The sequence below is a fragment of the Canis lupus genome, chromosome 9, assembly GCF_003254725.2.
Source record: "Canis lupus dingo isolate Sandy chromosome 9, ASM325472v2, whole genome shotgun sequence".
NCBI lineage: Eukaryota > Metazoa > Chordata > Mammalia > Carnivora > Canidae > Canis > Canis lupus.
This window is the reverse complement of record NC_064251.1, coordinates 22,692,023-22,814,871: the sequence shown is the minus strand read 5'-3', so window position 1 is coordinate 22,814,871 and position 122,849 is coordinate 22,692,023. Positions and strand designations below refer to the sequence as shown.

The following is a 122,849-nucleotide window of genomic DNA, read 5'->3' as shown; positions in this document are numbered from 1 at the left end:
TGTCCTTTGCCCAATTTTCAATTGCTGTTGAGTTGTAGGAGTTTTTTATATAGTCTAAATATTGGTTTCTTATCATATATATGATTCACAAATCTTTCTCCTAATCTGTAGATTGAATTTTCATTTTGTTCATTGATCCTTTGATGCACAGAAGTTTTAAATTTTGATATAGTTTAATTTATGTGTTTTTTACTTTTGTTGTATATGCTTTTGGTGTCATATCCAAGAAATCACTGCCAAATCTAATGTCATGAGGCTTTCCCCTTATTTTTTCTTCTAAGAGTTTTACAGTTTTAGCTCCTAACTCTAGGTTTTTTATCCATCTTCACTTAATTTTTGTGTATGATGTAAGGATCCACATTCATTCTTTTGCATGTGGATATCTGCTTTTCCCAGCATCATTTGTTGAAAAGAGTCTCCTTCCCTATTGAATGGTCTTGATACTCTCATTAAAAATTATTTGACCTTATATAGAGGTTTCTTTCTGGACTTTTCTTCTATTTCACTAGTCTATATTACTGCCTTATGTGAGTATCATACTATTTTGATTAATGTAGCTGTATAATGTAATTTGAAATCAGGAAGTATTATGCCTCCAGCTCTGTTCCTTTTTTTCAAGATTGATTTACTATTCAGAACCTTTTATGGTTTCATACAAATTTTAGGATGTTTTTTTTCTATTTCTGTGAAAAATACCATTAGAATTTTGATAGAGATCACATTGAATCTGTAAATTGCTTTGAGTAGTATGGGCATTTTAATAGTACTGATTCTCCTAACTTATACATATGGAATACTTTTCCATATATTTGTGCCTTCTTTAATTTCTTTCATCAATGCCTTCTAGTCTTCAGTACACAGATCTTTCATCTCTTTGTTTAAATTTATTCCTAAGTATTTTATTCTTCTTGATGCTATTATAAATGGAATTGCTTTCTTAATTTCTTTCTTTTTTAAAAAATTTATCTTTATTTACTTTTACGTTTTTATTTTAGAGAGAGAGCAAGAGAGAGAGCAGGGAGGAGGGGCAGAGGGAGAAGGAGAGAGAGATAATCTTAACAGGCTCCATGCCTAGTGCAGAGCCCAATGTGGGGCTCCATCTCACCACCCTGAGATCATGACCTAAGCTGAAATCAGGAGTCTGATGCTTAACTGACAGAACCACCCAGGCCCCTTAATTTCTCTTTCTTTTTTTCTTTTTTTCTTTTTTAATTTTTTTAATTAATTTCTCTTTCTGATAGATTGTTGTTAGTATATAAAAATGTAGCTGATTTTGTATATTGATTTTTTATCCTGCAACTCTACTAAATTTGTTGATGAGTTCTAATCATTTTCTTCTAATTTTTTTCTTTTGGTGGAATCTTTAGGGTGTTCTATATATCATATCATGTCATCTGCAAGTAGAGACAGTTTTACTTTTTTCTTTCTTATTTGGAAGCTTTTTGCCTCTTTTTCTTGTCTAATTGCTCTAGCTGGAACTTCTAGTACTATGATAAATAGAATAAATAAAAGTGGGCACCCTTCTCTTTTTTACTAATCTTTTTTTAAAAGATTTTATTCATTCATTCATAAGAGACACACAGAGAGAGGCAGAGACATATGCGGAGGGAGAAGCAGGCTCTCTGTGGGGAGCCTGATGTGGGATTTGATCCCAAGACCCTGGGATCAAGCCCTGAACTGAGGGTAGATGCTTGACCACTAAGCCACCCAGGTGTCCCTCTTTTTCCTGATATAGAGGAAAAGCTTTCTAGTCTTTTACCACTGAGTATGATGTTAGTGTGGGCTTTCATATATGGCTTTTATTAGGCTGATGTAGTTCCCTTCCACTCCTAGTTTGTTGAGTGGTTTTGTTTTCTGTTTTTTTTTTTATTATTATTATGAAAGTGTTATATTCCATCAAATCCTTTTTTTCCATCTATTGAGATAACCATGTGTTTTCTCCTCTTTGTTCTGTTATGTGATGTATTACATTCATTGATTTTTGTCTGTTGAACCATCCTTACATTCTAAGATAAAATCCCACTAGGTCATGGTGTATATAATCCTTTTACTATACTGTTGAATTCTGTTTGATAGTATTTTGTTGAGGAATATTGCATCAATATTCATCAGGGATACTGGTTTCTAGTTTTCTCATAGTGTTTTTGGCTTTGGTATCAGGGTAATGCTAACCTCATAGAGTGAGTCTGGAAGTGTTCCCTCCTATTTATTTTGTTGGGAGAGTTGGAGGATGATTGGTTGTAACTCTTCTTTAAGTATTTGGTAGTATTTGCCAGTGAAGCTTCTGGTACTTGGATTTTATTTGTTGGGAGGTTTTTTATTACTAATTTAATCTCCTTGTTAGTTACAGATCTGTACAGATTTTTCTAGATTTTTCATGATTCATAGATAGATTTAAGATTTTTCTGTTTCTTTATGATTCATGATGGATTATGTGATTCTAGGAATTTATCCATTTTATCTAGGTTATCTAATTTTTTTTGCATATCTCATATGTATTAGTCATTCTTTTAAACAGCTATGCAATATTCCAGACTATGATCATACCACACTTTATTCAATCATCCCCCTGTTGATAAATCCTCAATTGTTTTTAGTTGGTGCTTTTGAATAAAAAAAAATCATAGAATTTTAAGCTAATAGGGGACTTTAAAGGAGTCCAGCTTTAGGTGATTATGAGAACTAAATTGAACTAATTAAACTAAGCAGGCTTCTCAAACTAGTTCTACCATTAAGTGATTCTGTGACCTCAGAAAAGTCACTTAATCCCTCTGAACATTGGTTTATTCATCTGCAAAATGAGATGATCTCTCAGACACCCCTGGGCTAAAATTGTGTAATTGCTCTACCATATCCTTCATTCCTTAAGGGCATGATCTGCCATGTCTGATCCATTTTAGTATTCTAGGTAGTGCCTTCTGCACCATCCTGAATGTGAGCACTCAGTAAATGCTTGTTGAATCAAGGAAGGAATGAATGATGGGCAGTGTATTGTAGTGATAAACAGCCAAATTTGCATTCTACCCAACTCACTTGTCATTTTACTTTATACTTTTTTCTCAAAAGGAGCTCTTAGGTAGTGCTACCTGAAAATGGTCAGTAGCTAAAATCAAAGGAACAAGAAGACAAAACATTTCCATTTTTGTTCTGTTGTTAAAGGGTGTCTTCTGGGTTGGATCAGATCTCTAGAGGAAATGTTGGGAAAACTGATTCTCTGATTACACGTTATCCTTTTTCATGCTTTCCAAACTTGATTTCCATTAACCCTTGAAAGAATAAAGCATTGTAATCTTAACCAAAGTATCCATTCATCTTTTGAGGGACACTGAGGCTCCTTCCACAGTTTGGCTATTGTGGACATTGCTGCTATAAACATTGGGGTGCAGGTGTCTCAGCTTTTCACTGCATCTGTATCTTTGGGGTAAATCCCCAGTAGTGCAATTGCTGGGTCATAGGGCAGTGCTATTTTTAACTCTTTGAGGAACCTCCACACAGATTACCAGAGTGGCTTGTACCAGTTCACATTCCCATCAACAGTGCAAGAGGATTCCTCTTTCTCCACGTCTTCTCCAACATTTGTTGTTTCCTGTCTTATTAATTTTCACTGAACATGAGAGACTCCTGACTCTGGGAAACGAACAAGGGGTAGTGGAGGGGGAGGTGGGCAGGGGGATAGGATGACTGGGTGACGGGCACTGAGGGATGCACTTGACAGGATGAGCACTGGGTGTTATACTATATGTTGGCAAATCAAATTCCAATAAAAAATATTTTAAAAAAATCTTAACTAAAGTATTTTTAATAGAAAAGAATTAACTTCAGTTCCCTCCAGTTCTTTTTAAAAAAGGATTTATTTATTTATTTTAGAGGGGGAGAGAGACAGACAGACAGACAGACACAGAGCAGGAGGGAGGAGCAGAAAGAGAAGGAGAGAGTCCCAGTCAGACTCTGAGTTAAGCCCAGAGCCCAGTGCAGGGCTTGATCCCCTGACCCAGAGATCACAACATGAGCTGAAACCAAGAGTCAGTCGCCTAACTGACTGAGCCACCCAGGAGCCCCTGGCTTCCTCCAGTTCTAATTTCAAGAAACCACAAATTAATCCTAATCATTGTCTAAAATCTGCCCAGATTTATTAAGCATTTCCTGATGCTGTATTTAAATATGTGTACATTCATTGTATGTTAAACTTACATTTGTTGTGTAGTATGTATAAATGCATGTGTATGTATAATAAATGTATGTATTTCTAAGTGAAAATTTTATTTTATTTTTTATTTTTTGAAAATTTTAAACCAAATTCGTTACGTTATTATCTTCACTTTCAGTTTAGAAACTGGAAAAAGAAAAGTAAAATTTTCTATCTAACCAAAAGTATATTTCCTCAGAGAGTCTTCCCTAACTTATAGCTCTCTTGCTTTACTCTTCAAGGCTACATATAAATGGAAGAGTGTAATATACTAGTTTATGTTACCACAGTTTGAAGATAGCCTGAAAGAGCATTCCTCTAATAGACTTGAAAAAAATACATCATATTCTGGCTCTGGATTCAGAGTTCCCGATTTCTGTAACTCTATGGAAACATTTTGTGAGGTCAAGATTTGGAAATAGAGCCTGTGCCACTTCTGAGGCCCTATATAACTGCCTTTGCTTTATCTTTCTATGGGGATTAACATCCATTGGATCTGATTAAATTTCCTAGACAGCAATGTGGGATATCCAAAACAGACTAAAATCTTTAGTGACTTTTTATGAAATACATATAAAGAACACACTCAATGAAGAAGAATAGGTATGTTTGTTGCACCAAATAAAATTTAATAGACCTTGGTATATTAATTCCCTTTCATAAAAACTGCAGCTTGCAGAATGGTGGCATAGAGGAGGTGTACATATCTGAGAAGGACAGATGGTTCTTCTGTGGCATCGGTGGCACTGAGTCATAGAGAGTAAATTCACATGCGTCCTGAAGGCAATTTCTTGAGTTAAATTTATATTTTGGCAACCTCAGTGGGGAGAATGAGGTCTTTCCAGAATTGAATGGAATCAGATAGATCTGTGAGGCCCAAATGTGTGGTATCCCCCACAACAAAATCCAAATAAAAGTTCAAGAATTTGTTAGTGGTCCATGATTAGTGGAAGAGAAAATTAGTTCATGAATTGATTTGGAAGTTGAAACTTCAAATCAAAAATCAACAACCTGGCTTTTAGCAGGTGGGCTCACAACAGGTGGGCTGGCAGCAGGTGGGCTGGCAGCAGTAGGAGCAGCAGGCTGGGCGGCAGCAGGACTGTCCACAGTAGGATGGGCGGCAGCAGGAGGCCTGGGCATGGTGCAGCTGGCAGCAGGTTGGGGGTGTGCAGCTCACCACGCAGCAGGGGGGCAGGCAGGTGTCCTCCACGCGGCAGTCAGGGCGGCACCACCTGACTCGGCAGCTCATAGCTCCACTGCCACCCTCCTGGCCACCACCAATGCCACAGCCAGTCCCACAGCTGGGCTGGCAGCAGCTGGTCTGACAGCAAGTTGGCTGGCAGCAGCTGGTCTGGCAGCTGGTTGGCTGGCAGCAGCTGGTCTGACAGCAGCTAGGCTGGCAGCAGCTGGAGCCACAGTTCCCACTGGTGGAGCAGGTGGGAAATCCACAGAAGCTAGTGGAGCAGCAGGCCATGGTCAGAACTTAGGTTGAGAGCTGGGTTGCTAAGAGAAGTTTTTGAGATTTGGTAGTGACTTCCATGCTGGGCCTTTTATAAGGCTTGGCTAGCTATGATTTACATAATTCTCAAAATCTCTTTCTTGTCTGTGTATAAATAATCTGTCTCTGAATAATAATTTCCCTGTTCCTGAGTTATTTTTCAACCTCTAAAAGGCTTTTAAAGTTCATTTTATTTGGTCTACAATTAGTATTCTTTACCACAGTCAAGTAATCATTGGCATTCATTGGCTACACATCCCACAGTCCCTCATATTTGTTAAAATTTGGTCATTGCCCTAAGAATAATGGGCAATGACCAATAATGCCTCATCTTTAAGGAGTGTCAGTATTACTCAATGTTGATCCTAATAATCGAGCTCTTGGGCCTCACATGACAGTTTAATTCCCAGCAACATGGCCCTGATGTCAACTACTGCCCATTTATCTTTCTTATCTTCAATTTGACCATGAAACAAAGTGATCCAGCTGGCCAGAAAGGGATGCTTTTTGGGTGACTGAGAAATGTGGATGAATTGTTACTGATCACAGTTTCTGGAGCACTTGGGTGCCCAAATGGTTCTGACTACTTTGCCTGTATCAGTTCATTTAATTTTTACTGCGATCCCATGAGCCACGCCTATAGCTACTCCCATCATCCATGTAATGAAACTGAGCCTCAAACAGATTTACATCTCTTGCCTAGTTTCACAGCAAGAAGTGGTGAATCTGAATTTTTTTAAAGATTTTATTTATTCATTCATGAGAGACAGAGAGAGAGAGAAAGAGGCAGAGACACAGGCAGAAGGAGAAGCAGGCTCCATGCAGGGAGCCCGATGTGGGACTTGATCCCGGGTGTCCAGGATCATGCCCTGGGCCGAAGGCAGCGCTAAACCGTTGAGCCACCTGGGCTGCCCTGAATCTGAGATTTGAACCCACATCATCTGACTCCAGACTAAACTCTTTCAACCACTATAGTCAATACTTTTTTCCAGGGTGCCTGGGTGGCTCAGTCGGTTAAGTTTCTGCCTTCTGCTCAGGTCATGATCCCAGTGTCCTAGGATGGACACTGAACTCCCTGCTCAGTGGAGAGTCTGCTTCTCCCTCTGTCTCTGCCCTCCTCCCTGCTTGTGATCTCTCCCTCTCTCTCTCTCTCTTTCTCTCTCTCTCACACACATGCACACACTCTCTCTCTTAAATAAATAAAATCTTAAAAAATGCTCTGTTTTCCAAATGTAAGCAATTGTTGTAGAGAAAATCAAAGGGTAAGAAAAGATGTAAAAATGTGGCCCACTTTCAAACTTTTTTTAGAGTCAAAGGAAGAAAGGCAGCATTTAGGGTAAGTAACAACACAATTAGAGGCTTCTCTGAAAATTTTATTTTTTTAACTATATAATAAGCACATTTCAAGAAAATCTCAAGTGCTAAAAAGGTTATTAACCTATTTGACTTGTGACTTTATCTAAATTTTGATATTAGAATGTCCTATAGTTTAAATGTCCTTAACTGCATAAAAATCACACTCAGTGTATTAACACTGGAGCATGTGTGTTAGATCTGCAATATGCAGTTTACTGTACATATTAGAAACTAGTCCAACTCACTGAAAGCTAATATAATTGAATTTGTGCAGGTGCAATGAAAGGTGACCTGGTCTCTGTTGAGTATGGATTCTATTATAGGGAAATGAATTTTAAAATGCTACTTATACAGGTTGAATCAGAATACCAGGTGTTCAGTCCTGCTTCTCCAGAAATGACAGTTTTGAGTTAAGATCATAATTCTTCCCAAGTCAAAATTAAGACACTTTCAAATCCCACATCAAATTTTGAGTTAAAAGGTATGTGAATTTTTTGCCTCCTCTCCTTAAGCAAATCTACATCACAGATTCTTTGATTAGCTAATTTTTCCACCTTGGATGTTTGGAATATGTAGGTTTGTCACCATTACAATCTCAGGAGCTATTTAATTCATATTTAAATTCAGTAGAATCTCTGATACTAAAAACATTTATCTCCCCTTGCAAACAATTCAGATGTTTGAGGAGTTGAAATACCTCCTGATAAAGGCACTGGAGATAGTAATGTTGTTGGTTAAATCTCTATTTCTGTACTTTTCTGGTGTGGCACTGTTTTTAGCATCTAACATTGGTGCAAAACTTAACTCAGTTTTCATGTTTCTGGGCTTTAATTGCCTTCAGAGAATTATTAAGAATAAGATGTTCTAGTAAGTGTTCTCCAGAGAAACAGAACTAATAGGATGTGTGTGTGTGTGTGTGTGTGTGTGTGTGTGTGTGTGTGTGTGTATTTATTGTGAGGGATTGGCTCACACAGATATGGAGCCTGAGAAGTCCCACCAGGAGCAGTGAAGTCTAAAGGCAGAAAATGGATGTCCCAGCTTGAGCTATAGAACAGTTCACCCTTTCTCTGCCTTTTTGTTCTATTCCGGGTCTCAATGGAGTAGATGATACCCACCCACATTGGTGAAGACAATCTTCTTTACTCATTCTGCAGACTCATATGTGAATTCCTTCTGTGAACACCTTCACAGACATACCCAGGAATCATGTTTTACCAGCTCTCTTTTAAACCATATCTCCTTTAAACCAGTCAAGTTGATACATAAGATTAACCATCACATAAGGTATGACACTTAAAATTTGAGAATTCTACTCCTCTGCCACAGACAAATCTGAACATTCCCTTACCTTCCCAAATAAATTAAGAAAATAAAATTATTTTCTCCTACCGCTTAAATCCATTTCTTCTTGATTGGTTCTCATACAAATAGAGTAAGAAGTTATAATCATTCATGATGTTTCTGTGTAGATTTTATGTCCTGTTTAAATGCTGGATATCTCTATCTGTGGTCTTCTTTGAGAAAAGAATGCCAGTCATTTTACATTTAAAACTATTTTATTACTTTGCTTATTCTCTTTGGTTTTCATTACTTCATTTAAGTGATGGGGCCCAGACACAGTAGTACCAAAAGAAGAAAGGATGTGTTTGTTTGTTTTTTTCTGTTTTTTTTCTTTTTTAATTTATTTTTTATTGGTGTTCAATTTACTAACATACAGAATAACCCCCAGTGCCCGTCACCCATTCACTCCCACCCCCCGCCCTCCTCCCCTTCTACCACCCCTAGTTCGTTTCCCAGAGTTAGCAGTCTTTACGTTCTGTCTCCCTTTCTGATATTTCCCACACATTTCTTCTCCCTTCCCTTATGTTTTTATTATTGAATGTTTACCTTCTGTTTATAGATACTTATATATTGAGTTATTTTTCTTTAAGAGATCAAGGTTCTGAGTTTCTTATTGTAAATTTTGGGGCTTCTCTCAATTCCTTAAAGTCCATTTTACTAGTTCTCTAATTCAGTTGCCTCTGCCTTACTTTCCTGAGTGATAAGATATGGTTGATATGCCAACCAGTTGAACATCCCCCATTTTTTATTCTATATCAAGTAATAAGATCTTCTTCTCTTCTGCATGTCCACTTGGCTCTTTTGGTGCTTCAAGCTGAAGCCCTTCTAAGTAAAAGGTGCATCCAACCTAAGTCTTCCTAATCTGTTGGAAGCTAAGAGAGTGGTATATGAGGGACGTAGAGTGTTGAACATGTTTTAGACACATTGTGTATGAATGTGTAGGTTGTGCCCTGATGGGAGGCTCTGTCCTCTCAGAGGAGGGAGAGCCTTTTTCACACAAAGATCCTATAGGCTCAGTAAGCTGTATATTCTATAGACTGTGTCTACCTAAAGGTGGTGCTTTTTTTCTAATGCTGGTAAGTCGTGTTAGTGGAAACCCCATGCCTTTGACTTAGTTTTTTAAGTTGAAGTGAAATTCACATAATGTATACTAAACCATTTTAAAATGTACAATTGAATGACTTTTAGTGCATCCATAATGTTTTGCAACCGCCATTCCTTTCTCTAGCTTAAAAACTTTTTCATCAGCTAATAATCTTTAGTAATCATTCCCCATTTCCCTTTATCTCCTGCCACTCATTTACCACTTTGATTTTATCCATTAAAATGGAAGGTCTTACTATGTGTTTTTTTATTTCATCCATGCTTCATTCTAGACCTCTCTCTCTGGAGATTAGAATAAGACTGGACATAGTGAATGCCAGTATCATGCTTGCTTAAACCCTTCCTGTAATGAATATTTGTTTTCTACTTAACAATACATGAAAGAACTGTATAGATGTTAGAGAAACATTAGTTGAAATTCCCTTTCATCATTTTCCAAAGTATATTTTGAAGAATACTAGTGTTACAGGATGTTAGTTAATAATAAATAAATGGAAGATTCCCTGATTAAATCAACTTGGGAATAATAGTTTTAGAGCTTTCTTTAATATTCTATTGTGCTTTATATAAACCTTAAAATGGTGAAAATGCATGCAACATTATTTGACCACTGAATACTTTTTCCCTATTGGGTATCTGAAGAGACTAATTGTCAGTGCATTATTACCTGTTTAGGAAATAATCTATCCTCTGCCTGAGAGGGATGTTGTAAGCAATGAAAGTCAATTCTCTTATTTTCCAGGCTTTCAACTGGTGCCCAGGCAGGCAAAAGGCCTTGCTCAAGAATCCATAGATTCTTAGTTACCAAGTAGTGACAAGAACTCAGGATGCCTTTACATCTTATGCTAGTAATTTGAAATCTTATGTTTACTGTCTTTCCAATTATGTATTACCCTTTTATACCCTTGATAATTGAAAGAATTGTACACTGAGTCATGTGACTGAAATAAAAAGATTTAGTAACACCTCAAGAAGCTAAATGACATAAAAATTCCTTTTTGTAAAATTGATCTTCTGGAACACCTAGCCCATCAGTTTGCATATGTGAGGACCTTGGGGAATAATTCTTAAATACTGATAGATTCTTTTTTTTTTCTGATAGATTCTTTTAATCATAGATTTTGGCTGCAGATATTAGACTATTTAATGGTAAAACAAAGAAAAACCATCTTTCAAAGACCTTTATAACAGGACAAAAATTAAGAAAAACCATACTGTCATAGCATAGTTATTGAGATTTTGAAAAATCCAAGTACCCCAATAGCAATAAAAAATTCCAAAGAAAAGAAAGCTCCAACAATGACTACATCACTGAAGAATAAAAATTTTATTAAATCCCAACTCCAAAGAGCTGTTGAGCTGCTTCAGACATTTATAGTAAAATTTTACATATTTCTCTTAAACTTGTAGGACTTCTGTTCATATCGACGTTTATGAAATATTTTTGGTCTTCGATTATAAATTAATTCACATCTTAGGAAAATTATGTAGCCATGTGATAAGAGTTTGCAAGCTGGATTTTGAGTATTAGAGCTCAGATGTTGTTGGGACTCTACATTGGCTCATTTTGAAGTACCGGTTTCTCAGGATTCCTTTAGAATGAGGTTTTCAACAAGTAGACTGGCAGCAGGTGGGCTGGCAGCAGGTGGGCTGGCAGCAGTAGGAGCAGTAGGCTGGGCGGCAGCAGGACTGTCCACAGTAGGATGGGCGGCAGCAGGAGGCCTGGGCATGGTGCAGCTGGCAGCAGGTTGGGGGTGTGCAGCTCACCACGCAGCAGGGGGGCAGGCAGGTGTCCTCCACGCGGCAGTCAGGGCGGCACCACCTGACTCGGCAGCTCATAGCTCCACTGCCACCCTCCTGGCCACCACCAATGCCACAGCCAGTCCCACAGCTGGGCTGGCAGCAGCTGGTCTGACAGCAAGTTGGCTGGCAGCAGCTGGTCTGGCAGCTGGTTGGCTGGCAGCAACTGGTCTGACAGCAGCTAGGCTGGCAGCAGCTGGAGCCACAGTTCCCACTGGTGGAGCAGGTGGGAAATCCACAGAAGCTAGTGGAGCAGCAGGCCATGGTCAGGAGCTGGGTTGAGAGTTGGGTTGCTTAGTGGAGTTTCTGAGTGAGAGCTGCTTATTCCACTTGGGCCTTTTATAGGTCTTGGCCAGTTCCTTTGTTTGTGGTGGACAGCATTTTTATCTTGTTACTCTTTAAACAAGCTTTTCCAGAGTCCTTTGATTGTTCAAATATTGAGTTATTTTAAATGCATCCTCAGATTGGTTTTTCCTTATTGCTCAGCTAATATTCACTAAATGTTTCATCCTTAATAGAAATGTTATTGTTTCATTTCCAAACAATGCTGTAATTTCTCCTTAAGTCTCAGCTTCCATTCTGCATCACCTGACAAAGTGACTCTCACTCATAAGATGATGTGATTTTAGGGTCATATTCACCAAACTCAAGTCTCCAGAAAAAATTAGTAACAATTGACTTTCTTATGTAAGACATTTTGAGTGATGTTTTCTCAAGTCTGAAGTGTGAGATTCAGGAGAGATCATGGAAATTGACTATAATTAAGATTATAGTCTTTACAGTTAGTCAGATAGAAACTCTGATAAACTTCACATTGATAGAAATCCATAGATTTTTCCAGAAATTGAATCTCTCCCAATTTCCATGATCTCTCCTGAATCTCACACTTCAGACTTGAGAAAACATCACTCAGGAAGATGTAGAGAACAAAAACTGTTCCATTCCAATTTACTATGGATATTTTATTAGCCAAAATTTAAAAGAAAGCCTAAAATTCATAGCCATTAATGAGGAAAATACTACACAGAAATGTAAGTGTAATTTATATTTTTCTATGAATGATAAAAATCACTGCTATATAGATTATCTAGATAGTATTTATTTCTCATAAGTGGGATTTATTTTCAATTTATGTAATCACCATGTGTCCTGTGAAAGGATATTAGACCAAAGAGCACAACAATTGAATTTATGAAGGGGAACCACTAAAAGGAAAAGCAGAAGTTAGGAAATAACCTTTCTGGATTACAGTGCATATAAGGCAGGGTAGGAAATGAATGATCAAATATCATTCAATAGGTATAAGTGGAAAAGGATTGATCTTTTGATATAGACCACTTTTAATTTCCCCTCACCACCAGCCAATGTTAGAATACTGTTGAATCTAGGAATGACTATAATTTGGAGAGGTAAGTGACTAGCTGCTCCATTTACACAGTACATAGCCAGAAAGCTGGATATACATTCAGGAAAATAAATTTGAAACAGTTTTGGTGGTTACCAAAAGAAAGAACATGTTGTCAAAAGAAGAATGTGTAGTGTTTACATGGGGGGAAATGAAAAAAGAAGTGGTGGCCAAAAGAGCATATTATTGCTATTTGTGGTAGGTTTATTCTTTCCTTCCAATCTTGAATAGAAGCACATAGTTAGCTTTTTATGAGGTGGAAGTATTGGTTTGAACAGTGATAGAATTACATTAGAATGTGATTCATGCCAGTATCAAGAAAGATATTCATGTCATATGATAACCATGACCACATGTATGAAGTTGAAAAGTGGTTGAAGGAATCATCAAGTATCAGAGATCAAAAACAATAAATTGTTTTGTCCAAACATTTGATTGTATAGTTATAGAAACTGACATTTTTTAAAAGAAACTGACATCATTGTTTTTATAAGTATCAAATGTTTATTAAATCATCATATTATGCACAGAGCACTAAAGGGTTGTGCAGAAGGGAGGTTCAATCTGTCTGCCTCATATCTTGCTCTAGTGTACAAATCATTGTAGTACTGATAGGAGGGATGAATCGAGGAAAAGATTCAAATATACTAACATCCATCCTTATAGTTTTAAGTTGGAACACTGATTTTTTTGGTATAGACTGCTTTTAATTTCCTCTTGGCATCAGATGATGTTAGAATACTACTGAGTCTAGGAGTGGCTGCATTTTGGAGAGATTAGTGACTTGGTTAATTCACACAATAGACAGCCAGAAGAGCTGGGTATAAAACTTCTATCTCTCCCTCCTACATCAATTCATTTTATTTTATACCATGCTGTTTTCCAGGATCAATTAAGTATTAAAACTCTTTGTCTCCTTATTTTTAAAAAATACTTTAGAATAGCTCAAGAAGAGAAATACTAGTAGTGGGCAGAAATGCTATGGAGTAGTAAACATACAGTAAATAAGCATGAATACGTTAAGATTCTTTTAGGTGTCTTCTCACAAAAGAGTTTTACCTAAAGCTGCAATAACACATTTGATTTTTTAAAAGATTTTATTTATTTATTAATGAGAGACAGAGAGAGAGACAGAGACATAGGCAGAGGGAGAAGCAGGCTCCCTGCAGGGAGACTGTTAAGGGACTTGATCCCAGGACCTCAGGATCACACCCTCAGCTGAAGGCAGATGCTCAACTGCTGAGCCACCTAGGCATTCCAACACATTTCATTCTTAACTATTTGTTTCCCACAATTAGGTAATATATCTTCTGAGTTTCTATGTCTGCCCTACTCTTTGTGTCTTCTTTATTCCATGGCTATCATTGTAGGTCAGTTCTTACTGTATATCACTTGGACCAGTACAATGGCCTCTTGAATTGTTTCTGTATAGCTATTATATGTCTAGCCTTTGGCCTTATTTTTGATAAGCAGCTACCATAAGAATACCCTTTGTGCCATTCACTTGCCCCAAGACTTTCAACAGCTCCCTAGTACTTACTGCACTAAGGGCATACTCCTTTGGTTAGTATTCAAAGCATACACATTTTCCAAATTTATTTTCCACTATCATTCTACATATATCCAGTGTTCCCAGCCAAACTATCCTCTGAACAGTCCCTCTCTCCATACCTTCATGTGTATTATTACCAGTGTTGAGAATGCTATCATCTTTTATACCTGCATGTCAAAATGTTAACCTATACAAAATGCTAGCTCCCTTCTCAGTTTTCCTTGTTCTCCCTCCCTAGTCAATACCGATTTCTCTGTTGACATCAATGTATGTCGTACTTTTTTTTTTCATTTTATAATTTTTAGTTGCATCATTGTGAATTTCATTTATCTCCCTAGAAGTTTCTTGAAGAGGGGAGCATTTTCAACTCAATTTTAATTTTATCATATACCATCTAGCCTGTGACTTGCAGATGTAGGCAATCAGTATATTTTATATGTTGGCAAATTGATTTAAGTAAAATAAAAAATAAACTTAATGAAAAAAATTAGAATGAACAAGTAAAACCAAAAATGTATTTTCTAGGCCAAAGATGAGAAGTTTATTAGAAAAGAAGCATGCCACAAGATCTAAGATCTACAGTGGGAAGAAGGGAGTTGATAGTGTTACAAAGACTTGAGAACAGCCCAAGTCTTAATAAGTGAGCCTGTATTTCCATTCAACCTCTGGTTGACTTGGGGTCTTGATAGTTCAGGGCAGGAGGTTTGTTAGGCAGAGATGGGAGTACTACGTTTTCAGAAAGTTGATAGCTTGTTCTAGACAGTCGGTACACTTCTTAGCAGCAGGGGGAGGTCCTGCAGGTGGTGCGGCAGGGGGCAGGCTGGCAGCAGGAGGGGCGGCAGCAGGGCGCCTGCACAGAGATGGGCTGGCAGCAGGTGGAGGCCCAGCAGCAGGGGCGGCAGACCACGGCAGTGCAGGACGTGGGGCAGCAGCTGATGGGGCGGCAGCAGCCCTCCTGCAGGGAGCAGGGGTCACAGCACACAGGGCGGCGGCAGGGCTCACAGATGGGGCGCGTGCAGCGGCAGGTGCAGGTCACGGGGCGGCACACGGTGGTCTGGCAGCTCACGGGGCGACAGCAGCAGGGGTCGCGGCAGCAGCAGGGCTGGCAGCATTCTGTGCCACAGCCCTGGGAGGAGCAGATGGAACCACAGCAGGAGCCGGACATGGTGATATGTGGGGCTGTTTAGGTTTGGACTGGTGAGAGGATTTGGATGTTGTCAGGTGAGAATGTCTTTGTCCTGCTTTGGGCCCTTTATATATCCTGCCCAGGTGCTGATGACACCCCCCCCCATTTATCTTTTGGCCAATTAAGTAGGATTTTGTTTTGACTAAATGATTGCATTGCTTGTGACATACTCATGATCTCATTAAAGAACTCTTGTTGCATTCCTAAATATGGATATATACATGCTGTTCATCATCAAAATCTAAGCACTCACAGTCATTTTAGGTGAGAGCAGCTCTTGATGCATATTTTGGGTAGATAAGCACCTGATGAATCTTGGAGAAAATGATCCTAAAAGAACTGCAAGTTTTAAAATAAATCAAATATATAGGGGTTTCTAGAGTACTGACTGGATCTTGTATTTGACTCTTAGGAGATGCCCTGAGAAACCTGTATGTGAATCAGACAGGTATTAGACATGTCCTTGGGTGTAGACTCCTTAGGACTTTATTGACCTATCACTTGATAATGGAATGCATGTACCTTGAATAAGACTGCAGCTCAGATAACTTGTTGGGAAAGATAAAAGGTTATTTTTGTAAAACAGCTAAGAATTGGAATAAAATATCCACAGCTGCCCTCCATTGTTTTTCTTTTCTTTTCTTCTGTTCAGGCTTGAGCAACTGTGGTCCTTCTGGCTACAGAATGTTGATTTTTATCTCTGAGACATGACATTTTTTTTTATATTTGCCTTTCTTGTGTATATGATAAAGAATCATGTAATGGGGATCCCTGGGTGGCGCAACGGTTTGGCACCTGCCTTTGGCCCAGGGCGCGATCCTGGAGACCCGGGATCGAGTCCCACGTCGGGCTCCCGGTGCATGGAGCCTGCTTCTCCCTCTGCCTGTGTCTCTGCCTCTCTCTCTCTCTCTCTCTCTCTCTCTGTGACTATCATAAATAAAAAAAAAAAAATTTTTTTTAAAAAAAAAAAGAATCATGTAATGGGAAATTTTTTCTTAATATATTTGACATGGGCACTATGACTGACAAGATGGAGGGTTTCCAACCAGCATTGCTGACGTAGACAATACATTGATCAGAAAACTTATGTAGGGGACTGCATAGCTGTTCTGTGACAGTACTGCTAGAAGTGTGGTAGACATGCTTCTTAGGGAAGGGTCATCAGAGGCTCTTGGAGAATTGCATGGTGGGGAAGAAGTCTCGTTACTTTTCAGCTTTTCCCTCTTATTATTCACCAGGCAGGGTTTTGAGTCACTTTAGGATCATTCCCATCATTCAAAAGAATGTACCTCAAGCCCCAGGAACTAAAGCTCCCCAAATGGAATTTTAAACATAATTTTAAAAGTTTAAAAGGAATGTAAACTGACTGAGTGTATAGTCATAACTGAGGAGACAGAAGAGGGAGAAATGAAGCATGGTCTCATCAATGAAGACCTTCAACTCTCTCATATTTCATGTTCTATCTCTTATCCAGGGACCCACATGACTTTTTTTTAAAAGCAGTAACCAGAACCAAGATAAAAACTTGTATATTCTGCTCTTTTTTTGTTGTTCTTCTTTTTCTTTGTCCCAGCTTTATTGAGATATAAGTGACATACAACATTGTGTAAGCTTGAAGTGTACATTGTGATGATTTGGTGCATGTATATATTGCAAGATGCTTACTGCAATAAGGTTAGTCAACACATTCTTCACCGTACCCCACGTAATTATCTTTTGTTATTATTGTTTTTATGGTGAGAAGATTAAAGCTTTACTCTCATAGCAACTTTCAAATGTACAATATAGTATTGTTAACTAGTCACCATGCTGTACATAAGATCCCTGATACTCGTAACTGAAAATTTGTATCATTTGACCAAAATCTTCCCATTTCTTCTACCTCTCAGCCTCTGACAACCACCTTTATGCTCTGTTTCTATGAATTTGATGTTTTTTATTCTACCTGTGAGATTATATTTGTCTTTCTCTGACTTACTTCACTTAGCATAGTGCCCTCAAAGTCCATCCATGTTGTTACAAATGGTAAGGTTTCATTCTTTTTTTATGGCTGAATAATACTTCATTACGCATGTACAAAACACAGTTATCCCAAGGCTTCTCTTGGAATATACACACACACCACATATATATTATTCATATATTTATGCCATGTATCTGTGTGTGTATACATATGTCTCATGTTTTCCCATTTTCTTTATTCATCTATCATTGCTTTCATGCCTTGGCTTTTGTGAACAATGCTGTAATGAACATGGGAAGGCAGATACTTCTTTGACACCGTAATTTTGTCTCCTTCAGATATATACCCAGAAGTGGGATTGCCTAGCTCATATGGTAGTTCTATTTTTAATTTTTTGAGGAGTGTCCATGCCATTTTCCACAGTGATTATACCAGTCTACATTCTTACCAAGGTTCCCTTTTCTCTACATCTTCACTAGCATTTGTTGTATCTTATCTTGTTATACTAGTCTTTCTAACAGGTGTGAGGTGATATCTCATTGTGGTTTTGATTTGCAGTTCCTTGATGATTACTGATATTGAGCACCTTGTTGGCATTTGTATGTCTTTTTTGGGAAAATGTCTATTCAGATCCTTTGCCCATTTTTCAATCAAATTGGTTTTTTTTTGTTTGTTTTGCTTTTTGCTTTTGTTTGTTTTTTTTTTTTTTGCTATTTGTCAAGCATGAAGAACAGTGCCTGGCTTATCAACTGTCTTATGTTTCTTAGGTAAATTAATATATTTTAAAAAGCCATGTTATGTGGGTGCCTTATAAACTCTAAATTTTGAGTTTAGAATTAGATGAACATATCTGATATGGCAAATGGCCAGCTGTTTGCCCAGTCACCACAGAAAATATTCTAAATAATATTATCTATTGGAGAGTTTCATTAATAGCATGACATAAAATAAAAATGCCTAGAAGGAAGATATGAAGCTCCCTCTTTTTAACACTAGTTTCTGGAAAGGGGAGTTAGGTTATTGTTGCAGAATTTACAAGAAGCATATATGTCGGAATTGTGGATAGTGTCTTGAACCCGACTGAGAACCCCACAGTCCATGCAAACACAGAGTGAACTCTTAGAAAAACATCGTTTAAAAAAAGACTTAAAAGTAATACAGGCAGATTCCTGAGGGTGATGGGCAACATATTTTGTATTACTAATGGTAGAGCTTTATTTAACACTACCATTCAACAATAGCATTATGAACAAATTTTAACATGGAAAATATTGTCTTGTGTTCTTAATTCTCAGTCGTCTATACAAATGGACAAAAATAATTATACCTGTAATTTGAAACTGCTAACAATTTTAAAAAGTTCTTAATTGGAACATATCAAATTGCACTTCTTATTTTATGCAACTGAGATGATCTTGAAAAGTTAAAATACGAATGACTGTTTAATAATTTGATCAGTTTAAAGATATCAGAAAAGTCCACCCTACATAACATAATGGTATTCTTTTCAATATATACCCACCATTTGCTTCAATGTGGATGGAACTGGAGGGTATTATGCTGAGTGAAGTAAGTCAATCGGAGAAGGACAAACATTATATGTTCTCATTCATTTGGGGAATAAAAATAATAAAGTACTTCTTAAAAGTACAGATAGCTACTATCTAATTATCTGCTTTAAATCCATTTAGACTCTGATAGGTAGGTTTCTAAAAGCATAGCATAGGGGCACCTGGGTGGCTCTTTCAGTTAAGTATCTGCCTTAGGCTCAGGTCATGATTCTGCTCAGTGTCCTGGGATGGAGCCCCGCCTCAGGATCTGTGCTGAGAGGGCAGGCTCCTCTGCTTCTCCCTGTTCCTCTGCCTCTCCCTCTCCTTGTGCTCTCTCTCTCTTTGTGTCAAATAAATAAGTAAAATCTTTAAAATAAATAAAAGCAGAGCATAATCATGAGAAAACTTTAAATATTTCTCCCCAAATAGATAGAGGTTTTAGACAGTACATTCAATTAAAAAGAAAATATATGTTCATTGAAATTATGTAATTAAGAAAAATATAAAGAAGATACTGAATATTATCTCCAATTACTCTTAGATTTTGTTACATAATATTTTAGGTAATTTTTAGGCATAAACATATATAGACATGCACACTACGGAGATCCCTGGTGGCTCAGCAATTTGGCACCTGCCTTTTGCCTAGAGTGAGATCCTGGGGTCCGTGGATTGAGTCTCATGTAGGGTTCCTTGCATGGAGCCTGCTTCTCCCTCTGCCTGTGTCTCTGCCTCTCTCTCTGGGTCTCTCATGAATAAATGAATAAAATCTTTAAAAAAAAAAGACATGCACAATACATTTTTCCTCACAAAATAGTTGAATATTTTACAGTTTATTTGCAATTTAAATATATGGCAATAAATATAAGTGCATCATGTTTCCTAGTAGGTTTACAATCTTCAACTATTTTAAAGTATTTGTGGCATATCTTCTATATTTATATTGCTTACATTATGTACTATTTGACTTTTTTTTTAAACTTTTTTCTTATTTATACCTCATCTCCCTAAATACATTATAACCTTTTTGAAGAAGAAGCCCTCTTTGCTCTTTCATATTCCCTCAGGATGGTCAACTCAGTGTCTTAATCATAGCAGATGCTCAACAAACATGTGTATGTTGACAGTGATTAATTCATTTTTTAAAAAAAAAACATTTTATTTGAGAGAGAGAGCGCAAGGAGGGGAGGGGCAGAGGGAGAGGAAGAAGCAGGCTCTGGCTAAGCATGGACCCTGATGCGGGCCTCCATCCCAGGACCTTGAACCCAAGGCAGATGCCTAACTGACTGAGCCACCCAGGTGCCCTGTAATTGATTAATTTGCTTGGAAAATGCCATCATTGCCCAGTTCCTGGGCACAAAAGTAAGCACCCTTGAGAGCCAGTATGGACTCAGTACCCTCAAGAGTTAACACTCAAAATAACATTCAAAATAACCACCAGATCTATAACATATAGAAGAGAATTATGTGAAGCCACAGTTATCCTTGGCCACAAAAGATCCAAGAATTTCTCTGGGCAGAAAAACGTGTCTCCTACCATACTAAGAGGAAGTGTTTGACTTAAAGGCTTAATGTCAGGGGGCTAACGTTCTCCTGGGTCTTTTCTGAACATCAGTGATTATAATCATATTATAGGAAACTTACTTAATCTTTCATTACTCATTGCTCTGCAACTTCATAAACTTGTTTTGCCAGATGTTGCCTAAGGGTCTTACCACCTCTAACATACTAGGTTTTCTAAGCTGTACTAACAGGTATCATTCAGTGAATGAAACTTGAGCCCAGGGATGTAATAGATGCAGCCTCCTTACCGAGTGTTGTTAAAGGACATCTCTCAGATGTTTGGCATGTCTGGATTGTGAGCACATGTGACTCTATATATGTGGTGAAGATACAGCTATGCCTACCTTTCTCACTTGGATATTGTGCCTTATAAATGCTCCTTACAAGAACAATGAGATTACCCAGACCTAAGTTATTTCAGTGAACAATTTGAGAGAATTATTCTGCATCCTGCTTTGAATATGTCTGAACAAAAAAAGAGAGAGACAAAACCTACTTAAAGGAAGTATCACAAAGACCACGATTTCTATGCTGGAAATACTAAGTTTATTAGAAAACAGAAGACATGATTGAGGAGTTAGACAGGGGTCCTGAGAGGACAGAGTACTCTCCCATCAGTAGTCGGTCTGAAAAGGGGGCCCCAATGCGTACTCTGAGTTAGTTTGAAGAAACGGGAAATGGGCTTCTCAGGAAAAGTCATGCTTTTCTGTCCTGAAGGGCAGGATGGATGGACTTCACCATCTACTAGCGACCCTCAATGATGATATACTTCTCAGCAGCAGGGGGAGGTCCTACAGGTGGTGCGGCAGGGGGCAGGCTGGCAGCAGGAGGGGCGGCAGCAGGGCGCCTGCACAGAGATGGGCTGGCAGCAGGTGGAGGCCCAGCAGCAGGGGCGGCAGACCACTGCAGTGCAGGACGTGGGGCAGCAGCTGATGGGGCGGCAGCAGCCCTCCTGCAGGGAGCAGGGGTCACAGCACACAGGGCGGCGACAGGGCTCACAGATGGGGCGCGTGCAGCGGCAGGTGCAGGTCACGGGGCGGCACACGGTGGTCTGGCAGCTCACGGGGCGACAGCAGCAGGGGTCGCGGCAGCAGCAGGGCTGGCAGCAGGAGGGCTGGCAGCATTCTGTGCCACAGCCCTGGGAGGAGCAGATGGAACCACAGCAGGAGCCTGACATGGTGATATGTGGGGCTGTTTAGGTTTGGACTGGTGAGAGGATTTGGGTGTTGTCAGGTGTGAATGTCTTTGTCCTGCTTTGGGCCCTTTATATACCCTGCCCAGGTGCTGATGATGTCTCCCATGGACACATGATCACTTCCTTGTTTATTGTTTATTCTTTCTGAAATGGCACTAGATAGGCTACCAATTTCCTCGACATTTTTTTAGGTGCTCACCTACTCATGAAACACCATTTGCTTTCCTTATTTAATAGAGACCCATTATATTTTGCTATTTATGGTTCAAATATGAATTTAATGACCCTAACTTCAAAGTTTCCAATTATCTTCATAATTCAGTGATGTTTTTGCCAATTGATGTTTTGATAGCACAAAGTAGCTGTCATGCTCTTAGGGTTACTTACTAATAGTGGAAGTAAATTCCCCAAGTTGTGAGTATCTGTTTCCACTGCTAAGGTTCCCTCCTTAGGGAAGGAAGCTTAAGCTTTCCCTAAGCTTAAGTTTAGGAAAAAAAAAAATAAGGGACTATTTTAAAAGTCATGGTCTCTCAGGAAAATAAGTTTTGCTGTGTACTTTTTGGAGCTACAGGAATGCACCTTATCATCTTCTCAGCAGTGGGATTTTTTCCCCAGTTTTTTTTTTATTATTATTTTGGCAAAATACACATAACATAAAACTTACTATCTGAGCCATTTTTAAGTGTACAGTTTAGTGGTATGAAGTACATTTGTATTATTGTGAACCATCAGCACCATCCATCACTAGAACTCTTTGGGGGAAAAATCAGAGATGGTGACAGTACATGAGAGACTCCTAACTCTGGGAAACAAACAATGGGTAGTGGAAGGGGAGGTGGATGGGGAGACAGGGTGACTGGGTGACGGGCACTGAGGGGAGCATTTGACAGGATGAGCACTGGGTGTTATATATTGGCAAATCGAACTCCAATTAAAAAATATACAAAAAATTTAAAATGAAAATATTTTATTTGTTTGTTTATTTAGAGTGGCAGGGGGAGGGCTGAGGGAGAGAAACCCAAGTGAACTCATACTGAACATGAGTCAGTATGGACTGACTGGACCATACAGGACCCTGAGATCATGATCAGAGATGAAATCAAGAGTCAGATGCTCAACCAACTTAGCCACCCAGATACCCCTAGAACTCTTCATCTTGGGTGACTTGGGTGACAAAAAATTTAAAATGAAAAGATTTTATTTGTTTGTTTATTTAGAGTGGCAGGGGGAGGGCTGAGGGAGAGAAACCCAAGTGAACTCATACTGAGCATGAGTCAGTATGGACTGACTGGATCATACAGGACCCTGAGATCATGATCAGAGATGAAATCAAGAGTCAGATGCTCAACCAACTTAGCCACCCAGATAACCCTAGAACTCTTCATCTTGCAACACTGAAATTCTGTGCCCATTAAACACTAACTCCCAATTGAACCCCTCTCCCCAGCCCCTGGCAACGACCACTGCAGTTTTTTTTTTCTTATTTATCTCCTTTCCCCCCATACCCCATAAATATTGCCTCCAACACTACTCGGTGTAAGACTTTAGGCAAGTCATATCTGGTTCTTTATGTTCAGAATGTAGAATATAAACCCAGCCTCTGGTAACCACTGTTCTACTCTCTGTTACTGTGAGTTTGGCTGTTTTTTTTGTTTGTTTGGTTTTTTTTTTTTTTGGTCTTAAATATGTGCTCATTATTTTCCATAGTTGTGGTTTTCCAAACCATGGTGAATTTCATTTTTTAATCTTCATGATAGCTAGTATCATTGACTTCTAATAACTGTATTCTAAATATTGTGCTAAAAGAAATAAATGTATTAATTTATTCTTCATAATAATCCTATGAGGTAAGTATTGGATTCCTCATTTTACACATGTATGACTTTGTCTAAGGTCATATGCCTACTAGTGTTGGAGCCAGGACTTATTGCAAAAACATCTGTGGGAACATAATTCATAAGGCCAAGTTGCTGAAGAATGGAATGTGGTTACTGTATTCCCTGGCATTAAGGAATGTCTTTTATGTAGGAATTTTAACAGTGAATATATTTTTAAAATAGTTGGTATTCATAAAATGTCTAATTTTTAGAGCTATCTGAAAGGACTCTGTCTTCCCAATATTCTCAACAATTCAAATAATTATCTCCCACAAAGCTTTCTAAAATTCCAAACATATCCTAAGGAGATAGCATCAAAGTTGGACATCACTAAAGGGTTACAGGGCACTATGAACAAAGCCATTGATGAGAAGAAAGAATTTCCTCTACCTCCAAGGTCCTTCTAGCTGGACTAAGATGCAAATTGATATGAGACAGATCAATAGGAGAAAATAAAATTTAATAGCATACTTATGGGGAATCCACAAAGCCATGGAAATTCCGAAGACAGTGAAAGCAACTTGATATTTATATGAGCTAAGGAGAGGGGTAGGCTTCTGAGGATACAGAGGGGAGAGAGACCATCAGCAGAAAGATAAGAAGAGATGTTTGGAAAACAAGTTGCCCTATTATGCAGATAAGTGTCTTAGATAAAAAGGAATCTTATTAATAGCTTTCTTCCTGGTAAAAGCAGGTAGTTGAGGGAGAGGTAAAGAGCATTTCCTGAATCTGCTGGGTTTGAATGCTTTTAATTCAAAAAAATGTTCATGCCTAGGTGGCCCATTTGGGGGCAGCCTGCCCTTCGCCCCTACACTGCCATCTAGATGAAGGCTGCAGTCTGCCAGCACAACAGAGCTCCCAGGTAGTGATCCCCACCAAAGGTGGTCTCCAGGCCTGCTTTGCCCATACCTCTGTCTTGCTCCAGTGTCTCCCCATGCACTATGCTTGAGCATATTCCTGCTTACAGAGCCAATTGTGATTCTCAATTGTTTGGGACTGTAGGAAAATCATTTCACACAGCCATTTTGTAGACTCTGGATTTGCTGGTTCTGACCTTTTGCTTTATAACTAAGTCTGTTCTAGATCTGTGGCTGAGGACTGTGGTGTCAGCCTCCTTTCTGATCATTCTGCTTGCATAGCCTCTGGCAGGTTTACTCAGAATCACACCAACCACTGTTGCTCACCATGGCATGGATTTACTGTGGAAACAAACACAATCCAAAAATAACAATGAGCTTGGGAGTACACAAAGAATTCTACATCTGAGAAAATATTAAGACAAGGAATTCCCTAGAAGGCTAACAAGGAAAAATCCTGAGAGGAGAAAACTGTAGTTAGAGAACTTTTAAAATGGTGTTCAAAATATGTAGAAAGAAACTGGACTTGTCATCCTGTCTACAGTAAACCATTAAACTCTTACTAAAGAGAAAACTCCATTGTGTATGTAAATGTTTTGATTCTAATGGACTTCCTGTTGAGAAGTTTTTACCATATTTCAAGAAAAATGCTTTCCATCGTGAGGTGGCTAATTTATTTTATTGTAAGAATGCACATATCCAGCATGAGGAGAGAATCAGTGAGGGATAAAGATGTTTCTCTCTCCTCCAATGCTGTAGAACTTATTCATTCCCTCATTCACCAAATTCTGATTATATCCTATGTGCCAAATATGGTGCAGATCAGTAGGAGTCCAGCAGTGAACAAAGTCAATCAAGTTCCAACCCTTCACAAAGCTTACCTGGCCTGCCTCCTCTCTCTGGGTAGGTAGATGCCCAAGCAGACAAGCAGCACATTCCAAAAAACTCTTTTAGAGCATATGTTGGGAACTCAATGCATATTTCTCAGGAAAACAATAGTAGTTAGTTTCCTAGTCAGCTTAAAAATGTTTAACAACCACAAAATCATATCCAGTGTGGATTAGTGTTTTACTATTTCAACATATTGGCATTGTTTTAATGGTAAAATAATCATTTGGGGTTCTAAATTAGAATGGTTCCAGCCAAACTACAAATCTCCTTTTCCCAGCAGCAGTGACTCCATTAGAATCAGCCACAGTGGTGGGGGAGGAGAGTCATGGAAAAGATATGATAGTGGTTCTTCCAGCCTACGCCTTCAGTGGTTCGGGATTCCCAGGTACCAATTATATTAATCGCAGCACAGTTTTCTAAATCAGGATATAAACGCGGGTCTAACTTAGGCTTTTCCTCTTTTCACATGTGTGGGGATGGTTCATGGGTCAGGTGCATGCTCAGAGAAACCTGCTGTAGTCTCTCCATTTCCTCAGCTTTACCATAAAACCTATGGCTTGAACTATGAGGTGCCTCACATGAGATGTTTTGCATTATTTGACTGCCATTAAAATTATAGACCTTGAACCTGATTTGTTCCTAAAGCTTAAAAATGGCCCTTGAAAAAAAAATGGCCCTTGAAAAATCCTTTTTTCTCTGGTTTTTCTGATTCTGCCTATCATACCATAAACTAAAAATAAGCTTTTGAAGATTAATAAACAATAAAGAGAAACATTTTTGATAACCAGAAATAAAATTTTTATTATTTTGCCATGTAAAAACCTAGCATAAATATAATGATATCCTCAAAATATGTCCCGTCATGTAACAGCAGAGATGTGATGATGAGTCAGCAGGATAGAGCTCCATTCAAGAGGAATTTTGATCTTTGTTCACTCATTTTTTCAAGCCAGGAATTCAAATGATGAAAGTTGGGATGTTTCTAAAGGTTATAGAAGAGGCCGATATTAACTGGGTAATTATGTGGGAAAGTGGATAGACAGATACTGTTGAGTTAGTTACTGAAGAGCAGGTAAGTTGCAAAGGAGGTATCTCTCATAGGATCCTCTGGGGTGGGAAGTGTTTTTGCATGTTTCTGAACACTGGGAATATTTCTCAATGGGCGGTTCAGCAGCAGGGGGAGGTCCTGCAGGTGGTGCGGCAGGGGGCAGGCTGGCAGCAGGAGGGGCGGCAGCAGGGCGCCTGCACAGAGATGGGCTGGCAGCAGGTGGAGGCCCAGCAGCAGGGGCGGCAGACCACTGCAGTGCAGGACGTGGGGCAGCAGCTGATGGGGCGGCAGCAGCCCTCCTGCAGGGAGCAGGGGTCACAGCACACAGGGCGGCGACAGGGCTCACAGATGGGGCGCGTGCAGCGGCAGGTGCAGGTCACGGGGCGGCACACAGTGGTCTGGCAGCTCACGGGGCGGCAGCAGCAGGGGTCGCGGCAGCAGCAGGGCTGGCAGCAGGAGGGCTGGCAGCATTCTGTGCCACAGCCCTGGGAGGAACAGATGGAACCACAGCAGGAGCCGGACATGGTGATATGTGGGGCTGTTTAGGTTTGGACTGGTGAGAGGATTTGGGTGTTGTCAGGTGTGAATGTCTTTGTCCTGCTTTGGGCCCTTTATATATCCTGCCCAGGTGCTGATGACCCCCCCAGGACACATGATCATTTCCTGGAGTTGTGGTTGCCCATTGACCTCTAGATTGGTGGATTCAATTGCTGAAGCAGCAACTCCAACATCATGGAAGGATGCTTTCCTTTCTGCCTGTCTGCTTTCTTCCTCCTTGAAATGAATACTTGATGATTTATATCATCCAAAAAATTACTCGTGGAATAACCAGCCCTTCCAGACCATGTCACATGACAAGTTGAAAGTTTGACGATCCCAGTGTTGCTACCATCATACTTTCCTCTTGTTCGTCTTGTTCACCATCCATGACTAAGTGTGAGATTGTAAGTTCATGAGGTCACAGGCCTGGTTTCTGAATGACATTGAAATGAAGCAAGAATTTCTAAAAAAAAAAAAAAAAAAAGCCAAAATTACTCATAGAAGGAGACGTGTACTGATACTGCTAAGGGAAGAATTGCCCAGTGCTTCTGGAAAACAACATAGTGCTTCACCTTGTTTATAAGGAAATAATTACCAGAGCCGCTGGAGTGATATTTTTTAGTAACCATAGTTGGCCTATAAATCACAGTCACTTCTGAGACTCTTACTGTATAAACAGCACCACATTATTTGGGAGTGAAGAGGGAAAGGAAGAAAATTAAGTTCTAAGAAGTTTCTTATCACACGGTAATTACAAATGTTAGGATGGCAAGACAATGGTAAATTAAGTGATTGAAGGAGAAGGCTTTTCATGGAACAATAAAGTCAAACTAAGTGAAAACTTTATTCATATTATGCATTTTGAATGCCCCTCCCTGAGTATGGTCTTAGAAATATAATTGAAATTGAGGTTGCTCTTTCTTTACAGGTGTGACCATAAACACTTGTACTGAGTTCTTCAAAACATATTGAAAATATTTATAAAGAAATCAATTATCTTTCTCTAGTAGATGCTTCAGTCTGTTGGCTAAGGGTTTGGTTGCTTATGAAGTGCGAAATTGGCTTCAGAGAAAACAAGGGTAACCAGGTGTACTGATGACTGATAAAATAGCTTTTGTCTGTCTCAAACACAGCTAAAGAAAGTGGGAGTATAAATAATAAATGTAGAGTTAGAAGGTAGATTAAGGATGACATTGTCCAAGTCTTGCTGATTGACTCTCAGACCAAATTTGCCTCCACAAAATGTTTTATTTGATATGACCACATATATATACATTCATTCGTCTGCCACAGGCCAGGTCCTTGAAGGTCTTTGAGTTTGTGACCCATAATAGTCCTTCACAGGTTCTGAGGGGCTTGATTTGTGAAATGATTTCTCTAAAGTCATGCAGATAAAAGCATGGTAAATAGTTGACGACAGTGTGGTCTTCTCTTGACTATAAACACCGATGAATGACCTCTAGACTTTTCCAACTCTCAGTTACTTCAGACTAGTGAACAGGTAATCATAGTTATCAAATCAAGTTTCTCATCTATTGAAATAAAATGGAAACTTGCTTGATTTACAGTTTAGTGTACTGTTTTTTTTATTAGAATATATACAGCAATTCAAATATTAGGAATAGATAGATGTCTATAAACTAACTGCATTTGTTAACTAACAGAAAAGACTGAATACTAAGAAATTCTGGGTCCTGAAATCATAGACTGTCAGAAACTTTGCTCTTTCAAGCCATATCAGTAAGAATGGAAGAGCCCACTATTTCTAGGAAAAGATCTGAGTCGCCTTAACACAGAATGGTAGCCTCAATATTCCAACACAAAGGCAGAGTTTCAGAAAAGAGATTTTCAGATACAGCATTGCTCATTTATCTTAACTATGCAGTTTTCAAAGAAAGGAGACCTAAGTCCTATCACAACCCAGTCCTGATGTTAATTCCTTTGCGCAAACCCCTCTTTTGCTTTGAACCCATTAAAACACCATTTTGTGTAATTTTAGATAAATCTACCATTCTTCAAAATCCTATAAAAAAAACTTTTCCTTTTTTGGGTGGGATGCCCCTGGTCCTTTCCTGTACAGTCTTCTTTGCTGTAGCACATGAATAAGCCTAAGCTTGTTGGACAAGAGATTGTCCCCATTCTTTACCATTTGGCTTTTTTTAGTCCTAGTATTTGAATTCCAGATGTCCTGCAAGAGCATAATCACCAGAGTGGGAACAAGTAAATGTTAACCATGATGGCAATATATTGTGGAATTTTTGTGGTTGGATTGAAAAAGTATGGAATGTTGGTGACCTTCTGATGGTGAACCATGCCCCCTTCTTCAAAGTTTCATGACTTGTGTTTTGTTAGGAACTAGTTTGAAAACCACTAGATGTTAGGAAGATTTTTAAATTCTGATAACAGAATATGCATTCCCTGTTCTCCAAAATGATCTTTGAAATATCCTCCAATCATAGGAGGCAGAGATGGATATGGGGAAGAATGAGGGAGAAAGGGCAGAAGAAGGATTGGGAAGACAAGTAGGGCTTCAGATCCTTCCTCTCTTACCTCAAAGTTGTGTGTGGCTTACAGCTGATCCCTGTCCCCTGCCAGCATGTGTCCTCAGTTGTGTAAAAGGGGAAGAGTCTTCTGTTCCTGATGTTGTTCACAGGCCAGGTTTATCATGAAATCTGTACAATGCGGAAGACAAAAGAAATGGATATCATTCATTTAAAAGAGAATGTTTTAGATAGAAAAATTCTAGATGATTCGGGAGTGGGTGGGATTTTTTTTCCCCCTGGAATTTAACAAATCAATATCCATTCTGCTTAGGGTCACCTGGGTGGCTCAGTCAGTCAAGTGTCTGAGTCTTGATCTCAGGGTCATGAATTCAAGCCCCATGTCGGGCTCCACACTGGGTGTGGAGCTTACTTAAAAAAAAAGATCTTTTCTGCCTAATAAGTACCATTTGCCTGAAGCCCAGGGAAGACTAACCCAAGTAATCTTTCAGAGTTTCTTACAGTTTGAGTTGTTTAATTCCTTTGGGTGGTTCAGAGTAGAAAGAAAAGTCCATCAGATGCATGTATTATTTCCCAGCTCTCTTTGTTCCCGACACTAAACCCTTATTCATAAATCTTGTAACCTAGGGCTCTTTCCTATGGATTAGCATAGCAACTTTTATTTTATTTATTTTAAAGATTTTATTTATTAATGAGACACACACACACACACAGAGAGAGAGAGAGAGAGAGAGAGAGAGAGAGAGAGGCAGAGACACAGGCAGAGGGACAAGCAGGCTTCATGCAGGGAGCCCAACGTGGGACTTGATCCCGGGACTCCAGGATCACACCCTGGGCCAGAGGCAGGTGCTCAACAGCTGAGCCACCCAGGGATCCCACCTAGCAACTTTTAAAGGACACTTTCAGTCTGAGTTGGCCTCAATATGATGATGAATTTTTTTTCCTCCTTTCTTATACTTAGGAAATCTTAGGAATATGCTTTGTTATATTAGGAAATCTGTTTCTGCCAGTGGATGTGGACTATCTTGAAAAAACAAAAAGCCTTCCCCTCAGCCTTCTCCCATTCTCGGTGACATAATATGTAATGAATAGAACATCTTTTGAGCCCCTTTGATACAGTGATGTTCAAATGTGCAGCAAGGAATATCAGTGAATGGTACTGGGTGAATACTGTGTGCCAGGCACTTTACATACATAAGGTCATTTAACTTTCCCAGCAATCTACATTGGTAAGTATTAACTTTCCCATTTGGCAAATGAGGAAACCTGAATGTCAAAGAAGTTAAGTTATGCTAATGATGCTGAAGATTCTGTTTTAAGTAAAATATTTACCTTTTATAATTCTTGTAAAGAAGATAATTACTTTCTTGTTTTGTTTGACATAACAAATAGAAATCAGGTACCAACCATATTCTAAACATTGAGCTCAGTACTAAAAGTCAGAATAAATTGTGGCCCCTTCATTGGAGACAGAGAAATAGATCATTTCAAGATAATGCCTTATGGGGAGGGAGGTAAACATAGGATGCTATTGGCACATATTAGGGCTACCTAACCTCTGTGTGTGTGCACATGCATGTACACATGCACACACATGTTCATGTGTTTATGTGATACAGGGGTTAGGATAGGACAATTACAGAAGGCTGAGCTGAATCTTTGAAATGACTCCGTGTTAGTGGAGGGAAGTGGTAGGTGAAAAAAAGACTCCAGATAAATGAAAGAACATGATAAGAGCAAGGACATATGGGACTGCAGGGCATGTGCCAGTTACTGTGAGCTGTGTTATTTGCAGTGACTTAGTGGGGCATGCTGAGATATGAACCTGGACATGTGGATGAAGGGAAGAGACCGAAGAACCCCATATGACAGATTTTCTACCCATGTAAGCAGTCAGAGGACTAGCCTGGCCATCCTGTACCACCTTCCAAGACTCATACCACTATTCTTAGCACCTCTCCCTTTCCTCTCCTGTTTTCCTCATCTTCTCTGTCATGTCATCCTTCTTCCTATTCCTTGTCTGCTCAGCCATGTACACTAATAAACATGCACTGCTGAATGAATCAGAGAGCAGGGAAGTTTACAGGAAAAATTAATTTATTGAAAACAAGCAAACAGCACATTGCAAAAGGTGGCAGGGAGGGTTTGAGCTGCCTTCGGAATTCAGGATGGGTTTGCAGAGTCCACTCTGAGGACTTCTGAAGAAAGATTTACCATCCATGGTGTTTTCTGCTTATGGAGGCACTTGGTAATTTGGCTGAGGGTGGCAATGGATATCTGCTTGTGTATCCAAATGGTGGGATGTAAAAATGACTATTGTTGCTTTATGAAAAATATCTATTTTTCTTTCCACTTTCTTTTTTTTTTTCCACTTTCTTAAAATGCAGAATAGGTGCTTAGGCTCCAGTGAGTTGCTCTTTGGAGATGGTGGGGGTTTCAGCAGCAGGGGGAGGTCCTGCAGGTGGTGCGGCAGGGGGCAGGCTGGCAGCAGGAGGGGCGGCAGCAGGGCGCCTGCACAGAGATGGGCTGGCAGCAGGTGGAGGCCCAGCAGCAGGGGCGGCAGACCACGGCAGTGCAGGACGTGGGGCAGCAGCTGATGGGGCGGCAGCAGCCCTCCTGCAGGGAGCAGGGGTCACAGCACACAGGGCGGCGGCAGGGCTCACAGATGGGGCGCGTGCAGCGGCAGGTGCAGGTCACGGGGCGGCACACGGTGGTCTGGCAGCTCACGGGGCGGCAGCAGCAGGGGTCGCGGCAGCAGCAGGGCTGGCAGCAGGAGGGCTGGCAGGAGGGCTGGCAGCAGGAGGGCTGGCAGCATTCTGTGCCACAGCCCTGGGAGGAGCAGATGGAACCACAACAGGAGCCAGACATGGTGATGTGTGGGGCTGTTTAGGTCTGGACTGGTGAGAGGATTTGGGTGTTGTCAGGTGTGAATGTCTTTGTCCTGCTTTGGCCCCTTTATATACCCTGCCCAGGTGCTGATGACCCCCTCTGGATACATGATCATTTCTTAATCTTCTATCCAATTAAGTGAGGAGTTAGCATTGAGCAAATGATATTTTTTAACTCTTTACCTTGTACACATCCATGCATACAACCACAAACATTCCTTTGTCTTCTATATTGTTTATTCTAACCAAATCTACACATTGGATTCAATTCTGATGAATTTTTATTGAAATATTCCTAACTCATACAAGAGAAAAGAATGTGTTTCTAAACTAGGATAGTATCTAATCACTCTGACCTTTGGCTTTGAAGTCAGCATTTTATTCCTGGACTTCAAAGACTCACATAATTACCACCCAAACAGTGACTTGCCTTATTTACACCCATGCCCCTAATAGTAATAGGTTAATAGCAACACTCTCGTGCAGGCCAGTAGACTTCTGCTTCCCAGATGTCTCCTTCCACGACTCACTAAGAGGCAGATTTGTGGTTTTCAGATGAGGCGGGACCACATGATATCCTAGACTCCTGCCACCTTGGTTTAGTCACTTTTCCCCAGTGGGGCCTGGTTGTTGTCTCCCCATTCATCTGGAATGCCCTCCTCTTCCTTCCAAACCAAACTCAACCTCTACCTAGACTGTAAAATTTTCATCAAGGATCTGTTGCAATTTTTATCTTTGTAATTTATTCAGGATTAATATCACATGTGTAGATTTTAGGAAAGGACTATAGAGAATATATAGGCTTATCCCCTCATCTTACAGGAGACGTCATGTGGGTTCACCACAGTTACACAAAGGGGTCTAGGTCTCCTCACTCCTTAGTAAGCAGCCTCTACTATGAGCTTTATGTTTATCAGGTTCAGTAGACCATACTCTTCAGGCAGGAAAGAGAACATCTCAAGTATTCCCCCCATTTTTATCTCAAGTCTTTAAGTAAGCATCATTAAAAGTGATGGTGAGAAAGTCAGAGAAATGTCTTCTTCCAATGAGAGATAATCTGAAAGGGCCTCAGGACTTGTCTGCTGGGTCAGATCTATGCACCAGTGCAGAGGTTTCTTTCTGGGGCGTGATCAACAGAGCTTGGTTTGTTAGCGGATGGAGGTGTGGGGTTGCCTGTTATGGAATGTTCAAAGTGTAGTCCGGTTCAGTTTGATAACACTTTGTGGCACTGTGAGATAATGTGCTTGTCTAATTCCTTTAATTGTTTTTATTTATACTTCACCCCATACCTTACCCTTTGTGATGAGTTCCAGAAATTTAATTCTTACTTATAAAATAGAGATATATTTTTCCTTTGGATTTGAAGGGAAAAAGTTTCATCAACCCCACTTACTTTCTGTAATGAAAGAAAGGACCTGGAGCTTACAAACCATCAATCAAATGTCCTAAAATTACTACCTTGAGTTTAAATGGAGAGACTTTTTATTGTTTTCATGGAGGAATTAATTTTATTTCTGCTTCATTGATATCATGGAAGATATCATAGATGTGAATTATATCAAATTCATTCTCTAATCTCTTCATCTCACAATTCTCTCTTTTCTTCTTCTACAAAATTAGTTGATTTTTAGTGTGTAGACTAAATAATTGTCTGAGATAATATGGCTAGAAATACATGCAGGCTAGTTTCTCTTTGCCGCCATGGTTGACTTAGTCAGCTGTAATGCATAACAAGCAACCACAAACTCTCAGAATATACAATAACAGATATTTTTTCTTGGTCATGTGTCTGCAGGTCATTTGGGTTTTGGCTGATTAAGGTTGGTCTGGCTTCTGGTAGTGGGTTAGTTTGGGACTTACTTCTGAATTAGAGTTACCAGATTTAGTAAATAAAAATACAGGTGCCCAGTTAAAATTGGATTTCAGATAAACAAATAAATCTTTAGTATAAGTTTGAATATGCAAGGGTCATACTTTTATCACAATTTTATTTGTTATTTATCTGAAATTAAAATTTAGTGAGGTGTCCTGTATTTTAATTGACAGAGCCTTGGTTCTGATGGCATAGCATGAGGCAGCAATGCAGTCATGCAGACATATTTCAAGTCTTTAATGGATCATGTCCTCTAACATCCCATTGGCCAAAGCAAGTCACATGGTGAAGTCAAAGTCACAGGGTGGGAGAGTGGGTGAGGATACTTCTAGAGGGGTGGGAAGGGGAAGAGAGTAACCACTAATGAAGAATAATCTAATCTACCAGAGCAATGCATCAATTATTTTAGGAATCTTTGTTGTGAAGCTTGGACAAAGACTTCTAAAAAGTCAAATTAGATGTTCACTGCATTTCCATTCATTTGCATAACTTTTATTTCTCTTCTTCCTTCTCTTCCTGGTCAACCAGGGAATGTCATTGATTTAAAAAGGGACTTCCTGATCTACACATTTAAAGCAATCCCTATCAAAATACCGACAGCATTTTTTACAGAACTAGAACAAACAATCCCAAAATTTGTTTGGAACCACAAGAGACCTCAAATAGCCAAAAGCAGTCTTAAAAAAGAAAAGCAAATCTGGAGACAACACAATTCCAGACTTCAAGTTATATCACAAAGCTACAGTAATTAATACACAATGGTACTGGTGTACAATAGACACATCAGTCAATGGAACAGAAAAGAAAATCCAGAAATATATCCACACCTATATGGTCAATTAATCTTCAAAAAAACAGGAAGGAATAACCAATGGGGAAAAGACAGTCTCTTCAACAAATGGTGTTGGAAAAACTGGACAGCAACATGCAAAACAATAAAACTAGGCCACTTTCTTATACCAAAAACAAAAATAAATTCAAAATGGATATAAGACCTAAATGTGAGACTTGAAACCATAAAAATCCTAGAAGACAGCACAGGGAGTAATATCACATTTGCTATAGCAAATTTTTTCTAGATAGGTCTCATGAGGTAGGTGCAATAAAGCAAAAATAATCTATCAGGACTACATCAAAATAAAAAGTGTCTGCATAGCCAAGGAAACAAAAAATTAAAAGGCAACCTACAGAATAGAAGATATTTGCAAGTTACATATCCTCTAAAGGTTAGTATCCAAAATATAGGAAGAACTTATGAAGTTCAACACTCCAAAAACAAATAACCCAATTAATAAATGGGTAGAAGAACCAAACAGACATTTCTCCAAAGAAAACATACAGGTAGCCAACAGACATATAAAAAAATGTTCATCAGCACTTATCACCAAGGAAATGCAAATTAAAACTATAATGAGATCACCTCACACCTATCAGAAAGGCTACAATCAACAGTAGAAAAAACAATAGGTGTTGGTGAGGATACGGAGAAAAAGGAACACTTTGCAAACTTGTGCAACCACTATGGAAAACATTATGGAAGTTCCTCAGAAAGTTAAAAATAAAGGTATCTTATGATCCAGGATTTGGACTATTGAGTATTTACCCAATAAATACAAGAACAATAATTCAAAGGGGTACATGCTATAATATTAGATGTGGAAGCAGCCCAAGTGTCCATGGATTGATGATTGGATAAAGATGTGGTATATATCTCCAATGGAAAAGTATTCAGCCACAAAAAAGAATGAAACCTTGCCATTGACAATGACATGGATGGAGTTACAGAGTGTAATGCTAAGTGAAATAAGTGAGTCAGAGAAAGACAAATGCCATATGTGGAATTTAAAAACAAAACAAATGAGCAAAAGGCAAAAATAGTGAGAGAGAGATAAATCAAGAAATAAACTCTTAATTATAGAGAACAAACTGATGGTTATCAGAGGGTGTGGGGATGGAGGGATAGGTGAACTAGGTAATGGAGGTTAAGGAATGAACTTGTCACAATGTGCACTGGGTGATGTATGGAAGTGTTGAATCCCTATATCATACACCTGAAACTAGTATAACACTGTATGTTAACTAACTAGAATTAAAATAAAAAGTTAAAAAATAAAATGAGACTGCCTGATTTCTCTATTATAAATTTACATTGTTGATATCTTATTAGATATTCAAAAGCAAAAGAAAATATTCAAAAGAATCTAGGAATAGCACTGATTTTATGAAAGTAGCTATTGATTTAATCAAACATTTCATTAGATATTACATTTCACTGCCTACTATAATTATTCCAATGCCTAATAGGTGAAATTTTATCTTTGAAAAAATTAAATTAAGAGGCTTCAGCAACACAGATACTAAGCTAATATGAATTCTTCCTCTTATTACATATATATAGGGATTCTGAATACAATTTTTAAAGTAATAAATTTCTGAGCTCAAAAGAAAGACAATAAAAACCTGAAGGTATAGAATGAAGAAGAAACTCAAGATCAGATTGTTCGGGGTGCCTGGGTGGCTCAGTGGTTGAGCGCCTGCCTTTGACTCAGGTGGTGATCCCGGGGTCCTGGGATCAAGTCCCATATCAGGCTTCCCGTGGTGAGCCTGCTTCTCCCTCTACCTATGTCTCTGCCTCTCTCTCTGTCTCTCATGAATAAATAAATAAAATATTTTAAAAAGAGCAGATTTTTCCATTTGTGAGCTAATGCTGCAGTTTCTTGTGTGCATGCCTATCTCCAAATTTCCCCTTATTATGACACCACTTATATTGGATTAAGGCCCATACTAATGACCTCATTTTAACTTGATTACCTCTGTAAAGACCTTATCTCCAAATAAGGTCACGTTTTGAGACCTTGGGATTTAGACTTTCAACAGCAAGAATTTTGAGAGACACAATTCAACCTGTAACAACAGTTATACCAACTTAAACATTCATACAAGCCATAAATGAGATATCTTTTTTCTTTGCATGTTCACTAATATTTGGTTTTATTAATATTAAATTTTTAGGGATCCCTGGGTGGCGCAGCGGTTTGGCGCCTGTCTTTGGCCCAGGGCGCGATCCTGGAGACCCGGGATCGAATCCCACCTCGGGCTCCCGGTGCATGGAGCCTGCTTCTCCATCTGCCTGTGTCTCTGCCTCTCTCTCTCTCTCTCTCTCTCTGTGACTATCATAAATAAATAAAAATTAAAAAAAATATTAAATTTTTACCAGCCTAATAGGTGTGAATTTGTTTCATTATTGTTTTAAATAGAATTTCCCTGTTCATTAATGAGGTTAAGTACATTTCATAAACTTTTTGGCCTTTTGTGTTTCCTTCTTTGTGAATTGTCTTATGCATGCTTTGCCCATATATATTTTTTATCTTTTCTTATTGAATTTTAGGATTTTTATGTTTATTATGGGTAATATTAATTTATCTGTTTTATATGCCATACAAGCTCTCCAATTTAGCACAGGGTATTACAGACATTTTGAATTTTATTGAAATCCAATCTATAGATCTTTTCTTTTATGGTTTTCTCTTTCATGTGTCTTTTTTTTCATGTGTCTTAAAGTACCCTTAATACTGAAGTTAATAGATTTTGTTCATATGTATTTTTAATAGCTTTAAGTTCTTATTTAACAACTAAATATTTGACCCATTTGGATTTTTTAAACATGATAAGAGGGGACAGATTTTTTTCCATATTGAATATCATACCCAGTGCTATTTGTTCAATTTTCTATAATCTTTCCACTGATTTTTAATGCCTCCTATCACAAATTCTAAGGTTCCATATAACTTTGGGTCTGTTTCAGATCTCTTTGTCATATTGCACTGATCTATTTGTGCATTACTGCACCAATATAACTGCCTCAAATGTTATAGCTCTGTAAGTTTTAATGTCTGATAGAGAAAAATCCCTTCTAATTATTCAGCATTCCTTTGGCTAATTTTGGACTTTTTCTTTCCTAAATGCATTTTAGAAACAGTTAATCATACTCTTAAAAAATATCAATGGAATTTTGATGAGAATGGCATTAAATTTATTGATTCAACTAGGAAGAATTGACATATTTGTGATAGTAAATCTTCCCAGTAATAAACCTGACATTAACTCTTTATTTAAATACAGATTTCCAAATAATATTTGGAGCTTTTCTTCATAAATATTGCAGTTATTTTGAAGCACTTTATAATATTTGTACCTACTCTGAATGAAATCTTCCTTTCTAGTAAATTAGAATTGCTAATTGACTCTTACAGGTTATAAGGATGGTTACTGGGTTTTTTGTTTGTCAGTACTCTATATAGTGACTTCTCTAAACCCCCTTTTCAGCACAAGTTTGCGGGTTTTCTTGGATTTCCTGTTTTGACAACTATATTGTCTACAAATATCAGCAATTTTGGGGTTTTTTTCTGTAACACTTTTTTCTTATCAGATTACATTGGCTAGGATCTCAAATATAACAATGAACAACAGGGAGTGATATCAGTTATTCTTGTCTTAGTCTAAAGTTTAGTAGGCATACTTCTAAAGTTTGTTAAGTATTATGTTTGCTATGAAGTTTTAATAAATAGCATTCATTAGGATGTCCTCTTTTAGCCCTATTTTGCTTAGAATGTTTTATTTTTTATTTTTTTAATTTTTTTAATAATAAATTTATTTTTTACTGGTGTTCAATTTGCCAACATACAGAATAACACCCAATGCTCATCCCATCAAGTGCCCCCCTCAGTGCTCGTCACCCATTCACCCCCACCCCCGCCCTCCTCCCCTTCCACCACCCCTAGTTCGTTTCCCAGAGTTAGGAGTCTTTATGTTCTGTCTCCCTTTCTGATATTTCCTACCCATTTCTTCTCCCTTCCCTTCTATTCCCTTTCACTATTATTTATATTCCCCAAATGAAGGAGAACATATAATGTTTGTCCTTCTCCGATTGACTTATTTCACTCAGCATAATACCCTCCAGGTCCATCCACGTCGAAGCAAATGGCGGGTATTTGTCATTTCTAATGGCTGAGTAATATTCCATTGTATACATAAACCACATCTTCTTTATCCATTCATCTTTCGATGGACACCGAGGTTCTTTCCACAGTTTGGCTATTGTGGACATTGCTGCTATAAACATTGGGATGCAGATGTTCCGGTGTTTCAGTGCATCTGTATCTTTGGGGTAAATTCCCAACAGTGCAATTGCTGGGTCGTAGGGCAGGTCTATTTTTAACACTTTGAGGAACCTCAGTTCCTCAGTTTTCCAGAGTGGCTGCATCAGTTCACATTCCCACCAACAGTGCAAGAGGGTCCCCTTTTCTCCACATCCTCTCCAACATTTGTTGTTTCCTGCCTTGTTAATTTTCCCCATTCTCACTGGTGTGAGGTGGTATCTCATTGTGGTTTTGATTTGTATTTCCCTGATGGCAAGTGATGCAGAGCATTTTCTCATATGCATGTTGGCCAGGTCTATGTCTTCCTCTGTGAGAGTTCTCTTCATGTCTTTTGCCCATTTCATGATGGATTGTTTGTTTCTTTTCTGTTGAGTTTAATAAGTTCTTTATAGATCTTGGAAACTAGCCCTTTATCTGATATGTCATTTGAAAATATCTTCTCCCATTCTGTAGGTTGTCTTTTAGTTTTGTTGACTGTATCCTTTGCTGTGCAAAAGCTTCTTATCTTGATGGAGTCCCAATAGTTCATTTTTGCTTTTGTTTCTTTTGTCTTCGTGGATGTATCTTGCAAGAAGTTACTGTGGCGAAGTTCAAAAAAGGTGTTGCCTGTGTTCTCCTCTAGGATTTTGATGGAATCTTGTCTCACATATAGATCTTTCATCCATTTTGAGTTTATCTTTGTGTATGGTGAAAGAGAGTGGTCTAGTTTCATTCTTCTGCATGTGGATGTCCAATTTTCCCAGCACCATTTATTGAAGAGACTGTCTTTCTTCCAGTGGATAGTCTTTCCTCCTTTATTGAATATTAGTTGACCATAAAGTTGAGGGTCCACTTCTGGATTCTCTATTCTGTTCCATTGATGTATGTGTCTATTTTTGTGCCAGTACCACACTGTCTTGATGACCACAGCTTTGTAGTACAACCTGAAATCTGGCATTGTGATGCCCCTGGCTATGGTTTTCTTTTTTAAAATTCCCCTGGCTATTCGGGGTCTTTTCTGATTCCACACAAATCTTAATAGTAAATGGCTGTTGTGATGGGCAATTTTATGTGTCAATTTGACTGGGCCATAGAATGCCCAGGCATTTGGACAAACATTATTCTGGGTATGTCTGTGAAAGTGTTTCAGGGTAAGATTAACATTCAAATAAGTAAGCTGAGTAAAGCAGATTGCTGTCTCCAATGTGGGTAGGCCTCTTCTAATCAATCAAAAGTCTGAACAGAACAAAAAAGGCTGGTGTCCCCAACCTTGCTTAAAAAGGAACTCCTGTCTGACTCTCTTAACATCAGTCTTCTCCTGAAACTTTGGGTCTTCTTGGGTCTTGAGCCTGCTGGCTTTTTTTTTTTTTTTTTCCTGCTGGCTTTTGAACTGGAATTTAGACTGTCAACTCTTCCGGATCTTTAGCTATTGAGTGCAGATCTTGGGACTTCTCAAATTCTGTAATCACATAAGCCAATTCCTTAAAATAAATGTGTCTCTCTCTCTCTTTATGTATATGAATGTGTGTTTATATTTATATCTATTTCCTGTTCTGTTTCTCTGGAGAACCCTGACTAATATATATTATTGAATTATGTTCCCACAGCTATTGATATAATCCTGTAGTTATTCACCTTTAATGTGCTAGTACCAACAAGCTTATTTAAATATTTTCTAATTTTGAAGCATTCCTGAATATCTGGGACAAACTCTAGTTGGTTGTGATGTGTTATTCCTTTTATATATTGCTGAATTTCACTTACTAGTATTTATGGGAATTTTGCATCTATGACCTTCAATAATATAGGCTTATAGTTTTCTTTTATCACACTGTTCTTCTATATTTTTAATATTATTGTTTTACTAAAAATGAACTGGAAAGATTTTCCTTTCTTCTGTTCTTTTTCCCAGTTGGTATGGGAGAGAGCTTTAAAGTTTAGTAAACTTACTCATAAATCAACATGGGTCTGGCTTTTTAATATCAGTATATATAAAGGATAGATTTTGTGTCATAGGTATAGTTTCTTTAATGGTTATTGGCTTATTTATGTTTTGTATATCCTCTGGAATTCATTTATTAATTTATATCTTACAGTCAATTCAATCATAATTTTCATACATATTGGAATAAACTTATACATAATGTTCTAATATGTTCTTTAAAAGTTTCTACTCTTTTAGGAGCTGATTATTTCCCCTTTAAATATAATGTTATTTGTCATTCTTTAAGTTCATTCTTCTTTTTCTCTCTCTCTCTTTGATTAGTTTTACGAGACTTTCTATTTCATTAGTTTTTAAATCTTTGTTTATATAATTGCTTTTATTAAACTTCTTGTTTTTATTGTATTTATGTAATTTTGTTAAGATTTTCACTTAAAAATATGTTATTAATGTTTAAATCTGTCATTATAACTTTTCTACATAGGGTTTATGGGAATGTAATAGAAGGAGGGATTTCCCAAAAGTGTGATTCCAAAGCATAGCTTCAAGAAGAACCCTGTGCATTGTTGATGGGGATGTAAATTGCTGCAGCCATTCAGGAAGAGAATATGGAGATTCCTCAAAAAATTAAAAATAGTACTGCTATATTATATTATCCAGCAATTCTACTTCTGGGTATTCATCCAAATAAAATGAAAACATTAATTTAAAAAGATATATGCATATGCATCCCTATGTTCATTGCAGGATTATTTACAATAGTCGATACAGAAACAACCTAAATATCCATCACTGGATGAATAGATAAAAAAAGATGTGATATATATATATATATATATATATATATATATATAATATATTTATATATTTATTTATATATAAATATAAATATATATAATAAAATTTTACTCAGCCATAAAAAAGAATGAAATCTTGCCATTTGCAACAACATGGATGGATCTTGAGGACATTATGCTAAGTGAAATAAGTCAAAGAAAAATACTGAGATCATTTCACATGTGGAATCTGAGCAAACAAACAAATGAACAAAACAAAACTTATAGATACAGAGAACAGATTGGCAGTTGCCAGAGGGGAGTGGGGTTAGAGGGTGGGCTGGGTGAAGATGGCCAAGAGATGTATACTTCCAGTTATAAAATAAATAAGTAATGGGTTGCAATGTTAGCATGATGTTAGTATAGTCAATACTATTGTATCACATGCTTGAAAGTTGCTAAAAGAGTAAATCTTAAAAGTTTTCATTACAAGAAAAAGAATTTTTATAACTTTCTATGGTGACAGTAACTAGACTTAGTGTGGTCATTCAAATGTAAAAATATCAAATTATTATGGTGTACACTTGAAACTAATATAATGTTATATGTCAATTATATCTCAGTAAAAATTAAAATTGAATAATAAATAGAGCTAAAGACATGAATTAAGTCTGTCCCAGTTTAGGATATTAAGACATATGCATGTACACATACACATATACATGTGCTGCTTTGTTCCAATATCCTAAATTATCTATATTTGATAAAGCACTTAGTCTCGAAGTGATTTCTTTTTTTGTTTTTTAAAAATATTTTATTATTTATTTATTCATGAGAGACACACAGAGAGAGGCAGAGACATAGGCAGAAGGAGAAGCAGGCTCCCTGCAGGGAGCCTAATGCGGGACTCGACCCCAGGATCCTGGGATCACGACTTGAGCCAAAGGTTGATGCTCAATCACTGAGCCACCCAGGTGCCCCTTGAAGTGGTTTCAACATGAGTTGTATCATCATGTAAATATAGTTGTCTAGTTATTGAGAAAAATGATCATGAAAACAATAGAGAACAAGGCCAGTGAATTTTTATGTGTAGAAAAGTTTATTAAAAGCAGAGAAGCAACAAGACATAAGAAATTCACTCCTTCAGAAAATACATAATTGGACCCCCAGGTCTTAGGGTATAACTGAACCTCAGATCAGAGAGTGTCAAATCAGTATGGCACAGGAGTTGCAGATAATCATTTTGTTAGGAAGGATAATCTAGAGCCCCAAAGTGATAAGGAAGAATGACAAATTTAGAGGAATGGGATAATTTTTTAGCTGATAGGTTACAAATTAATATACATATTTGGTGCCAATACTGAAAGGAAAAGATAATAATGGAAGGAGCTTAACATAAACCAGAATGTACTGAGTCAATGGGATGGTGGTGGGATCCCTGGAATCATGAGGCTCAACTGTTCAATGATGTTAACCAGACTCCATGTGTCCTAACACTCAGCGCAAAAGAAGGGTCTTTATCTGTGGGGCAGAGGTAAATGGAAATAGTGGTCACAGGACAGGGGGCTCAGCAGGAAGAGGAGGCACAGCACATGGGGCGGGGGCAGGTGGAGATGACACAGGTGGGGCGATAGCAGGTAGTGTGGCAGGAGACCCGGCCACAGACTGGGCGCAGGCAGCAGGAGGGGCAGCAGCAGGAGGGGCGGCAGCAGCTGGAGCCACAGGAGCTGGAGCCACAGCAGGAGGGGCGGCAGCAGCTAGAGATGCAGCAGCTGGGCCTGCAGCAGCTGGAGCCACAGCAGCTGGAACTGGAGCAGGAGGGGCGGCAGCAGCTAGAGATGCAGCAGCTGGGCCTGCAGCAGCTGGAGCCACAGCAGCTGGAACTGGAGCAGGAGGGGCGGCAGCAGCTGGACACACAGCAGCTGGGGCGGCAGCAGGTGGTCTGGCAACAGGTGGGGCGGCAGCAGCTAGAGATGCAGCAGCTGGGCCTGCAGCAGCTGGAGCCACAGCAGCTGGAACCGGAGCAGGAGGGGCGGCAGCAGCTGGACACACAGCAGCTGGGGCGGCAGCAGGTGGTCCTGCAGCAGGTGGTCTGGCAGCAGGAGGGGCGGCAGCAGGTCTCCTGGCCACAGCCCTGGTCAGAGCAGACCGATCCACAACAGGAGTTGACCATGGTGTCAGAGGGTGGGGGCTCTGGGTGGGTTTCCAGAAGAATGAAGTTCTCAAGTGTGATCTCCCCTGCCATCTGTCACTTTTATACCCTGCTGAGGGCCACTAGGACCATGGGCAGGACAACTCTTCTTGTTGTTTATCCTAATAGAAAATCATGTAGTTTTAGTAAATTAGATAATTATGTTTATCTGGTAAATATACCTATATATAGAAAAGGCTCCATTTCCTTCTCCTGTTGTATTGTGAGCTATCTGATTTGGTTAAAACCAAGTGAATCAGCTTCCATATTTTTTTCCTTGTCTGATGTGTCTTCCAAAGTACACTCTCCTATGACATTATTTCTTTGGATTTTACAAGTGTTAAATCCTCATTTATGTATTTAACTCCAGGATAATATGTTGAGAATGGATTTTATGTCAACTAAATCTTCTAGCCAAGAGGTTAACAAGTCATATGAAAGGCTGGTAGGAAAATAGGGTGAAAGAGCCATCTTGGGGGGCGGGGGCGGGCAATCACTTATGTTCAGTGGGGAATACTGTGATTCCTTTGGATTTTATGATGGTCAGTGAGGTATAAAAAATCCTAGCAAAGTACCTATCTCTTTTGTCTTATTGAATCTATTCGATTTGAAAGTTATAATGTAATGATTCACTACTTTTACACAGTAAAAAAACTCATTGGCATGAATAGGTTCTTTTAAAAATTATTAAATTATTATGAACATGTTCTTCAGAGAGGGTATCATAAAGGAGTGTTTTTTCTCTTATTTTGGTAGATGAATATACCCAATTGAATATGTGTGTTGAATATTTATATTCTGAGCTTTTGTCTCTCAAAAAGTTATGTTTGAGGTATTTTGCTTGATATAAATGAGATCTAAGGAGTTAAGCTTTAATTTGTGTCCTATAGGCACTTCAATAAGACAAAGAACACATATGTAGGGGTTTGGAAAGCATGTAGAACATTGTGTGATAAATAACAATTATGTATTTAAATGTATACACTTATGAAATATGAGATAATGCTAAAAATTACTATTTTTGAGTGCCTGTTGTGTGTCAGGAATTATCTGAGTCTTCTGTAATTGTTACCTTATTTATACTTCACAGGGGCTTCTAAGAGGTGGTCAGGATTTTTCTTAATTCTTCAGACATGAGGTAACTGAGGCTTAGATAGATTGAAATCATGTAGTCAATAAGGAAGATGGTTCTTTCCTAGAATATTCAAAGACTTATGAGGAGTAATAATCCCATGTCCTTCCTCATACTGTTTCATTTGTGTTAATGTGCTTTCTCCCTTGTCAATTTAACTAACTCTTGCTCATATATAAATGTCTAGTCTGGATATCAACTCATTTCTAATGTCTTTCTTGACATCTACCCCATTCAAAATGAATCTTTCTTTCCCTTTTGCTCCAAGATACCTGTGATATAAGGTATCACACTCTAACATAATTGGCTTATATCTTTTTTCCTCCAGTCCTTCTATATACTCCATGAGGCCAGACTGTCTTATTCATATATACAAACATGGTGCCTAGCAATTACTCTGAATGAATGTTAATTAAATGAATGTGGGATTTATTGAAAACATAGTGCATTTACTCACCCTTTATCATACTATAGATAATATATATGGATGGAGAAAAGAAAAAAGAATATTCAGACAATGGTGATATGATTGAATGGGGGTTTATTTTTGGCCTCTGATGGAGTAAATGACTTGTTCGGATGGTATGTGTAGGAGGGTAAAGAAAAATAATAGTCTACTGCTAAAATGATATTCTTGAATTTATGCAAAGAAAGTAGATACTGTATCATCACATAATTGGGATAAAGGTGGGAGAGAATAGGCTTTTAAAATATTATTTGCCTGGCGGTGGGTAGAGTGACAGGAAGCAGGAAGAAAGTTTAGAAAGTGGTTGTAGGCTAGGGATGAGAGAGGAATGCATGTCTAGGTTGGTGGCAATGGGAGCAGTAAGGATAGTGATGCAATAGCACTTCAAAGAGAGTCAACCAAGATCACTTACAAAATGGGCAGGAGAGGTAACAGGAGATCTTGTTGTTAGAGAGGACTCATAATTTAATATTTTTTCAATTGTATACAAATACATTTTGCAATTAAATTCTGATAGTAAAAAGATAATTATTTGTAATAAAAAATGTATTTTAAAATATCACCAGAAACAAAGTAAAAAGACAAATGACTGCAAAAAACCTTGTAATTTATACCAAAGAGTCAATGACTTTAATATATAAAACACTTCTAAAATTAGACTGGAGAAGAAGAAAACCTAATGGAAAAATAAGATGCACATCTTTCTTCATCATATAAAGATGTCCAGTCTCCCACATAGGAATAGAAATGAAGTTATACAGGATACCACTTCTCACCTATGAGACTGTGAAAAACTCATAATTTGACTACATTCTTTAATAGTGAGATTATGTGGAAATAGTCATGCTCATATCTTTCCTATGAAGATTTGACAATAATTAGTGGCATTATTCTTTGACTCTGCTATCCCAATTTTATAAATTAACCAAGGTACTCAGACAAAATTATGAAAAGATGTTATGCAAAATTATTCATGGCAGTGCTATTTGTAAATACAACAACAAGAGCTAGACACAACCTAGGTGTCCTTCAGTAGGATAGTGGTGAATAAGCTATGGTACATCCCCATGATGGAGTTCTATTCAGCTATAAAAAGGAATAAGGAATATCTCTATATGCCACTATGAAGTAATCACCAGGATATATTATTAAAAGATGATAAAACAGATGGAATAAAGTGCCTATAGTGTTCTACAATGTGTCAAAACAAATAAAGGAGGGATGTGGGTGTGGGATGGGCTAGATGGGTGATGGGGATTAAGGAGGGCACTTGTTATGATTAGCACTGAGTATTATATGTAAGTGATGAATCACTAAATTGTACTCCTGAAACTAATATTATACTATATGTTAATTGACTAGAATTTAAATGAAAATTTGGAAAAATAAAGACACTATGATGGATAGAAAAAAATAAGGGAATACGTATAGGAAATATATTTGCTTATATTACATTAAATTTTTAAATACTGGAAGTATAGAGAAAGAGGAGAGAAAACAAAACTAAAAAGGGACTTACATTTCCTGCTGAGAAGGAATCGTAGGGACTGGATTTATCCTTTCGCCTGAAGCAACTAAAAAAACAGACAAATGAAACGATGGCTTTTAGACATTGGTAGTCAAGTCAAAACACTGTTGCCTTAGAGAGGGGAAACAAATGAGGAGATCGCTAGAGTTGCCTCAGTTTATTTCTTGAAGAGAGTTTCTGGGGATGCAGCTCTGGGAGAGAGGACCAGGTAGAGCCTGGTGGTCCTCCTGACTTGAGGAGACAGAGCCAGGATGAAGGTAAGGTCAAGAAAGCTGCAATTCACATGGTAGAGTACCAGAAGAAAAAAAAGAACTGCACAGAGAACCCCAGAGATCTGCAGGAAGTCCACCTGCATCTTCAGCTGAGTACTTATAAGTGCATATGCATGAAGAAACTACCCAAGGGCAGAAAAAGAGACCCTCTGCCCCACTCTACCTTGATAAAAGACAAAGGGAACAATCCTTGGAGGTGACACAAGGCCTGAAACAGTACATGGTCCCATGAACCAGAGTGAAAAACCTTGTAATTCATGGGTCATTGGTTAGAGTATTTAGAATAATATTGCCTCAGGAGTGGGACACACTTTTCCTTAGAATAAAAGCTGTTCTGATCCTCACACAGCTTATAAGCAAGTTTTGAAAGGCTCAAACTGTTAAATCAACCTAATTGCATCCCAGAACAATCAATTAATTGGATTCCATCAAAATAAAAAAATTCTTTTCAGAAGAGAATGTTTAGGCAGTAACCTCTTTGATATTGGTTATAACAGCTTTTTTTCCCATAGATTTGTCTCCTGAGGCAAGGGAAACAAAAGCAACTATGGAACTATTGAGATTACATCAAAATAAAAAGCTTGTGCACGGTGAAGGAAATAATCAACAAAACTAAAAAGCAATTTCCTGGATAGGAGAAGATATTTGCAAATGATAATGTCTGATATAGAATTGGTATCCAAAATATATGAAGAGCTTATAAAACTCAACACCCAAAAAGCAAATAAACTAATTAAAATGGGCAGAGGATATGAACAGATATTTCTCCAAAGAAGACAGCCAACAGACACATGAAAAGGTGTTCATTATTACTTACCATCAGGGAAATGCAAGTCAAAATTATAATGAGAGAACACCTCACTCACATCTGTCAGAATGGCTACCATCAACAACAGAAGAAACAACAGGTGTTGGTGAGGAAGGAGAGAAAGGGGAAGGCTCCCATGTTATTGATGGGAATGCAAACTGGTGTATCCATTGTGGAAAACTCTATGGAGTTTCCTTAAAAAGTTAAAAATAGAATTACTCTACCACCAAGTAATCGCATTACTGGGTATTTCCCCAAAAATACTAAAACATTAATTCAAAGTGATACATGCACCCCTATGTTTATAGCAGTGCTATTGACAGTAGCCAAAATATGGTAGCAGCCCAAGTGTACATTGATAAATGAACGGATAAAGCAGATGTGGTATATATCTCCAATGGAAAAGTATTCAGCCACAAAAAAGAATGAAACCTTGCCATTGGCAATGACATGGATGGAGCTCAAGAGTTTAATGCTAAGTGAAATAAGTCATCAGAGAAAAACGAATACCATGTGATTTCACTCATAACTGGAATTTAAGAAGCAAAACAAATAAGCAAAGGGAAGAAAAAGAGGGAGAGAGAAACCAATAAAAAAAATAGACTCTTAATTATAGAGAACAAACTGATGGTTACCAGAGGGTAGAGGATGGATGAAATAGGTGAAGAGGATTAAGGAATGCACTTGTTGTGATGAGCACAGGATGGTGTATAGAATTTTAAATCACTATTGTATACCTGAAGCTAATATAACACTATGTTAACCACCTGGAATTAAAATAATAACTTTAAAAAAGATACAGTTTAGGAAATTAAAGGTAAGCCACGCACTGGAGAAAATGCTTAACAGAACATATATCCCACAAGGGATTTGTATGCAGAACATATAAAGAACTGTTACCACTCAGAAATAAGAAGTAAAACAACTCGACAAAAAATGAGCAAAAGGTTTGAATAGACCCTTACCAGAGAAAATATGTAGATGGAAAGTCAACCAATGAAAAGATGTTTAACATCATTAATCCGTAGGAAAATTCCCCTTAAAACCATAATAAGATTAACACCATATATACTCTAGAGTGGTTGACATTAACAAGACTGACCTTATGGAGTATTGGTGATGATATGAAGCCATTGGAACTTTCATACAATGAAGGAACATAAAATGTCACACTTTGTAAAAACAGTTTGATGTTTTTTAAAAGAGTTAAAGATATATCTACTATATGACTTAGCCATTCCACCCCAAAGTATTTAGCTGAGATAAAAAAAAATCATAAGAACAAAGAGGGAGGCAGAGAAACATACAAACAAACAAACAAACAAACAAACAAAAAAAGACTTAACTATAGAGAACAGATAGTTACCAGAGAAGAGGTGGTAGGTGGATGGGTGAAATAAGTGAAGGGGATTAAGAGTACACTTATCTTGATGAGCACTGAGTAATATATGGAATTGCTGAGTTACGTATTATATACCTGATGCTGATACAATACTGTATGTTAACTACACTGGAATTAAAATTTTAAAAATAAAGATAAAACGTTACGTCACTATAAAGATTTGTTCACAAATATTCATGGAGACTTTATTTGAATCCAAAAAGTCTGAGAACAACCCACATGTTCACCAACAGGTCGGTAGATAAACAAATGTCATGTCTCTATACTATGAAAATCTTCTCAGTCATAAAAAGAAATGAACTAGTGCTCACTTGGGTAGCACATATACTAAAATTGGAACAGCACAAAGAAGATTAGTGTGGCTCCTGTGCAAGGATGACACGCAAATTCATGAAGCGTTTCATATTTTTGAAAGAGCACACACTCACATGCATGGGAGAGAGATGGACACAGAGGAATGGACTAAAGTAAAATATGAACTTGGAAAATACAAAAAAAATAAACTGAAAAAAAAAAAGACATGAACTAGTATACACACAACATGAATTTCAATATTATTATGCTGAATGAAAAGCCAGGCAAGATAGAGTACACAATGGTAGTATTCCATAAAATTCTAGAAAATGGAAACAAATTTATGGTGACAGTGGATTGGTAGTTGCCTGGGAACAGGGGATGGGAAGAAATTACAATGTGGGTGATAGATGTTCATTACTTTGATGGTGGTATTGATTTAATCAGTAAAAACTCATGACATGGTTTACCATATAAATATATATTTTCTAGTTGTGAATGTTAAAAAGCTAAAAGAAAGTGATTTAGTAGTAATGAACATCCACATATTTCAATTCATGGTCTCATATACTGTATCCTCCGGAAAGGAACTGGAGCTCCTTGGAGAAATGGTTGATTAGAAGTCTGGGGAAGGAAATGTACAGACAAGTCTGCAATATCCGGTTATATGAAAAACCAAGGAATTTTCAAAGATTACTAGATTCATGTTGAAAGGACTTGGAGGCCAACTTGAAATTGCTTATTTGAGCATCAATGGAGGGATATGAGCTTCAATGGATTGTTTCACAATCAAGTGTATTAAAATCCATGAGTTCATATTAATGCAAATTAAAAAAAAACTTATCACCCTTGGAGGATGCAAACTGGTAAATAAAAGGAAAGAATAAAACATATATTTTGCTTTTCCTGTATATACTATTCCTCTGGATTACTAAATGCTGATGAGGAGAAGTTTTGCCTTATGGAATTATCCCAGCTAATAAGTGGCAGGCAGAGGAATAATAGAATTGCAATATCATGATTTTGCTATGCCTAAATGAAATAATAGTTCTAGGCAATGATCATCAATAGCTGATAACATCAAAAAAGGGGAAACAACTGGACACTATGAGCCTCTTGATGGAAAAGCACATCACAATCTATGAAGCAGTCTTTGGGTCCTACAGATCTTTTGGGATATAGTCTCCCATTGAGCTCAGTTCAGGGCCAGATGGATTCCCAGGGGAATTCTATCAAACGTTTATAAAAGAAACCATACCTATTCTACTAAAGCTGTTCGGAAAGATAGAAAGAGATGGAATACTTCCAAACTCATTCTATGAGTCCAGCATCACCTTAATTCCAAAACCAGACAAAGTCCCCACCAAAAAGGAGAATTACAGACCAATATCCCTGATGAATACAGAGGCAAACATTCTCAACAAGATACTAGCCAATAGGATCCAACAATACATGAAGAAGATTATTCAAAAAAAAAAAAAAAAGATTATTCACCATGACCAAGTGGGATTTATCCCTGGGATGCAAGGCTACTTCAACACTTGTAAAACAATCAATGTGATTCATCATATCAGCAAGAGAAAAAACAAGATCCATATGATCCTCTCAACAGATGCAGAGAAAGCATTGAACAAAATACAGCATCCATTCCTGATTAAAACTCTTCAGAGTGTCGGGATAGAAAGAACATTCCTCAGCATCTTAAAAGCCATCTACGAAAAGCCCACAGCAAATATCATTCTCAATGGGGAAACACTAGGAGCCTTTTCCCTAAGATCAGGAACACGAAAGGGAAGTCCACTCTCACCACTGCTAATCAATATAGTACTAGAAGTCCTAGCTCAGCAATCAGGCAACAATAAACATATTTCTTTATGAAAGAAATAAAAGGCATTCAAATTGGCAAAAAAGAAGTCAAACCCTTCCTCTTTGCAGATGACATGATACTCTACATAGAAAACCCAAAAGACTCCACCCCAAGATTGCTAGAACTCATACAGCAATTTGGCAGTGTGGCAGGATACAAAATCAATGCCCAGATTTCAGGGCATTTCTATACACTAACAATAACACTGAGAAGAAAGAGAAATTAAGGAGTCAATCCCATTTACAATTGCACCCAAAAGCATAAGATACCTAGGAATAAACCTAACCAAAGAGGTAAGGGATCTCTACCCTAAAAACTACAGAACACTTCTGAAAGAAATTGAGGAAGACACAAAGAGATGGAAAAAGATTCCAGGCTCATGGATTGGAAGAACTAATATTGTGAAAATGTCAATGCTACCCAGGGCAATTTACACATTTAATGCAATCCCTATCAAAATACCATGGACTTTCTTCAGAGAGTTGGAACAAATTATTTTAAGATTTGTGTGGAATCAGAAAAGACCCCGAATAGCCAGGGGGATTTTAAAAAAGAAAACCATAGCTGGGAGCATCACAATGCCGGATTTCAGGTTGTACTGCAAAGCTGTGGTCCTCAAGACAGTGTGGTACTGGCACAAAAACAGACACATAGATCAATGGAACAGAATAGAGAATCCAGAAGTGGACCCTCAACTTTATGGTCAGCTAATATTCGGCAAAGCAGGAAAGACTATCCACTGGAAAAAAAAAAAGACAGTCTCTTCAATAAATGGTGCTGGGAAAATTGGACAGCCACATGCAGAAGAATGAAACTAGACCATTTTCTTACACCATACACAAAGATAAACTCAAAATGGATGAAAGATCTATATGTGAGACAAGACTCCATCAAAATCCTAAAGGAGAACACAGACAACACCCTTTTTGAACTGGCCACAGCAACTTCTTGCAAGATACATCCATGAAGGCAAGAGAAACAAAAGCAAAAATGAATTATTGGGACTTCATCAAGATAAGAGGCTCTGCACAGCAAAAGATACAGTCAACAAAACTAAAAGACAACCTACAGAATGGGAGAAGATATTTGCAAATGACATATCAGATAAAGGGCTAGTTTCCAAGATCTATAAAGAACTTATTAAACTCAACAGAAAAGAAACAAACAATCCACTCATGAAATGGGCAAAAGACATGAACAGAAATCTCACAGAGGAAGACATAGACATGGCCAACAAGCACATGAGAAAATGCTCCACATCGCTGGCCATCAGGGAAATACAAATCAAAACCACAATGAGACACCACCTCACACCAGTGAGAATGGTGAAAATTAACAAGACAGGAAACAACAAATGTTGGAGAGGATGTGGAGAAAGGGGGACCCTCTTGCACTGTTGGTGGGAATGTGAACTGGTGCAGCCACTCTGGAAAACTGAGGAACTGAGGTTCCTCGAAGTGTTTAAAAAATAGACCTGCCCTACGACCCAGCAATTGCACTGCTGGGGATTTACCCCAAAGATACAGATGCAGTGAAACGCCGGGACACCTGCAACCCTGATGTTTATAGCAGCAATGTCCACAATAGCCAAACTTTGGAAGGAGCCTCGGTGTCCATTGAAAGATGAATGGATAAAGAAAATGTGGTTTATGTATACAATGGAATATTACTCAGCCATTAGAAACGACAAATACCCACCATTTGCTTCAATGTGAGTAGAACTGGAGGGTATTATGCTGAGTGAAATAAGTCAATCAGAGAAGGACAAACATTATATGGTCTCATTCATTTGGGGAATATAAAAAATAGTGAAAGGGAATAAAGGGGAAAGGAGAGAAAATGAGTGGGAAATATCAGAGAGGCAGACAGAACATGAGAGACTCCTAACTCTGGGAAACGAACAAGGAGTGGTGGAAAGGGAGGTGGGTGGGGGTGGGGGTGACTGGGTGACGGGCACTGAGGGGGCACTTGATGGGATGAGCACTGGGTGTTATGCTATATGTTGGCAAATTGAACTCCAATAAAAAATAAAATAAAATAAAATATTAAAAAAAAACAAGCTCAGCCATTCTCTGGGTGAGTTGTGTAACTTAATTGTAGTTATTGGTCTATGACAAAGAGAGGTGGGAGAAAGTAGTGAGGGGAGCTTGTGTTATTTGTCTTTCAAGACTGAAGTTCTGCATCATCCTTAAGAATGGAGGTGGCGCTATATGACAAGAAAGAAATTGGATCACTTCTGCAAGCACAGAGTGTTTAAGGGAATTTAGGGGACTCAAGATCTACAAGTGCACCACTTCAGATGTCGCCATCTCATATCTCAGGGTCCCTGTCTCTCCAGTTAGGGCCCAGATCTTAGCATGGCTAGGTTGAATGATCGATCACCTCTGGAGCTCTGCTCCTCCCCTGATGAAGTCCTAGCCTTGGTCCTCAGCTCTATTTGCCCTCTATGAGAGTCAATTTATATGTTGCCAGTGAAACCTTTGGCTTTTAGAGCTGTCCTTTAAACTCTGATTTATGACCCTTAGCTTTTCATTATGTTTTCCCAAATCATCAGTTGTTCCCAGCTACATTCAATTTTATTTTCCTTATAACTACTATTAGCTGCTTTCACAGATACATAATATGGAAAAAAATGCCCCAGGGAGCGTTAATTGCTTGCAGGTTTTCCAAAAAAGATTTTTTCTGATTTTGATATGTGGATTCCCAAGAATATCTGTTTTATCTAAGAACTCAAGAGACTGCCAGTGAAACTGAAGCTATGACTAAGGTGGACTCTCCCTCTATTGTAAAATTGACAAAACCATTTTGTCTGTCCATGTGTAGGTAAAATATAGTTGTCCAGACTGTATTGAAAATCTTAAAGAAGAGTACTGTCACACTGAATTTTCATACAGGAAAGTGGTGGTTTATTTTGACATAGAGTTATAACATAGGACAATTTGGAGAATAAGAATTATAAAAAAGAATCCATTGGACAATTAAGAGAGAGGCTATAAATATCTGTAATGTAGAAATACTGAAATTAAACTTTAGCTCCTTGAACTTGATGAGTTGGTGCCCCACAGTTAAGGAGAATTTAGGAAGAATTAGTCAATACAACAGTTGGTATATTGTAAGGAAATTCATACTTGAATGAAAGGGAAAGATCCAGAAGTAGAATTTGGACTGAGGCCAGAATATGCTTACAGAGTCAGTGGGACAGTGATGGGCTCGTTGGAATCGTGAGACCCAACTCAGTGGAGCATTACTAACCCCACTTCATGTGTCCTAATGGTGAGCACCAAAAAGAGTCTATGTCTGTGGGGCAGAGGTAAACAGAGGTGGTGGTCACAGGGCAGGGGGCTCAGCAGCAAGAGGAGGCACAGCACATGGGACGGGGGCAGGTGGAGATGACACAGGTGGGGCGATAGCAGGTAGTGTGGCAGGAGACCCGGCCACAGACTGGGCGCAGGCAGCAGGAGGGGCAGCAGGAGGGGCGGCAGCAGCTAGAGCCACAGGAGCTGGAGCCACAGCAGCTGGAACTGGAGCAGGAGGGGCGGCAGCAGCTGGACACACAGCAGCTGGGGCGGCAGCAGGTGGTCCTGCAGCAGGTGGTCTGGCAGCAGGTGGGGCGGCAGCAGCTAGAGATGCAGCAGCTGGGCCTGCAGCAGCTGGAGCCACAGTAGCTGGAACTAGAGCAGGAGGGGCGGCAGCAGCTGGACACACAGCAGCTGGGGCGGCAGCAGGTGGTCCTGCAGCAGGTGGTCTGGCAGCAGGAGGGGCGGCAGCAGCTAGAGATGCAGCAGCTGGGCCTGCAGCAGCTGGAGCCACAGCAGCTGGAACTAGAGCAGGAGGGGCGGCAGCAGCTGGACACACAGCAGCTGGGGCGGCAGCAGGTGGTCCTGCAGCAGGTGGTCTGGCAGCAGGAGGGGCGGCAGCAGCTAGAGATGCAGCAGCTGGGCCTGCAGCAGCTGGAGCCACAGCCGCTGGAACCACAGCATGTGGGACGGCAGCAGGTCTCTTGGCCACAGCTCTGGTCAGAGCAGACGGAGCCACAACAGGAGTTGACCATGGTGTCAGTGAAAGGAGTTGGGTTCCACAGGTGGATTTGAGTGGGTTTCCACTAGGGTGGTTTCTTGACTTTGAATGTTTCCTTACCTCTGTCCCCTTTTATACTCTGCTGAGTAGTTGATGTTACTATGAGCAACATTCTTGTTGTTTTTCCTACCAGGAAACAATTAGTGTTACTAATAATCGTGTTTATCAGGTTAAATATGCCAATATCTAAGTAAAGCATAATTTACCCTTTTCTGCAGTGTTAAGATTCATTGAACCACTTTTGAATTTTTCTCTAATGTATCTTCTAAATTGGAGCTGTCACATGATATTCAGTTACTGGGTTTTTCCATGTGTCCCACTTTTGTGTACTACTCCATGATCATATTTTATTTTATTTTAATTCCATTATAGTTAATATACAGTATCATATTAGTTTCAGGTGTACAATGTAGCAATTCAACAATTCCATACATCACCCAGTACTCATCAAGGCAGTGCACTCCTTAATCCCCATCACCTATTTCACCCAGTGATGAGTCTTTCCTCCTATTTCCTTTTTTGTAAAAAAAAAAAAAAAAAAAAAAAGTATCGTATTTATTTGACAGGGAAGAGAGAGAGAGAAAGCAGGGGGAGTGGCAGAGGGAGAGGGAGAAGCAGGACCCTGGGATCATGACCTGAGCCAAAGGCAGATGCATAACTGACTGAGCCACCAAGGCACCCCTCCTATTTCCTTATCAGCACTCCACCTGACAGTAGCATGCATTTTTCTACTTTGACAAAAAAAGAGAAAGAGTTTGACATTGTGATAACCATCCTCAAAATATGATCATGGATTTCATTCTTTTTTTCCATAATCGTATTTTTAGGATGGCTATCTCAGTGCCAACTCTCTCTCTTTTTTTGTCAAAGTAGGAAAATGCATGCTACTGTCAGGTGAAGTGCTGATAAGGAAATAGAAGGATTCATCACTGGGGTTACTTGTGTACAATGGATGGGGAGGACTGGACTGTGTTTCCTGGATGATTGCAGAGTTAGGGGGCACAAAAGGCATTCCAAACTCATTGTAATGACTGTGCCTCAAGATATAGCTTTGACTCATTCTTTTTCAATGAAAGAACCATTTTCAGAAATGATTTTTTTCCTTCAGGAACCTTCTCCACATATAGTATGCTAAAGATGAATGGGTTTGACCTTTCTTTTGGCTGGCCAACATATGTAATAGATTCTGCATTACATGGAAGGTTTTATTTAAAGCATCTGTTTCTTGTGCTCTTTCAATAATTCAAATTCAAGTCATTCTGCTTAAGAAGATGTAAACAGATAAGTCTTGCTGTTTGTATAGGCACTTAAATATAGTATATTGAAAGGCAAGATTCTGGAAAATATTCAAAGCATCAAAGAATTGGTGTCCAAATAAGCATTATGTATTTAAGATTCATGTACTTACAATGAAAAGCGAGGTATTGCAGAGGTTCTCACCTCTGTAATACCTGTTTTGAGTTTGTGAGTGCTTGCCATGTGCCAAATAGTCTGCTGAATGCTTTGTAATTACTGTGTTGATTTTTTCCCTCAAAAAGCACATGAGGTACTTACTATTCTTGAACAGTTCACATAGAGGTGTATTCGGTTGCTAAATCCTATGAAGTGCATACCTTTGATTGTACTGTTACATCTCCTTAGAAAGTTCATCCTCCCACATCAACTCAGCAATTCTTTATTCTCTAAGTTCCAGCCCAGATGGCTCCCTCCTCCCTTATGTTTTCCTTGACATTTCTTCTTCTTTTTTTAAAGCCTCATCTCTACTCCTTTAGATTTTTTTTAATTTTTTTTTTTATTTATTCATGATAGTCACACACACAGAGAGAGAGAGAGGCAGAGACACAGGCAGAGGGAGAAGCAGGCTCCATGCACTGGGAGCCCGACGTGGGATTCGATCCCGGGTCTCCAGGATCGCGCCCTGGGCCAAAGGCAGGCGCCAAACTGCTGCGCCACCCAGGGATCCCTACTCCTTTAGATTTGATATCACATTGTGAAACACTCAAACTCTGCACATCTACTGTGACCTGAATGTGATTGTCTCCAGCTGGATGGAGACACCTGAAGTAAACATTTGAAACTTACAGTATTTTCATCATGCATGGGATAGAGCATATCACCAGGGGCTTTTTAAAAAAATAATTTCTGGGAATCACCTTTTAAATTTAAATGTTGTTTCACAATTATGCAAATTATTTATGGTTCCAAAGTAAATTCTACAAAGTGAGGCATATTTAAGGAAGTCTTGCTATTTCTATTCCTTCTGTCCCCCACAGAGAATCATTTTTATATCTAAGGTTTTCCCTTTCATTGCTTTTAAAAATATAAGTGTGTTTGCATTTGCATAGCGTGTCTCCTTTGTTTCTTAGATAATGATTTTACACTAGATATAATTTGCTTCAACTTGCTTTGCTTCACTTAACAATTTATACCAGAGTTATGTTATTTCACAGTAGTATAGTTCAGGTATTCTTCATTTCATTTTCAGCCACAAAATGTCCTATTCTGTTGCCATAATATGCTTTAGTTAGTCAGCCCCCTATTGATGGACATTTGGGTTGTTTTCAGACTTTCACTATTAAAATAATATCGTGCACTTGAAAACAAGAAGTATATTTTTTATCTTGGGGATTGTGAATTTGATGCATATCTATAAGATCTACCTTATGTGTAGTTATTTCATATTATTATTAATTTTTTTCACAGGTTCTGTAAGTACAATGTGTTAGTCTTTAATTTTGGCTTGTGTATTTTTATTCTTGCATCACCTTCTGTTTCTGAAGTTTAGCTTTGTAGCTGTATTTTCACTGTAGCCTTTACCATAATAAAGTGTACCACTTTGTGTCCTGTAAAGTCTTTCAGCATAAATCTAATCTGTTTGGTGTAAAAATTGTGACTTCTGCTTTCTTTTATTTACATTTTCTATGATATGTCTTTATTCTTTTTTTATAAATTTATTTTTTATTGGTGTTCAATTTGCCAACATATAGAATAACACCCAGTGCTCATCCCGTCAAGTGCCCACCTCAGTGCCCATCACCCAGTCACCCCCACCCCCCGCCCACCTCCCCTTCCATCACCCCTAGTTTGTTTCCCAGAGTTAGGAGTCTTTCATGTTCTGTCTCCCTTTCTGTCTTTATTCTTTTACTTTTAACCTTCTGGAACATGTTGTTTTATAGTATCTATTGTATACAGCAGTGTTGGGGTTTTTATATTTTAGCCAATCTGAAAATACTTTTCTTTTTATAGGTGGGTTGAGCCTATTACATGTACTGATATGATCAATATGTTTGGCTTTAGGTATGTAGTTTTTATTATATATGTAGTTTGGTTTTTTTTAAAGATTTATTTATTTATTCATTAGAGACACACACACAGAGAGGCAGAGACATAGGCAGAGAGAGAAACAGGCTCCTTGCAGGGAGCCCAATGTAGGACTCAATCCCAGATCCCAGGATCACGCCCTGAGCCAAAGGCAGACACTCAACTGCTAAGCCACCCAGGCATCCCTATATATGTAGTTTGGTGTATATATATATGTATATTTTATACATATATATGAGATATATACATATATATATCTCATAGGGAATAGTGATGAATAATATATAATGAAGACTGACATACAACATATAGTGAGTTATGCATATGTAATATATATGTTAAATACCTACATCTTTACCTCTATTTTTCTGTCTTTATGTATAATCCTTCATTGCTTTATTCTCTCTTTCTCACTACATCTTTGATATTTAGGAAGGTTTATATTTTGTACTAACAGCTACCTTTAAATAAACATTCATATATGATACTTCACGAGACTGATTTTCTGGCAACTGTCACTTGATTCCCTATTTTATGGAATATTGAAATTCCTTAGTTACTTCTTCATTCCCCACTGCTTCAACATCAGATCTTTTAATACTTGTAGGCAATTAGCAAAATTTTTCTACTTTATTCTCTTTCCTTTTCCTCTGTTTTTTTTGTAAATTGTACTATATCTACGTGGTCAATGTGTAGTCATCACATACCATACTGCCTCTTGCCTGTTCATCATTCATTCTTAGATCTACAGATAATAATAATGTATTTCTTATGTATATTCAGCCCATAATATATTTATATATCTCCTTCTGCTAGTCCTTATGTAGATGTCCCTCCAATATCTTTAGTCATCTTGGTTGTTTGAAGCTCATTCACTAATAAATTCTTTAGGATAGCCCACAAGGAGAATATTCCCTGAGGTCTCTCATGTTCACAGTAATTTATTTGTGGCATGGAGTTTGGTTTGGCTGGATATAAAATTCTGGAATCACATTTTCTTTCCTTGAATGTCTCAAGAATGTTACTTTACTTTTTTCTGACATGAAGTGTCACCATTAAAAAGTGTGAACAGTGTCCTGTTTCCTTTCCTTTTAACTGACATGAATATTTTGCCTAGATATTCAAATGATTTTTTCTTTTTCTTTAAAATTCAGTTGTTTTATATTATCATGATATAATGTAATATATTATATATTATACATGTTATTTCTCAGTTTTTATTTGTTTTTTAAATAAATTTATATTTTATTTGTGTTCAGTTTGTCAACATACAGAATAACACCCAGTGCTCATCCCGTCAAGTGCCCACCTCAGTACTCGCCACCCAGTCACCCCCACTCCCCGCCCACCTCCCCTTCCACCACCCCTAGTTCGTTTCCCAGAGTTAGGAGTCTCTCATGTTCTGTCTCCCTTTCTGATATTTCCCACTTATTTTTTCACCTTTCCCCTTTATTCCCTTTCACTATTTTTTATATTCCCCAAATGAATGAGACCATATAATGTTTGTCCTTCTCCAATTGACTTATTTCACTCAGCATAATACCCTCCAGTTCCACCCACATCGAAGTAAATGGTGGGTATTTGTCGTTTCTAATGGCTGAGTAATATTCCACTGTATACATAAACCACAACTTCTTTATGCATTCATCTTTTGATGGACCACCATGGGCTGATTTTTCCAGGTGTTTATAACTGTCCCTTTATTTGAATTATGGTTCTTAGTATGTTTCATTGATTAGTTTTTCCCTTTGAGATATCTATTACATATACTCTCTACCTATTTTCTATGTCACTTTTTCCTGCAGAACCCTTTTATATCTTTCTTTGTTTCTTTTTTTAAGATTGTTCTAGCAATTCTGGGTTCTTTGCTGCTAAGCATCTACTAAAAAAGTATTCTAAGATTTTTGATTGGGGTGCATTGAATTTTTAGATAGACTGCAGGAGAACTGACATTTTAACCACATTAAACCTCCTTCCAATCCAGAGACATAGCATATATCTCCATTTATCTAGACCTTCTCTAATTTCTCTGTAAAGTTTTGCAGCTGTAGGGGCAGAACTCTTTCACGTTTTTGTCACTTTTTTCTTCAGCATCTTCTGTTTTTGGTGCTTTTGAAAACTGCACTGCTTTTATTTATTTTTTAATATCTTTTTTTTATTGGTGTTCAATTTACCAACATACAGAATAACCCTCAGTGCCCATCACCCAATCACTCCCACCCCCCGCCCTCCTCCCCTTCTACCACCCCTAGTTCGTTTCCCAGAGTTAGCAGTCTTTACATTATGTCTCCCTTTCTGATATTTCCCACACATTTCTTCTCCCTTCCCTTATATTCCCTTTCACTATTATTTATATTCCCCACATGAATGAGAACATATAATGTTTGTCCTTCTCCGACTGAATTACATAATTTTTGATAGTATAGAAAATACAATTAATAAATAAAATTAATTTATACTGATATAAATCTCAAGTCCTTGTCAAGTTCGCTTACTAGTTTTAGGAGTTGTAGTGTAGGAGCCCAGGATTCTGTTAGTTTCTACCCCAAGTGAGTAACTGACAACTTAGCTCCATTCTGTTCCTCATCAGTGAACATGTCCCTCTACCTCCCTTTCCTAACTCAGCAACTTTAGTGTGGCTCTAGGGTTGAAGGGTGGGGTACATCATTAGTAAAACTGAACTTCTGGGAACCATGTCCCTATTTATATCATAGATACTTTAATCTAAAGAGGGGCTTCAAAGCTCAGTCTTACACAAGTTAAAGCACAGAGAAAAAAATACTGTGTAGAAACCTGAGTGGACAAATGTATAGAAAAATACTTAAAAGTAAATACTTCAACTCTACTAGAATATCTGCTCCATTACTGTAGAGAACTTTCTCTGTATTGGTCTCTGCCATTTCTTCAGTACCTTTAACAGTGCCTCCCATTTAGTAAATGTTCAGTAAATACTATTTGGATGAATGTTTGAAGAAATTGGCATTTGGGAGAGTCAATGAAAGAAGACCCACTTTACAGTGAAAACACTGGCTCCCCATTTCCCCATGGAAGCAATTGATAGAAACTTAGGAATACTCTCTTATCTGGTCATGCAGTCTGCAGTTTGCACCAGTTTCCACCAAATGCATCATCTTATCAAGGGCATGCTTTACTTATCCAGGCTACTTGCCTGTCCCTTGAATGCATGAAGATCTGAAACTTCTCTATCAAAAGAAAAAAAATGAGACATGACTGAGGTCCTATTGCAAATAGAGTCAGAATTAGTGCACATTTGATTTGCTACAAGGATGACACCAGTGTCATTGAGTACAAGTCTGAATACAAACTTGCAGACTGTGCTGAACAATACATTGCATAGATACAGTGGCTGGTGTGATGCATGAAACATATATTGTGTTCTTTATATACCTACAGTCTTCCAAACTTCTAGTTTTCACTTTTTTGTTTCTTTTCCAAGAACGGGTTCATAGTGTTAGGTGATTAGCCCATGAAATAAGAAGGCATGTAGGAAAGAATCAGGCAGTGAATAATAGAACCTGACTTTTATTGAGAAGTGACATGTGTATATCCTGCAGGTGTAAGTTAAATATACTTGCCTACAAGCTGAAGACAAAATCTTAAGGGAGCAACAATCACACTGAATTGTTAATGCAAGGAAGTGTAACTTTATTTTGGTACAAAAATATATCAGGTTACAGAAAAGGCCTAGGAAAGGGAAGTTGGGAGAATGAGTTCACCAATTGTCAGGTTGAAGGGTAAAATCTGTTTCTGGATAAGTGCTCTGGACCATATCCATCTTGTTTGACAGCATGACTGGTTCCTCAATGGAATCAGGGCTCAATTCAGTTGAGGAACATCTTTTCTGCTCCATGTGTCCTAATAGCACAAAAGAATGGTCTACATCTGTGGGGCAGAGGTAAACAGAGGTGGTGGTCACAGGGCAGGGGGCTCAGCAGCAAGAGGAGGCACAGCACATGGGACGGGGGCAGGTGGAGATGACACAGGTGGGGCGATAGCAGGTAGTGTGGCAGGAGACCCGGCCACAGACTGGGCGCAGGCAGCAGGAGGGGCAGCAGGAGGGGCGGCAGCAGCTAGAGCCACAGGAGCTGGAGCCACAGCAGGAGGGGCGGCAGCAGCTAGAGATGCAGCAGCTGGGCCTGCAGCAGCTGGAGCCACAGCAGCTGGAACTGGAGCAGGAGGGGCGGCAGCAGCTGGACACACAGCAGCTGGGGCGGCAGCAGGTGGTCCTGCAGCAGGTGGTCTGGCAGCAGGAGGGGCGGCAGCAGCTAGAGATGCAGCAGCTGGGCCTGCAGCAGCTGGAGCCACAGCAGCTGGAACTAGAGCAGGAGGGGCGGCAGCAGCTGGACACACAGCAGCTGGGGCGGCAGCAGGTGGTCCTGCAGCAGGTGGTCTGGCAGCAGGAGGGGCGGCAGCAGGTCTCCTCGCCACAGCCCTGGTCAGAGCAGACGGAGCCACAACAGGAGTTGACCATGGTGTCAGAGGGTGGAGGTTCTGATACTAGTAAGAGAGTGAGCTTAGTGAATTTGAAAATCCCTCTATGGCTTGTCCTCTTTTATACTCTGTTGAGGCTATTATGTCCTTATTCTGGGCCATTTCCTACTTGTTGTTTTTTCCTTTTCCTAAAGAAATATTAGTCATTAAATTAGATCACTGTGTTTTTCTAGTTAATTATTTTTAAATAAAGAAAAATGAGATTTCCTTTTTCTGGTGTGTTAAGATTTCCAATTTGGCCTTTCTCAGAATTGTCTTTTCTATTTTCTTTATCAAAAGGACCCATCACATGGGTTCAATCATTGATGTTTTCCTATGATCTGTATATCCTACCATGATGTTGTTTGGACAAATTATTCACATGATATCAAAGTCTCTTTTGATGTCAAAAGAGAGGTATAATTATAGTAGGGAATAGAGAAAAGTTCATTTTTATGAGTTACCTGTGGGCTATGAGGAAGACAGACCCTATGTGTGAGTCACAAATACTCATTAGGGAATACAATCTGGCTGTCTCAAAGTATGTGCTAAGTATCACTTCCTGTGTTCAGTTTGGAACCGTTACCAATGACTCATTGTTTGTAAATATTGAAAGGGATCTGGTGCCTCTTTGAAGGGATTCTCACTGGCCCCACATGGGACAACTTGAATAGCAAAACAAATAATGGTAGTGATGGATTTTAACCCATTAAAAAAAAGAATCCATGAGTCCATATTGAGACTAATTAAAGAAATGAAAAAGAAAGATGAGAAAGTTATCTATGGTAGTAGAATGTCAACCAATTAATGTAGAAGGAAAACTGAGTTTCAAAATCACCATTTACAAACCTCATAATAAAACTTACATTCAAGTAAATATCATCAATGGATGCTACAACTAATAGGTGAAAGTTTGTTGGGGGGCAGGATATTTGCACACTTTTAAAGTATTTTCTAATCAGTTATTTATTTCAAAGGGAAAAATGCTAACTTTACTCTGAAGAAACTTGAGAACAAAACCTTAACCATGAGATCAAAGTTAGCATCATTAATAATGGGACCAATGGACATGTATCTCCCTAAGTGACACACTGAAAGGACACATCACTTATGTAGTATTCCTGTCAACATGCATCACCCAAATCAAATTATGAGGGAATTTAGACAAACAAATACTAAGGAATATACTACGTTATGACTTCTCTTTAAAAATGTCAAAATCAACAAATATAAAGACAAACCAAGGAAGTGTTTCAGATTTAAGGAGACTAAAGAGACATAATATCTAAATACAATTCATGAATATGGATAAAAATTTCTCTATCAGACTGTCTTGATATGAATGGAAACATGCAGATATTAATTGTATGTTAGAGGATAGTAATGCATCAACATTTAATTTAATTGGTATGTGTACTTACTCTAGTTATGCAGGAAAATGTCCTTAGTCTAAGTTTATGTATCTATATTTAAATTTTTGTGTCTCTATCTGTATTTTGTCATATCTACTAACCTACCTACCTATACCTGTCTATTGGAGAGAAACAAAATGTGGCAAAATATTGAATCTAGATGAAGGCTATATGGTATAAGTGAGTTCTTCATATTACTATTCTGTAAGTTTGACATTTTTTTCAAAAATAAAAGTTAAAAAATACCAGAAAGGATTAGGATTGAAAGAATCTATCAGCAGTGATAGTATATTAAAAGGGAGTCATTCATGCATATTTCTAACTATTGTAGTAAATCTTTCATTTTCTCGGGGACCTGAAAATATGTAACTTTTGGCGACATGGCTGATAGAGTGGTACAAACAAATAGAAATAATTGAAAAATATTTTAATGACCTGGCTGAGCTTGAAAAAAGAAAAGAAAAACTCTCATTTTCTAGAAATGAAGAGAGAACTCAAATTGTTAACAGTAGCTGATGTTCTAGGGCCTTTGGAGTTTGTTGGTGTCTAGTTATAGGCTCTCGGAATTGGACACTGGTAGTTAAAACCCAGACAGGTGCAAGAAATGGAACCTCAAGCTGTCACAATGCAGGATCCAAGAAGGGAGAAGTTTTTAAAAGAGTTTGCATGTCTAAAGTGGCACCCAATAAGGTGCCAATAAGGCAAACCTCAGTCTGCCCCTAAGGGATTGTACATGATAATCAAGGCTCCTGGGAGCAAATAAGCCACAGCAACACTGGTAAGCTTTCTAAAATTTCTTTCTAAAATTTATGCTATATGCATACTGAAGGAATTTCAAGGTGTGAAATCATTAGAAAATAGCGAATGTCCTTGGAATCATCAGAGACAAAAGCAAAAATCAGAGTATACAGAAATAACTCCTATAAAAGGAAAACTCAAAGAAGCACTAGCAACAAGGAAAATAAACCACACATAGGTTACGGGTTTACATGTCCACAGGGGAAAATGCTATAAAATAAATGAGAGAATAATCTACCATGAGTGGCAGAGTAGATACAAGAAAAGAAAATGTAACCTCAAGAACTGAGGTAATAGAAAATTCTGAAGATTATAAATAAGTTGGAGTTCAAAGAGGCTCTTGAATCTGTGGCTTGAAATTTCCATCACTTTTGTTTAAATTGCCCATCAAGTATCTCTCTCTCTTTTTTTTTTTTTAAGATTTTATTTATTTATTCATGAGAGGCAGAGAGAGAGGCAAAGACATAGGCAGAAGGAGAAACAGGCTCCTCACAGGGAGCCCAATGCAGGACTCAATCCTGGAACCCCAGGATCATGCCCTGAGCCAAAGGCAGATGCTCAACCCCTGAGCCACCCAGGCATCCCAGGTATCTCTTTGTTTATAGCTCCTGCCATGTTCTCTTTTCCTGGGACTCAAATTTGTATGTACATTTCATCTTTTTTTTTTTTTAAGATTTATTTATTTGACAGAGAGAGACAGTGTGTGAGCACAAGCAGGGAGAGTGTCAGGCAGAGGGTGAAGCAGGCTCCCTGGATGTGGGGCTTGATCCCAGGACCCTGGGATCATTACCTGAGCTGAAGGCAGAGGCTCATCTGACTGAGCCACCCAGGCGCCCCAACATTTGATCTTTCAGTTTGTTCCATGTGTGTGTCACGCTCTTGTCTATATATATATATATTTTTTTTTAACTTTGTGGCTATTTTCTACTTCCAATGTGCTCTTTCTATCTTCTGTCCAATCCGCTAAACCCATTTATTGAGTTCTGAATTTCAGGTTTTGAGTTTTTCAGTTCTAGGATCTTCACTAGACTTCTGTTTTCATTTTTGTTTTTACATATTCTGGTTCTCTGATGAAATTTGCCATTTTTCATCGATTACTTTAAACATAATTAATAGTAGTTATTTTAAAGTTTGGGGGATCCCTGGAAGGCTCAGCGGTTTAGTGCCTGCCTTCGGCCCAGGGCGTGGTCCTGGAGTCCCGGGATGGAGTCCCACATCGGGCTCCCTGCATGGAGCCTGCCTCTCTCTGCCTGTGTCTCTGCCTCTCTCTCTCTCTCTTTGTATCTCTCATGAATAAATAAATAAAATCTTTAAAAAAATAAAGTTAGTTTCAATACTTTTATATGGAACATCTTTGAATCAATTTCTACTGTCTTTTCCTTGTTTTTAGTGATTTGGTCCTTCTTTTTCTTCTGGTGTATCCTGTAATTTTGTAAATTGAATATCATACATTATATATTAAAAAAACTAGGGAAGCTCGAGGTGATTTTATCTTCCACCTTAAATGTTTTAATTTTCTTCTTAGACTATGGGACACTCAATCCTGATTCATAGATCAATTCCCAGTGCTTAAAATCAATTGTTCTCTTAATTTTATCAAGTCCTTACCGTTATCCCCCTTGAGAGGTTGGTCTGATACCAGCTACTTTGTCATAGCTGGATGTGGAATTCTGCCCTTTGATTTTTTTCAACTTTGTTTCAAGTTGCCACTCTCTTTTGGACACTGCACTCTGTTCCTTGCCTCTTCTCTGACTATTCCTTGCTAGTGCCTGTGCTAGTGCCTGCGCTTGCTCTTGCTCTTCCTTGAAATTTCCCATAGCTCAGGTCATAGATGTCTTCTATGTAGATACTTAACTTCCTATGACTCAGGAAAACACCTACAGCTCTACAGCATTGAAACCCATTTTGGATTTGTAAGCACCTGTTTTACATACTGTAGTTGGGGATCCCTGGGTGGCTCAGTGGTTTAGCATCTGCCTTCAGCTCAGGGCGTGATCCTGGAGTCCCAGGATCAAATCCCACATCAGGCTCCCTGCATGGAGCCTGCTTATCCCTCTTTCTCTCTCTCTCTCTTTCTCTCTCTCTCTCTCTCTCTTTCTCTCTCTCTCTCTCTCTGTCTCTCATGAACAAATAAATAAAATCTTAAAAAAAAAAAGAATACATACTGGATTTGGCAGCCTCTATGATGACTGCTGGTGATCTCTGTCTCCTGGCACTCATGTCCTTATGTAATTCCTGTCCCTTGAGTATGAGCCATACATGGTGATTCATTTGGAAAATAATAAAATACAGTAGTACTGAGAATATGTCACTTTCAAGATTAGGTTATTATAAGATGTGGCTTTCATCATGTGTTTTCTTTCTACTTCTCTCACCTTCTTAGATTACTTGGTCTGAAGGGAGCCAGATGGCGTGTTGCATGAATAGCCCATATGGTAAGAAACTGAAGCTTCCTGCCAGCAGCCACGTGAGTGAACTTGGAAGTGGCTTTTTATACCCTCACATGAATGTAGCCTTGTCAACAGACTTACAGGCAATCTCAGGAGAGACCCTGACTTGCCACTTTTGGATTGCTAACCCTCAGAAGGTGTGTGAGATAATAAATGGTTGTTGTTTTAAGCTGCCAAATTTTGGGATAACTTGTTACACAACAAGTGTAGATAATATGCATACCAATTCCATGTGTATGAAATTCTCCTAGATTTTCCTTAAAGACAATCATTTGCAAATAATGACAGGATTGTTTTGTTGTTGTTATTGCTTTCTTTCCAATTCTTCCACTTATATTCTTTTTCTTTAAATTTTTATTATGAAAGAAAAGGTACTGATAGAGCTTCTCCCCCTCAAAAAAAAAAAAAAAAACCAAAAGTTTTTATACTCAAGCCAACTGAGGGTGCAACTAATTCTTATCTACCATCTTAGATCTATCAGGAGTTGTGTGCTTTAACTGGGGTTGAGAAATAATGTCCCTAGGCAAGTTAAATTAATTGATGGAGTTAAATACAATCATGAGTCAGTACCACTGTATTACCTATTAGCTCTGCAACTCTCAGAATATGCATTTAGTAAAAAGCTTGCTAAATGTTTCTCCTACTTTCACTAGCATGAATTCATCAGAAATTTATTTGTACTTTTTTACTGCGAGAGAATCCATAGGGACTTGGGAGTATTCTGGGCTTACTAAGAACCAAACTAGTGCATTAATTGGTTTCTTGTCAGTCCCACACTCCTCATAGAATTTGTTGACAAAGTGCTCCTAAACATGGCTGTAAGTATACATCCCAGAAAAAATCATTAAGATAGAGAAATATTAAAATTTGAGTACTTTCCATTTTCTTTTTTTTTAATAATAAATTTATTTTTTATTGGTGTTCAATTTGCCAACATACAGAATAACACCCAGTGCTCATCCCGTCAAGTGCCCCCCTCAGTGCCCGTCACCCATTCACCCCCACCCCCCGCCCTCCTCCCCTTCCACCACCCCTAGTTCGTTTCCCAGAGTTAGGAGTTATCCCCCAGTTACTCAGGGAGATTGATTTTCCCAAAAGATCATTGTTTTGTTATTAATGGATGAAGATGAAGTTAGAGAAGCTGAGAAAGCAATAACTTGGATTACATGGCAGATGGATAGACCATAAGGAGGACCCCCTGGTTTTTTATGAAAACCAGACAAGGGAAGAACACTGGAGATGGGGCAAGGAAGGGAGGAAGAGAGAAGAAAGGAACAGAGGGAGGAGACATCTCAGAGGAGTGGAATTGTAGGGCAAAGTAGGTTCTCAGAAATATTGAAGAAAGGCTTGCTGTGGCATATAACCCTTCTCCATGGCCCTAAATTTTTTACATAAAAATCTTTATGATTCTTCAGTCTTTTGGACATCCTAAATATTGTTATTTCTGGGTTGGCTGGTTTGTTTTTCTTTTTTTTATTTATTTATTTTTTAATTTTTATTTATGATAGTCACAGAGAGAGAGAGAGAGAGGCAGAGACACAGGCAGAGGGAGAAGCAGGCTCCATGCACCGGGAGCCCGATGTGGGATTCGATCCCGGGTCTCCAGGATCGCGCCCTGGGCCAAAGGCAGGCGCCAAACTGCTGCGCCACCCAGGGATCCCGGCTGGTTTGCTTTTAATGTCATACTCCATATTGGGATTTTTCTGAATGTGAGAGCAGGGACTTGAAAGCCTGATTCAGTGGCATTTTGGCTATACTTTCTCAGGAAATGAGGACAATCAGTGCAAAGCAGCAGACACAAGAGCATGGTATTTCTAGGCCAGGAAAGTGGAACTTTATTCAGAAGCAGCAACAAGATTCAGAAACATTCCTGTAACAGGAAATACAGACTTTTGGATCTGAGGCTGTAACAGCAGTGTCCCTGTGGGCCCTGCAGGAATTTCTGTGTTTGGGACAGAGTGACTTGGCACCCAGAAATCAAAAGGTCAGATGTAGAATTTGGGCAATTCTAGTAATTTCTTCTATGAATATCATCTAATTTCATACTCTGAGTCCACCTGAGGAAATGGTCAACAAAGGTGAGAGTTTGGCCTGAGGCTGGGGTGTGGGCATACAGTTGTTGGGAATGGCCACCCCTAAGGCATCCACATGGTATATAGAGTCTGCTGCTATGATGAACCCAATGAAGGGGAGAGGGTAGGTTCAGGGAAAGGTCTCAGCAGCAGGAAGAAGCACAGCACATGGGACGGGGGCAGGTGGAGATAACACAGGTGGGGCGATAGCAAGTGGTGTGGCAGGAGACCTGGCCACAGATTGGGCGCAGACAGCAGGAGGGGCAGCAGCAGGAGGGGCGGCAGCAGCTAGAGCCACAGGAGCTGGAGCCACAGCAGGAGGGGCGGCAGCAGCTAGAGATGCAGCAGCTGGGCCTGCAGCAGCTGGAGCCACAGCAGCTGGAACTAGAGCAGGAGGGGCGGCAGCAGCTGGACACACAGCAGCTGGGGCGGCAGCAAGTGGTCCTGCAGCAGGTGGTCTGGCAGCAAGTGGGGCGGCAGCAGCTGGACACACAGCAGCTGGGCCTGCAGCAGCTAGAGCCACAGCAGCTGGAACTAGAGCAGGAGGGGCGGCAGCAACTGGAGATGCAGCAGCTGGGACGGCAGCAGGTGGTCTGGCAGCAGCTGGGGCGGCAACAGCTGGAGCCAGAGCAGGAGGGGCAGCAGCAGGTCTCCTGGCAGAGGCCATGGCCGCAGCCCTGGTCAGAGCAGACAGAGCCACAAGAACTAACCATGGTGTCAGAGAGTGGAAGTCGTGGATGGGTTTCCAAGAGAGTGAGGGTCTTGAGTTTGGAAGTCTCCTTGCCACAATGGCCCCTTTATACCCTGCTGAAGGATTTCTGTTTCCTTCTTTTTGTTTATATGACTACAAATGCAATTAGTAAATCATTATGTTTTTCTAATAAAAACTCCCAATGTATAGAAAATAGTTATTTCCTCTTTCTCAAGTTCCCCAGGGTTCTCATGTGAATCACTTCTTATTTCTTCCTTTGTTTGCAGTGTCACAAGACTTTAAATCTCAGCGTATCATGTGACACAAGCAAATCCCTGTCTCTTCTGTTTCTCACCCTGACATGATTCTGGAAGAGCTTCTGACGGAGTAGGATCTCTCATGGAAAATTCATGTTTCAATAGATGGAATGCTGGTAGGAAAAAAAGAAAGTAAGCTCCTTCTTTTTGAGTTTAAGAAGTGAGGAGACTTATGATTCATTGTGTGTATTGTGATGGTCATTGGGTTAATGAAATTCCTACAGCATTCCAAGCTGTGCTATTTCTCATCACTCTGTTGTACTTTGAAACAGTTAGTAGCAACTCAGAGTTTTTAAATAGCAAAGAGTCATCTGGGACTGATCGCTATTGATCTTTAGAAATGTCCTCTGGGTTGGGCTAAACGGGCTGATAGTTTTTGATCTGTCTTTTGAAATATAATATACCGTGGTTATACTTTATGGCCATTTTATTAAAATTTTTTTCAAATATTCTAAGCTGAAATATTTGCCAGTTTTTTTTTGTGGTTATGATTTATGTTTAAGATTTTCTTGGAAGCAAAAAAAAAAGATTTTCGTGGAAGCATTATGGGGAATATAAATGATATTTATGACCTTATATGTACTTACATAGTAATTATATCCACAAAGAGTTTTATAATCAAGGCCACATCTGGTTATGATCCTAAGTAAGGGGTATTCTTCAGAGCCACAGGTGTTCAGAGAAAAAGAATATTCAAGGCAAAAACAAGTTACATTCATGATAGTCTCTCTTCCTGCAAAGTCTCTGATGAGCTCAAGGTTCTCCTTTTTTTCCCATTGAGTTATCTTATCCATAGATATTTGGACAAGATATCTTTTCACATTGAGTTCAAATGCTACCTTCCTCCTATATCTTCCTTGGCACAACACCAAGTAAAGTCTTTTCTCCATTACACTTCCATTTATGCTTTGTACATGCATTGGTTCCATCATATCATTTTCTACCAGAAATGCATTTATGAATCTGGTTCCCTCTAGAATATAAACCCCATTAGGGCAAGGACTATGCTTTACTCATCTTTGCATCCCTAGGACCTGCAATTGAATGATTTTTGATAAAGGAGATCTATGTTTAATGAGTGCAGATGTTGCCTCAGCCATCAAAGGAGACACATTGACCTTTTGTTGTTCAAGAGAAAGGACAACAGTTGAGATTGGGCATAACTATGGCTTGTGATGATGAATGGGAAATGTCTGGAAGGTTTACTTTAAGAAGTAGTGAAAGATAGGGATGCCTGGGTGGCTCAGCAGTTGAATGTCTGTCTGCCTTTGGCTCAGGTTGTGATCCTGGGGTCCTGGGATCGAGTTCTACTACCAGCAGGGAGCCTGCTTCTCCCTCTGCCCATGTCTCTCTCTCTTTGTCTCTCACGAATAAATAAGTAAAATCTTAAAAAAAAAAAAAAAGAAATGAGAGATAAATTGAAATTGCTAGAATGAGAGAGAGGTTGTGTATATCCTTAAACTTCAGAAGAAATGGTGGGATCTATTAAAAGCTATTAGGCAGGAATGTAATATATATGCCATATATAATTTATTTTAACTTTTGATTTGCCTTTAGAAATGCCAAAATACACTTGGCTTTCTCGAGAGAGACACTGTTTCAATGTTGAAGTGGAGCAAGGTGATAGATGTCTTCATAGCATCACGTGATGGTAATGAGTATAACAGAGTTACTTCAAAGAAAGAATCCACAAATGCTTGAACCAAATTGAAAATAGAGGTATAAGGGAGATTTTTCATAAAATCTATAAAACATACTCCTTCCATATTTATGTATTTTATAATTCTCCTTGTATATAATTTATGCCCTTTCCTCCTAAAAGCCAGTAATATAAAGTTTTAAGAGATAAGTAAATCAGAAAGGATTTATGTGCTAGATAAAAGAAGAACTGAAGCCATTTAGAAATAAAGAAGAGATATTTGGCATAATTATGCACTAAATATACCTGTTCTTTTCAGCACCCTACACAAAATGAAAACACCATAGATTATGAAATTCCTGTGCTTCCTTCCTTCCTCCTCCAAGCTCTGAGTATTGCCTGCTGAGCACTTTGCTGGATACTCCAATAACAACAAGCATGTCATGCAGTTTTTCCAGTGCTTTACATAGATAAGCACATTTGCCAGTCCCAACAACCCAGTGCAATAAGTTTCACTATAATCTCCCCCTTATAGATGAGGAGACTAAGACACAGGGAGAATTAAAACCAATAAATAGGAAGCAGTGATTTGTTTCCAGCCAACCCAGCACTGGAGTCTACATTGTACATACTGACTGTCTCTCTGAAAAGTCAGATGGGAAAGAAATTGTCTTACCCTCATGTTGCTCTAGGTTATTAATGCACTCTGCATTATAACATATAAATAAGCATGAAACATAGATAGAATCATTCGAAACCCCATTGTCAGCAAATATCTAGGGACATGTATTTTGGGGAATTCCAAATTTCTTTTCATGGTCCTAAGAGCTCCCTGATGTTCACTATTCATATAATATTTTTCTATTTGTTTTTGGAGTTAGCTATGACCATTGTATATTTTTCTTAAATAATCAAACTAAAATCTGTAGTTCCTTCCAAGTGATGTTATTTATATTGTAATAAAGGTGAACATATAATACTTAAACAATTCTCTTAGAATTTACCTTTATGCCCCAAACATGCTTGCTTATTATTTAATTATTCTTTTAGACAGTAGAAAAGTGCATACCCAGGAAAGCTGCCTCAAACAAGGTAGCTGAACTATGATTTGATGCCACTGTGGTACTTACCATTTTCACCAAGGGGCTGGAAAACTTCCCTATCCCCAGGTCTTCCCACTGTTTGAATCAGTCCTCTAGTCATACCCACTGAGCTGGGCTGTGGGTTGCAGCTCTGCATCCACCCCTCTATCCATATGAGCTTTGACAAGACCAGCATTACTAAGACATGAAAAAAACCCCACATTTCTCCTTTGGAAAGAGTGTAGGAAAAGTTAAATGTTGCCTAGCATTGCCTTGGATATGGAAGAAGTCGAGGGTGAAAACAAAATAAAAGTCTCTGGTGAACGTTTTTATATTTTAAAGTTTAATTTAAACATTTTGGATACATTTTTTTACATGTATTCCTCCCAACTTTCTTCATAGTCATTAGATTCCCCACTTGAAGGAAACCAGAGCTTCCAGTTTTTGTTACTCATTCTGAAAATATTTAACACATAAGAAACAAATAAGAATATTTATTCATTTATTTATTTCATTTATATAAATGGTAGTGCACCAGTCTTGGTTCTCCTGCTTTGCTTTTTCATATGAAGCATTCAGATAGTATATACACCACTTTGCCATTCTTTTTCTTCTACAGTAGCATTGTATTCCATTTATGAAGGTATCATAATTTATTGAACCAGTCTTCTGCTATTGGATATTTAGTTTGCTTTTTAGTCTTTTGAGATTATGTACAATGCTGCAGTGAATAAGCCTGCTCTTACATAATTTCACATGTGTGGGTGTTTTATGTAGAATAAATTCCTAGGGAAATAGAATAGTGGATCAAAGAGTATACACTTGTTTATAATATTTGTTAGATAATGCCAACTACACTTTTCATAGAGATTTACCAATTCACACATCTACCAGCAATGTGTGAATGTTTTGTCTTTACCCATTTTTATTAATACAATGATACATAAGATACACAAATACATAGATACATATATAGAGAGATCTATATTTATGTATGTGGACATCTGTCTATCTCTCATCAACTTGGTCCGTATGATAGGTGAAAAAGTTTCTCTAGGTCAATTTTTTTCTTTTTCAAATTTTTATTAAAATTCCAGTTAGCTAATATATAGTTAATATTGGTTTCAGGAATAGACTTTAGTGATTCATCACTTACATATAAAACTCAGTGCTCATCACAATAAGTGCCCTCCTAAATACCCATCACCTATTTTAGCCCACCCTGCATCCATCACCTCACTCTTTGTGATTTTAATTTGCATTTCCCTTATTATAAGTCAGATTGAGCAGCTCTTCAGATGTTTAAGGCTATTGGTATTTCCTTTTCTATAAGTAAAATTATAGGAATTATATAGAAAAAAATTATAGAAAATTTTCTATATTGTCTATAATTCATGTTTTTCTACTATGTTCAGCCTTTATATGTTGTTTTTTGCAGGAACTCTTTATATAAACATAATAGACTAAAAGTTAGCCTTTTTATGTAATATGAATTTCAGATATTTTTCCTAGTTTCTCTTTCTTCTTTGACTTCACTTATGTGATTTTTTTCTCATACAAATGTTTAATATAGCCAAATTTATTAATCTTTTCTTTTATGACTTCTGGGTTGGTATCATACTTTGAAAGACCTTTCCAGTCCTTTCCAGTTGTGATTTTGCATAAACATTGTTTCAGAATTTCTTCTGTTCAGAGTTTCAAGTTTTATATTTTCAATATTTCAAATATTTAATCAATCAGGATTACAAGATGTGAGGTTTAAATGCTTTTGAATCTGATGTGACCCTAACAATACATTCCTCCCTACTGATTTAAGATGCCGCCTTTTCATATACTAAATTTTCTTATGTATTCGAGTCTATTTCTGGACTTGCTTTTTCAAATTCATTGATGATTTTCCACTCTTGAATGCCACGATTATCAATGTAAAGTATTAACTTGTTTTTAATGGTTATCAAGTCCGAGCCAACCTCACTAGATAATGGCAATATGATAATGAACTCAAATATCCATGTAGCCAAACAGTAAATATATACTTGTTTCCCTGCCATGAGGATATAAATTACGCCTGAGAGAACCCTGAAACTGGCACAGAAAAGAACGCGTTAGACAAGTCTGGGATGGCATACCAGTCCTGCTAGGCTTGTTGTGCCTCCTATAAAGTTCTTATATATTAGTTATAACTGAAGCAACCAGAGGAAAAAGCTATTTAATTATCAGGATTCTGCTGTTAACCTCCAGGAACTGTCTCCCCACATACCAGCCAGACAGGACTGTTAAAAGTATTTGTGGGGATTACAAGTCTCCCTTCAGCTGTCTCCTTCATCAGAACAGTCATTTCTTATTGTTCTTCTGGAATTCTATATTGCTTAGAGCTTACTACCTAGGAAGGCTTGAGCAATTTCAGTGGTACCTATTTAGTAAGGCTAAATAAAACTGGATGAAGGGTAGACTTAATCCATTCTCTATTCACTGAAAATCATCCCAATTCTGTGTTTAGGTATACTCAGTGGGATCACAGAATAATCACTCAGCCATATTTTCCCATTCATAATTGTTTATACCTTGGTTTTCTCTGCCACAATATCTCTGGTATCACTTTTGAATCTTTTGGAGCACTGTAACTTTCCCTGATGGAAATTACTGTACACTGAGTGCTTGTATGTAGTAATCCTAAGAAGTTTGGCATGCTGCCCTTTGACTACTTCACCCAAATCTTTGCATAGATCTTCAGGCATTGGGTAACTGCTCCTTGCTATTATGAGCCATAGATATAGAGCTATTCCTTGTTGCTTTCCCTAAGCTCTGTCCACACTTTTATAAATAGTCCTTTTAATTCACAGATTCAGAGTTCTATCTTATTCCTACTGTGATTCAGTTCTTGTTATAAAAATAGGAAATTACAAGCCTCATATACTTCAATACTGAAAAAAAATAGTATAAAACCTACATTCTTTGATTCAGCTCTAGCTAATAAAGCATAACGTTGAAACGGGAACCTGCATCCTATAATTAGTAGTTATTAAAGAGGAACATATGAGAGGATGAAAGATATGTTAATTCTAGTGTGTGAATAGGCAGGGCTATATTCTGCAGAACATTTCAGGGTAAGTTGAAAAGGTGAAGCTGGAAATGTCTACCAGACATTTCTCTGATATGCTAAGAATATGGTATCCAACCTGTGTTGAAATGAACCCCCTTTTATATCAACTCCTATCTGGTTTGTCTCTTATACCTTATAACTTTTTTAAAAAAATTTTTAGAAATAACCCTTAATTACATTTGTTAAATTTTGGGGAAATATAACACAGCTAATTGATAAAACTGATGTATGCACAATTTGAATTTAAAATGTTTTTACTATACAGATTATGAATCAAAACATACAGACCTTTATATTTGTATAAGCATCATAATATTATGTATATTGTGACACATTTTCTCAGCTGAGGAAGATTATTCTTACCTCAGTCTGGCTGCTGAGAAAACTGAGTCTCAAAGAAATATCCTGTGCATATTCTCTTAGGTAAAACCAGGCAAGGTGACAAAAGCCCAAAGTGAAAAAAAATCAAGAGGATGAGAAACTTCAGTAACATGAGGGTTTTCATGAGATGAAAAAATAAGAAGTTTCAGTCTAGAAATACTAAAATTTTGAGCATCTATTAATGAAAAGTTTTACATTTTGTATTGAAAAGTTGCCATGGAGTTCATAGATTTCCAGAAATCTGGGTTAGAAGGTATACTTAGTATTCTAAAAGAGAGTTTTTATCCTTAGTAAAGGAAGGAGAAAGAGGGAGGAAGGAAGGAGGAGAAAGTACTTGAGCTACAAAGAATACCTGATATTTGCACAACCAATAATGGAACATACTTGAAGTAGAAATATATCAAGTGAAATTTAGATGACTTTATGGTGTTCAACTCACTAGTGTTTTTAAAAGGGACTTTTGAGACATATACTAAAACTTAATTTTGAGTTATAGAGGACAGTGAAACAATAATGTAAACTTTCTTTGCTGTTCTAGCAAAGACAAAACTATGCTAAGATACTAACTATTCTAGTCCAGAGTAGTGTTCCAAGACAAATAACCAAAAAAAATAAAAATAAAAATAAAAAAAGAAAAGAAAGAACGAAAGAAAAAAAGAAAAGATATTTCTTGAGAGCTTACATTATGTACCCCATCCTGTGCTAACTATATTACATTATATTACACAGATTATGTCTTTGAACCTTTGAAGAACATGGTGTATTGTCCCCATTTCTCAGAGAAAGCAGACTGAGGCTTGGAGAGGTTAAGCCATTTTGTCCATGTCATACAATGAATGCCTAGTGGAGTCTTGATTCCAATATAAGTGGAACATACTCTTGAACATGTTCACTTGCATTTGAAGCAAGATGGCCTTTGGTATGAGGTGACAGACACACGTAAAGACACAGTAAAGACACGAGTGCGTGCACACACACACACATATGTTCATGCAAATCATTAACGAATCAGGAGATTTTAATATCAGGGGGAATGGCTCTTTATTGAGAATATATGAAAACAATGTCACGTAAGATCATCACAGTCAGTGTATACATAGGATGAAGATATTGCTGGCCTGAAAATAGATACATTTGGGCCTGGGTTAAAAATCATTTGACAGTTGTTTTATTAAACCTGTCATTTCCTAGAACTCAACACCAACTCTGAATGCCCAAATCAGAAGATGAGGAGTTGGCAGCTAAGAGTCCATTCCACAGTCACTGGCTGGCTTTAACGCATTTTATGTGACTTGTGAAGACATCCATATGTCAAAAAGATTATAGTCAGAGATACTCAGCAGCAGGAAGAGGCACAGCACATGGGGCGGGGGCAGGTGGAGATAACACAGGTGGGGCGATAGCAAGTGGTGTGGCAGGAGACCCGGCCACAGACTGGGCGCAGACAGCAGGAGGGGCAGCAGCAGGAGGGGCGGCAGCAGCTAGAGCCACAGGAGCTGGAGTCACAGCAGGAGGGGTGGCAGCAGCTAGAGATGCAGCAGCTGGGCCTGCAGCAGCTGGAGCCACAGCCGCTGGAACCACAGCGGGAGGGGTGGCAGCAGCTGGACACACAGCAGCTGGGGCGGCAGCAGGTGGTCCTGCAGCAGGTGGTCTGGCAGCAGGTGGGTTGGCAGCAGGTGGGGCGGCAGCAGCTGGAGCCACAGCAGCTGGAACTAGAGCAGGAGGGGCGGCAGCAGCTAGAGATGCAGCAGGAGGGGCGGCAGCAGCTGGAGCCACAGCAGCTGGAACTAGAGCAGGAGGGGCGGCAGCAGCTAGAGATGCAGCAGCTGGGCCTGCAGCAGCTGGAGCCACAGGAGCTGGAACCACAGCAGGAGGGGCGGCAGCAGCTGGACACACAGCAGCTGGGGCGGCAGCAGGTGGTCCTGCAGCAGGTGGTCTGGCAGCAGGTGGGGCGGCAGCAGGTCTCCTGGCCACAGCCCTGCTCAGAGCAGATGGAGCCACAACAGGAGTTGACCATGGTGTCAGAGGGTGGAGGTTTCTGGTGTGTTTCTAGGAGATTGAAGGTCTTGAGTTTGGAAGTCTCATCATGCCATGGCTTCTTATATACTGCCCGAACATGGTAACTTGCCAACACGTCTTCCTTATTTTTGTTTTACTAATGGTTAAGTAATTGCCAGATTATACAATAATATTTGTTTATGTAATGGTTTAAACTCATGGAACTAATTTTCTTTTCTAGATGTGATTTTATCTGGTCTGCTTTTCCTCCTGACTCACACCCCCTGGCATCTTCTGGACCAGTCTCTCCTCATGTTCCTCCACAGAGGGCTGTCATGTGATAGGTGACATTTGCAATTGCATTTTTTTTCCTGTCCCCTTCTACATCTCCTAGCAGGATGGGATTAGGGCAGTTATATTTCTGGTCATGCATTTCTTCCAATGATCAGTGGAGAAGAAATTCCATCTGCATAGTGTGGCATGTGGCATGAGACAAGAAGAAAAGGCCCTTTTTGTGGGTTATTATTGAGCAATGAGGAAGGAGACAGCTCTATATGATATGACATTGCTGATTTCTACGGCACTGGAATGGGTTTTCTTGGATGTTTCAAACTTTGGATCATGTTCTCTACTCTAAAAGCATGTCAGGCAATTATCTGTATAGTTCCTGTCACTACCATGTTCAATTGCTCATTAAGTTGTTGCTTTAATATCATATATTTATGTTGTTTTCTCCAGCTTGTCATTAGGTTCTGGAAGGCATAGCTTCATTTTTATCCCTCATCTGATTCTTAATTTAAAATATTCTTCAACGGAGCAAAAAAAAAAATGTTGAATAATCAGAATATACCTCTCCTCAGAACTTACCGCCATAGCTGGGAAATCTGTAGCACATGTTTTTTGGATCCATTTGAAATGTGAATGGATTTTAGTCAATTTAACTTCATTTAGTTACTATTTTTACTTTTCGTTTATTTAGTGATAATCTAATGTGAGCAGGCATTAAATCATCCAAAGGGCTTATTAAATATGATTGGGACAATCCTCAGAGGTTTTGACTGCAGAGTGGAGTCTGAGATTTGGCTTTTTTAAAAAAAAATTTTTGTTTATCCTTCTCCAATTAACTTACTTCACTCAGCATAATACCCTCCAGTTCTATCCACGTTGAAGCAAATGGTGGGTATTTGTCCTTTCTAATGGCTGAGTAATATTCCATTGTATATATAGACCACATCTTCTTTATCATCATATGGTTTCATTCATATGGGGAATATAAGAAATAGTGGTAGGAATTATAAGGGAAAGGAGGGAAAATGAGTGGAAAAAATTAGAGACGGTGACAAAACATGAGAGACTGCTAACTCTGGGAAACAAACAAGGAGTAGTGGAAGGGGAGGTGGGCGGGGGGGATGGGGTGACTGGGTGACGGGCACTGAGGAAGGCACTTGATGGGATGAGCACTGGGTGTTATACTATATGTTGGCAAATTGAACTTCAATTAAAAATATGTATATAAAAAATAAAGATTCTATTTATTTATTCAGGAGAGACAGAAAGAGAGAGGCAGAGACATAGACAGAGGGAGAAGCAGGCTCCCTGTGTGGAGCCTGATGTGGGACTTGATCCCAGGACCCCTGGGATAACAACCTGAACCAAAGGCAAAGAAGCTCAACCACTGAGCCACCTTAGATGCCCCAAGGTTTGGCATTTCTGACACGTATCCAGATGATGTTGATGCTGAAGGCCCAAGGACCACACTTACAGACCTGCTCCTTAAATTTCTGTTCATTCAAGCTTTGAGGAAGTACCTCTATCAGGTTCCTGCCTGTTTATAAAGCAGATTGTTGAGTGGATAATCTGAGATACACATGTTGCCAGTTATTGAGCAGTTACAGAGTTTCCTCCCCAGGAATTTACAGATTACTGTGAGGATCACATACACGCATGTGTGTGTGCATATGCTAACACACACACACACAATTGTGCAACATCAAAGGAGCTCATAGTAGTATAATTTAACTAAAAGAATGGTGTCTAAGACAAATTAGCCAAGATTACAATTTGGTAAAGACATAGATTTATTTTTAAATAAATAATTCTAGTTACTGTTTCTTATTTACTTTTTATGATTTGTTTTACGTTTTAGGTAAATTTTACATACTGTGAAATGTACATATCTTAAGCATACTATTTGATGAGTTTTGATTAACAGATGCACATCAATATAACCACCATACCTATCCAGATAGAGAATATTTTCCATTATACCAGAAAATTCCCACATGGAACTTCAGTAAAACTCCCCACCATCATAGGGGCAGCCATTGTTTTAATATTTTTTTCACTGTAGGTTTGTTTTGATCTAGAGCTTCAAAAAGATGATATATAGCATAATTTCTTTTCTGTCTTTGGGCCCATTAGCTTGGCATATGCCTGTGAGAATTGCTAATGTTGATCCATGTATCACTAGTTCTGAATGAAGAAGCTGTAGGAACAAAGTACAAAGGCTTATTGTAACTACTATCAGCCATTCCTGTTTGCCTGGGACTGAGGGGGTCCCAGAACTCAAGACTGGGTGAAAACAGAGAGGCATTGATTACCATTGGATGAGATTCTTAAATACCTTAATTAGGACCATTTGAAGACCAAGCCCCTTGCCATATTTTTGTCACAATAACTTTCTTAGCAAACACTTGATTTTCAGAGCTAGAGAACCTGAGGCATTAAACAATTCTATTGTGAGGCAACATGTCCCAAGGGGAGAGATTTTCACTTGATTTGCTGTATAGGAGATGCTGAGGGAAGAAAAATCATTAAAAAAATGTTCTTATTACCAGGGGAGAGTTTTCCATGTAAATAGAGGGAGACTAAGAAAGCCTGTTTTGCAATAGTTGCAAAGGCAGAGTACATTCTCATTATAGAGAAATATGCAGAGAATCCGTCCCTAGGCCAGTGGTTCACAAAGTTGCCTACATATTGGGATCACCGAGGAGAGATGAAAAGTCTTGATGCCTGACTTCTGCCCTCAAAAATTCTGATTTTTAACTGATCTGGTGTATGGCCTGGGCATGTGAATTTTTTTTTTCACTCCTGAGGTAATCTTAATGCATGGTTTTAGATCCAGCTCCTTAAACTGTTTTAGATCCAGCTCCTTAAACTGTCTATATGACATTAATTTGTGTAATATTAGACAATTGGGAACAGAAGTAGATGCAATATTAAAATTGGTAACATCTAATTAATAGAAAAAAATGATACTGATTTTGAACCACTAAACTTTGAGCAATTTCAGACTGAAACCTTGATAATTCTCTTTACTCTTTTAGATCTCTCATTCCAAACAAAAGTTTTACATGGATGAGAATAGGACAATGGGGCACGGGAAATTGCTAGTGATAGCACACTGGATTTTTAAAAAATGAAAAACAAAACCAACAGAGACAACACCCTATGTACTCCTTGCTAAAATTTTTACCCATTGTCTGGAGAAGTAGAATTGATAATAATTAATTTCAGGACCATACCCATAAATTATGTATGGTCTACCTAAACTGTAACTCTTTTATTACAATAGATTAGATGGAGTGCAATTTTTTTCTTTTGTGTACTTTAAAAAAATGTTAATATGTGTTATATAATATATTATATATGTTAAATGTTATATATGTGGCCATACAGAATATAAAAAATACTTAAAAATTTTTTTGTTTTCTTTTTAGAATTTGACAACAATATACATTAGTTAGGTAAACATCAAGGAAAGTTGAACAAAGTGGACCTAACTGATGTTTGCAACACCATTGAGGAACCTGTGTTGTGTTTCTCAGGGAAACTGAACATACCATGTTAATATAACCTTTATAGAATGGCATGCAAAAAAAATTTTTTCCCTTATCAGGTAAGACATATGTTATGTTAGTACTCATTATTTTAAAAAATATCTGGGATATACTTAGTCTGTAGCTAAAATGTGCTACTATTAGGTAACTATAGAGACTTAATTTGTAGAATTATTATCTAAATAGAGACCCCCTACACTAGGCATTGCTAAATGATAAGGAAATTAATATATTTCAAGTCAATTAAGTTATTTCATAATAAAAATTAAGCACTATTAAAATGTTTATTTATTTATTTTAGGTTTTTTTTTAATTGGAGTTCCATTTGCAAACATATACTGAACAACCAATGCTCATCCTGTCAAGTGCCCTCCTCAGTGCCCTTCAACAAGTCACCCCGTCCCCCCACCCACCTCCTCTTCCACTACCCCTTGTTCGTTTCCCAGAGTTAGGAGTCTCTCATGTTCTGTCACCCTCACTGATATCTCCCACTCATTTTCTCTCCTTTCCCCTATAATCCCTTTCACTATTTTTAATATTCCCTGAATGAATGAAACCATATGTTTGTCTTCTCTGATTGACTTACTTCACTCAGCATAATACCCTCCAGTTCTATCTATGTAGAAGCAAATGGTGGGTATTCCTCGTTTCTAATGGCTGAGTAATATTCCATTACATATATAGACCACATCTTCTTTATCCATTCATCTTTCGATAGACACTGAAGCTCCTTCCACAGTTTGGTTATTGTGGACATTGCTGCTATCTATAAACATTGGGGTGCAGGTGTCTCGGCTTTTCACTGCATCTGTACCTTTGGGGTAAATCCCCAGTAGTGCAATTGCTGGGTCATAGGGTAGCTCTATTTTTAACTGTTTGAGGAACCTCCACACAGATTTCCAGAGTGGCTGTACCAGTTCACATTCCCACCAACAGTGCAGGAGGTTTCCCCTTTCTCTACATCCTCTCCAAAATTTGTTGTTTTCTGTCTTGTTAATTTTCACCATTCTCACTGGTGTGAGATAGTATCTCATTATGGTTTTGATTGGTATTTCCCTGAGGGCAAGTGATGCGGAGCATTTTCTCATGTGCTTGTTGGCCATGTCTATGTCTCCTTTGCTGAAATTTCTGTTCATGTCTTTTGCCCATTTCATGAGTGGATTCTTTGTTTCTTGGGTGTTGAGTTTAATAAGTTCTTTATAGATCTTGGATACTAGCCCTTTATCTGGTAGGTCATTTGCAAATATCTTCTTCCATTCTGTAGGATGTCTTTCAGTTTTGTTGACTGTTTCTTTAGCTGTGCAGAAGCTTTTTAACCTGATGAAGTCCCAATAATTCATTTTTGTTTTTGTTTCCCTTGCCTTCATAGATGATATCTTGCAAGAAGTTGGTGTGGCCAAGTTCAAAAAGGATGTTGCCCATATTCTCCTCTAGGATTTTGATCGATTCTTGTCTCACATTTAGATCTTTCATCCATTTTGAGTTTATCTTTGTGTATGGTGTAAGAGAATGGTCTAGTTTCATTCCTCTGCACATTGTTGTTCAATTTTGCCAGCACCATTTATTGAAAAGGCTATCCTTTTTCCAGTGGATAGTCTTTCCTCCTTTGACAAATATTAGTTGACCATAGAGTTGAGGGCGCATTTCTGGGTTCTTTATTCTGTTCCATTGACCTATGTGTCTGTTTTAGTGCCAGTACTACACTGTCTTGATGATCACAGCTTTGTAGTACAACTTGAAATTCAGCATTGTGATGCCCCGGTTCTGGTTTTCTTTTCAATATTCCTCTATTCGGGATCTTTTCTGATTCCACACAAATCAAGATTATTTGTTCCAACTCTCTGAAGAAAGTCCATGGTGTTTTGATAGAGATTGCATTCAACGTGTTAATTGCCCTGAGTACCATGGACATTTTCACAATATTGATTCTTCCAATCCATGAGCATGGAATATTTCTCCATCTCTTTGTGTCTTCGTCAATTTCTTTCAGAAATGTTCTATAGTTTTTAGCGTAGAGATCCTTTACCTCTTTGGTTAGGTTTATTCCTAGCTTATGCTTTTGGGTGTAATTGTAAATGGAATTGACTCCTTAATTTCTCTTTCTTCAGTTTCATTGTTAGTGTATAGAAATGCCACTGACTTCTGGGCATTGATTTTGTATCCTACCACGCTGCCAAATTGCTGTTTGAGTTCTAGCAATCTTGGGGTGGAGTCTTTTGGGTTTTCTAGGTACAGTATCATGCCATCTGAGAAGAGGGAGAGTTTGACTTCTTCTTTGTCAATTTGAATGCCTTTTATTTCTTTTTGTCACCTGATTGCTGAGGCTAGGACTTCTAGTACTATGTTGAATAGCAGCGGTGAGAGTGGACATCTTGTCATGTTCCTGCTCTTAGGGGAAAGGCTCCCAGTGTTTCCTCATTGAGAATGATATTTGCGGTGGGCATTTTGTAGATGGCTTTTAAGAAACTGAGTTATGTTCCCTCTATCCCTACACTCTGAAGAGTGCCTGGGGGGCACGGCTATCTGACCCACCAGCTTCTCCCAGATGCCCCAAGGGCGAGCGCTCCAGTCCTTTACCAAGATCGACCCACAGTTTGTGGTGGGCTTTCCCCAGGGCATACCTCCTCTATTAGTGACTCCGGAAAATTGGAGGCCTCACTGCCCCTCCTATGATTCTGCCCAATTTCCCTGCTAAGCACTTTTCCATCTGGGAAGAATGTGGTGCCAATTTTTTAAAGTTCTTGCTTCTCTGGAGCTGAGGCTTTTGCACTGGCCTTAGCCCTACTCTTGCGGAGCCCCTCCCTACTTGATTCTTTTATTTTATTTTTTTCCACCTTTCTACCTTGTTAGAAGTGAAAACCCTTCTCTCTGTAGCGTTCTGACAGTTCTCTCTTTAAATCTCAGGTCAAATTTATAGGTGTTCAGTTTGAAAATTATCTAGGTAAGTTGGTGGGGCCAGGTGAGCCCCTACTCCTCCACCATCTTGCCCCGCCTCTTGAGCTCTATTAAAACATATAAAGATACACATTAACAATATTATCAGTTTTGATAGTAGTAGTATATATAATTAAAGCAATATTTTAGCCATATAAATGCCCATATACCACTGGTGAACTTTCCTTCAGTTCTTTAATGACAGTTGACCCTTGACCAACACAGGGGTTAGAGGTGCCATCCCTTGTGGAGTTGAAAATCCCCACTTAACTTTTGACTCCCTAAAATCAGAACTATTAATGGCCTACTCTTGACGGTAAGTTTACCAATAACATAGTCAAATAACACACATTTTGTGTGTTATGTGTCTTGTATACTGAACTCCCTTTTTTTATAAATCTTTTTTTTTAATTTTTATTTATTTATGATAGTCACACACACACACAGAGAGAGAGAGAGAGAGAGAGAGGCAGAAACATAGGCAGAGGGAGAAGCAGGCTCCATGCACCGGGAGCCCGACGTGGGATTCGATCCCAGGTCTCCAGGATCGTGCCCTGGGCCAAAGGCAGGCGCTAAACCACTGCGCCACCCAGGGATCCCTGAACTCTTATAATAAAGTAAGCTAGTGAGAAGAAAATGTTATTAAGAAAGTCATAAGGAAGAGAAAATATATTAGACTACTGCACTGTATTTATTTTAAAAATCCACCTATAAATGGGTTCAGGCAGTTCAAACCTGTATCATTCAATGGTCAACTGTAGGTTCAATCAGTGCATAATTGAATATTCCTTTTTAACTGTAAATAGAGCAACTATTTCAGTCTACACTGAATTTATAAAAACTCTTATGAAAAACACATATACTGCATAGTGTATAAAATATACATGTGTAATATAATAATTTTGGCACAAATACTATATACCCAATTCCCAAGTCATGAAATAAAATGTTGTCTTCACCAAAATAGCCCATGATATGACTTCTGGACCACATCCCCCTCTTTCCACTATATAGATTATCACTAACTAGATTTTTAATGATCTTTTCATTAATTTTCTTCATGATTTAACCACCTGGTTATACATCCCTAAACGATATAGTTTAGTTTTACATGTTTTCAAATTTTGTATAAAGGAATCTTATATGTCTTTTGATTCTTTCAATATTATGTGCCAGTTCTGAGGTAGACTCCAGGAAGGCTCAAAGCTTTCCACCTCTTGGTGTTCATGGTTTTACATATTTCCTTCCCCTTAAATAATTTGCTTCTAAACATCATATGGCAACATTAAAGGACTGAGTTATGAAAGACTGTGACTTTCATCTGAAAGACAACTCTTTCTCTCTCTCACTAGCTTAGTTGAAGCCAAGCGCTATGTGGGAGAGATCCTTGTAGCCCTACAAGGCTACAATAACTGAGCACAGTCTCCATTCACCAACCAGCAAGGAAGAGAGGTCCTTGCTCCAGTGGCCCTCAAGGAACTGAATCCCACCAAGGATCACATGAGTGAAACTGAAAGTGGATTCTTCCCCAATCGAGACCTCAGATGAGACTTAATGCCAGGTAATCAGTTGAGGAACCCTTGTGAGAACCCAAATGAACAACAGGGAATTCCTGATCCACAGAAACTGTGAGGTAATAAGTTTGTGTCATTTTAAGAGGCTAAAAAGTGAGGTAATGTTACATAACAATGCATATCCAGTACAGATTTATCTAGCACACACCACACACAGATGAGGAAAAGGGATCAAAAGGTGCAGAGAGGTGGATATGTTAGAATACAGTAGTCACAAGCTCAGAAAGGGCAACTGGCTGAATATGATCCCTAGTAGGTCTCAAAGGCACTCTCTTTACTGAGGTAATAAGGCATTATCAGGCATGGGAGTCAGTGGCATCACTGAGAAAATAGTGTCTATTATTCTGAATTCAGAGGTTGTAGTAGGGAATACTATCAGAGAACTGATCTCCCTAGGAATAATGGGCATGATATATCTCAGAATAGTGGAGGTCAGGTGGCAGCATTTAACTCTAGGAAGTAACAGGAGTATAATGATGTAATGGCCAACAAGGTTGGAATGACAAAGGGGACAGAATGATATGTGAACCTCAAGGATCTACCTATCAATATGGATAATAGAACATGGTGTCCCCAGAATAGGATATAGGCAACCAAATAGGTTATAGGTATACTGTACCTTAAGCTCTATACCTTAAGTTTTTTAGCTTAACCTCTATAGAACTAGGGAGTACATGAACAAAAAGCTGATGTCAGTGGTCCCCCAAAACATGTGATCCCTCATGCAGTTTTCAGACCTGAGCCAGTTCTCAGACCTAGAATGCATTGACCCATCAATAGAGGCCAGTCACCCAGGCTAAAGAACAACAACAAGTATTTATAGTAGAAATTTCTTTAAAACTTTCCAAATAAATATATAACCATATACAGGGGAAGCTGCAGTATTCATATATCTGGATGCTGTGGGATATGGGATATGAGATGACCATGAGTGCTAAATATACAAAATGCCAATATACCCCCACTAGAATACAATAATCCATACCGGGATATAGGAGTTACCTACTCATCTTCACTCCCAGTACTCATTTGTGGAATTGTACCTCATTATCCCATAATTATAGGCTTTGTGCACCAACGGGTCTCAGCTATAAGAGAAGAGTGCTATCTCCGGGGACATGGTAAAGTTCTTATTGGAATAAAAGTTCTGGATGTCACCTTATCCCCTTGGGTTTCTAGTGCCAGGAGATCAGCAAGCAGAGAAAGGAGCTATGGAGACCAGGAGGTGATCTAAAAGTAAATCCTTGGTATACATATTTCCAGGATTAACTATAGATGTGCAAGTAATGTAGCCTGAAGAAGATATAGGAACAAGGGACTCAGGGTTCTCAGGGATGGGGATCTAGGTCAATTCCCTGGACAAGTCAGCTAAAGGAGCAGAGGAACCACATACTTCACTCTCCTCTTCCAGGTTTTTCTCAAAATTGACACAAACCACAAGAAGTGAGATTAATGAAAGAAATTCATAGACATGAGCGGACCTAGAGGTAGATACATAATATCCCATAAGATTCCTTCCAAAAATGCCCTGAACCACAAGATACTGCCAGTATAGAATACTATAGGCACACACTATTTACCCACACTCTTCTGTAGGTATAAATGTTAAACTAGGTCAAACAGCCACTGAAAGTCAGCCTCCTCTCTCCTTTCTCTACTTCAAAAGTTGTCCAAAGGTAGTAATAAGTGATGGAGGACTACAAGGTCCCAACTCCCTTGCTCCTAAGAGAAGCAGGTTTGTAAACAGTCCATACCCCTCCTCTCTGGGGTCACAATATGAGGGTAGAATTGAACTGGAACCACATTTTGCATTAGATTCTTTTAGACTCCTATTTTGTTTCCCTCAGTTTCTTACTGATTCCTCCTGGAACTCTTCCTTATACACCAGTCATGCAAGATTCTCTTTTTCAGCCTCTGTTTATTGTAATGCCATGTCATAATCACAGCTTGGGACAGTTCCCCCTAAAGAAGCCTCCTTTAGGGAGAAGGTTGTGAAGATGGTGAGCTGTATCACTCATGGGAGTGTGTCCTATCCCTCAGCATATATGATAACATTTAAAACGTTGGAGACTAATAGTCTAAAAACAAGTGTACAAAAAACTGTCAGAAGAAGCAGCCCACCATGAAAAGCTTTCATGCTTCAGTGAAAAATTAGTTCAGGAGTTGACTGTCGCCATTGGTACCACTCATATGGTATGGAAATGTTTTGAAGGGACTGCTACTGAGATTGGGACCACTGGTGTTAGGGTGACCTCAGGAGCAGACTCCGACACAGAGGTTTGAGGACAAGTAGTTTGTTTGGGAGAGCATCTCAGTAAGTGTCACAGGGAATCTGAGAAGTGACCAGGAAAGAGATGGATGTCAATCCAGAATGGTTTCAAGAGCAGATGACACCCAGAGGTGGCTGGGGTTCAGTCCCACCGAGGACGTGTGGTCTCCTATGCTCCACTTAGAGGAAAGAGGCTAGAGCGCCTAGCCAACTGCTGCCCATTGGTTGAGGACTTCTCTTGGACACTTGCTTTGCCTACCTCTGGCCTGCTGAGAGCTTGCTCCTTCATCTAGACAAAGCCCTCAGCAGAGAGTTCCAGGTACTTGCTGTAAACAACCTCCTTCCAATGTCCTCATGGAGAGTCCTGAGGGGATAGAGGTGGAAATCCTAAAGTCAACTGCCGTGGACCCCTCTTCCTGCAGGGAACACCAGAACAGTTGACAGCTAAGGATAACAATTCAGGAAGGAAAAATAATGAGACGCGAAGGCTTTTGATGTGTATGCCTGGAAAATTAAGATTTATTCAAGATATAGGAACATCTCCATATGAGACAATCTGGCCAGAAACAAAAATGTGATTGGGATGACATGTTGGTTGACAGATTTCAGAGAAAACTCAAGCTTTGTATTCCTTTGGGAGGGAGCTAGTAAGAAGGGAGGTGAGGAGGAGGGCATTGGTGATGGGGGAGTGAGTATATTTGGAGGCCAACTCAGTTGAAAAGTCCCTCGGAACGGAGGATTGAGGGTTGGCCTCTCATGCTTCAGCTCTTAGTTGGACTATATCAAGAAGACTGGTTGATGAAAGACAGTGGGATGCTGGCCAAGATACTCAGCAGCAAGAACCCCCAGAGTAGGTTGGGCAGCAGCAGGTGGTCTAGTAACAGCTGGGGCGGCAGCAGCTGGACACGCAGCAGCTGGGGCGGCAGCAGGTGGTCCTGCAGCAGGTGGTCTGGCAGCAGGTGGGGCGGCAGCAGCTAGAGATGCAGCAGCTGGGCCTGCAGCAGCTGGAGCCACAGCCACTGGAACCACAGCAGGAGGGGCGGCAGCAGCTGGACACACAGCAGCTGGGGCGGCAGCAGGTGGTCCTGCAGCAGGTGGTCTGGCAGCAGGTGGGGCGGCAGCAGCTGGACACACAGCAGCTGGGCCTGCAGCAGCTAGAGCCACAGCAGCTGGAACTAGAGCAGGAGGGGCGGCAGCAGCTAGAGATGCAGCAGGAGGGGCGGCAACAGCTGGAGCCACAGCAGCTGGAACTGGAGCAGGAGGGGCGGCAGCAGCTAGACACACAGCAGCTGGGGCGGCAGCAGGTGGTCCTGCAGCAGGTGGTCTGGCAGCAGGTGGGGCGGCAGCAGCTAGAGATGCAGCAGCTGGGCCTGCAGCAGCTGGAGCCACAGCCACTGGAACCACAGCAGGAGGGGCGGCAGCAGCTGGACACACAGCAGCTTGGGCGGCAGCAGGTGGTCCTGCAGCAGGTGGTCTGGCAGCAGGTGGGGCGGCAGCAGGTCTCCTGGCCACAGCCCTGCTCAGAGCAGACGGAGCCACAACAGGAGTTGACCATGGTGTCAGAGAGTGGAGGTTCTGGGTGTGTTTTCCAGGGGAGTGAAGGTGTGAAGTTTGGGAGTCTCATTCTGCCATGGCCTCTTATATACTGCCTGAAGACAGTGACTTGCCAACACGTCTTCCTTATTTTTGTTTTCCTACTATTTAAGTAATTGTCAGATTATACAATAATGTTTGTCTGCATTTGTTGTATTCATGGAAACTAATTTTCTTTTCTAGATGTGATACATTAAACTGGTCTACTTTTCCTCCTGACTCACACCCTTGGCATCTCCTGAACCACTCTCGTCTTCCTCCACAGAGGGCTGTCAAGTGATAGGTGGCATTTGCAATTTTATTTCTTTCTGTCCCCTCCTGTATCCTATAGCAGGATGGGATTAGGGCCAACAGATTTCTGGTCATGCATTTCTTCCAATGACCAGTGGGGAGGACATCCCATGTGCATAGTGTGGCATGTGGGAAGTGGCAGGAGACAAGAGGAAAAGACCCTATATTGTGGGTCATTTTTGGGCAATGGGGAAGGAGACAGTTGTGTGTGTGTGTGTGTGTGTGTGTGTGTGTGTGTGTGTGTGTTTGTGTGATGCGATGCTGCTCATCTCTGCCACTGGAATGGGTTTTCCTCAACGTTTCTAACCCCCGGTCATGTTCTCTACCCTTGAACCGTGGCAGGCATATTACCTATATGGTTCCTGTCACTGTGCTGATTTAGGGTTTAGTGGCTGTTAGTTTTGCTGTCATATATTTTTGTATTGCATGTCTCTGGATGGCCTTTTGATCCTGAAAATTTTAGTCTCTTTCTTTTTTTCTTGCCTCATTCTTAATTAAAAATACTCTTCAATGGAGCAAAAAGAAAATGTTGAATAATCAGAATGTGCCTCTCTTTAGAACTTACCTCCAGAGCTGGGAAATTAATAGCACATGGGTTATTTTTTAAATGTTTATTTTTTACTGGTGTTCAATTTGCCAACATATAGAAAATACCTAGTGCTCATCCTTCAAGTGCCCACCTCAGTGCCCATCACACAGTCACCCCCACACCCCGCCCACCTCCCCTTCTACCACCCCTAGTTCGTTTCCCAGAGTTAGGAGTCTCTCATGTTCTGTCATCCTCTCTGATATTTCCCACTCATTTTTCTCCTTTCCCCTTTTTTCCCTTTCACTATTTTTTATGTTCCCCAAATGAATGAGACCATATAATGTTTGTCCTTCTCTGATTGACTTATTTCACTCAGCATAATACCCTCCAGTTCCATCCACGTCAAAGCAAATGGTGGGTATTTGTCATTTGTAATGGCTGAGTAATATTCCATTGTATACATAAACCACATCTTCTTTATCCATTCATCTTTCGATGGACACCGAGGCTCCTTCCACAGTTTGGCTATTGTGGACATTGCTGCTAGAAACATCAGGGTGCAGGTGTCCCGGCATTTCATTGCATCTGTATCTTTGGGGTAATTCCCAAGCAGTGCAACTGCTGGGTTATAGGGAAGGTCTATTTTTAACTCTTTGAGGAACCTCCACACAGATTTCCAGAGTGGCTGCACCAGTTCACATTCCCACCAACTGCGCAGGAGGGGTCCCCTTTCTCCACATCCTCTCCAACATTTGTGGTTTCCTGCTTTGTTAATTTTCCCCATTCTCACTGGTGTGAGGTGGTATCTCATTGTGGTTTTGATTTGTATTTCCCTGATGGCAAGTGATGCGGAGCATTTTCTCATGTGCTTGTTGGCTATGTCTGTGTCTTCCTCTGTGAGATTTCTGTTCATGTCTTTTGCCCATTTCATGATTGGATTGTTTGTTTCTTTGGTGTTGAGTGTAATAAGTTCTTTATAGATTTGGAAACTAGCCTTTTATCTGATACGTCATTTGCAAATATCTTCTCCCATTCTGTAGGTTGTCTTTTAGTTTTGTTGATGGTATCTTTTGCTGTGCAAAAGCTTCTTATCTTGATGAAGTCTCAATAGTTCATTTTTGCTTTTGTTTCTTTTGCCTTCATGGATGTATCTTGCAAGAAGTTACTGTGGCCAAGTTCAAAAAGGGTGTTGGCTTTGTTCTCCTCTAGGATTTTGATGGATTCTTGTCTCACATTTAGATCTTTCATCCATTTTGAGTTTATCTTTGTGTATGGTGCAAGAGAGTGATCTAGTTTCATTCTTCTGCATGTGGATGTCCAATTTTCCCAGCACCATTTATTGAAGAGACTTTTTCCCAGTGGATAGTCTTTCCTGCTTTGTCGAATATTAGTTGACCATAAAGTTGGGCGTCCACTTCTGGATTCTCTATTCTGTTCCATTGATGTATGTGTCTGTTTTTGTGCCAGTACCACACTGTCTTGATGACCACAGCTTTGTGGTACAACCTGAAATCTGGCATTGTGATGTCCCCGCTATGGTTTTGTGTTTTAAAATTCGGGGTTTGTGTTTTAAAATCTGGCTATTCAGGTTCTTTTCTGATTCCATACAAATCTTAAAATAATTTGTTCCAACTCTCTGAAGAAAGTCCATGGTTTTTTTATAAGGATTGCATTAAACGTGTAAATTGCCCTGGGTAGCATTGACATTTTCACTATATTAATTCTTCCAATCCATGAGCATGGAATATTTTTCCATCTCTTTGTGTCTTTCTCAAATTCTTTAAGAAGTGTTCTGTAACATAAAGACTGCTAACTCTGGGAAACGAACTAGGGGTGGTGGAAGGGGAGGAGGGCGGGGGGTGGGAGTGAATGGGTGACGGGCACTGGGTGTTATTCTGTATGTTAGTAAATTGAACACCAATAAAAAAAAAAAAAAAAAAGAAGTGTTCTGTAGTTTTTAGGGTAGAGATCCTTTACCTCTTTGGTTAGGTTTATTCTTAAGTATCTTATGCTTTTGGGTGTAATTGTAAATGGGATTGACTCCTTAATTTCTCTTTCTTCAGTCTCATTGTTAGTGTATAGACTGCCACTGACTTCTGGGCATTGATTTTGTGTTCTGCCACACTGCCAAATTGCTGTATGAGTTCTAGCAATCTTGGGGTGGAGTCTTTAGGGTTTTCTATATAGAGTATCATGTCATCGGTGAAGAGGGAGAGTTTGACTTCTTCTTTGCCAATTTGAATGCCTTTTATTTCTGTTTTTTGATCCCTTTGAAATGTGAATGGCTCTTAGTCAATATAAGTTCTTTTAGTTGCCATTTCTCCACATTCTCCACTCATGATAGTGCAAGTTAAGCATTCAGCAAATCATCCAAAGGGCTTGTTAAATATGTTTGGGACAAATCTTAGAGGTTCTGATTACACGAGGAGCCTGAGGTTTGGCATTTCTAGCAAGTATCCTGATGATGTTGATACTGAAGGCCCAAGGCTTAGAGACCTGCTCCTTTATTCTGTTCATTCAAGCTTTGAGGAACTGCCTCTGTCAAGTTCCTCCATGTTCTTTCAGGTTACTGGAAGCACCCGTGCCACACACACAGATATACAAACAATGGCAACATGCTATGGAAAGAATCATCAAAGGAGCTCACGGTAGTGTAATTTATTTTTTATTTTTATTTTTTAATGAATTTAATTTTTACTGGTGTTCAATTTGCCACCATATAGAATAACCCCCAGTGCTCATCCCGTCAAGTGCCCCCCTCAGTGCCCGTCACCCAGTCACCCCCACTCCTTGCCCACCTCCCCTTCCACCACCCCTAATTCGTTTCCCAGAGTTAGGAGTCTCTCATGTTCTGTCTCCCTCTCTGACATTTCCCACTCTTTTTTTTCCTTTCCACTTATTCCCTTCCACTATTTTTTATATTCCCCAAATGAATGAGACCAAACGCCGGGACACCTGCACCCCGATGTTTCTAGCAGCAATGTCCACAATAGCCAAACTGTGGAAGGAGCCTCGGTGTCCATCAAAAGATGAATGGATAAAAAAGATGTGGTTTATGTATACAATGGAATATTACTCAGCCATTACAAATGACAAATACCCACCATTTGCTTCAACGTGGATGGAACTGGAGGGTATTATGCTGAGTGAAGTAAGTCAATCGGAGAAGGACAAACATTATATGTTCTCATTCATTTGAGGAATATAAATAATAGTGAAAGGGAATATAAGGGAAGGGAGAAGAAATGTGTGGGAAATATCAGTTAGGGAGACAGAACATAAAGACTCCTAACTCTGGGAAACAAACTAGGGGAGGTGGAAGGGGAGGAGGGCGGAGGGTGGGGGTGAATGGGTGACGGGCTCTGAGGGGGGCACTTGACAGGATGAGCATTGGGTGTTATTCTGTATGTTGGCAAATTGAATACCAATAAAAATAAATTTATTATAAAAAAACATATACCATATATGTAGGCATATGTGTTAGTCTGATTTTGCTTAGCGCATCATGTGTAGCCTTGGTTGATACTGGTTCTTATGGGTCCAGATTCTTTTTGGTGACCTGGAAATGTAAGGGGGCATTTCATTCTGGCAGCTCATTTATTTGGGTTATTTGGGCAGGGACGTTTTGAATGTGAAATAAGGGATATACTTGTGTGAGAATAATACTATTAGGACACACGCCCTCCCCAATGTGATTCATAACCCACTATCTAGACTTTTTGATGGGAAACAAATAACAGTTCTTAGGAGTAAAACTAGGTCACAAATTTTTATATATTTTGTTTTCCTTCATGTTTACTGAAAATACAAAAAAAAAAGCACATAGAAAAAAAAAGCACATAGATTTAATATATATATTTTGTGGAGTTTGGATATATGCATACACCCATTATAGCAACACCACAATTGGGGTAATAAATATTACCGTCATCTCCAAAATATTTTTTGTCCTCTTGTTCTCTGTGTTGTATGTGGTAAGAACACTTAGCAGAAGATGTACCCTGTTAAGTTTTTTAATGCACCATATTGTGTTCTTAACTATAGGTGCTTTGTTGTTCTGTAGATCTCTAAAATTTACTGATCCTGTATAACTCTTTATTTATTGAGCAACTACCCATTTTCTCCTTCCCCCTGGAAGCCACAATTTTATTCTCTGCTCCTATGAACTTGACTATTTTAGATATCTCACAGAAGTGCAGCTATGTAGTATTTATTGTCCTTCTGTGATTTACTTCACTTAGCCTAGTGCTTCTAAGTCCATCCATATTGTTGCCAATCATAGGACTTCCTTCACTTTTAAAGCTCTGCAATATTTCATTGTGTGGATATATCACATTTTAAAAATCTACTTGTCAGTCGACATGTAGGTTGTTTCCATATTGCAGCTATTGTGAATAATGTTGTAATAAACATGAGAGTGCAGCTATCTACTTAAGATCCTGATTTCATTTCTTTTTTTTTTACATTTATCATTTTTTTATTTATTTTTTATTGGTGTTCAATTTACTAACATACAGAATAACCCCCAGTGCCCGTCACCCATTCACTCCCACCCCCCGCCCTCCTCCCCTTCTACCACCCCTAGTTCGTTTCCCAGAGTTAGCAGTCTTTACGTTCTGTCTCCCTTTCTGATATTTCCCACACATTTCTTCCCCCTTCCCTTATATTCCCTTTCACTATTATTTATATTCCCCAAATGAATGAGAACATATAATGTTTGTCCTTCTCCGACTGGCTTACTTCACTCAGCATAATACCCTCCAGTTCCATCCACGTTGATGCATCACTTGCCATCAGGGAAATACAAATCAAAACCACAATGAGATACCACCTCACACCAGTGAGAATGGGGAAAATTAACAAGGCAGGAAACAACAAATGTTGGAGAGGATGCGGAGAAAAGGGAACCCTCATACACTGTTGGTGGGAATGTGAACTGGTGCAGCCACTCTGGAAAACTGTGTGGAGGTTCCTCAAACAGTTAAAAATATACCTGCCCTACGACCCAGCAATTGCACTATTGGGGATTTACCCCAAAGATACAAATGCAATGAAACGCCGGGACACCTGCACCCCGATGTTTATAGCAGCAATGGCCACGATAGCCAAACTGTGGAAGGAGCCTCGGTGTCCAACGAAAGATGAATGGATAAAGAAGATGTGGTTTATGTATACAATGGAATATTACTCAGCTATTAGAAATGACAAATACCCACCATTTGCTTCAACGTGGATTTCATTTCTTTTAGCTATATACACAAAATAGGATTGCTGGCTTGTACAGTAGGTCTATTTTTCATTTTTTAGGGACTTTCCTACTGTTTTCCATTGTAGCTGCATCATTTTACACCTCTGCCAACAGTGTACAAGGATTGCAATTTCTCCACATCCTTGCCAGTACTTGCTGTTTTGTGGGATTTTATTGATGTGAGGTGGTATTTCATTTTTCTCCAGAAACAAACCTCCAGAACTCAGCTTTAGGGCTTTTGGGGGGAAGTTGGCTGCAGAGATAGTTAGAAACTCTCTATCCAGCTGTATCATAAGGTTTAGGTCCCTCATGTCTGCTCTGTTGGGCTGACTTTCCTTCTCACTTTGAGTTCTTGTCTTTCTGGCTTTATCAGGGCATATTGACTCATTTTTATTTCCAATATTTACCTGTCAACCCAAGTTAAATTGCCTAGTGTCTTTGCGTTTTACTCTAGTTTACACCTTACCATCTTGCTGTCTCTTTAAATTGTTGGGCTCTGAAGATGCCGGATGTTCTTCTGCTTCATTATTCAAGTTGTTGATCAGATTTCACTCTCTAGGTCTTTATTTCCAAGAAAGGAGACAGAAGATGAATATACAGGTTAAACAACATCAGCCTTTATATAGTGGAGTTGGAGTAAAACTTGAAAGAGTAAAAATTTCTCAACCAAAAGATTAGCCAACTAGTGTTTCAAAAAAAATGAGCTGGTACTGCCAATTCACCAATTGACTCTTTAAATACATTTTCCCCTTGGGGATCATGGGAGCCCAGGGAAGGATGAGAACCCTGGAAAATCCTATTTTTGAATTATGTTCTTCCAAATATGTGTCATTTTCAACTTTAGGATGGTTTTTGAGTAGTCATTACTTTCCTTGGACTAGTCTTTCTGAAAACAGAACCATGGACATGTCAACTTTGTTGAGAGTCTTTACATATAGTATGTTCATCAAAACATTGGGAGCCTATTTGGGGGAGATTGTATATATTTAATGCTAGAATCATGGTTCCAAATGATTTAGACATCCTTTCACAAGAAACTAATCTAACAAGGTGAAATCTCAGAACTTTTCTTAGATCTCAAAGAGTAGGTACCAATGCAACATGGCACATGAGATTGGGGAGGAGTAGGTATAGCTAAACTTCTTGAGAGATTTATTTGAACTATCTACGCATCCTAAGGTTGTATTTACCCTCAGTACCTCTTCCCTGGGTATAATATTATTACCAAAATGAGCTATGTTACTCCTGGTGTTTGGCGGTAAAAGAGATTAAGAACTGCTGGTTTACAGATAGCCACCAGACAGCTATAAGAATAGATTGAAGCAGTTTGTAATGAAAAAGACGTAGGAGTTTACATAATAGTAACCTCAGTACAAGTCCACACTTAGTGCCATTAATTTCTGAGTGCAAACATTGATACATTAACACAAGTATGGTATTTAAAAAGGAAGAAGACAGCACTGGATGTTATTCTATATGTTGGCAAATTGAACACCAATAAAAAACAAATTTATAAAAAATAAATAAAAATTAAACAAATAAAAAGGAAGAAGACACCATTTCACTCTTCTCTGAGCATTCAGAACACATCTCAAAATGTGTTCAATTCTGGACTACATTAGAAGAATATAGACAAGCTGCAGTATATTAAAAGCAAAACTGCTAGGATGGTGACATCCTGATCAATGAAGAACAGATGAAAAAACTTGAGAAAATTAACCTAAAGGAAAATTGAGCAAAGCCATGGCTATGCAACATGGAGAAGCTGTATGTCAGAGATTGGATTTGCCCCAAATGGATGTCATGGCCTGATACAGGATAAGTGTATGGCTCATAGGGAAAAAAAATTTTTTTTACTCACCATCAAGTTTTATGGAATGGCTTCCTCCATACATAGTGGAGAGACTTAAGTGTAAGCTGGTATTGTAGAGGAAGACTCATGAACCAAATGGAAGAAGTTGGATGAAATGATTTCAAGGATTCCTTTCTACCATAAAGGACTTATAAATCTGATCAGATTCCTTATAATGCTTCTTTGTTCCTAGCCATTATGTTCTGGCCCTAATTTCCAGGTTGACACAGCCAAGATAAGAGCCTAGGCTCCTGATTCAACCTCTACTTAAAGGTTTGAGTGGTGTTCTGAGTCAACATCTTATATAACTCAGATGATCCCAGACACAATCTTCTATTGGAAAGATCCTTAGCCTTTTCTTTCTTCACAGGAAGGTGAGGGAACACAAGCAGTTTCCAAGTTGTTGTGGAGGCAAAGGCCCTAGAGGGTTTCGTTATGGAGTATGAGAAGAACCCTAGGATTTCCATAAGAGCTTGTATTTTGGGAAAAGAATGTCCCTGAGAAACTCTGATGACTGGGGCCTACTGATAACTCAGTAGAGATCATTTTTATTTATATAAATTGGTTTATTTTTTCCCTTTATTGTGTGTGTTCTTAGCATAAGCTTAAACTTATGTTTGAAAAATCCCTCATTGAAAATCCCTCTAGTACTTTAACAGTTTCCTTATACTGAGTTTTTCATTCAAATGAAATTTTAGTTTAATAAATGAAGTTGTGGGCAGCCTGAGTGGCTCAGCGGTTTAGCACCACCTTCAGCCCAGGGCATGATCCTGGAGACCCAGGATAGAGTCCCACATCGGGCTCCCTGCATGGAACCTGCTTCTTCCTCTGCCTGCGTCTCTGCTTCTCTCTGTCTCTCTCTGTGTCTCTCATGAATAAATAAATAAAACCTTTTTTAAAAAAATGAAGTTGTATCTTTTTCTCTTATTCTTTCTTTATTCAGAAATTGACTAGCTGTCCTATACCAAAAGAAGGATCTTTTCCTTTCAACTGAGACATAAACTGTCCAAAAAAGATGATGTTGAAATTCTCAGAAGAGTGATTCTCTTGCAAAAACACTAGAATATCAGAACCCTTTAGTCCTAGAAAATGGGTATATGATGCAAGTTTTAAAACATATAAGGAATGAGAGATAAAGAAAATAAATAAAGACAAATTTACTAAATCCAAGAGTATTAGAATTAGTATGTCTTACAACTGAAAAGTGGCAGTGTTTGCCTGCAAGCAGGAAACCTCAATAAATTTCTTCAAATACATGGATACGTACATCTGAACTTGAAACATCGCAATGTCCTTCAACAGGTGAGTAACTGAACCAATCAACCTGTGATACATCCATACTGTGGAATACTACTCAGCAATAAAAAGAATCAGTTATTGATACACTGAACAACTCGCATGATTTCAAGAGAATGATGATGAGTGTAAAAAGCCAATCACCAAAGGTTATACACTGTAAGATTCCATTTGTTGAAATACTTGAAATAAAATTATAGAGCTGGAGAACAGAATAGTGGTTGCCATGGGTTATGGAGGCTGAGTTAGAGGGAGTGAGTGTGGCTATAAAGGCATAATATGTAAAAAAAAAAAAAAGGGGGGGGTAATATGAAGAACGTTTATGAAGACAGAACAGTTTTGCTTCTTGACAGCAATGCTGGTAACACAAATCTATACTCATGATAAAAATGCATAGAACTACACACATACACAAGTACACAAAATATTGGTAAAATCTGAACAAGTTCCATAGGTTGTACTACTGTCCATTTCTGAGTTTTGATATGTACCGTAATTTTTAAAGATTATTTATTTATTTATTTATTTATTTATTTATTTATTTATTCATGAGAGACATAGAAGGAGAGAGAGACAGAGACACAGGCAGAGGGAGAAGCAGGTTCCAAGCAGGGAGCCCGACGTGGGACTCAACCCCGGGGTCTCCAGGATCACGCCCCAGGCTGATTGCGGCGCTAAACTGCGGAGCCACCGGGGCTGCCCAATATGTATTGTAATTATATTAGAAATGACCATTGGAGGAAATTGGGTGGAAGGTATCCAGGACTTTGCTGTACTCTTTTTTCAACTTCCCGTGAATCTATAGTTATTTCAAAATAAAATATAAAATAAGGCCAACTGGAGGTAAAGGGAAACATGCTTTTATTTGTTTACCATGCACCTTTATCTCAATGAATCATTATCACAACTTTATTTTCCACTTCAATCAAATTTGTATTTGAGAAATGAAGAGATCATTGTAGATATGAGGTAAAATTGGAAGATTCTAGTCTGTTGCGTTGAAGTCAGACACATACAAGTTTTAAAAATGTATTTTTATTTTTTTGTAAAGTGTAAGAACATTTAACATAAGATATACTTTTTTAGGAAATTTAAAGTATATAAAACAGTATTGTTAGCTCCAAATACTACACTATATATTAGATCTCCAGAACTTATTTATCTTGCATGACTGAAACTGTACTCTTTGACCAATATCTTCCTGTTTCCTCCTTCCCTTAACTCCTGGCATCACCATTCCACTCCCTGTTTCTATGAGTTTGATTATTTTAGATTCTACATGTAAGTAAGATCATGCAGTATTCGTTTTTCTGTGTCTAGCTTATTTCACTTAAGGTCCTCCAAGTCCATCCATAATGCAAATGGCAGAATCTTTCTTTTTAAAGTCTATCATATTCCATTGTATATATATACCACATTTTCTTTATCCATTCATCTGGCAATAAACACTTTGTTTCTGTATCTGGGCTATTAGTAATGTTGCCATAAACGTGGGAGTGCAGGTATCCTTTGAGATCCTGATTTCAATTACTTTGGATAAATACCCAGAAACGGATGCTATGGTAGTTCTATCTTTAATGTTTGAGGAACCTTAATACTGTTTTCCATTATAGCTGTACCAATTTAACATTCCCGCCAACAATATACCAGAGTTCCCTTTTCTCAACATGCCCATCAACATTAGTCTTTTTTTAAAATAACAGCCATACTAATTAAGTATCAGGTGATATCTCATTATGATTTTGATTTGCATTTCCCTGATGATTAATAGTGTATGTCAATTTTAATAGGTGTATATTGTGATCCTTTCTTTAGAGAAAAACAATCCTCGGTTGTGAGTTTAAGTAACATGTCCAAGATCACAGCTGGTATGTGGGTGGTATAGTCAGAATTCAGACCTAAGTCTAATTCTTAAGTTTATGGGCTATCCTCTACACTGAACTCCCTTTATTTAAATTGGTTTAAGGGCAGTCCCAGTGGCTCAGCAGTTTAGTGCCACCTTCAGCCCAGGGTGTGATCCTGGAGACCCAGGATCGAGTCCCACGTCCAGCTCCCTGCATGGAGCCTGCTTCTCCCTCTGCCTGTGTCTCTGTCTCTGTGTCTCTCATGAATAAATAAATAAAATCTTTTTAAATTTTTTTAAAAAAATAAAATAAATTGGTTTAAGTCAATTCAATTGGATTATAGTTTACTAAGGGCTCTCTTTTTTGGTAGCAGCTGTAATCTATAACTCTCATATTATACATTTTAGGGTCAGAAATACCTCCCTTTAAGCCTTTTCTTGTTTCTGCTGAGACTGAATTATGGTCTAGATAAAAATCTCATTGGTAAGTGCCAATTTAATTTTTCTGTTGTAGGGTTCCCTGAGAACATGTACTAATGTGTTGCATGAAAAAGACAGCAATATGCATTGAACATTTCATTAATAAGAAATAATGAGAGATGAGCAATATTAGCACCTTCCAATGCTAAAAAGTTTTATTTGGGAATCTCAAGAAATTCCACACAATGGGTGCTTGGGTAGTTCAGATACACAAAAATCTCAGAAAAATGGAATCTTAACCTGGGAATTATGATCAGTTGTTGGCAAAAATGATTGTGGGCACAGACGGAATCCTCAAGACACTCAGACTGTGTTCCCATCCCATTACCTGGACTTGAAAATATTGGTAGATTTCCTGTTTTTAAAGAACAAACATATATCTGGAATGGATATAGACCTTCAGGAATCACCACTGGAATTGATAACAGAGCTTTACATGTAAAAAATTTATACTTATATACAAAAAGAATATACAGTGTAGCCCCAATTATGTAAAAAAAAATGAAATAGGGCAGCCCGGCAGTTTAGCGCCACCTTCAGCCCAGAGCCTGATCCTGGAGACCTAGAATCGAGTCTCACATCAAGTTCCCTACATGAAGCCTGCTTCTCCCTCTGCCTTGTCTCTGCCTCTCTCTGTGTCCCTAATGAATAAATAAATAAAATCTTTTAAAAATGAAATAATTACAAATATTATATTGACATTTAATTATAAAAATTAAAAATATTGACATATTAATAATAATTATTTCTGTTTGATGAACTTATATAAACTGTTATTTTTCTTTTTAACACTTTTATCTTCTCTTTCTTGATGACTTGTTTTTCTTTTGTAAACAAACAAAAAAAAGAAATAACGAAAACTTTGTCATATAACTACACCACTATTTAGAAATCTCTAAATGTGACCCTTTGGGGCTGGGGGCTGGAAGGTAGCAGACCAGGATGGCGCTGTCAGTGAGAAAGAATTTCCTTTTCCCTTTAAGGTCCTTCTAGCTGGAATTGGAAACAAATTGATGTGAAACAGATTAACAGAAGAAAATAAATTTTAGTAGCATACATTGGGGGAATCCACACACACATTGAAATTCCAAAGACCATAAAACAACGTGATGTTTATGTGAGCTAAGGAGAAGGGTGGGGGTCTGAAGACCATAAGGAGAGACAGACCACTAGCAGGAAGGTGAGAGGAGATGTTTAGAAAACAAAGGTTGCCCTATTATGTAGATAAATTTCTTAGGTGAAGAGGAATCACCATTAAAAGCTTTCTTTCTGGTACAAGCAGACAATTGAAAGGAAGATAAAGAACTTTTCCCAAATTTGCTGGGTTTTGATTGCCTTTAACTGAAACTAATGTTCATGCCAAAATGGCCCATTTTGGGGCAGCTGACCCTTAGCATCTGTACTTCTCAGCATTGTCCAAGTCTCAGCTCAAATCATCTCCTCCACAGAAGCCACCCCCAACCTCACAGTCTCAAGAATGTCCCAATCTCTTCTCTCTTACCATACTGTACTCTTTGTTTTTTAATTGTCTTCCTATCAGTTATTTTTATTTGAAATCACCATGTTCATTCTTGTGCATATTGTGTTATCCTTTTAGAATGTCAGCTCTTGGTGTTACATGCTCATTTGTTTGAACAGTACATGGTATATAGTAAGCCTTCAGTAAGTACTTATTGAGTGAATGAATAAATTTAGCACATGATTACATGGGAATGGGGCCATGGTATGTTTGTATACATATTCAGACATAGAAATATTCGTGTAAACATGGGAAAAGGTCAGGAACAATATCTATTAATTTAATTTAGGGATAGGAGGAAAGTCATTAGGGAGACTTTTACTTAGTACTTTATAATATTTTTGAATGTTGGGGTTATTGTAGATACTTTTGTCTTCTTCCTAATATGTTTCAAATAAAATCAAGTTTTAAAACAAACAGGAGATTTGGCTTAGCCAAGAAACATAGCTTATGAACTATGGTATATTGTTATGACCTCTGCCAGATTTTGTATGACACTGCCAGGCTTGGGGCAAGGCCTCACAATAAAAGGCTGTTGACTCCCTGGTACCCTTAGGATGTATGGCAAACTTCTTAACATGGCTTCAACACCCTTCACATACCTACTTCTCCAAACCCATCTCTAGTCACTCTATCATTGTCCTCATTGCCCTAAGCTCTAGTCCACAGTTTTCAGATTCCACCCTTTGCAGTTCTATCCAACGCCCTGGAAAACCTACTCTTTATTTTCTACCTAGCAAGAACCTAGATCAGATGCCACTCTCTGATACCTTCTCTTATTCCTTCAAACAGTTATTTGATGTTAGTCCCCTGCATTCCCATAGAGCACCATACATCTGGGCTATGAAGCTACAACCATGTTGTTCTTTGAATCCTCCACATCTGGCAAAGTCCTTGGCACATAGTAGATACTCAATAAAAGTGTCTGGAGCTTAAGAAAATATTCTGTATGTTAGCAAATTGAACACCAATAAAAAAAAAAAAAAAAGAAAAAAAAAAAAAAAAAAAAAAAAAAATTTCTGACTTGAAAAAAAAAAAAAAAAAAAAAAAAAAAAAATAAAATGGCATAGCCACTTCGGAAAATAATTAGACTGCCTCTTGTAAAGTGAAATACATATTTACATAAGATACAACAATGCCACTCTTTGTATTTACCCAAGAAAAATGAAAAATGTGTCTAGACAAAGACGTATGTGTATGTTCATGGCAGGTTTATTCAAAACAGTAAAAAACTGGAAACAACTGAAATAGTAGTGATCAACAAATAAATAAATTGTATTTTAAAAAAAAAAAAAAAAAAAAAAAAAAAAAAAAAAAAAAAAAAAAAAAAAAAAGAAAATGTTTAAATAATGTTAGAAATCTTTAAAAGATTTAAAAGTATATTATGATACTAAGTTATAAAATGTCTCCATAGAAAAAAATATAATGAAATTTCACTAATTCAAAAACAAGAAGGTGAACTGGCCTAATTTGTTTGGCTACGCCTTTTAAAAATATTGCCTTTTAGCTTCTTTCCAACACATTTAAAGCATAATTAAGAATCATAACTAAAGAATGCTTCTAAGTGATAACTTCAAGGCATAGGTACAGAATAATACCTGATTCACTTGCAATTAGCGTTAAGTAGGTCCACTTTGAGTTAAATATAACTTCTGTAATTATATTCACCATCTCAATTTGCCTTACAAACAATAATTTTATTGAAGATGCCAAATTTCATGTGGGTGCAGGCCAGGAAAAATTACCCTACACATGTCCCTGATGGAATGTGTCCAAATTAATGATATTTTATTGTGCAAATGTCATAGCAAGAGATCTAAAGGATGTAGGAGACATTCAGGACATTGTCCTAATCCTTTTCTGAGGGATGGTTCAGGTAATGTGTCAGCCAACTGATGGATTATTGCCCCAATACATGACACTCCCAGGAATGTATAATGTCCTTAGAATTGAATTACTGTCCTGGGAGTGAAAGTGAGTCACTGATTTCACAGTCTTAAATGTTTAGAATATGCACAATATCATGTAGGGATTGTGTTGCAGCCTTAAAAGCCCCCAAGTGATTCACAGTTGGGATCATAATTAATAGGCCCATGTTTGCAGATAAGCTACATGTTAGTTAGAAATATTCTTCTTGAAAGGTCTTTATTGGGTTTGATAGAATCATAAAACTAGAGTCCTATAGAGTTGTAGATTGTCACTCATTGTTATATTTTCAAACAGCAGTTGAAAGCTTCCCTATTCTCTTGCAGGCTCTATGCATGAACCTCCATAGTACTTGTTCTTTAAGACTCTGGTGTTAATACCTCCTCCAACAAACCCTTCCTGATAGTCTCCACCCAAACTACCTCTCCCTCTTCTAATATTCTGGAGTATATTCCTTGTGTGTTTTACATTGTTTTATCAGCACTTTTCTTAAGCTTCTTAAGATACTAATGGGTCCTTTTTTATAACTCCCATGCCTAGCTCACAGCATGGCCAAGAGCTAGCTCCATATACATGTTTGTTAAATAAATCATATAGTCCCCACCTTTGATAAACCAGTGTTGTTAGAGAAAGAGATGCATAAACAGATAGTTATTGTACAAAGAAAATTTCCTTATGGAGAACCAAGTGCTATAGACTCTCTAATAGTAGAAGGAGTAATAATTGTTTAAGAGTGATCCAGAAAAGGGACATTAGACATGGACCTTAAGGTGAAAAGGAGGATACATGGAGAATGAATCTGAGCCAGAAATGCTGACATGTACAAAGGCATAAAGGCATGGGAGAACATGGTGTGTTTATGGAGAGGGAAGTGATTTTGGAGGGCTAGAGTTTACAAAGGTTCTCTACCATTCCTGTATTTCAAAATCACCTTAGAAACTTGATAATCATGCTATATTTCTACCCTGCCCCCCCCCAAAGATGTAGAAAATATTAGGCCACAGGATTTGCATCTTAAGTGAACAATTCCAGATCATTCTGATAACAGGTGGTCCCTGGACATTCATCATTTAGGATCTAGATAATAAAGTGGTATCAGAAAAATCAGATTACAATGAGTTTTAATGCTCACTTCAGTAGAATTAAATGAAAATCCATAAATTAAGGAAGAATTCGAGAATTTGCCAGTTCAGTGTTCTAGTACTTAATTTTTTTCTGAGATTTAATTTATTTATTCATGAGAGACACACAGATAGAGAGGCAGAGACACAGGCAGAGGGAGAAGCAGGCTTCGTGCAGGGAGGCCGCTGTGGGACTCCATGCCAGTACTCCGGGATCACACCTTGAGCCAAAGGCAGACGCTCAACCACTGAGCCATCCAGGCATCCCTAGTACGTTAAATATAACATTTCTGATCTACTTTTTCCCACTTATGCTGATTTCTTACTATTTTATTCATGTTATTCATACTGGTATGAATTTCTTGTTTTAATCTAATGATTTTCAAACCTTTTTTTTTAAAAAAGATTGATTTATTTTTTTAAAATATTTTATTTATTTACTCATGAGAGACACACAGAGAGAGGCAGAGACATAGGCAGAGAGTGAAACAGGCTCCTTGTGGGGAGCCCAATGCAGGACTCGATCCCTGGATCCCAGGATCATACCCTGAGCCGAAGGCAGATGCTCAACCACTGAGGCACCCAGGCATCCCAAAAGATTGATTTATTTATGAGAGAGTATGTATGATCATGTGCTTGTGTAGTGGGAGGAAGGAGGGAGAGAGAACCTCAAGTAGGCTCCCTGCTGACCTAAGAGTCCCCAACACAGGGCTTGATCCCAGGACCTTGAGATCATGACCTGAGCTGAAATCAAGTCAGACTCTTAACCTGCTGAGCCACCCAGGCACCCCAATTATTTTCAAACCTTTAAAGTTTTTTTTTTCCTTTAAAGTTTTTTAAAAGATGCTTTCTTACCTGGAAGTTCACTAACTATAAATCCGATAAAATGGAGCCACTTCAGTTTGACGGAGACAGTCCATCTCTCAGCCCACAGTCTGTCACTATATGAGACACTTCTGACAAAATCCAGGTAGCTCATTTGGAAAGCTACTGTTCTAGCCAAAAGAGCTAGGCATAGTAAATTACTGGGTACAGTAATTTATGTGAGCCTTTATTCCATGTTTCTGTGAAAAAAGAAGTGCCAGTAAGTTAGTTTGATGAATATCAGTTCCCCACATATACTGTTCTGAGGAAGGATTGCCTTTGTGAAGTGCAATATCTTGGGTTGGATGATCTCTATGAGAGAAAGTGCCTGTAGTGGGAATGGGCAAGGTGGAAAGAGTTGAGCCCAGCAAAAACTTCATTATCAAGAGTAATGGAAGACAAGTGAGTTTTCTTTTTGCCCCAAGTGATCTATGCCTTGGGAGATGTCACAGAGCAACACTGATGGGGCAGGAGATGTAGATTTTTCTCTTTACTTGAATCATGAAATGTGAATTAAATCTGCTTTTGGTAAATGAACGGAGAATAACTCTTGCAAAAAATTTTCTACAGCTCTTGTCCTTCTGGTTGCCATTCTCTTGAAGCTAGGAAGAGTAAAAAAATGGAGCATTGCTGGTTCACTAGAGAATCAAAGAGATGAGTTTGGTTTGTGTTATCTGGTGCCTTTTTGTTATCAAAATAAGTTGTAAATTCTGTTATGTAGTGGCACAGGTCTAAATTCCTGTCTGTATCTGTATATAAAATCATTTATTCAGGAACGAGTTATAAACACAGGAGAAGGAATGAATAAGTACATCTATTTTATTTCTATAGTGAAAAAAGTGAACATAAAATTTGAAAAATGGGATAATCAGTAGAAGGGAACAATCTGAGAAAATGTTATTAATAAAAACAGAATTCAGATGAGATACCCATAGTCATATAAGCCTGGCCAATGACTTCTTTCTTATTGAGTAATGGGAGACGAGTAATGGGAGACGATGTCAAATGCCTGGGAGGAAGGCAACAATCTGGGACTCTTATTTGTCACTTACAGAGTGACTCAGACAGAGTCTTAGGACCAATGTGGGAGAGAAATCAGGGACTAGACACACAACCATTGGGACTGATTTGAATAAACATCACCGAGAACTCTGTCACGGTGCCTTAAAGAAAATAAACTCTTGATTCTGTAAGAACGTTGATGGGGAAGATGGAAGTGTGGGATGAGGCACTCAACAACAAGAAGATTCATCGCAGTTGAGGCTTGATCTCAGCAGATAGCAGCAGGTAGTACAGAAACAAGTGATCTGGTGGCAGGTGGGGCTGCAACAGCTGGGTACTCAGCAGCTAGTGTGGCAGCAACTGGACATATCACATCTGGGCTGGTAGCAGCTGGGGCACCAACACATCTCCCAGCAGAGGCTGTGCCACAGCCCTGTTCAGAGTAGATGGAACAAGGACAGGAGCTGACCATGGGGTCAGATGGTGGAAGTTCTGGGTAGGTTTCCAGATGAATGAGTTCCTGAGTTTGGCTATCTCCTTCCATATTGTCCCTTTTGCACTCAGCCGAGATGGTGCTCTGCAAAAATGAAACGCAACCATAATCTCCAACTAACTTTCCTTCCCATAAACATGTGTCACCCACCGTACTAACTTATCTCCTACTGCATCTGTAGTTTCAACTGAGAATCTCTGGCTCTTGTCTTCTCATTGTTCCAATCTGTGAATTAATTATTGAAGTACTTCTACTCCTTAACTGGTTATTATGTTTTCTTGGTACTTTTTAAATAAAGATTGCCTTCACAAAAATATAAACACTCCACTTTACCCAATTCTCTCCTTCACTTTGTCTTATGTGTCTGTTAGCTGAATACCTACCCCTGAGTTTTCAAACCTGACACATTTCATTTCTAGGAATCAGTCCTTAACTGTTACTCTTCTCCAGTATTATCAACACACTGTACCTGACATTTCTCTTCCTGTTAAATTCAAGATTCCATTGTGAACTACATGAGGGATGGGAACTGGATCTCATATAGCATGTGTACTTCCCAGAGCCCAATAGCACACAAAAACCTTGCTAGGTGGTCTATAATTCAATTTCTAATAAAAAGACATTCTTGTTTTCTCTCCATAAACTTGTTGACAGGTAAGGTGGATAATATGATTTTGGGGGAAATTTAATTATTTGCATTTTCTCTAACATAGGCTTTGATTGATATGTGCAAAATTAGTTTTCTTTGTTTGCCTGAGAGAAGCTCAAACTTATCTCCAGTTCATAACCAACATTAAAAAATAATTAAGGACCACAAATGTTTCTGACACCAAGAGAGTAAGTATTTATTGAGACATAGTTATTCTGTCACACATGATTCATTGTAAAGGCCAAGCCATGCACAGCAATCATAAGATTAGGAGCCTGTCCCCATGAAGTAGTGTAGACATTTGACTGAATGCCAAAGAAATAGGCATAGAACTTGGAGGGTCTGTGTGGTATTTAGTTTAGATTGTTGCTCTTTAAATAGTTGGTTGGTGGCATAACCAATGGGATAAATAAATATAGTGACAAATCAGAACAGGGCCAGATGCTGTGGACAAAAGAAATGAGAACAATACCAATATATTGGCATGATGGTGTTTAATTCAGGGCTGGTGGTGAAGAGCAAATTTCAACAATAAGAGGATCCACAGCATATTTGGCAACAGAAGGTGGTATGGCAGCAGGGGATCTGATAGCATGCTGGGCAGAAGCAGCTGGAGCCATAGCAGGAAAGGTGGCAGCAGCTGGACACATAGCAGCTGAGGCAGCAGCAATTCTATCAGAGGCCATGGTCAGAGCAGAAAGAGCCACAAAAGGAGGTGACCATAGTGCAAAAGAGTGGGGGTTCTGGGTAGGTTTCCAGGAGATTGGGATTCTCGAGTAAAAGTCTCCCAAATTCTGATGAGAATTCTGATGTCCAAGATTATTTTCTTTGTATTGTTTGTCATGTTTAAAGAGAACTTATCAGATATTGTGATTGTGGCATGATTCAGATGCAGAGGTCATCTTCACATTTAAAATGGATGCTTACAGTTTTTTTCTTAATATTTTATTTATTTATTTTAGAGAGAGAGAGAGACAGAGAGTAAGCAGGAGAGGAGAAGAGGGAGAGGGAGAGATCATCTTCAGCAGGCTCTGCACTGAGCATAGAACCCAGTGCAGGGCTCTACCCCAGGGCCCTAAGACCATGACCTGAGCCAAAACCAAGAGTTGGACGCTCAATCAACTGAGCCATCCAGGCACCTCTGCTTACACAATTTCCATAAAAGTGTTTCTTTATCCCTAAAAGCATCATTTCCCTTTCCTTTCATTTGAAAAATATTGTCCCATTGTCTCATTTGTTTGTCTACTTTTCATAAATGTCATTTGATATTCTGAACATAGTTAGAGTCATTCTTTGGCCTTCCAACCATTTAACCCCTTGCATCCAAAAGAGACATAGAGCTACATTTCCTCCTATTGGAACAACTCTTTTTTTTTTTTTTTATTTTTTATTGGTGTTCAATTTACTAACATACAGAATAACACCCAGTGCCCGTCACCCATTCACTCCCACCCCCCGCCCTCCTCCCCTTCTACCACCCTTAGTTCGTTTCCCAGAGTTAGCAGTCTTTACGTTCTGTCTCCCTTTCTGATATTTCCTACACATTTCTTCTCCCTTCCCTTATTTTCCCTTTCACTATTATTTATATTCCCCAAATGAACGAGAACAGTCGGAGATGGAACAACTCTTAATATAGACACAAGCATGGGTATGCTATTGTACAAAAAATCAGACCTCAATCCACTATAACACCATGGCTAGCGATAAAATCAGCACAACACATTTATTTTATTTTTTTTAAAGATTTATTTATTTATTTACGATAGACAGAGAAAGAGAGAGGCAGAGACATAGGAGGAGGGAGAAGCAGGCTCCATGCCGGGAGCCCGACATGGGACTCTATCCCGGGACTCCAGGATCGTGCCCTGGGCCAAAGGCAGGCGCTAAACCGCTGAGCCACTCAGGGATCCCCAGCACAACACATTTAAAACTGAATGAAGAAGCTAAGAAATATAATTGTATTTAAGGTGTGCGACTTCAAATTTACCTTGTTCAAAATTGAATTGGTCATTCTGTCACTTATCTAAACCAAACCCCAATTATCCAGTCCAATACAAATTATTGTTAGTCCAAGTTTTCAAGCTAATAAACTTCAAGTTCTCCTTTATTCAAATGATTGTGTATTGATTCTCACTCTGTGCGAGAGCCATTCTCAGGATGCAGACACAGAAACAAATAATATCCATCCCATCCTTTTGCTACTATGACTCCATTTTGATTCAATGAACAGCAGCTGATTGTTTGATAGGATGAATTGGTAAAGCCATTACCCATATGCTGGGTCTGCAAACAGAGTATTTACCCATCCAGTGCCCAGATCAGGACACTTCAGCAGCAGAGTCACCAGAAACACTAGCCACAGTTAAGTCAGAGTAAATGAAGCTGCATTAGGAGCCTCATTATTGCTTGCCACTGAAAGGAAAAGGCTCTTTCTTTCAAAGCTTACAAATGTAGTAATTGCTAAGTATCCAAAATATTATGCACTTGCTCTGCTTTGCTCCATTGATACACAAGATGAAATAATTGTCCCTTTTGTTCCTGCATGAATATGTTTGTATGTTTATTTTATTTTTTTAATTGAAGCATGATTAACATACAGTGTTATATTAGTTTCAAGTGTACAATATAATGATTCAACAATTCTATACATTATCCAGTGCTAATCATAGTAAATGTGCTCTTAATACACTTCATCTGTTTCATCCGTTCCCTCCCCCCCCACCCCAATAACCACCAGTTTGTTCTCTATATTTTAGAGTCTGTTTTGTCATTTGTTTCTTTGTTTGTTCATTTGTTTTGTTTCTTTTATTCCACATATCAGTGAAACCATATGGTATTTGTCTTTATCTGACTTACTTTCCTTAACATTATACCTTCTAGGTCCATTCATATTGCTGCAAATGGCAAGATCTTGTTCTTTTTTATGGCTGAGTAATACTTGATTTTATATATATATATATATACCACAGCTTCTTGTCCATCCATCTAATGATGGACACTTGGGATGCTACCATATCTTGTTATTGCAAATATCTTTATTGATTATTGAATTTTGTGACACATAGGAACACGTTGTGAACATATGGCTTTAGTTACAAATGTGTTAAAATATGTTTTGAATTAATCACCTTTGTTTCATCTATCATCAGAAGTGTAGTATAATAGGTAATGCCAGGGCACCTGGGTAGCTCAGTTGATTAAAGCATCTGCCTTTGGCTCAGGTCATGATCCCAGAGTTCCAGGATTAAGCCCCACATTGGGCTCCCTGCCAGCAGGGAGTCTGCTTCACTCTCTGCCCCTCACCCTGCTTGTGCTCGCTCTCTCTTGCTTACCCTCTATCTCTCTCAAATAAATAAATAAAATATTTTAAAAATAAAATAAGTAGTGTCAAAGAAAAAAGTAGATGGTGATAGTGGTTCTGACTTCTCCAAATTTGCTTGAATTGTCAGGTAACTAGAGGATGTATTCTATCTTGAAAATGATGATTCATAGTTAAATGATGCTTTTTAAAAAAGATTTTGTTTATTCATGAGAGACACAGAGAGAGAGGCAGAGACAGGAGAGACAGGGAGCCTGATGCAGGGAGCCTGATGCAGGACTCAATCCCAGGACCTCAGGATCACAACCTGAGCCAAAGGCAGATGCTCAACCACTGAGCCATCCAGACTTCCCTAAATGATGCTATTACTGTCCATTACCTCTTGCATTCTGGAAATAAGTACCTAAGAGTTATCTATTAACTAGTAGAACAATCCTATCATTTATGTTCCAAAGTTCATATTCTTTAAGGAATTCTTTCTCCTTGGATAATTCTCCATGGATCTAAAAGAAAAAAATCATAAATAATACCAGGAAAATTTTAATCATTGGTCCCATATTTCACAACCAGTGTATGAAAGGCCTAGTGGAGAAGATGATTTCAAATCTTCAAGTTTGGGAATCCCTGGGTGGCACAGCGGTTTAGCACCTGCCTTTGGCCCAGGGCGTGATCCTGGGGTCCTGAGATTGAGTCCCACATTGACTTCCCAGCATGGAGCCTGCTTCTCCCTCTGTCTGTGTCTCTGCCTCTCTCTCTCTCTCTCTCTCTCTGTCTCTCTCTCCTCTCTCTCTTTGTGTCTCTCATGAATAAATAAATAAAATCTTTATAAAAATGGACTCTCCACAGAAACTCAATGCCCTATACCTGAGACCATGAGCCACTCTGTTGCTTTCCTTGGTACCAGCTTATGTGTCATGGGACCATCTGCTGCCAGCCTACCTGCTTTGGAACCAGTAGCTGTGGACAAACATGCTATGGGTCCAGCTATTATCAGCCTTGCTTACCTCCAACATGAAGTCAAACCACTTGCTGAAGGTCTACCTGCTCTCAGCTGCTGTGAGTCCAGTAGCTATGAACCAATGTACTGTGGGTCCAGCTGTTGCCAGCCAGCTTGCTGTGCACCTGTGTACTATAGTAGAACCTCTTACAGCCTACCTGCTTTTACCTGCCTGGATGCCTAGCCCAGGGCTTCAGATCCAGCTGCTGCCATCCTTGCTTCCTCCACCATACTGCAACACCTACCTATTGTAGGACCCCTGCTGCCAGCCTTCCTGCTGTTGATTGCCATGCCTAGAGCCATCATCGGAAAAAAAAAAATTGCTGTTTGGGAAACAAAGTTACTGTCAAACGTTTCTCAAAGCCAGCATACAATTGCCAATGTTTTTGTCACTCATCTGCCTATTTACAAGCTAATGAGTAAGCTTGATGAAATGTGGACCATTTATCCCTTCTTCCTTAATCTTATGGATTATTATTCTCTTCTTCTTTCATCTTATGGATCATGTGCCACTCATGCATCCTGATTTGGAATCACGACCTTTGCCTTGACTCCTTCATAGTCAAGATCTTCATCCTATCTGTATCACTAAATTAGAGACACAAGTCCTTATGCCTATTGTACAGAGGTCTGCCACTAATGAAAGTCTTGGCATCATGTTTTCTCTTTCCGTGTCCTCACAGTCCTTGTATCCTTTTCTCATCCTTGCATGAACACATCAAAGGGCTCCCTCCATGCAGGGGGGAGGTCTCACCTATACCTTTTAATAAACCGTGTATCATTCTGCATCCCATATGGTGTCCATGTCTTCTTCAGTGCTCACAACATCACGATGTATACACAAGTTCCATACCACGTGCATTATCCATTTAGAGCCTCCTATAATCCCCCACAAATTTGTATCTCCACTTGGAGATGATAAAATCCCATGACATCATGTCACAGAGCTGACAGGGGCAGAATCAGATGCCAGGCTGTATCTCCTGCCCTGGCTGAAGGGCGCTCACATTCCCATCTGCAGACCAGTTAGGAAACACCCTGGCCCTGAGCTCCAGCAAGCTATTCAGTTGAGTGTCTTCATTGACCATGGAACTGGTCTCCCCTACATATGTGGGGAACATCTGGGACAAAGTTGTAGACATTGTGTCCTACACCTCAGTGACCAGAATCCCTGTGTGAGGGCAGTGGGCCCTTCCTTGTAGAGTTCCTGTGCACAGGAGCCCTTTGGTTGCCTTGGGCCCCATCCAGTCCCTCATGCACCCCTCCGCATCAAAGATAGGTGAGCCTACGGTGTCCTCATGACTGAGGGCTGCAGATGAACACACACATTGAGGGACACGGAAGACCCCTTCTGGTATGCCTTCCTGGTGCTCAGGACCTCTTGGCATTGTCCAGAGGCATCAGGCAACTTTCTGCCAAACACATCCTGCTCCCCAGCTGGAATGTAATTTGGCATTATGATCAACATGTCCCCAAGAAAAGGAAGGAAGGGGAAGATCTCGGACCAAGCGCCTGTGCAGTGGGCATGTATGATGACTTGGAGTAATGCAGGACCTCTGAATCATAGAAGGGAACAAAACAATCTCTGGCATTTGGTGCAGGAACTGTGAAGCATTGGAGGGAAAGAAAGCTGCCTGTTCTAGGGGGATGGGACAAATATGAGGAAGAAGAAAGAGAAAAGAATGTGGGCATTCATAGGAGTCATGATAGACAAAGGGCTGGCACTTCTGCTCCTGAACTAATGGTGCTGCCTTGATACTAAGGTATCTGAGGTTTGATTCAGGCTTTGAGAGGAAGAGGAGACCTAGGCCCTGGGTCACCTCCTGGGAGCCCTAGAGGGACCTTTGTAGAGCTAGGAAGGCTCCTGCCCCAGGCACACTCCAACATTGGAGACTTGCTCTCCAGGAGGCTCTGGACAGACTGCCGAGACCAGACAGACTGTCAAGCATGTTTGGATGACCAGATGAAAAACTACATGACCTATGTTTTCTACCATTTGCTGGATGTTGACTTAATGCTTCATATACATTTTCTTTCATTCTTGAAGCAATTTCTTTTTCTTTCAAGATTTTATTTAAATTCAAGTGTAGTGGTAGGGGAGACAGGTGGAGGGATGGGGTAACTGGGTGATGGGCACTGAGGAGGGCACTTGATGGGATGAACACTGGGTATGATACTATATGTTGGCAAATTGAACTTCAGTAAAATAAAGAAATAAATAAAATAAAATTAATTCAAGTTAGTTCACAAACAGTGTAGTATTAGTTTCAGGGGCAGAATTTAGTGATTTATCAGTTGCATATAATACCCAGTGCTTATTCCATCATGTGCCCTCCTTAATGCCCATCACCCAGTTACCCCATCTACCCATCCACCTCCCCTCCAGCAACCTTCAGTTTATTCCCTATACTTGAGTCTCTTATGGCTTGCCTCCCTCTCTGTCTTCATCTTATTTTATTTTCCTCTCTCTTCCCCTATGTTCATATGTTTTGTTTCTTAAATTCCACATATGAGTGAAATAATATGGTATTTGTCTTTCCCTGACTGACTTACCTCACTTAGCATAATACACTCTAGTTCCATCCATGTCATTGCAAATGGCAAGATTCAATTCTTTTTGAATTAAATATATATATTATATATATAATATATATATAAAACTCAGCCACCAATATATATATATATATATATATATATATATATATATATATATATATATATCCATTCGTCAGTTGCTAGACATTTGGGCTCTTTCCAGGTTTTGGCTATTGTGGATCATGCTGCTATTAACATTTGGGTGTATTTGCTCTTCAAATCACTATTTTTGTATCCTTTGGATAAATATCTAATAGTGCAATTGATGGGTCCCAAGGTAGTTCTATTTTTAACTTATTGAGGAACTCCCTTTTCTAGAGTGGCCACAACAGTTTATGTTCCCACCAACAATGTAAGAGGGTTCTTTTTTTTCTGCATCCTCTCCAACATCTGTTGTTTCCTAAGTTGTTAATTTTAGCCGTTCTGGCAAGTGTGAGATGGTATCTCATTGTGTTTTTGATTTGTATTTCCCTGATTTCTGAGTAATGTTGAACATTTATTCATATTTCTGTTGGCCATTTGTATGTCTTCTTTGGAGAAATGTCTGTTCATGTCTTCTGCACATTTCATGATGAGCTTCTTTGTTTTTCGGGTGTTGAATTTGATAAGTTCTTTACAGATTTTGGATACTAACCCTTTATCCATATGTCATTTGCAAATAACTTCTCCCATTCCATCCCAATAGTTATTTTTTGCTTTTGTTTCTTTTTTCTCCAGAGACATCAGGTAAGAAGTTGCTATGTCGAAGGTCAAAGAGCTTGCTGCTCTAGGATTTTGATGGATTCCTGTGGCACATTTAGGTCCTTCATCCATTTTGAGTTTATTTTTATGTATGGTGCAAGAAACCAGTCCTGTTTCATTATTCTGCATGTTGCTGTTCAGTTTCCCAACACTATTTCTTTAAGAGATTGTCTTTTTTCCATTGTATATTTTTTCCTGCTTTTTGAAGATTAGTTGACCATAGAGTTGATGGTCCACTTCTGGGTTTTCTGTTCTGTTCCATTGATCTTTGTGTCTGTTTTGTGCCAGTATCATACTGTCTTGATGATTATGGCTTTGTAATATAGCTTGAAGTCTGGAATTGTGATGGCTCCTGCTTCACTTTTCTTTTTCAACATTAATCTGACTATTTGGGATTTTATTGGCTCCATAGAAAAAATTAGAATTGTTTGTTCTAGTTCTGTGTTATTTTGATAGAGATTGAATTGAATATGTAGATTGCTCTGGGAAATGTAGACATTTTAACAATATTTGTTCTTCCAATACATGAGCATGGAGTATTCTCCAATTCTTTGTGTCTTCCTCAATTTCATTCCTTTTATAAAAATATATTTTCTTATTGGAGTTAAATTTGACAACATATAGCATAACACCCAGTGCTCATCCCACGAAGTGCCCCCCTGAGTGCCCATGAAAAGTCACAGAACCCACCGCCCACCTCCCTTTCCATTACCCCATGTTTGCTTCCCAGAGTTAGGTGTCTCTCATGTTATATCACCCTCGCTGATACTTTCACTCATTTTCTCTCCTTTCCCTTTATTCCCTTTCATTATTCTTTATATTCCCCAAATGAATGAGACCATATAATCTTTGTTCTTCTCCAAAGTGAGGTATTTCACTCAGCATAATATACTCCAGTTCCACCCATGTCGAAGCAAATGGTGGGTATTTGTCATTTCTAATGGCTGAGTAATATTCCATTGTATACATAGACCACATCTTCTTTATCCATTCATCTTTGATGGACACCAAAGCTCCTTCCACAGTTTGGCTATTGTGGACATTGCTGCTATAAACATTGGGGTGCAGGTGTTCCGGTGTCTCACTGCATCTGTATCTTTGGGGTAAATCCCGAGCAGTGCAATTACTGGGTCTTAGGGCAGATCTATTTTTAGCTTTTTGAGGAACCTCCACACATGTGTTTTCTAGAGTAGCTGTACCAGTTCACATTCCTAACAACAGTGCAGGAGGGTTCCCCTTTCTCCACAACCTCTCCAACAGTTGTTGTTTCCTGTCTTGTTAATTTTCACTGGTGTGAGGTGGTATCTCATTGTGGTTTTGATTTGTATTTCCTTGATGGCAGGTGATGCGGAGAATTTCCTCATGTGCTTGTTGGCTGTGTCTATGTCTTCCTCTGTGAGATTTCTGTCCATGTCTTTTGCCCATTTCATGATTGGATTGTTTGTTTGCTGTTGAGTTTAATAAGTTCTTTATAGATCTTGGATACTAGCCTTTTATCTGATACGTCATTGGCAATTATCTTCTCCCATTACGTAGGTTGTCTTTCAGTTTTGTGCACTGTTTCTTTAGCTGTGCAGAAGCTTTTTATCTTAAGTCCCAATAATTTATTTTTGCTTTTGTTTCCCTTGCCTTCATGGATGTATCTTGCAAGAAGTTTCTGTGGCCAAGTTCAAAAAGGGTGTTGCCTGTGTTCTCCTCTAGGATTTTGATGGATTCTTGTCTCACATTTAGATCTTTCATCCATCTTGAGTTTATCTTTGTGTATGGTGTAAAGAATGGTCCAGTTTCATTCTTCTGCATGTGGATGTCCAATTTTCCCAGCACCATTTACTGAAGAGACTTTTTTCCAGTGGATAGTCTTTCCTGCTTTGTCGAATATTAGTTGACCATAGAGTTGAGGGCCCATTTCTGAGTTCTCTATTCTGTTCCATTGATCTATGTGTCTGTTTTTGTGCCAGTACCACACCGTCTTCATGACCACAGCTTTGTAGTACAACCTGAAATCTGGCATTGTGATGCCCCCAGATATGGTTTTCTTTTTTAAAATTCCCCTGGCTATTCGGGGTCTTTTCTGATTCCACACAAATCTTAAGATGATTTGTTCCAACTCTTTGAAGAAAGTCCATGGTATTTTGATAGGGATTGCATTAAATGTGTAAATTGCCCTGGGTAGCATTGACATTTTCACAATATTAGTTCTTCCAATCCATGAGCATGGAATATTTTTCCATCTCTTTGTGTCTTCCTCAATTTCTTTCAGAAGTGTTCTGTAGTTTTTAGGGTAGAGATCCTTTACCTCTTTGGTTAGGTTTATTCCTAGCTATCTTATGCTTTTGGGTGCAATTGTAAATGGAATTGACTCCTTAATTTCTCTTTCTTCAGTTTCATTGTTAGTGTATAGAAATGCCACTGACTTCTGGGCATTGATTTTGTATCCTACCATGCTACCAAATTGCTGTTTGAGTTCTAACAATCTTGGGGTGGAGTCTTTTGGGTTTTCTAGGTACACTATCATGCCATCTGTGAAGAGGGAGAGTTTGACTTCTTCTTTGCCAATTTGAATGCCTTTTATTTCTTTTTGTCGCCTGATTGCTGAGGCTAGGACTTCTAGTACTATGTTGAATAGCAGCCGTGAGAGTGGACATCCTTGTCATGTTCCTGCTCTTAGGGGAAAGGCTCCCAGTGTTTCCTCATTGAGAATGATATTTGCGGTGGGCATTTTGTAGATGGCTTTTAAGAAACTGAGTTATGTTCCCTCTATCCCTACACTCTGAAGAGTTTTGATCAGGAATGGATGCTGTATTTTGTCAAATGCTTTCTCTGCATCTATTGATAGGATCTATGGTTCTTGTTTTTTCTCTTGTTGATATGATCTATCACGTTGATTGTTTTACGAGTGTTGAACCAGCCTTGCATCCCGGGGATAAATCCCACTTGATTATGGTGAATAATCTTCTTAATATACTGTTGGATCCTATTGGCTAGTATCTTGTTGAGAATGTTTGCACCTGGGCAGCCCCGGGTGGCTCAGCAGTTTAGCGCCACCTTTAGCCCAGTTTGTGATCCTGGAGACCCGGGATCGAGTCCCACATCGGGCTCTCTGTATGGAGCCTGCTTCTCCCTCTCCCTGTGTCTCTGCCAATCTCTCTCTCTCTCTCTCTCTCTCTCTCTCTCTCTCTCTCTCTCCCCGTGTGTGTGTGTGTGTGTGTGTGTGTGTGTGTGTGTGTCATGAATAAATAAATAAAATCTTTAAAAAAAGAGAGAGAGAGAATGTTTGCTTCTGTGTTCATCAGGGATATTGGTCTATAATTCTCTTTTTTGGTGGGGTCTTTGTCTGGTTTTGGAATTAAGGTAATGCTGGCCTCATAGAAGTTTGGAAGTATTCCATCTCTTTCTATCTTTCGGAATAGCTTTGGTAGAATAGTATTGTTTCTTCTTTAAACGTTTGTTAGAATTCCCCTGGGGAACCATCTGGCCCTGGACTTTTGTGACTTGGGAGGTTTCTGATGACTGCTTCAGTTTCCTCCCTGGTTATCAGCCCGTTCAGGTTTTCTATTTCTTCCTGTTCCAGTTTTGGTAGTTTGTAGTCTTGCAGAAATATGTTCATTTCTTCTAGATTGCCTAATTTATTGGCATATAGCTGCTCATAATAAGTTTTTAAAATCGTTTGTATTTCCTTGGTATTGGTGATGATCTCTCCTTTTTCATTCATGATTTTATTAATTTGAGTCTTTTCTCTTTTGTTTTTAATAAGGCTGCCTAATGGTTTATCTATCTTATTAATTCTTTCAAGAGCCAACTCCTGGTTTTGTTGATCTGTTCTATAGTTCTTCTGGTCCCTATTGCATTGAGTTCTGCTCTAATCTTTATTAACTCTCTTCTTATGACTGGTGTAGGATTTACCTGCTGTTCTTTCTCCCATTTCTTTAGGTGCTAGGTTAGCTTGTGTTTGAGTTTTTTCCAATTTTTGAGGGATGCTTGTATTGTGATGTATTTCCCTCTTAGGCCTGCATTTGCTGTATCCCAAATATTTTGAATTGTTGTATCTTCATT

At 38.9% G+C, this 122,849-nt stretch overlaps 12 protein-coding genes and 1 non-coding gene across 13 annotated transcripts; 1 reads left to right on the top strand and 12 right to left on the bottom strand.

Moving 5' to 3' along the window:
* Nucleotides 1-4,310: 4,310 nt before the first annotated feature.
* On the bottom strand, nucleotides 4,311-5,693 carry LOC112655327 (keratin-associated protein 9-3-like). Its single transcript, XM_035721388.2, has one exon. It carries the CDS (start codon nucleotides 5,658-5,660, stop codon nucleotides 5,205-5,207), a length of 456 nt encoding a protein of 151 aa, XP_035577281.1. The 5' UTR covers nucleotides 5,661-5,693; the 3' UTR covers nucleotides 4,311-5,204.
* Nucleotides 5,694-10,797: 5,104 nt separating this feature from the next.
* Nucleotides 10,798-11,619, bottom strand: LOC112655328 (keratin-associated protein 9-3-like). The gene has a single exon (XM_025440390.2). It carries the CDS (start codon nucleotides 11,547-11,549, stop codon nucleotides 11,094-11,096), a length of 456 nt encoding a protein of 151 aa, XP_025296175.1. The 5' UTR covers nucleotides 11,550-11,619; the 3' UTR covers nucleotides 10,798-11,093.
* A 3,138-nt stretch (nucleotides 11,620-14,757) lies between these two features.
* Nucleotides 14,758-15,454, bottom strand: LOC112655331 (keratin-associated protein 2-3-like). Its single transcript, XM_025440393.2, has one exon. The coding sequence runs from the start codon at nucleotides 15,405-15,407 to the stop codon at nucleotides 15,018-15,020; it is 390 nt and encodes a 129-aa protein (XP_025296178.1). The 5' UTR covers nucleotides 15,408-15,454; the 3' UTR covers nucleotides 14,758-15,017.
* A 5,573-nt stretch (nucleotides 15,455-21,027) lies between these two features.
* On the bottom strand, nucleotides 21,028-21,850 carry LOC112655329 (keratin-associated protein 2-3-like). Its single transcript, XM_025440391.3, has one exon. The coding sequence runs from the start codon at nucleotides 21,679-21,681 to the stop codon at nucleotides 21,277-21,279; it is 405 nt and encodes a 134-aa protein (XP_025296176.1). The 5' UTR covers nucleotides 21,682-21,850; the 3' UTR covers nucleotides 21,028-21,276.
* Nucleotides 21,851-26,098: 4,248 nt separating this feature from the next.
* LOC112655330 (keratin-associated protein 2-3-like) lies at nucleotides 26,099-26,942 on the bottom strand. Its single transcript, XM_025440392.2, has one exon. The coding sequence runs from the start codon at nucleotides 26,894-26,896 to the stop codon at nucleotides 26,492-26,494; it is 405 nt and encodes a 134-aa protein (XP_025296177.1). The 5' UTR covers nucleotides 26,897-26,942; the 3' UTR covers nucleotides 26,099-26,491.
* Nucleotides 26,943-31,492: 4,550 nt separating this feature from the next.
* LOC112655262 (keratin-associated protein 2-3-like) lies at nucleotides 31,493-32,327 on the bottom strand. Its single transcript, XM_025440282.2, has one exon. The coding sequence runs from the start codon at nucleotides 32,279-32,281 to the stop codon at nucleotides 31,850-31,852; it is 432 nt and encodes a 143-aa protein (XP_025296067.1). The 5' UTR covers nucleotides 32,282-32,327; the 3' UTR covers nucleotides 31,493-31,849.
* A 10,783-nt stretch (nucleotides 32,328-43,110) lies between these two features.
* On the bottom strand, nucleotides 43,111-44,243 carry LOC112655366 (keratin-associated protein 4-6-like). Its single transcript, XM_025440457.2, has one exon. The coding sequence runs from the start codon at nucleotides 44,201-44,203 to the stop codon at nucleotides 43,598-43,600; it is 606 nt and encodes a 201-aa protein (XP_025296242.1). The 5' UTR covers nucleotides 44,204-44,243; the 3' UTR covers nucleotides 43,111-43,597.
* A 5,889-nt stretch (nucleotides 44,244-50,132) lies between these two features.
* LOC112655726 (U6 spliceosomal RNA) lies at nucleotides 50,133-50,239 on the top strand. Its single transcript, XR_003133855.1, has one exon. It is a non-coding gene; the product is annotated as a U6 spliceosomal RNA (small nuclear RNA).
* A 4,603-nt stretch (nucleotides 50,240-54,842) lies between these two features.
* LOC112655365 (keratin-associated protein 4-6-like) lies at nucleotides 54,843-56,100 on the bottom strand. Its single transcript, XM_025440456.3, has one exon. The coding sequence runs from the start codon at nucleotides 56,039-56,041 to the stop codon at nucleotides 55,334-55,336; it is 708 nt and encodes a 235-aa protein (XP_025296241.1). The 5' UTR covers nucleotides 56,042-56,100; the 3' UTR covers nucleotides 54,843-55,333.
* A 6,930-nt stretch (nucleotides 56,101-63,030) lies between these two features.
* On the bottom strand, nucleotides 63,031-63,918 carry LOC112655368 (keratin-associated protein 4-12-like). Its single transcript, XM_025440459.1, has one exon. It carries the CDS (start codon nucleotides 63,878-63,880, stop codon nucleotides 63,338-63,340), a length of 543 nt encoding a protein of 180 aa, XP_025296244.1. The 5' UTR covers nucleotides 63,881-63,918; the 3' UTR covers nucleotides 63,031-63,337.
* A 6,432-nt stretch (nucleotides 63,919-70,350) lies between these two features.
* Nucleotides 70,351-71,365, bottom strand: LOC112655367 (keratin-associated protein 4-11-like). Its single transcript, XM_025440458.2, has one exon. The coding sequence runs from the start codon at nucleotides 71,322-71,324 to the stop codon at nucleotides 70,755-70,757; it is 570 nt and encodes a 189-aa protein (XP_025296243.1). The 5' UTR covers nucleotides 71,325-71,365; the 3' UTR covers nucleotides 70,351-70,754.
* A 7,232-nt stretch (nucleotides 71,366-78,597) lies between these two features.
* On the bottom strand, nucleotides 78,598-79,882 carry LOC112655429 (keratin-associated protein 4-12-like). The gene has a single exon (XM_035721387.2). It carries the CDS (start codon nucleotides 79,839-79,841, stop codon nucleotides 79,161-79,163), a length of 681 nt encoding a protein of 226 aa, XP_035577280.2. The 5' UTR covers nucleotides 79,842-79,882; the 3' UTR covers nucleotides 78,598-79,160.
* A 10,819-nt stretch (nucleotides 79,883-90,701) lies between these two features.
* LOC118355828 (keratin-associated protein 4-12-like) lies at nucleotides 90,702-92,035 on the bottom strand. The gene has a single exon (XM_035721386.2). It carries the CDS (start codon nucleotides 91,991-91,993, stop codon nucleotides 91,313-91,315), a length of 681 nt encoding a protein of 226 aa, XP_035577279.1. The 5' UTR covers nucleotides 91,994-92,035; the 3' UTR covers nucleotides 90,702-91,312.
* Between the last annotated feature and the right edge of the window lie 30,814 nt (nucleotides 92,036-122,849).

Bases quoted from the DNA above. Each gene is read 5' to 3' on its own strand.
- LOC112655327 (XM_035721388.2), bottom strand. From the start codon at position 5,660: ATGGCCTGCTGCTCCACTAGCTTCTGTGGATTTCCCACCTGCTCCACC.
- LOC112655328 (XM_025440390.2), bottom strand. From the start codon at position 11,549: ATGGCCTGCTGCTCCACTAGCTTCTGTGGATTTCCCACCTGCTCCACC.
- LOC112655331 (XM_025440393.2), bottom strand. From the start codon at position 15,407: ATGTCCGGCTCCTGCTGTGGTTCCATCTGCTCCTCCCAGGGCTGTGGC.
- LOC112655329 (XM_025440391.3), bottom strand. From the start codon at position 21,681: ATGTCAGGCTCCTGCTGTGGTTCCATCTGCTCCTCCCAGGGCTGTGGC.
- LOC112655330 (XM_025440392.2), bottom strand. From the start codon at position 26,896: ATGTCCGGCTCCTGCTGTGGTTCCATCTGTTCCTCCCAGGGCTGTGGC.
- LOC112655262 (XM_025440282.2), bottom strand. From the start codon at position 32,281: ATGTCTGGCTCCTGTTGTGGTTCCATCTGCTCCTCCCAGGGCTGTGGC.
- LOC112655366 (XM_025440457.2), bottom strand. From the start codon at position 44,203: ATGGTCAACTCCTGTTGTGGATCGGTCTGCTCTGACCAGGGCTGTGGC.
- LOC112655365 (XM_025440456.3), bottom strand. From the start codon at position 56,041: ATGGTCAACTCCTGTTGTGGCTCCGTCTGCTCTGACCAGAGCTGTGGC.
- LOC112655368 (XM_025440459.1), bottom strand. From the start codon at position 63,880: ATGGTCAACTCCTGTTGTGGCTCCGTCTGCTCTGACCAGGGCTGTGGC.
- LOC112655367 (XM_025440458.2), bottom strand. From the start codon at position 71,324: ATGGTTAGTTCTTGTGGCTCTGTCTGCTCTGACCAGGGCTGCGGCCAT.
- LOC112655429 (XM_035721387.2), bottom strand. From the start codon at position 79,841: ATGGTCAACTCCTGTTGTGGCTCCATCTGCTCTGAGCAGGGCTGTGGC.
- LOC118355828 (XM_035721386.2), bottom strand. From the start codon at position 91,993: ATGGTCAACTCCTGTTGTGGCTCCGTCTGCTCTGAGCAGGGCTGTGGC.